General features: G+C 40.3%; 5 protein-coding genes and 1 long non-coding RNA gene across 10 annotated transcripts in view; 3 read left to right on the plus strand and 3 right to left on the minus strand.

Moving 5' to 3' along the window:
* Positions 1-4,394, plus strand: part of LOC146680695 (hydroperoxide isomerase ALOXE3-like) — a 5,207-nt gene extending 813 nt beyond the window's left edge. Inside the window, exons 4-8 of the mRNA XM_085447595.1 lie at positions 143-259; positions 2,830-3,002; positions 3,089-3,189; positions 3,898-4,068; positions 4,215-4,394. Of these exons, the coding sequence (XP_085303721.1) occupies positions 143-259; positions 2,830-3,002; positions 3,089-3,189; positions 3,898-4,068; positions 4,215-4,394 (742 nt within the window). The remainder of the gene's footprint in view (positions 1-142; positions 260-2,829; positions 3,003-3,088; positions 3,190-3,897; positions 4,069-4,214) is intronic.
* A 9,426-nt stretch (positions 4,395-13,820) lies between these two features.
* Positions 13,821-41,570, plus strand: LOC146680696 (polyunsaturated fatty acid lipoxygenase ALOX15B-like). Its single transcript, XM_085449735.1, has 15 exons — positions 13,821-13,861; positions 13,974-14,145; positions 14,866-15,070; positions 15,758-15,842; positions 16,125-16,238; positions 27,674-27,774; positions 27,995-28,161; positions 28,326-28,469; positions 32,638-32,841; positions 33,035-33,121; positions 33,205-33,374; positions 35,604-35,725; positions 35,802-35,902; positions 40,562-40,732; positions 40,873-41,570. The coding sequence occupies exons 2-15, from the start codon at positions 13,999-14,001 to the stop codon at positions 41,050-41,052; spliced, it is 1,998 nt and encodes a 665-aa protein (XP_085305861.1). The 5' UTR covers positions 13,821-13,861; positions 13,974-13,998; the 3' UTR covers positions 41,053-41,570.
* On the minus strand, positions 16,419-24,395 carry LOC146680697 (uncharacterized). The gene is made up of 2 exons (XR_014918263.1): positions 17,945-24,395; positions 16,419-17,910 (listed from the first exon to the last, which is right to left on the minus strand). It is a non-coding gene; the product is annotated as an uncharacterized LOC146680697 (long non-coding RNA).
* A 990-nt stretch (positions 41,571-42,560) lies between the features above and the next one.
* On the minus strand, positions 42,561-44,238 carry LOC146680698 (uncharacterized). Its single transcript, XM_085449734.1, has 2 exons — positions 42,818-44,238; positions 42,561-42,728 (listed from the first exon to the last, which is right to left on the minus strand). The coding sequence occupies exon 1, from the start codon at positions 44,236-44,238 to the stop codon at positions 43,111-43,113; it is 1,128 nt and encodes a 375-aa protein (XP_085305860.1). The 3' UTR covers positions 42,561-42,728; positions 42,818-43,110.
* Positions 44,239-45,335: 1,097 nt separating this feature from the next.
* On the plus strand, positions 45,336-81,415 carry LOC146680699 (sodium channel regulatory subunit beta-4-like). 5 transcript variants are annotated; one of them, XM_085447400.1, is made up of 5 exons: positions 45,336-45,498; positions 64,317-64,417; positions 65,615-65,649; positions 73,869-74,183; positions 75,899-81,415. In XM_085447400.1, exons 2-5 carry the CDS (start codon positions 64,410-64,412, stop codon positions 76,036-76,038), a joined length of 498 nt encoding a protein of 165 aa, XP_085303526.1. In that variant the 5' UTR covers positions 45,336-45,498; positions 64,317-64,409; the 3' UTR covers positions 76,039-81,415. The 5 variants fall into 5 exon arrangements, with proteins under 5 accessions (XP_085303526.1, XP_085303527.1, XP_085303524.1 ...); XM_085447401.1 differs by lacking the exon at positions 45,336-45,498 and adding an exon at positions 63,991-64,006; XM_085447398.1 differs by lacking the exons at positions 45,336-45,498; positions 64,317-64,417 and adding an exon at positions 64,418-64,476 and having other exon boundaries at positions 75,899-76,040; positions 81,196-81,415.
* A 9,745-nt stretch (positions 81,416-91,160) lies between these two features.
* LOC146680700 (immunoglobulin lambda-like polypeptide 1) lies at positions 91,161-94,586 on the minus strand. Its single transcript, XM_085450043.1, has 3 exons — positions 93,428-94,586; positions 91,709-92,017; positions 91,161-91,635 (listed from the first exon to the last, which is right to left on the minus strand). The coding sequence occupies exons 1-3, from the start codon at positions 93,462-93,464 to the stop codon at positions 91,418-91,420; spliced, it is 564 nt and encodes a 187-aa protein (XP_085306169.1). The 5' UTR covers positions 93,465-94,586; the 3' UTR covers positions 91,161-91,417.
* Positions 94,587-107,517: the final 12,931 nt, after the last annotated feature.

The following is a 107,517-nucleotide window of genomic DNA, read 5'->3' on the forward strand; positions in this document are numbered from 1 at the left end:
GTAAGAGTGCTGAGCTGTTATTTTAACATCTAATAACTAAAGCTAATAACATTATCCACCTCTGTGTTTATTCTCAGACACAGGCATTGTTTGTGAATGGGGACCACCCGCATCCTTTATGTCTTAAAACTTTTTTTTTCAGCTGGGAAAAAGAGGGAATTGCACACTGCATGAAAGCAGACAATGCCCAGTCACTGCCCTATGATATCCGCTTCTCTTTAACTAAGACTGCAGAAATGACCTACATTTCAGCCAAAGGGTGAATGCCTTAACTATCTATCTATAGATACAATGTAATTATTAAATTCATCTTAACACAAACTGTTGTATCTTTACTTTATAGACTGGGGCAAATGGGACTAATGCAAATATTGGAGTGGAAAAAGGAATTTATCTTCGTATGGAAGATATTAGTCTCCTGTTGCGTATCCATCAGACTAAAACATCAGGTAATGAAATGATCATTAAACTACAGGGAGTGCAGAATTATTAGGCAACTTCCTTTCCTTTGGCAAAATGGGTCAAAAGAAGGACTTGACAGGCTGGATTGTGGCTGGATTGGTAAAGGGCAGAGAGCTCCAGTCCGACTCAGACGCCAGCAAGGTGGAGGTGGAGTACTGGTTTGGGCTGGTATCATCAAAGATGAGCTTGTGGGGCCTTTTCGGGTTGAGGATGGAGTCAAGCTCAACTCCCAGTCCTACTGCCAGTTTCTGGAAGACCCCTTCTTCAAGCAGTGGTACAGGAAGAAGTCTGCATCCTTCAAGAAAAACATGATTTTCATGCAGGACAATGCTCCATCACACGCGTCCAAGTACTCCACAGCGTGGCTGGTGTGAGATTATTCTGTTATCATATGTTATCTTATATCTGTAGTTAAAGTAGTTGAATTATGTTAACTGCTGTAGGTCATATAATTTCCTTTAGTTTAGATGGTGTGCTGTGTATGTAGTTTAGTTCTCATTATACTTTTGGGTTAAAAGAACATATTCATTTTGTAGTTCAATAGATAAAGTGTGCATCACTTTGTATCCTTGATCTGCTGTGAATGTCTCACACTGTTCTTGACATGTTTTACTGCTGAATCATGAAAAGAAAGGTTGTATGCAGGAGACTCTGTGTCTAGGACAGGGGAGACAGACCACATTCCATGCCCCCACCTTTACAGAGAGCAGAAAGACAGGGAGTCGAGGTCATAACTTAGGCGCCGTAGCAGAGAAAGAATGTGAATGTTTAGGTTTTTACGACTAGGTGGGGGCCACTAAAGGCTATAAGAGCTTGAGTAACCCTCCACCATTTTGAGACATGCGGTAACCCTCTGCAAGCATCTCTCCCGTCCGGACGTTCTAATGCTCTTAAGTGTTGAATTGTATGGAAATAAATGATTGTTGATTGAGCATTTATACACTGAGTATTGTCCTTCCTTCAGCCCAAAGATTAAAAGAATTGGGAGATTTCAACACTGGCAAGAAAGGGTATAAAAGAAGAAAACTAATGACATGGCCACCTTGTTCACCTGATCTGAACCCCATTGAGAACCTGTGGTCCATCATCAAATGTGAGATTTACAAGGAGGGAAAACAGTACACCTCTCTGAACAGTGTCTGGGAGGCTGTGGTTGCTGCTGCACGCAATGTTGATGGTGAACAGATCAAAACACTGACAGAATCCATGGATGGCAGGCTTTTGAGTGTCCTTGCAAAGAAAGGTGGCTATATTGGTCGCTGATTTGTTTTTGTTTTGTTTTTGAATGTCAGAAATGTATATTTGTGAATGTGGAGATGTTATATTGGTTTCACTGGTAAAAATAAATAATTGAAATGGGTATATATTTGTTTTTTGTTAAGTTGCCTAATAATTATGCACAGTAATAGTCACCTGCACACACAGATATCCCCCTAAAATAGCTAAAACTAAAAACAAACTAAAAACTACTTCCAAAAACATTCAGCTTTGATATTAATGAGTTTTTTGGGTTCATTGAGAACATGGTTGTTGTTCAATAATAAAATTATTCCTCAAAAATACAACTTGCCTAATAATTCTGCACTCCCTGTATATTTTATGTGTTGTCGGACAAAGTTGTGATATAACCTGTGGATGATGTCCCAAAGCTTGAGTCCATCATCTCTGTAGTAGAAGCTTGGTACATCTTTCAATCCACACTCTTCAATATCATCTGGGATACAGAGGGAGGTGTAGGTCACGGTGGCCAGTGATTTCTTCAGGATTTCAGCGGCACCCTTTCCACCAGAAGCTGTAAACTAGTGAATAGTCAAGGCACAATTAGAGGATACTACATGATACTTAAAAAGAAGATATATTGGACTATTTATACCTTAGCAAAAGATCCATTCTCAGAGATCAGAAGGTCCCGAGCTAAGTAATTGATCTGAAGAGTGTAGCGAGTGCAAGGTCTGAGAAGCTGACGGAAAGAGGAAAATTCATTAAGAAAAAATCTTGTTCCTTTCTTTTCGGATGATTTATACTGTATAAAAAGGAAAATAACTCCTTCCCAGTTTGTTCTCCACACACAGGAAAGGCCTTGCACTTTGTGCTTGGTTTGTACTTTGTAATTATATGCAGTTATTCATGCAACCATGTTTGCTATTCATCCATTCACAAAGGCTTACCAAAACAAAATAGTTCCTCAGGCCTTCCCAGTAAATAGTTTCCCTTTACATACCAATCTCTCTCTCAATGTCAGTGGTGGGAAATAAACTTGATAAGAGGAGTAAAAACTCTAATTACAGAGTGGAAATGATTTTCACACATTTTATATACTTGATAATCATCTGTTATTATAGTTCTTTTTTTAATTAATGTGCATAGAAAGCTACAGGGAAACCAAAAACAATGTTTGAATGTGTCCCCATTTGTCCAAAGGTTTGTGGAGCCAGTACTCACCCACTACGAGATTGATGCTGATGTCCAGGAAGACCATGAACTGCAGAACTGGATCAAAGAAATTTTTGAACATGGATTCCTTTCAAATAACAATTCAGGTGATGATAATGTGAATGTTGAATATTATCATGAAATAGTTTTAATTGAATTTATGTGTTGACAGTTTATTCTTTTGTATTTATAGGAATTCCACAGAAATTCACCACTAAGAATGAGATGGTCAAGTTTGTCACCATGGTGATCTTCACTTGCTCCGCCCAGCACTCAGCTGTCAACTCTGGACAGGTGAAGCCTTTTAATTTACCTCAGTTAAAAGTGATTGTGTATTGTTCAGAGAGTGTGGTTGACCTTGTTTTTCGGTGAAAACACAACATCCAGCGCAGAATCAGCTTTCTGGAATTTCCTTATCTGGATGATTGAGCATATATCAAGCAGTGAATGGTATTTGACTTTTCCCCAGTCCCCAGTCTGCCCTCTGTCTGGCCAAAAGCTCAGCCAGTGATTCATCAAAGACAAAAGTGACGTGTGAATGTTTTTGCTACAAATTTGTCTTTGATTTAAATTTCAATTGTCTGGGATTGAAATTTAAATCGACATTTTACACCTTCATTTTCTTTGTCCTGGTGCCTATAATAGTTCAGCCATCAGGCTAGTTGACATCATGTAATGTTAGCTACCCCAAATTCACTAACTGTTCAAGCATTGGTGATATTCAGCTTTGCATCTTCATTTAACAGTCTAGCACTGCTGCACATTTTTGCAGGGTTTTTTTTCTCAAGATAGGAACTTGCCAGCTGATTTTCTGCTACCTATTTAAACCTCATAAATCAATTATAAATACTGGATTTTAAAGAACTTAACACATGGGAGAGCAGCCACATTTTATTGTATTGTTTTTTTAATGTGATGGTTTTTAATGTCACATTCTGGTGTTTCAAAGCTATACTTCACGCCTATTAATAGATATATTTATCCATTACTTTCTCAATGCAGTATGACTTTGGTGGCTGGATGCCCAATAGTCCTACCTCCTTGCAGCTTCCCCCACCAACAACAAAGGAGACAGCAACTGAGAAAACAATGTTGAACACATTTCCCAGTGTTAACACCACAGTGCATGCCATGGCCACCTTATGGCTACTCAGCAAGGAGTCATCTGACCGTGTAAGTGCTCTGCAAAGGCTTTATAAAAGACAAAGATCATCATGCATGTGTGCATTTTATGTAATGCACAATAAGAGCAAAGAAAAAAAATGCCCATAGTTGAACAAAAAGTAATTGGTTAGTTGATCTAATGTCAATCTTACCAGGTCCTACTTGGCCACTTCCCTGAGGAGCATTTCACTGATAAATTTCCTCGCAAAAAGATAATGGAATTTCAAGAAGAGCTCCAAAGGCTGAGTGCAGAGATCAAAACCAGAAACAAGGATTTGGACCTTCCATACACATACCTGGATCCAAAAGTGATTGAAAACAGTGTGTCCATTTGAATATTAGAAAGTGTGTTCTCCTTCATTTTCATATCAACAAACAGGAGGAGAGGGAGAGCGGTGATTCTTCTGGTTTTGCTTTTGTTTCACATCATAATCTAAAAACAGCTTTTAAGCTTATGAACAGGAAAACTATGTCAAGATTCGAGTTTTTGAGGAGGAGACAAACGACTGCATGGTCTCAGTAGATGTCAGAATAGTGATTTTTATTATACATATGTACATATGGGGAAGATGAGCATCACAAGCCTTTACGAGCTGATCTCCCCCGAACAGTCTCTTCACAAGGTTTTTATTGCAATGTTGACGTCAAGTCACATGATAAGTATCAGTCAGTTCTCACTCCTATGTCCTTCTATGGCTAAGAACAACAACATCTTCCAGATGTTTCCACTCCGGTTTTCTGGGAACTTAACCAATAGTGTGTTCATGAGTGTGTATTTTGTGAGTGTATGTCCAACAGGGATCATGTCCTGAGACGACCTCCCTTTCCTTAATAAGTGTGTATGTGAACGTGCGTGTTTTACATAACTCTGTATGTGCATGTTTGTGTAAGCCTGCCAGTGACTGCAGGAGGCCCAACTGGACCCTCTAGCTCGAGAGGTGCTTTCGCCACATGATAGAGTATTACATCTAGAATGGGTTTTATCCTACGTGCTCTGAAATAAACAATAAATGATACATGATAAACTGAAGATAAGTAATACAGACTAATGAAGTAATGATGAAATAATGACAGTGCCTGTAAATGATAACCAAGTAACAGTAAAATAACAGGTTTTCCTCGACAACTAAAATAATTGACCTGATAGTCACCATGTTAGTGAATATATGTATATATATGATAGGCGTTACATAATACTGTATAACTGACACATTATGCCACACATCTTGGCAGATGCAGTGAATAAATTATGTGGGGAATTCTCCTTGTATCTGCATGGTGTCCTTCTTCAGTCCAAGAACTTGCATGGTAGGTTAACTGATGACTCAGCGACTGTATGTTTAAATTTAAGCCTTCTTTTCCTTGTGTTAGCCCTGTGATAGACTACCCACCTTCTTAGTATGTATCCCTGTATCTCGCCCTATACAGGATAGGCACCAGTCCCTGCAACTTTAAAAAGGATTCACATGAATTGTGTACTTACAATGCCCTCCATAATGTTTCTTCCAAAGACACAGTTGCTATCGTTCTTCGTCTGTACACCATCACAGTGGAATATGGAGGCTTTTGGTGGTGCTTTCACTTGGTGTTGACTCTCTCTGCAGCTGAATATCACTTCTTGTTCTTATGGTTTTTCACTTTAAAAAAAACACAGACATGTTACTGCAAGGGCAAGAGGCCTTGAACACCCAAAGTAAAGATATTAGGTAGAAAGCAAAGACTTGGCTAAATCAACAATGTGATGGATTGTTAAAGAAAATGAATGCACTGATTAGCTCAACAACACAAAACGTCCTGAAAGACCACAAAACAAAACTGGGCATGGTGACAGAATTATTCCACAGTAAAGAAAAACATTTTTACAACATCTAACAAAGTCAACAACATTCTTGAGGAAACAGGTGTATCACTGCTACAGCCAACAAGGTTTTAACCACTGGTTACATTTAACACCAGGAAATTTAGATTAGACTTTGGAAGAAAACATCTAATATAGCTGGCATTGTTCTGTAAAACAATCTCTGGAGAGGTGAAACCAAGGACAAGTTGTACCAGAATTAAGAGAAGAGAAAAGTAGAGAAGAACAGAAACTGTTTATGAGAGAAAGCATACCACATGATCTGTCTAACATGATGGTGGCAGCATGGTGGAATGGGGAAATGCGGCTGCCATTGAAACTGGGCCACTAGGGCGCAGTTTATAATGTGCACATTATAAATAACAATGTCGGAGTCTGATCGGACAACGCAGACAAAGGCTGCGAAAGTTATTAGATGTTGCTTAGCAGTGCAAATGGATAATGACTCAAAACATCCTGCAAAAGTAACCCAATTTTTTTTAAGATAAAGAAAAAGCATATTCTTCAATGGTGAAATCAGTCAACTCATCTTAACCCAAAAGAGCAGCTTTTCCATGATTAAATACAAACCTGAAAGTAGAAAGACCCACAAACAGACAGCAACTCAAACGGGATCCAAAAAGGTTCTTGCAGAAAAACTGTCCTCACATTCACTATTGTGTTAATTTCTCCAGTTATTTTTGAATTGTGTCTGCAATTGAGTGACTGTGTATAAAAATGACTGTAATTCCTAAAAGTTGATGAAGAATTAACACAAAACTGCTTGAATTATAGCTGAAAATATGAACTTCAATTACATTTTAATTGTTTGATTTACATGTGGTGGTGAATGTGGTCTACAGAGGCAAAGCTCTCACTGCACCTCACAATAACACACACAGTCCTGTGGAGGAGTATAGGAGGGGAAGCAGGGACAGGACTACATACGTTATAACCACACAGATAGTATTGAAGACAGAACAGAGAGAGAGCAGGTGGACATGGAGACATGACCGGAGGAACAAAGGTAAACAAACATGGGAACAGTGATGGCAGAACAGAGACAAGACTAGGACAGACTGGACACAATATAAGAACATAATCGAAAACATAATCACTCAAGAACTCGAAATATAAATAATGAAAACTAAGAGACTCTAGAAGAAACTGAACTCAAGACTAACTAATAGAGAAAACTAATACACAACTAGAACATGAAAATCTGTCCATTCCAAGAGAACAAACTCTCCCCGCCTTCCTTAACATGGCCTTTGGTAAGTAGTGCTAATGTTTATATTCTCTTGTTCCTTTTTTTTTACTTTATATCTTTTACTTTTTGTCCAGATTTTTGTAAAGTTTGTTTATAAAAAGACTTGAGTGGTTTAGAGACTGTTTGGCCAGTTTGTCACCAACATGGGACTGAATTATACCGTGTATAAAGATCTTAGCAGTATCCACGGGGAGGCAGCCTCTGATGATGATACTTCAAACTGAAATGTGAACAGAGAATAATATACATTTTTAAAGCTCACCTTACAATTTAAGTCATCTCAATGAAAATGTCTGTTCTAACAGATTATTTTGAATTATATTCAGAAGAGTAAACCTTTAGTCTTATATCAAGAGTAAGAGAAGACTGGTCAAGCCACCTCATGAATCTTCCCATTCCTAACATTATTATGTTCTTCACTTTGTGTGTTTTTTAAGTGTATACATTACAGTATCATTCATACATTTGCACATTTTTGCCATGACACACTCATTGATGTAGAGGCTAAATAACAGAAGGTCTAAGTTTCATCTGAGCTTTCATGACACATGTAGTGCAAAGATTTGACACCAAAGAGAGGCAGAGCAATCGAGACACAACATGAGGACTGGGAGACCATGACATGTCCTGTCAGGTATAAATTCAATCTGACTGGAAACTTTAAAAAATATGTATTCATAGCTGCTAAGTTTATACTAATAGGAAAGGTTTATGAGCAGCATGAATGGTAGTAGGAAGTTCTCCTAACAGAGAAACGAAGTGCCCACTAAAACTGGGCATACACTGTGCGATTTTTGGCCCATTTTGACCAGATTTTTCAGTCATGTCTTGGCCTTAATCGTGTGTCATGCATCGTGTAGTATACATTCAATTCAAATTCAACTCAATAAAATTTTATTGATCCTGAAGTTTGACCCCAAAGGAAATTGGGTTAAGGCTGCCGACCGTTTGCCAGCGCCATCTTACCCTTCCAACCATACATACATTACACAAACATGACATGGGGAAGACAGGTCAGAGAGGTATAACAATGGAAAATGCACAACATGAGGAAAGACGAGGAGAAAAAAGAGCTCCCCCCAGACTGAGCTGCAACAGGGAGAACAGCTTAAGAACAGCAAAAAACACCTCAGCACATGAATCAGCACATCTCACAACAAAGAAGACATAAGCTTTGAAGGTCTGTGTCAGTGTACGTGCGTATGTGTGACTGTGTGTTCAATGTTCAGCTGGGAGAAAGTGTCCCTTCACTCAATTAGGCAAAAGTCAACAATCTTCAGCCGACGAGGGGGCCTTGAATGAGAACGGAGAAAGTCACAATGCAGTCTTGTTATCTAAGGAGAATTTGTTATTCCCGTCAGCTTTTGCCTTGAGCATCCAGCTGGCGCCAGAGGGGCCTCATGAGATGAAGATCGTAGTTGTTTTGGTTAGTGCGAACAAAGTGCTTCCAATTTTACAGTTGGTCTAATGTCCGTCACTGGTCACCAGGTCTCTCAATTCCTGTTGTTCTTCTTCAGTATCTTATCCATATTGCAGAGCCATGAGCTTCTCCAAGATCTTGTCGATATTGCGTTTAATAAACACAGTCCGAGTACTTACAGCCCTGCCCATCGTCTATCGTGTCGGGCAGCCTTGTGGGATTTTGAGAAGAGAGAACATGGGGTAACAAAACACCTCACAACCGGCTCCCGGTCATCAATTGTATAGTCGCAAGAAAATCAAAGTGGTTGTCCCTCGTGAGGGTGTCAACGTGGCCTCTCACACTGCGCACGCACAAACTCAGAAATGAATGTGAAAAAGATGGAGTAGCATGGCAGTGCAGGGTGTGATCTGGACACAAGTGATGGATGCCCAACTTGTAGAACTTTGGCAAGCTCATCTCAGGCTTTTCAATGTGGCCTCAAAATTATCACGACTACAACAACTGTGAAAAGAGTTGGATGGACATAAGATAAGATAAGATAACCTGTATTAGTCCTACACGTCGGAAATTTGTTTTGTTACAGCAGTGGATGAAGTTACATGGAAAATTAGAAAAAAAGAAAAACACTGGAATAAGATATCAATAGATACTGTACACAACTGTACACAATAGAATAGCATAAAATTAAATAAAATACTATATACAATTGAATAAAATAGAATACAATTGCTGCTCGGTTGCAGTTGCCTGGTCAATGTTTTTCGTTAGAGTAAGAGACAGATTTTGTGTTATAAGTTTCATGTTATGGACGCACAGCGTGAGCACTCAGGTAGCATCACAGCATCGGGCCGTGTAGTGTGAGACCCTGCATCGTAACATATGAACTTCTAGCCCCTGTGATTCAGTGACACAGTTTGAGCAGGATTTAAACAACATGACTGAAAAAATCTCACAGTACAGTGGGATGCAAAAGTTTGGGCAACCTTGTTAATAGTCATTATTTTCCTGTATAAATTGTTGGTTGTTACAATATAAAAAGGTCAGTTAAATATATCATATAGGAGACACACACAGTGATATTTGAGAAGTGGAATGAAGTTTATTGGATTTACAGAAAGTGTTCAATAATTGTTTAAACAAAAAACAAAATTGTTTAAACTTTTGCATCCCACTGTATATGCCCAGCTTAAGGAAACTACAGCAGCCTATAACAAAATCTTGTTCTTTCCACAACGCTGGATGAATGACGATTTCCTCATAACTTCTCTGGTTTAAAGATAACTTCCTGTTGGAATAAACAATAACTTATTCGTTGCTTGTTTGGAGTACAGTACATTTGCTAAATTTCCTTGTTTCTTTTTGTTTTGTTGTTTATCGTTTCCTCTTTTCCTCTTCATAGTTTAATGGGGTTTCACCTGCTTCTTGTTAGTTCCTTGTGTAATCATTCACATGTCGGTTGTTATTGCAGTGTATTGCCAGTGTAATGAATTGTATTAACTAACATATCAGAAAAAGCTTAAACTATTAACATTTTTTCGTAATTCTGCATTAATAATTCTCATTAATAATTCTCATTAATAATGACTCCAAAGATCAAACAGGACATACAATAAGACAAACTGACATTTTTTTTTATTATTATTTATGTCACGATCCTGGGTCTTATGACCCAGTGTTTTGAGTTTTAGTTCATTTTGATGTTTTAGTTTATGTAAGCCCTTCAGGTTCCTAAGTTCATTTGTTATCATGCTTAAGTGTTTCTAGTTCTTATTATTTCCCCCTCGTGTTTCCAACTATGGTAAATCTCCCCTGCTCTTCATGTGTTTCATGTCTGTGTCTTACATTGTGAAGTTTGGGTTGTCATGTCTACGTCTCATTATGTTTCCTGTTTTATTTTGAAAGAGGTCCTGTGTTCCTGCATTTTGTTTTACTCTTCCCCTGTGGCGTTGTTATGTTCATGTTGATCTACTGTGCCTTTCTGTTCCATGTTTCAGATCCCTATGTTCTGTCTCCCCCAGTCTGTTAAGTCCACATGTCTTGAGTTCCGTCAGTGTGTTCCCTGTTTTACTTTCACAGTCTGTTCTATGTTAATGTTTCTAGTTTTGCTTCCCTTGCCTCGTCCTGCCTAATTACTCTCAGCTGTGCTCTCCTCCTGTGGCTCATTCCCCCTCGTTATCCCTCAGTGTATTTAAGCCCCATGTTTCTCTTTGTCAGTGTTGCGTCCTCCATCATAGCTGTGTGATTTTTCCCTGTGGCTCCTTGTGCTTTAGTTTTCCCAGTTTAGTTTATTTTGTATTGTTTTTCGTGTCCCACTCCACGCCAGCAATAAAGCTGTGTTTTTTGAGTTTACCTTTTGTCTCTGTGAGTTTGCGTTTGGGTCCTACTTTTGCCTGCACACAGCCATATTGTGACAATTTAGTTCACAATTTAATTTATATACTAGCAAAAACTGGTTGTAGCACAGACAGGGACCCTTTGTGAAATCACCAAAATGTTATCTGTACTGTATATAAACCGAATCACGGGAAGAAAAACAACCCCCTTTGTCTTTTTTTTGCTAAAGAACAATTGATGAAGAAGCTGAATACTGCTGAGAAACCACCAAGTCAAAGTCCCGACCTTTCAGTGGAATTTTGCAGCAGCTGAAGTACACTCAACAAAAATATAAACGCAACACCTTTGTTACTGCTCCCATTCCCCATGGGATGGACGTAGAGACCTAAAATTCATTCCAGATACACAATATAACCATCCCTCCCAAACAGTGGTCACAAATCAGTCCAAATGTGTGGTAGTGGGCACATCTGCTATATTGAGATAATCCATCCCACCTCACAGGTGTGCCACATCAGGATGCTGATCTGACATCATGAGTAGTGCACAGGTGTACCTCAGACTGCCCACAACAAAAGGCCACCCTGGAATGTGCAGTTTTGTCTCACAGCAAAATGCCACAGATGCCACAAGCAATGAGGGAGCGTGCAATTGGCATGCTGACAGCAGGAATGTCAACCAGATCTGTCGCCCGTGCATTGAATGTTCATTTCTCAACCATAAGCCGTCTCCACAGGCGTTTCAGAGAATATGGCAGCAAATCCAACCGGCCTCACAACCGCAGACCTCGTGTAACCACACCAGCCCAGGACCTCCACATCCAGCAGGTTCACCTCCAAGATCGTCTGAGACCAGCCTCCCAGACAGCTGCTGGAACAATTGGTTTGCACAACCAAACAATTTCTGCATAAACTGTCAGAAACCGTCTCAGGGACGCTCAACTGCATGCCCGTCGTCCTCATTGGGGTCTTGACCTGACTCCAGCTCGTCACCGTAACAGACTTGTGTGGGCAAATGCTCACATTCGATGGCGTCTGGCACGTTGGAGAGGTGTGCGCTTCACGGATGAATCATGGTTCACATTGTTCAGGGCAGATGGCAGCTGAGAATGTCCCAGTTCTTGCATGGCCAGCATACTCACCGGACATGTCACCCATTGAGCATGTTCGGGATGTGCTTGACTGGCGTATACGACAGCGTGTACCAGTTCCCACGAATATCCAACAACCTCGCACAGCCATTGAAGTGGAGTGGACCAACATTCCACAGGCCACAATTGACAATCTGATAGACTCCATGCGACGATGTGTTGCACTGCATGAGGCAAATGGTGGTCACACCAGATACTGACCGGTTCTGGGTCCCCAGACCCCCAATAGCACAAAAAACTGCACATTCCAGGGTGGCCTTTTGTTGTGGGCAGTCTGAGGTACACCTGTGCACTACTCATGATGTCAGATCAGCATCCTGATGTGGCACACCTGTGAGGTGGGATGGATTATCTCAATATAGCAGATGTGCCCACTACCACACATTTGGACTGATTTGTGACCACTGTTTGGGAGGGATGGTTATATTGTGTATCTGGAATGAATTTTAGGTCTCTACGTCCATCCCATGGGGAATGGGAGCAGTAACAAAGGTGTTGCATTTATATTTTTGTTGAGTGTAAGAAGTTCCTCCAACATATACAGGGGTATACACTGGCTGATCATAGTTTGGATTAATGTAATTGTTGCTGCTTCTCGGCAGACAGGAGACATGATCTGTTTGGCTGGAGATCTGCTACAGAAATGAAATATACACTGTAATTTTAATAGGTTATCCTACCAAATTCCTTTTATTCATTCATCCATTCCTCAATTGATTAAAACCTCCAGGAACAAACATTTTGGCCTCAATGTTGAACTGAGAAACTTTTGAACACTGAATGAATGACAGTTTCCTCATAACATCTCTCCCTGTTATCTTCTATCGTATCTTTTCCTTGTTCCTCCTTTATCGTTTTTGTAGTTTAACTTATTCATACTGCCCCGTGTAATAGTCTAGTGTTCTGAAAGGTAGTTGCCATCATAACCTGGTCCTGTAAAGCCTAAACCATGAAGTCATGATGAGAAAATTGATTTTTTTTTAAACTTGAACTTTCTGAAAAACTCATCTCTAGAATAAGATTTTTTTAATTAAAATAAAATCTTCATTCCCTTAGAAAAAAAAATCAATGATATGAGTAAAATTGAAAGTGAAATTAGACCTGTAATTCAAGTGCAAGGCCTTAATCTGTTTATTAAAATCTGATCTTTCACAACAGGTTTAAGGAAGTGTATGATTACTAGCACTGAGGCAGACAATAGATTGAAAGGTGTTTTGTTGATCCAACTGGCTGAGCAGGAAAACAATTTCATGTTTCATTGCTCATCTTTTGAACGAAAACAATACAGTGTTAATACCTACTGAAAAGCATTGCTTTTATTTATTATTTTTTACTTTTATTTATTTTTCTATTTGCAATAAAAGCATTAAAATGCAACTGCACTGATTCTGATTTCCAATGAGATCCTGCTCAGTTTGTTTCTGGTAACCTGCAGCTGATGCTCAGTCACACCTGTATTGAAATATGACCTTGACCAAAATCTTTACCAGCAAACACAATGAAACACTTCAAAATGCAGTGCAGATTGATTTTGTGTATATTCTTGGTGTAGCTAATTAATGTCACCCACAAAGCATCAATGGATTAGGACTTATTCTGTGCAGAGACACAGAACGGCAGAGATTTAAAATGAACGAATGAAATGAAACATTGAAAAGGTTGAACATTGTTGACAGATGCACCTTAGAGGACACTCCCACAAGTTCTGCATAAAAAGAGAAATCGGTTTTGAGTTGTTAGATGAACAGGGAAGATCTTCAGAGTAAGATCTTGGCGTCATTAGCAGAGGTAAGATAGATAACACTGACAGTTTCTGCACTGAAACTGATCGTAGATAGAGGACACATTTGAAATTACTTCTCATAATATCTTTTGGTTAATATAATTTTGTTCCCATCAGGATTTTTCTTCTTTCAAGAGTGAAAATGGGCGATTATGAGGTGATCATTTTCACTGGCAATGTCTCCAATGCCTCCACTTTTAACAAGATCTACATTAAGCTAGTCGGCACAGATGGAGAGAGTGAACGCACACACCTGTGGAGCTGTGTGCCATCTTTCTACAGGGGAGCAGTAAGTATGATACTCAGTTACTTTTTTTATATATATAAACTCAATTCACAATAACAGTCACCTCCAGGTAGTCTCTATTTTAAGGTAAAGAGCATACGACATTAGAGAAAGCCACAACAAACAGATAATCTGCTATGAGCAATATAAAGGCAGTAGGAAATCAACTCCCTTATAGAAGTTAAAAGTCTTCCAGAAGAAGCAAGTTCAGGGAGAGGCAGCCATCTGGAAGTAAGTTATTACTTGGAAGTAAGGTCAAAGAAAAGAGAGCATAGGGAGAGTGGATGGAACACAAACTGTGGGAGACAAGACAAAACCTGAGAGAGCTTAATAAATAGTGGTTTGATTACAGCCACCTTAAAAGTCTGTCGTACATAAACTCAACTACAGTTAGTCACATTCTGGAGTTTTTAATCAATTTGGCCATGTTATTCGAAACAAGGCTGTACTTTCCACAGTGGGAAGGGTGGTATCCTTCCTAATCAGATAAAATATTCTCCACAGGAAAATGGATGTTTAAATTTGTGCCATGGTTATATGAGATTACATCGTGATTTATAGCATTAAATACTCTGAAACTGAAATGTACATTTTAATTTTGCCTGTATAGTAACTGCACTGTGATTACTAGGAGGTAAAGACGTATGATAAAATACAATTGTCAGTTTAATACATGCTGACCTATTGTACATTTTTCAAAGGTATATGCTACTTTTACTTCAGGTGTCACATTTTATTGTGTCCTGCCGAAAATCCCTTGGACATCTAGCACTGATAGAGCTAGAAAAAGAGAATCAGACGCTTGTCCCAAACATGGCTTGGTATCCTGCTAAGGTGGATGTGACGTCCCCTGAGGGAGGCAAATACAGCTTTCCTGTCTACCGCTGGATCACTAACAGCAAGCCGCACTACTTCAGAGAGGGAGCAGGTTTGTGTCAATGTTAGAAATGAATAAATTAAAAGCAAAAAATGATGTAGCTATTCATTTAGAAGAGATCATAAAGATTATAAAAATTAACTGAAAAATGACACATTAAGAAAGTCTTCTTTTTTTTCTGCCTGTCTTCTTTTTTCTTTTTTTTAAAAAATCTTTAAGAGAAATTTTATAGACAATAAAGAATTTGCTAATTGGATCTCCTCAGTGAGTGTTTGAGAGAATAGTTCCTGTCCACCACAAGACGGAGGAGCAAATCAGCAGCAAGTGTATTGCTCCTCCAGTTTTCCACCTGAAGACAGCGTTTACATTGCAATCTACCTTTGGTAGTTTTTTGGCCAGTATCTGTAACATTCCGGAGATTCCTCATTATTTTGACACGCCCACACACAAACTCAGTACACACTAAGTACACTACACGACAAAGTAAAAGTAAGAGTAAAAGTGCTGCAAGCACAGCAAAATTCTAGGAATAATGGATATAACTTATATTATAATTTATTATCAACTCTGACCACAAACATCTGGAGTTAATTGAAACAAAAACAAACAATATCATGAAAACCAGCAGGAACATCTGCAACTGGTAACCAGAACTAATGAAACAGACCAAGCAGGTAGATCAAATCCAAACCGTTCTGTCTTTTAAAAGAATTTTTACCTTGTGTGTGTTTTTTCTAGCTCTCACAGCAATTGAAGACAAGCACAGACTTCTTAGCCCGTACAGTCGGGAACAGGAGCTTCTGGAAAGACGCAAACTCTACAGGTAAGAGATGAGAGCATCATGAGAACCAATAGAATGAAGGCCTGAAATCCTTCTCCACCCCTGGCTCGATCAGTTGGATGTAAATTTGTGAAATACCAAGATAATTTAAACACTACATAATATCTGCTAGAATTTGATGTGCATGGTCGAAGCATAGATGTGCATATACAAACAATTAGTCAGTAATGCCATTTGTTTTCTGTACTATAATCCCTTTCCACTACACTTAAGTTATTTTGTTTTTGTATATTTTATATGTTTTGCCTTTATCTTCTTTTCCAGCTGGGACAAGCAGGGCATCTCCCACCTGAAGGCAGACAGTGTTTTATCACTCCCCTATGACATCCGCTTCTCTTTGACTAAGACTGTGGAGATGGTCTACATTGGGGCCACAGGGTGAACCCCTCATGTCATATATATATACACATATATATATACATATATATATATACATATACATATATACATATATATATATGTATACATATAGATATACATACATATAGATATACATACAATACAATACTGTTACGTCTGGTTCAGTTTGGGTAAGAAGGAAAAACAGCCGAGTCCGTGTAGGTGACAAACATAGTGATTTTATTACACACTTCTAAGACAGAAGCATGGGAAGACAAGCGTACAGCCACAGATCTCCACAGAGTGGACCATTCCCCATCCTTATATAAACCCATGATGACATCACACAGTTAGACCTTACTGGAAATAATAACAGTCTCCCCATAGTCCAAAGTTCTCCTTATACAAACATCAGATGATACTTTAGAGAAAAACCAAGTGTGTGACATGTCAGGTTGTGCAGTTCTGTGAGCCTGTGTGTCCAACTAGAGAATGTCCTGACATGACCTCCCTGTGTAAATAAGGGTGAACGTGCGTGTTTACATAACTCTCTATGTGCATGTTCTGATGTAGGCCTGCAAATGAATTAGAACAAGGTCCTGCTAGACCCTCCAGTTATGGACGGTGAATACAATGCTGTGGATACCATTTGAGACTTGATTACAATGATGATAACCTGCATACATTAATCTTTACTCAGATTACCATAGATATAAAACAAAGATTATACTGTCATCAGATTCCACAATGGTAAATGATTAATGATTGATACTTCTAATTATAACTGTGATCATAAGAATACAAAATAAAATATCTCCTGGTCACATTCCTCCTCTTTGGGCTGGCTTGCCAGCCCAACTCACACCAGGATTTGTCTCCAAACCAAACAAACACGTTATGACACTTATCAACCCCAACACCTCCGTTGTTTTCCAATTTTCCCACAACCCAGCTGTTCTTTTTAGCTTCAGACTCGAGTTTCAGCCTGTCACGCTTCAGGCCCCTTTACCACCTCCTCTTGGAGTGAAGAAACGCCCTCGGATTCTTCTTTCTTCGACTTCCGGGGTTAGACCACGCTTCAGTCGTTACACAGATCTCGTTGGTCTCTGGTGTTCCTAGCTTTTGCCAACCCCTTCCTGGTTATCGCTGTGGTTATGGGATCCATCTTCTCAAGGAGCCCCAAGGCCATGACACTTGACCCCAGTTGCTGTGAAGGGTCCCCATATCTCCGTGTCCCCGTCTGGTGTCTGTTCCCTTCTCTGCAAGAGACAGAAAGCCAACACCTCTCCTGCGCTGGCTCTCCTAACCTAATGTTGTTGACTTTGTTTATTCCAATCCTATGCCATGCTTATGTGTGTAAGCGTGCATGCACTTAACCCTCTGCACGTGAAGTCAATAGCTCCAATATATCAATCCGATCCGTTGTCGGATGAAGCTTTTGACCTTCACAGACTAAGTGCCAGCTCCTTATAAGCACATTTGCAATGTGTGTATAAAAATGAACAACAGACCTCAAACAAATTGGGCATTCTTAATTCCAACTTAAGTGTAGTACTCAGTTTCTGATCATCTAATTATGCTTCTCACTGGTCCCCTAAATTGTCTAAAAACCTTTAATTTGCCATACCTAAATCATTAAAACACAAACCAAATGATAGACCCCCTATATAGCTTTTGCCTTTATGAGCACACTTCAATAATGAGCAACAACCTGCAATCTGTACCAAAAATCTTCATGGTCACACCTGCAATTAAAGATCAAATGCACTTTATACCTGTTTTAATTCTTCCTTATATAGAACCTCCTCAGTTTCAGGTTAGTTGCGATTAGTCTCAATTAATCGTTCTAGTTGTATTTTGCAATTCAGCTAAAAAGCAAACCTGTTAAAGCAAACAGCTTATTTACAACCACCTGCAAATCATAAGAGTAATAAAAGATTCAGCACAACAGACAAGTATCATGTTCCGGTTTCTCCAATCATTAAACCACTATTATTGCCGCAATTTGCTTTATTCACCCTTTGGGCAATGTTACTCCAAGAGAGAGAGCCCCCTAATGGCCAGTTAGTGGGCTCTAGGTTAAACTGTCCCCAAATTTGTTATTTGTTATCATTACTTGTTTTCATGTCACTTGTCTGTTTTCTACTGCACCCTTCTCACCAAAGCAAAGCAAACATTAGCAGCATATTGACCGTAGTCAGCCATCCACATCCCATAGATGCTATAAAAACATTTCCTGTAAAAGAATCACACATAAATTCATCCACCCTCTTGTTCTATCTCGGTGGAGGTTAACCTTAAGTCGTAGTCAAGTCTTATCAGCTTTTACCAGTCAGTCCGTTTGTTTTATTTCCAGTCTTTCATCCATTCATTCATTCATCCATTTTTTCTTTCTTTGCTGATAGTGGAAACCATCGCCGCATTTAGATTTCCGCCCTCAGCAAAATGAGCTCATTTCAAAAAGAAAAAGAAGAACTTGAGATCGGATTACCTCGCTGAATCCTTTTTTGGGCAGGGACTCTCATTTTCTAATTGTCCCCATAAGTGGTTTCCTCCAGAGCCAATTTCAATGCGGAGAAACTCACTTACAACAATTTTCTCGCCGACGTGTAATGCTTGTAATGCTTTCCGATGTGCAGATCTGCTTAAAGAAAAGATTCACAAACAAAAATCAGTGCACTGTCCAAAATATAAAACAAAATAAAATAAAAGATAACAAAAACAAAAATACCAACGCCCGGGTCTTAGGACTTGTCACTGAATATCCCTCCCATCAATAAAAATACCCACCTAAACCTACACAGAGTCAAATCAACACCACCTCAACCTTTTCCTATTCCTAAACCTATATGTTTTGCGTTCGTGAAACAAAATAGAACCGTTTCCATATTAAGTAATTTGAGCTCTTGAAATGTTTTAATTCTCTTAATTCTGCCAGTTTATTTCAACACTTATTCAATGACTTTTATTCAACTGCTACTTGGTCACTCAAATTTTACCTGTTCAAATTGCCTAGGGTTCAACAAAGTCTAGATCCCCGTTATCATGAAACTTGAACGGGTGTACGATGATTTACTTACAGTAATTAAGAATCATCACTCAACCTAGCTCTACTACTGGCACTGCGTGACTTTTCTCACACTGGAAACCAGAATTTAGTACAGAACTTTAATACCTCAAGCAATCGTGCTCAAGGGCTGCCCCCCCCTTTCTCTTCTTCTTTGTCCGTGTGTTCCTCCTTTTATTAAATCTCCATCACAATGATGTGGCGCTCTGAAATAAAACTCACACTGTTAATTCATCGTTTTCACTCTGCACCACTGCTCAGGCTGTTTTCTTTTCTTTTTGGTGTACAGTAAACAATTGAGTCGAGGCCTTAAGCCCCAGATATCTCGCACAGGCATCGTTTTCATAACCAAACCTCTCCGGACTCTGCTCCCCAGACCACACAAATGCCCTCTGGGCTTATTATTGTAACAGATTCTGTATTTGACTTTGTTGTGTGCAGCATTGAGCCTTTGTCAGTAAAGCATTCTTCATTGCAGCAGCTGGAGCATTGTGTGTCACTTCTTAGTGAATTAAATCAACATTTTGATTTTGGTGCATGGGTGTGTATCAGTTTTCACTCACTCAACGAGTGCATAAGTGTTCATGTGTGTGTTTCTCTTCATTCTAAGTCGGCGGATGGAGAAGTGTGTGTTTGTGTGTTTGTATTCATCACCTTCCTGCTCTGTTGTTTGGGTAAACCAGCGGCCTGAAGCATGCCCTGAGGTCCTGCCCTCCTCTTTGGGTCTGTTTGCATCCGTTGTTGCAGCTGCCTGCATCTTCTCCTTGTAACTTGACCCTTTTGCTTCTGTAGCTCCTTCAGGGCTTGCTCCTGCTGTTGGAGCTTTGCGTCAAGTCTGACGACCTCCTGCTCCAGCAAGCTTCCGCCTGATTTCAAGTCCTGTACGTGAAACTCCACGTCTGACTGATGAGTTCAACTAGCAACCAGCTCCTCCGGAGCCGTGCTCAGTTTCTGCTCCGATGCCTTGAGCTCTTACTGAAGGCAAAAACCTCAGAGTCTTTTCCTTCCACGTCAGATTGGAGTCTGTTTATGTTGTCCTTACTTTGCTCCACGGCCTTCTGCAGCTCTGCTGTTCGGCTCTTCTCAGAGGTCAGCATTCTTTTGCTCACCCTCCCTTTTCCTCCGGGCTTAATGTGCGTCTCGTCACAGCTTTGTCAGCTGACGCTTTAGCGTTCTCCATCTCCGCTGCATGAGATTGTTTTCTGCAGCACTGTTGACATCCTCAAGTTGTTGTTGTGAGTCCAGCTGCTGTGGCCTTCAGGGGTCAAAGGGTCAAAGATGGTCGCGGAGAGGGCAACGATGGTAGAGGGGAGGGTAGGAGTCCAGGTCAGCTTCGGCTTTCAGAAAAAACAAAAACAAAACAAAACAGGCGAACAGGAAAATGATGTTGTGCTGGCTGTGTTGTGTTGGCTGTGTTATCCCCCCTTTTTTTGTTTTTTCTCACCATATAATCAACTTTTAACCCCCCAAGTTGACAGGACAACCCAGGTACGTGTTAAAATTCTTAAGATCCTGTTTAGAAACCTAAAACGGAATTTTCTACCATTCAGTAGTCATTTGTCTTAAACAATCAACAAAAACATGTCCCAATTTAACCACTAAATTTGTCGTATCCTCACTTATTCATCAGACCAGTGTCTTTGTCTTTTGGCGTTAAGTTGTACTTAACAGGTGTATGTTAAGTGTCGCTACTTTAATCTTGCATGTACGTGCACATGTATGTAAGCTGTTTCTTCATTGCATGTATGGGTGCGTCTGTATATGGGTTAATTTAACTTTTTCTCAAATGAGGCATTTCTCTAACACGCACATGTGTCTGTTCCTCACACTTCTCATACCTTTCTCTGGTTGTGTGTGGTTTTATTTGTTTCAGTCATTTACCAGGAACATCTTTTCCTTTTTTCCATGTCTTCCGCCAGAGGTTAACACTGGTGAGATTCAGGGACACAGCACCCAGAGCAGTTCAGCGAGAAAAACCTGCCTAAAACTACATTCTCTCTTTTTTTTTCTTTTTGTTTTCCGGGAGGGGTGGGGACAACTCTGGTGTCCAGCCGTGAATTTTTAGCCAAAGCTTGGCCTGTCTTCTGCTGCCGTACTCAGGTTTCCAGGTTAAGAAAAAACACCTGTATGAAGACACTAAACATACATTTAGTATTTGTATAAACATAACTGCCTAAATTATTGAAGTCTTGAGGAGGGTAGATTTAACTCTTTACTAACTTTAAACCCCACAAGTAAAAATTTCATATGTTCTTGACTGCAAACACAAAAACTGCTTGATGTTATTACTAATCATTTTCCTCCACAACACTCCAAATCCTGTTCTCTCTTGTGTCCAGCAGGGGAATAAGGTGACCTCTACTCCCACTGCTTCCCCAGTCAGAGACAATATCTCACTCACACTTCCACACTTTATTGTTTTCCCTTTTTCTTGACTATTATTATTTCACAGAAAATCAACTGACCTACTTCTCCTCTTCTGTCATGCAGAAAGTCACACACACACAGCACTCGGCCCCCACCTTGTCTTTCTCTCACAGACACACCTACACACACACACACACTCTAATCGTCCTTTCACAACAAAACTTCACAAACGTCTAATACAACAGTTTTAAGCACGCAAAGCCAGCGAAAATTCACTCTCACATTCACTTCCCTAACAACTACAAAGTTCTCACATACAAAAATAATCCAGACAATCTACCATGCACCGTTTTCCCTCCTCATACGAGAGGCTCAACCAACTTTTTTTTTTTTTAAAAGACTTTATATACACAACATCAAATGAAGCACAGATCTCTGCCTTTTCCAGGTAAAGAAGAAATACGACCCAACTAAAAAATCTCCCAGCAATCACACAAAGTTCTCAAATTTTGTCAAGATATTTATCCCCGCACTCCTACCTTACGGGAGTTTTACACAAGGGATCATTACTCCTTGAATCCTATTAAACCATAGTCACATTAGGAAATCACAAACACAAGACTACAAGGTTTAGTTTATTTAATATACTGAAATCTTTTAACCATACTTCTGAGACCCCCTTTCACCTAACAAAGAGAAGCTCAGAAGGACAGAAATGGAGAAATAGGGAGATGAAACCAAGGGCCGCAGCTGTACACACACACACTCCGCTCGTACTCGCGCGTCTGCCCGCTACTGCGCAGCACCACACAACCCCTCCTTTCTCCTAAGGAGAAATACACACACACACACTCTGGATCCACACAGAAGAAATTCAACAACACAAGACAGTTTATACACTTTACACTTTTAAACGCACAGACACACGGGTAATTTATATACAATATACACACGGGCCCACATAGACGTCCTATGCTAGAAGAGGTTACACCTAACTTTTTGACTAATTTAAAAGCACCTATAGCCCAGGCCTAGCCTTGCTGGTCAATACACACCTCGGGAACGCCCTCCCGATAGCGCTCGAATTCCTAAGAAAACACCATATGCCAGAACAACTTTATCTCACTTCTCTATTTCTCTGCTGGTGTTCCTAAATTTTTGACTAATTTAAAAGCATCTTTCAGCCCAGAGCCTAGCTCTTGCTTATCAATTACACGTCTCAAGTACGCCGCCTTGAAAAACGGTCAAATTACTAAATTCTACTTACTTTTAAAACTACTTCCCCGCCAGGAAAACACGGAGCTCCACCGGCCACGTGACACCTCACAGTTCACGCTTTCGGCTTTACTTAAAGCTCAGTGTGCCCAACGTTTAGATAGGATGCAGCCAGGTCTAACCTTCTTAATCAATCAATGCAGTAGAAGGCAATCACTCATAGATTACCTGGCCAATTAACCGGGAGTCCCAAGTCCCCAGCGGGAGGCCAAAACCGGGCTAGAACCTAACCACGCGTCCGGGATCAGGTGTCAGCGCCACCTGCTGAACAAACTGCATTCTTAGAGAGCCTAGCTTCTCAGTCCTAAACGAATTTACTTTTTTTAAAAGCCTCACGGTGAGCTCTCAGCCCCCCCGTTTAATTATCTGAAGCCCGAGACCGTCTCTGCTACCCTATTAAAACCAAATTATCCCTACACTACCGATTGACTGGCTGGCATTCCCAGTCAACCCACATTTAACCTCTTAAACCGTATCTATTTGTTTCCACACACCTTAAACCGTATTAACTTAAACACATAACTTCTTAACTCAAAATTCACCCCCAAAATAAACAGCAATGAATTTAGTCAGACTACTATGCCCTATTTTAAAACTAATTACACAAGATCACTATGGACCAACGCCAGAAGCCCAGACCGAGTGAATATTATTTAATTAAATTTAGTTTTAACTTCCAATATAGCGCCTTTGGATAAAAATCAACAGGTGGCACTCACCTTTTCTTATGTCGCCTGGCGTCACTCAGATAGGCTGCTGGCCCCCGCCCCTGTTTGTCACCCACACGATAGCTGCAAGCTCCCCTCTCCCCCAACCGGAGTTTCGGCACCAAGTTGTTACGTCTGGTTCAGTTTGGGTAAGAAGGAAAAACAGCCGAGTCCGTGTAGGTGACAAACATAGTGATTTTATTACACACTTCTAAGACAGAAGCATGGGAAGACAAGCGTACAGCCACAGATCTCCACAGAGTGGACCATTCCCCATCCTTATATAAACCCATGATGACATCACACAGTTAGACCTTACTGGAAATAATAACAGTCTCCCCATAGTCCAAAGTTCTCCTTATACAAACATCAGATGATACTTTAGAGAAAAACCAAGTGTGTGACATGTCAGGTTGTGCAGTTCTGTGAGCCTGTGTGTCCAACTAGAGAATGTCCTGACATGACCTCCCTGTGTAAATAAGGGTGAACGTGCGTGTTTACATAACTCTCTATGTGCATGTTCTGATGTAGGCCTGCAAATGAATTAGAACAAGGTCCTGCTAGACCCTCCAGTTATGGACGGTGAATACAATGCTGTGGATACCATTTGAGACTTGATTACAATGATGATAACCTGCATACATTAATCTTTACTCAGATTACCATAGATATAAAACAAAGATTATACTGTCATCAGATTCCACAATGGTAAATGATTAATGATTGATACTTCTAATTATAACTGTGATCATAAGAATACAAAATAAAATATCTCCTGGTCACAATACATACATACATATATATATATATATATTTATAAAACACCCAGCACGCCCCTGCGGGCGGTTTATCCTTCAAGCTCGGGTCCTCAGAGGCCTGGGAGCTTGAGGGTCCTGCGCAGTATCTTAGCTGTTCCCAGCCCTGCGCTCTTCTGGACAGAGATCTCCGATGTTATTCCCGGGATCTGCTGGAGCCACTCGCCTAGCTTGGGAGTCACCGCACCTAGTGCTCCGATTACCACGGGGACCACCGTTACCTTCACCCTCCACATCCTCTCGAGCTCTTCTCTGAGCCCTTGGTATTTCTCCAGCTTCTCGTGTTCCTTCTTTCTGATGTTGCTGTCATTCGGAACCGCTACATCGATCACTACGGCCGTCTTCTTCTGTTTATCTACCACCACTATGTCCGGTTGGTTAGCCACCACCATTTTGTCCGTCTGTATCTGGAAGTCCCACAGCATCTTAGCTCGGTCATTCTCCACCACCCTTGGGGGCATCTCCCATTTTGACCTCGGGACTTCCAGGTTATACTCGGCACAGATGTTCCTGTACACTATGCCGGCCACTTGGTTATGGCGTTCCATGTATGCCTTGCCTGCTAGCATCTTGCACCCTGCTGTTATGTGATGGATTGTCTCTGGGGCATCTTTACACAGCCTGCACCTGGGGTCTTGCCTGGTGTGATAGACCCCAGCCTCTATGGATCTTGTACTCAGAGCTTGTTCTTGTGCTGCCATGATTAGTGCCTCTGTGCTGTCTTTCAGTCCAGCTTTGTCCAGCCACTGGTAGGATTTCTGGATATCAGCCACCCCCTCTATCTGCCGGTGGTACATACCGTGCAGGGGCCTGTCCTTCCATGATGGTTCCTCGTCTCCCTCCTCTTTGTTGGGTTTCTGCTGCCTGAGGTATTCACTGAGCACTCGGTCAGTTGGGGCCATCTTGCCAATGTATTCTTGGATGTTCGTTGTCTCATCCTGGACTGTGGTGCTGACACTCACCAGTCCCCGGCCCCCTTCCTATGTCAGTGGCTTCTATCTCCTCCTTTGGCCAGCCTATTACCCCAGCAGGGTACCTGATCACGGGTAGGGCGTACGTGTTGATGGCCCGGATCTTGTTCTTACCATTCAGCTGACTCCTCAGGACTTGCCTGACCCTCTGCAGGTACTTGGTGGTTGCAGCTTTTCTAGCGGCCTCTTCATGGTTCCCATTCGCCTGCGGGATCCCCAGGTACTTGTAACTGTCCTCTATGTCTGCAATGTTGCCTTCTGGTAGTTCAATCCCCTCAGTTCTGACTACCTTCCCTCTCTTTGTTACCATCCGACTACACTTCTCCAGTCCGAACGACATTCCAATGTCATTGCTGTATAGCCTGGTAGTGTGGATCAGTGAATCGATGTCTCGTTCACTCTTGGCATACAGCTTGATGTCATCCATGTACAGGAGGTGGCTGACAACTGCTCCGTTCTGTAGTCAGTATCCGTAGCCAGTCTTGTTAATGATCTCACTGAGGGGGTTCAGGCCTATGCAGAACAGCAGTGGGGACAGAGCATCTCCTTGGTAGATCCCGCACTTGATGGTGACTTGTGCTATGGGCTTGGAGTTGGCCTCTAGTGTTGTACGCCACATCCCCATTGAGTTCCTGATGAAGGCTCATTGATCTTGTACAATTCTAGGCATTCCAGTATCCAGCTGTGGGGCATTGAGTCATAGGCCTTCTTGTAATCAATCCAGGCAGTGCACAGGTTGGTCAGTCTGGTCTTGCAGTCTCGGCTGACTGTTCTGTCTACCAGTAGCTGGTGTTTTGCGCCTCTGGTATTCTTGCCAATTCCTTTCTGTGTCCCGCTCATGTATTGACCCATGTGCCTGTTCATCTTAGCTGATATGATGCCTGACAGGAGCTTCCATGTAGTACTGAGGCAGGTTATTGGTCGGTAGTTGGAGGGGACCGGTCCCTTCTTGGGGTCCTTGGGGATCAGGACCGTCCGACCTTCGGTTAGCCATTCCGGGTGTCTCTCGTTAACTAGCAGCTGGTTCATTTGTGCTGCCAGACGCTCGTGGAGTGCAGTCAGCTTCTTTAGCCAGTAGGCGTGAACCATGTCGGGCCCTGGTGCTGTCCAACTCTTCATACTGGAGACCCTTTCTTGGATATCTGCCACTGTGATGGTTACTGGACCCTGTTCGGGGAGGTCGCTGTGGTCTGCCCTCAGATCCACTAGCCACTGAGCATTGCCGTTATGGGTTGCGTCCTTCTCCCATATGCTCTTCCAGTATTGCTCGGTCTCCAGCCTGGGTGGTGCTGTTCTCTTATTATTATTGTTCCCTTGCCACTGAGAGTACACCTTTGCTGGTTCTGTGGAGAACAGCTGGTTTATTCTCCTGCCTTCTATCTCTCTGGTGTACCTCCTCAAGCGGCTGGCCAAGGCTGTGAGTCTTTGCTTGGCAGTTTCCAAGGCCTCAGGTATGGACAGCTTGCTGTATTTCTTATGCACCTTCTTTGTCGCACCTTTCTGCAACTCCGTTAGTTGGCAAACCTCCCTCCGTGCTACTTTGATCTTGCCCTCTAGCCTCCTTCTCCATGGAGGGTACTGCCCCTTGTGGCTGTTCATCTTGTAGCCAAGCATCTCACTGATCACTGCTGCCGTATTGTAGATCAGCTTGTTAGTGTCGGTAATCGTGGTTGTAGGTATTGTCCGTAGTGCTGCATTAACATCATCTAGCAGACCTTCTGAGGGTACTTCACTTAATCTTGGTAACCGGCTACGGGGGATCCAGGTTTCAAGCTTGGCCATGATCCTATCTTTCAGGTCAGTTCCTCTCGCACTTAACGTGCAATCCTTCTCCTATTGCACTTGGGGCTATGTACCCAATCTCGGGTGGGGGTGATGATATCGCCCCCCTGACCTGGCGTCCTGACTCCTCCTTGCCATAGCATTTGTGTTGTACCTCGTCAATCTCTAGCTGTGAGAGCAGTCCCTTCTTTCAAATGTTGGAACACTGAGCTACTAGTTGTTTCGCCGTCATTGTGGATGTTGGGTATCGAAGAATCCATCCTATTCATGTAGCCCCTTCCGCCGGGGTTACTTGCGTAGTAGCATTCCAACAATGCCCTGTTATATATTTATATATATATATATATATATATATACATATATATATATATATATATATATATATACATATATATATATATATATATATATATATATATATATATATATATATATATATATATATATATGATTCTAATCATCTGAAAAAGCTACTGTGTTTTTTTTCTAGACTGGGAAGGCTGGGACTGATGGGAATGCTTCAGTCTAACAAGTTTAATTGTATAGAGGATATTAAACAACTATTAAATGTCCACAAAACTCAGGTTTCAGGTAATGAACAATCATTAGACCATATTATATAATGTATAATAGCACATAAAGTAACATAGAATAAGTCATATTATTAGGACTCTGGCATTTATGTCCATGACATGATGAATTTTACTTTCCTGTTTTTTGCCTGCGGTCAAATTTTATGATATTAACAGTGGTTGAGAAGGATTGTAAAGCATTTTAAACACAGAGAAGTAAAATTATGTTTTATTTCTAGAATACGTCTCTAAACACTGGAAGGAAGATGCATTCTTTGGCTATCAGTTTCTAAATGGTACCAATCCCATTTTGATCCAACGCTGTACACAACTGCCCAATAACTTATCTGTCACGGATGAAACGGTTTTCCCTGATGGTCAGCATAATTTGGCAGAAGAAATGGAGGTTTATTTAATTTAAATTTCTATTAAATAAAGTTGACTGATATCTGGTTGCTCTTATTTGTATGTTGGTGAGGTATTTGTATTGGCAAATTTTACTTTACAGTTGTAATACCCAGACTAGCATGGGGTCAAATAATTTGTCATTCCTTCTGAAATTTCAAACAGAAGGGTAACATCTTCCTGTGTGACTACAAGATTTTGGATGAAGTGGAGTCAAACACCATCAATGGGAATAAACAGTTCTTGATGGCCCCGCTTGTCCTACTTTGGAAAAACAATGCTGATCAGTTAATGCCAGTTGCTATTCAGGTGAGCTTAGAACTCAGACATTAATAACGTAAATTAACTGGTTCTTATATAGCACTTTTCAAGCCTACCTGAGCACTCAAATTGCTTTAGACAATGTGCATCTATTGTATATGGATTTTGTTTATCTTTTTCCTTCTGCATAGAGATTAGCTCTTGCTAAACCAATCCCTGTTGTTGTTGCCAATGTCTGTGCCAGAAAAAAGTTCTCAGTAGCTTTAGCTAGGGAATGAAATTAATAAGAATTTATTCCAATTCCAATATCAATATCACTCGTGGATTCCATTCATTATCAATTCTCTTATTGATTGTCTATCCGGTCTTTAAGGCTGACGTCATTAGCCGCGTCTGGGCCCAAACTCCGCTGCAGGTTCCTAAGTCAAAAGATCTCTGCAGCATTACTGAGAGTTTAAAAACTGTCTAAATTCATTCATCTTTAATAAAATGATCAGTGTTGCTGTTTTACCAGGTGCAATGATTAAGTTTAACATCCAGGCATCCATGAAAACTGAATTATTTATGAAATTTAACTGAAGTCAAAGTTAGCAGGGAGTTAGCTCGCTAGCTTCCATTTAAATATAATACACCATGTTCTGAATGAGAGACTTCTGAAAAAATTAAAACGTTACAGCTCTGCTATCACTCCCAACATAAATGAAGACAGAAAACTAAACAGCAGTGGCGTTTGTAGGATTACAGAACTTGGACTAGCAGGTATATAATGATGTGCTGCATGATCGCTAGCGACACAGCTATGTTAGCATAACATTAGCATGGCAGGATGCTGTAAACGGACCAAACTTCAGTCAGGGGAACAAGTGAGATAATCCATCCACAAAACAAGGTTAGTCATTAATATACTGCTGCATGGGCTGTGCTGTAGTTACATCGTAAGGTTTTAAAAAACTGAGCTTTAAAATGATTAGCGGAAATAAAAATAGAGAGAGGCCGACAGTGATCACTGACTGTTTTTAGGGGCTTGTTGAGATGAAATAGAACAAGATACCAAGCATTAAAATATGTTAAAAGCACAATAGCCCTATTAAAAGCAGAGTACTTTTGGACCGGAAGCAGGATTCAGCACATCATCGCTTAAAGGCTGGATAGATTCTGGTTGGCTCAGCTTTGAGAATAACCACTATCTCTAAGCAGCATATCAAGGAATGTCTCAGGAATAGGGATGGGTACCGGTATCGGTTCTGACATAAATGGTAGTAACCAGACCGAAAAGCAGCGCACATTTCGGTGCTTTATTTCGGTGCTTTTTTTTCCTGAGATGTCATACACTTTGAATTCTAGCCAATCATTTTACGTTTCCGAGGATAGTAGGCGGGTCCAGGTACGTACGTTATTTTAGAGCGGAGCTACAGATTAAAAATGCCCAAGGCAAGCGGTCAAAAGTCTGGCTGTACTTCACAGCAAAATATGCAAACTCAGCAGCCTGCAACAAGTGCTTTAAGGTGATACTGTGATACTGTCAAAGGAGGTAACACCTCAAATCCGATGAAACACCTGGCGACGCATAGCGTTTTTTTTAAAGCCGAAAAATGCGCCGTATTTGATAGCGTGCTGCGAGACCTCACACCGAGCGCATCTACTGCACCCGAAGAGGAGAGTCCTGGCCCCTAGCCCTGCCAGTGTAGCAAAAATGATGACGGATGATAATGGCAGCAGCAGCCATTCTTCTCTGCGTGAGTAGCTTAATGTTGTTCGTGTGTAATTTATGCTGAGTAGGCTAACCACATTATTAAATGAATGCATATAAGGTGAACTAGCAAACACAGTCGTAGTTACATGCAGCTGACTTCTTGTTTGATGGCAGATACTCCCTTCACCCTGGCCAAAAAGGCTAAAATGACCAAAGAAAAAGTGGAAAACAGTTAAACATGAGAGGTTTTTGGACAAAGTTTGTGTTTTTTCCATTGTTTAAGCACTGCTTCCAGCCAAGAGTGATACCATATATGCCCCATAGCTGCAGAAAAGGCTAACATTGTTATCTTTTTACAAAAAAAACCAGCTGAACATGAGAGGTTTTTGGACCAATTTTGTGTTCTCCATTCTTTAAGCACCGGTTTGAGCACCGTTTAAGCACCGGCACCGTTTCAAAAGTACCGGTTTGGCACCGATATCGGATAAAACCTAAACGATACCCATCCCTACTCAGGAATATCATCTAACAATATCAAACTGAAGTTAAAATCTCATACACCTACACTAATCCTATCCTAATGAGGAGTCACATGTGATCTTTCTCTTAATATTTAGATATGAACAAAACGCCAACAACACAAAGCAAAGATAAAAACAGCAGACAGAAACTTAAAACAATCACAACAAGATCATACAAGATTCTCAAAATTCTCATCTTGTCAATTTAGCTATTGGGATTTATCTGTTAGCTTGTAGCATGGGAGCCAATGCAGCAGGGTCACACAAGACCGGCATCAAAGGTGATGGCAGAGATTTGTGGAGTGACTCTGCACATATTGCGATCTGTCTGTCCTTTCTTGGCCACCTGCCTCATTCAACCTAAAGAAAGTGCCAACCTCCAAATGTGGCGGTACTGGTAAGCGGTGTCTTCTGGACTCGAAGGTCCCCACATGCAACAACCTGTCACTGGCACTCTTTCTTTTTAAGTGATTTTAAACTCTGGTGCTGAATTTAATTGACAGTTCCCATATGGAAAAGATATATATAAATCTTATAAAGTTTGTATCTGTCTTGTGTGAAACTTGTATGAAAAGCATACAAGAGTAAAAACAGATATAAGATCCCTTGAAAAATTATATAATGAAACTTGTATGTTTTGGATACTTACTAAAACAATGTATGAAAGTAATGAGAAAGTGGCCACTTTCATGAGTAAATCATGTAAGCCTTAAATGATTTACTCATGAAAGTGGCCACTTTCATGAGTAAATCACATATAAGTTTTTACTATTTCTTTTCCGTATGGGTTAGCTTATGAAACAACTCAGTACGGAGGTTTGGCCCTTGAGGCTCCTGTGGAAATAACTGCCAGTTACTCCCCACCATCATCATCACAGGGTTTTTGATCAGCACGTTCTGTTTGTCACACTTCTTACAATTCACCATCCCTTCAGCCCCAAATTGGGTCCTTAAACCTGACTTAGAGACTGCAGATTTATCTTTAGTTCCCTAGTAATATTTTGACACAAACAGCAATGGCTCCTTCCTCCACATGACCCCTAAGACTCTCGGCTACTAGTCTCTCCCCTTTCAATTATCTATAAATTACATTACAAGGGCGAAGAGACTGAAATCACAGTTCCCTCCATGCCTTAACACCTACATCACAGCCAGAGGATACGAAGGCAGACTTTTCTGTGACGTAGAATCATTGATTTGCCAACCAGGGAAAAGGAGGACTGGTACGATCCAGCGTGGATGGGGTTTACCTACCGCTTTCTGTTTTGCTTTTCAGGAACAGTTGGGCAGCTGGGTGTGACTGTGGTGTACATGGTTTCTCTGGCACAACTAGGGCCATTTGGTTCTGTCAACCTAGTGTATTTAAGTAGCAACGAGGCAGATATCCTACGCCTGATTGTTGTCTCTGCTCTGGTGGTTTTGTTGTGACTTGAATTTTGGGAAAGTGTCAATCTGCAGTTTCTACTTTTGCTTTTCGGCAGTCCTCCTTCCAGCTTGCCAGTTTTCCCAGGATCTTTCAGAAGGATATCAGCCATGACCCTTCTCCACTTTCATCAGACTGTCCTGCCACCGTAAATCCTGCACTGTGTGCTGCTTACCTGAACACCTCTATGCCTCTCACACACCACTACTCTTACCTTTATTCCTCTCTGCCTCAGCCACCTTTCCTCAAACTCCTCACACAAGACCTTTTTAACTTGACAAATAATCTCTACTCACCTTTAAATTCTTTCATTCAGTATCCAAATCTTTTCCTAGTCATGTGCTTTCCAGTCAGTCACTAACTGCCATTTCTCTGTCTCCCTGGATTATCAAAGATCCTCGGTCTGTTTCTTTCCTGCGCCTTTAATCGTTATTTTTACAGTAAATAAAGCTTTTCATTGCAGTTTGTGTTTGAGTTGGTCTGCTCAACATCTATAAAAGTGTTTGATGGTTAGCAGTTCGTAATGATTAAAAAAAAGGTAGTATAAGTAAGAAAACACATTTATTCCTTCTCCTGCAGCTGAAGCAGAAACCAACAAAGGACAACCCGATTTTTTATCCTAGTGATTCTGAGTACGACTGGTTGTTGGCCAAGACGTTTGTGAGAAGTGCAAACTTCAACCTTTATGAACTAAATGCTCATCTGCTGCGCACTCATCTGCTGGCTGAGGTTTTTGCAGTGTCACTGCTCCGCAACCTTCCAATGGTGCATCCACTGTACAAGGTATGTAAAGTTGATTAATTGTTTCGAAGATTTAACACAATGGTAAATGGTACAGAAAGCAACAAAACTTGTGACTTTGATGTTAGCCATTTACATATATGTTATACAGCAGAATTAAACATTTGAATATAAAACATCAGACAAGAAAGGAAAAAGTAGTCTTCTTACAAATGAACTTCTCTGCTTCCCTCAGCTTCTCATACCTCACACTCGCTACACTTTGAACATCAACTTCTTAGCTCAGATGCTTCTGATATCTAAAGGAGGAACTTTTGCTAAGGTATAAACAAACAAAAAGGACAAACAAATGTTCTTTTTGACCAACATGTATTTTTTTGCCACTAAGATTTGACTGTTTCCTAGTTTACATCTTCTGGTGGAGAGGGTGCCCTCACAATCCTGAGAAGATCACTGACCTCACTGACCTACAGCTCCCTCTGTATCCCAGATGATATTGAGGAACGTGGACTGAAAGATGTGCCAAACTTCTACTACAGGGATGATGGACTCCAGCTTTGGGAAATCATCAACAGGTTCTATTACCACTTTGTCTGACACAACATACAGAATAACTTCAATTTATTTCGAAGTTCACCTAGGCCATTCTTCACACCCTGGTAAATTTAGTAATGTACTTTCAGATGCTTGCCGAAACAAAAACAAAATTCTTCCAGATGGCTTCCCAGTTATTATTTTAAATGAAAGAATAAATGAATGAAGCCTTTATTTGTGACATGCAGTTGCCTGCAGTGAAACTGACCCTTCTGACCATACATATATTACACAAACATCACATTGCGGAGACAGGTCAGAATAGATAGCATTTAAAAAGAACAGTGAAAATTCACAACATCAGGGACAGGAGGAGAAAAAAAGGACTCTACTCAGACTCACCTCCACTAGGAGAGCAGTTTAAGGACAGCAAAACAAAAACAACTCAGTGTCTGTGTCCGTTACATGAGTATGTGTGTGAGTGTATCCCGTGTTCACCCCATGCTTTATATTGTACAGCAGACCCTACAATAATAGATACAGAGAAAAACCCAACAATCATATGACCCCCTATGAGCAAGCACTTTGGCGACAGTGGGAAGGAAAAACTCCCTTTTAACAGGAAGAAACCTCCCACAGAACCAGGCTCAGGGAGGGGCGGCCATCTGCTGCGATCGGTTTGGGTGAGAGAAAGAGAAAAAAAGAAGGAGAAAGAAGATCAAGTCTCCAGTGGACCCAGGTGGCCTTGAAGGTCAGACAGAAAGTTCAGACAACAATCTTGTTATTAGTAGTGGTGCAACAGATCAAAAATCTCACGGTTCGGATCGGATTACGGTTTCAAGTCACGGATCGGATCAATTTTCAGATCGGCAAAAAAAAGAAAAAAATGAATTTAAAAAAAAAAATTTCTTATTAACTTAGTTAAATATTTTTTGCCTATTAAAAACATTCAACACAAGACTCATTCCACGCAATTATATAAAAACAAATTAAGGTGCAATACAAGGCAGTACAGGACTTTGTATCTACCACTCCGCTGTGATATAATCAGTGGTCACGGTCACGTAGCTTTCCGTTGACCTGGAGGTCCACCCATTTGTAGTTGGGCAACAGAAGATGTCTGTGACAGTTCAGCCATAACTTTAAACTTTTCCTGCTCGTAAATGCCTGGGTACAATCTTGTCACTGAAGTGGACGCGCAACGGGATATCATAGCGTGGCTCAAGCACATTCGTCATAGTTTAAACCCCTTGTTTAGCACAAGGGAATACGGCCTCCCGTCTGCAGCTAAACACTCCAGTAGCTTTTGTAATAGCTTTAGCCCAGTCGGATTGGGCAGCAAAGGGCTGCTTAAATGCCGCAAACTCCTCTGCTCCTCCACTTGGACCACTAACACTGGCCATAATTATCACTTGACAGACTGACGACGTGAACCATACACTTTTTTTCCTTCTTTTTCGAATCTTCGGATCACCTGCGTACAGAACTGTGGATTGGGATCAACCTTTATCCATTGCACCATTAGTTATTAGTGAAGAATTTTGTTGTTCCAGTCAACTTCAACCTTGGCAGGTCTCTATCTGTTGCCAGTGGGATAGCCGCATGAGTGAAGATGGTGGTTGTTTGTGTTTAGTGCGAACAACTGCATCCAGTTTTTAGAGCTGGTCTAATGTCTGTCACTGGTGACTAAATCTCTCAATTCCTATTGCAGAGCCGTGAGCTTCTCCAAGATCTTGCCCATATGCGTTCAATAAACACAGTCTGAGTACTCACAGCTCCACTCATCGTCTATCTTGTCGGCCAGCCTGGTGGGATTTTGAACAGCTGTGGCTGCTTCTTGTTCTTCGATAAGCTAGGTCCGAGCCAGATCCAATCACCCAGAACTCTGTTATCGAGGTTCCGAATTGGTAGATCTCATTCAATGTCCTCCATCGATAATGTCGCTAAATACACAACACAACCGGCCATAGAGTATCACACAGCAAACGTCTCTGCAGGCCAATTGGGCTCTCCTGAGCCCAGGCTTTTTGTCGAGAAGAGGATGTCAGTTCCGTTACGGGAGCAGTTGATTAAATCCATAATTCTTTAGATTTTAACCCTCTCGAGGCAGGCGTTGCCGATTTGCAACAGTTAAAAACTAACAACCTGATTACCCAACATACATATTTTATATTTATTTTATCTGTTATGCATTATAGCTTTTTAAATGTGTTTTAGAAACCATCAATGGAAGTAGGAACATGTTTGAATGTGTCTCCATTTGGCCAAAGGTTGGTGAAGTCAACACTTGCCTTCTACTACAAGACTGATGCTGAGGTCCAAGAAGACACAGAACTGCAGAACTGGATTAAAGAAATTTTTCAGTATGGATTTCTTTCACAGGAAACCACAGGTGGTTCATTGTTTATTATATTATATTTAATTTCTGTGTTGACATAATTCATAATTTATTCTGCCTATTCTGTCAGGAATTCCTCAAGAATTTAGCACTATGGATGAGATGGTCAAGTTTGTCACCATGGTGATCTTCACTTGCTCTGCCCAGCACTCAGCTGTCAACTCTGGACAGGTGAAGCATTTTAATATATCCTGATTATCAGTGATGATGTTCACATCAGATTTTCTCAGTTCTCTCTGCATGGATCACTTTTGCATAGATAAATCCACTAAAATTTTGAGGTTTATGAAGGAGTTGATGCAACTCCATCAGCAGTGAATACAATACATTACTTAATGCTTATTGTATTCTATGATCATAATTGAACTTTACCTCGTGAACATGGAAGCAGAAATTACGTACAACTAATTCCAATCGGAATGCCATTTATTGTGCACTCATTCATGTACTACAGTGATGACCATTGTTGTAGGCCACAGCCCTCCTTTTAAGTCATAAGGTGATTCAAGTAGTTCATAATTTATCTTCCAATGTATTAAGAAATCTAAAAGTTGATAGAAAGTCATGCGAAGGATTTTAAATGTTTTTCAGTTTAATTCAATGGTAATTATAAAGGGCAGAATCATAACTCTCACTTCAAGGTGCTTTATATTGTATGTTAAAGACCAGTGTTGGGGTCCTTACTCAAAAGAAGTAATATATTATACAATACTTGTTGCTGCTCACTGCAGCATTGCATTTTTGTAATGCAAGTAACTATAACATTGAAACTGTAATCTAATTACAGTTTCTCAACTGAGACTGGGTGTACCAGTCCTAACCCAGCAGTCCTAAGTACAGTGTTTAAGACTGCCTGTACTGATAAACTTACACTTCATCTGCCTAATGGACAGAATTTTTTTTTAATAAAAAAGGTACGCTATACCTTCTAAGGATACTGCCTAAGAGAGGCATGTATAATGTAAAGAGTCCTAACATAAAACGCTATGAAACTCCATCATTAACAAATTCGAGTTACGTAAATATGATTCAAATCAGTATTTTTAATACCTAGAGCATGCTCTAATCACCATAATAAAATATTAGCCAGGCTGACAAAAAGTCAGAGCTCTTTTGAGCCAACCATCCCTTTAACGTTAACTAGTAATGACTTCATGAACTTCTTCACAAATAAAAATTACCAATAATCATCCCACAGATGTAATATTATCTACAGCTACTCTTAGTACCATTGATGTTAAGTTAGACTCTTTTTCTCCAATTGATCTTTCTGAGTTAACTTCAATAATTACTTCCTCCAAACCATCAATGTGTCTTTTAGACCCCATTCCTACAAAACTGCTCAAAGAAGTCCTGCCATCAATTAATTCTTCGATCTTAAATATGATCAACCTATCTCTAATAATCGGCTATGTACCACAGGCCTTCAAGGTGGCTGTAGTTAAACCTTTACTTAAAAAGCCATCTCTAGACCCAGCAGTCGTAGCTAATTATAGGCCAATCTCGAACCTTCCTTTCATATCAAAAATCCTTGAAAGAGTAGTTGTCAAACAGCTAACAGATCATCTGCAGAGGAATGGTTTATTTGAAGAGTTTCAGTCAGGTTTCAGAGCTCATCACAGCACAGAAACAGCTTTAGTGAAGGTTACAAATTATCTTTTTATGGCCTCTGACAGTGGACTCATCTCTGTGGTTGTCCTGCTAGACCTTAGTGCAGCATTCGATACTGTTGACCATAATATCCTATTAGAGCGATTAGAACATGCTGTAGGTATTACAGGTACTGCACTGCAGTGGTTTGTATCATATCTATCTAATAGACTCCAATTTGTACATGTAAATGAAGAGTCCTCTTCACCCACTGAGGTTAATTATGGAGTTCCACAGGGTTCGGTGCTAGGACCAATTCTGTTTACATTATACATGCTTCCCTTAGGCAGCATCATTAGAAGACAGCATAAATTTTCACTGCTATGCAGATGACACCCAGCTCTATCTGTCCATGAAGCCAGATAACACACACCAATTAGTTAAACTGCAGGAATGTCTTAAAGACATAAAGACCTTTCTGCTTCTTAATTCAGATAAAACTGAGGTTATTGTACTCGGCCCTGAAAATCTTAGAAATATGGTATCTAACCAGATTCTTACTCTGGGTGGCATTACCTTGGCCTCCAGTATCACTGTGAGGAACCTTGGAGTCATTTTTGACCAGGACATGTCCTTCAATGCACATATTAAACAAATATGTAAGACTGCGTTCTTCCATTTGCGCAACATCTCTAAAGTTAGAAATATCCTGTCTCACAGTGACGCTGAAAAACTAGTTCATGCATTTATTACTTCCAGGCTGGACGACTGCAATTCATTATTATCAGGATGTCCAAAAAACTCACTGAAAAGCCTTCAGCTAATCCAAAATGGTGCAGCAAGAGTCCTGACAGGGACTAGAAAGAGAGAGCATAAGCATATTTCTCCTGTTTTGGCTTCCCTTCATTGGCTTCCTGTTAAATCCAGAATTGAATTCAAAATCCTGCTCCTCACATACAAGGTCTTAGATAATCAGGCCCCATCTTATCTTAATGACCTTGTAGTACCATATCACCCTATTAGAGCACTTCGCTCTTGCTCTGCAGGCCTACTTGTTGTTCCTAGAGTATTTAAAAGTAGAATGGGAGGGAGAGCCTTCCGTTTTCAGGCCCCTCTTCTGTGGAACCAGCTTCCAGTTTGGATTCGGGAGACAGACACTATCTCTACTTTCAAGATTAGGCTTAAAACTTTCCTTTTTGCTAAAGCATATAGTTAGGGCTGGACCAGGTGACCCTGAATCCTCCCTTAGTTATGCTCCAATAGACGTAGGCTGCCGGGAATTCACATGATGCATTGAGTTTTTCCTTTCCAGTCACCTTTCTCACTCACTATGTGTTAACAGACCTCTCTGCATTGACTCATATCTGTTATTAATCTCTGTCTCACTTCCACAGCATGTCTTTTATCCTGTCTTCCTTCTCTCACCCCAATTGGTCGCAGCAGATGGCCGCCCCTCCCTGAGCCTGGTTCTGCCGGAGGTTTCTTCCTGTTAAAAGGGAGTTTTTCCTTCCCACTGTCGCCAAAGTGCTTGCTCATAGGGGGTCATATGATTGTTGGGTTTTTCTCTGTATCTATGAAGCGCCTTGAGGCAACTTTTGTTGTGATTTGGCGCTATATAAATGAAATTGAATTGAATTGAATTGAATTACAGTCAGCAGCATCAAACACTAAATTGTAGCCTGGTAGAAAAAGCAAAGAAAAGAGTCTGTCTTTAAGTTGTTTTTTTAAAAACTTAGAATTCACTGCAGTCCATGGGCTTATGGTGTTATAGACACTAGATATTTGAGCAAATCAGCAAAGAATTATTTATTTACTAAGATTTCATTAAGTTCAAGATCAGGACTTTTTTCACAGTGAGTAATTCAAATCACCCAGCCACCAACATGTTACTCACTAACCTTGTGCAGTGGATATAAAAATATGTTCTCTTGGCTAAAATGTGATCAGTTTTCAGTACAGTGGTCCCTCACTGTAGTGCGGTTCACCTTTTGCGGCCTTGTTGTCGCAGATTTTTTATTTATTTATTTTTGGTGCAATATTAAATGCTTTTTTTAAGTGCAATATTAAGTGCATTGTGGTCTGGGTCCTGATTGTCTGTAGACTATTGTCAGTAAATCTCGTGCTGTGTCTCCTATCCAGTACAGAATCCATTCAGCTTGTCAAATATAATCACTAACACTGTGACTCTGAAGTGCTGTACTGTTTGTTTGTAAGTTTTCTCCCCAACAATGTCGACGAGACATTTTGCACCATCAAAGGCACCTGTGGTAGCACCCAAAAGGCAGAGAAAGATGCTAATCATTGCACAAAAAGTTGGACTTCCGCACTTGCTAAAGGAAGGTAGAAGTTAACGTATTTTTCAGCCCATTATGCTGGGCATACACTGTGCAATTTTGGGCTCATTTTGATTTTTCAGTTGTGCGACCGTTTTGGTGATTGGAAACCTGAGTTTCGCCTTCATCGTGTGTCATGCATCGTGTAGTATACGTGGGGTAACGAGATTAACACCTCATGACCAGCTCCCGATCATCAATCGCTTCGTCGTAAGAAAATCAAACCAGTTTGAAATCCTGTCAGCCGTCGTGAGGGTGTCACCACAGCCTCTCACACTGCGGACGCGCAAACACAGAAATGAAAGTGAAAAAACGAAGTAGCACAGCAGTGCAGCGTGTGATCTGGACATAAGCGATGGAGGCACAACTTGTAGAACTTTGGCAAGCGCATCCGAGCCTTTTAGATTTGGCCTCACAAAATTATCACGACTACAACAACCGTGAAAATAGTTGGATTTACATTGCTGCTCAATCACAGCTGCCTGATCAATGTTTTTCATTAGCAATTTAGCAAAGTTGATGGTGGTGGTGCGTGTCTGTGTGAGTGAAAGACAGAGAGGGAGAGCGAGGGACAGATTATCTGTTATAACCTTCATTTTATGGACGCACAGTGTGAGCACTCAGGTCACATCAGGGCATCGGGCTGTATAGTGTGAGACCCTGCATCGTGACCTACGAACTTCTAACCCCTGTGAGTCAATCGTGCAGTTTGAGCAGAAGCTGAATAACGCGACTGAAAAAACTGCACAGCGTGTGATGTTACACTTGATGGATAAATCTGGATGTGAAACACCTTAGAAATCATGTGGAATATTTGGTACATTTGGATCCAAAGGTTAATGCTATCAGACCTAAAAACTATCTCTCAAAGCCTATAAATAATGTATCAATTACTTCACCAATGCAGTACGATTTTGGTGGCTGGATGCCCAACAGTCCTACTACCATGGAACTTCCCCCACCAAAAGAAAAGGGGACAACAACTGAGAAAACGATACTGGACACATTCCCCAGTGTTAACACAACAGTGCATGCCATGTCCACAGTATGGCTACTCAGCAAGCAGTCCTCTGATAGTGTAAGTACTCACCAAAGATGTTATGTTTTATGTTGCTGTTTGTTTATTTTAATGTAAAATACATGAAAATTTTGCTAGAGTTACATATTTGATCAACGTGATAGTGGAACCAAAACTAAATGTACCATTGATCTCATCAGATTTTTCTTGGCAACTACCCAGAGAAGCATTTTACTGAGAGGTTTCCTCTCCTGAAGATAAAAGAATTTCAAGAAGAGCTCAAAAAGCTGAGTGCAGACATCAAAGCTAGAAACTCAAGGTTGGACTTGCCGTACACATACATGGATCCAGAGGTGGTTGAAAACAGTGTATCTATTTGAATGAATATTGAAAGGCATCTTCTCCTTCAGCTTCATATTAATTTAACGGGGTAGGGGGAAGAGTGTGTGTCCAGATTTAAACTTTTTCCACTGATTTAACTTTTGTGTACATCATAATCTTAAAACTTCTTAATAGTGTATCGGTGATTATAACAAACAGGGAAACTGTAAGAATGAATGTAAAGGTGTTGCAGTCAGGAGGTTTTTATGAAGAGGGGGGTTTGTGTAGTCATGGCCTTTTTTGTCTCAAGATATGAATTATTTGATTTATATTTGTTCTTATTTCAGTGTGTATTGCATGTCTGTTGTGTAACAGTTACTGATCACTGAGTTTCTCCTTTCTCAAATTCTGATAATAAAAAAACTTAGCAAACAAAGCTTAATCCATATAAAATATTTACATTCCGTACAGATTAATAGAGTTTATGCATCTTAGGAATTGTGTGACAAGTGATGATAAAATACTGTGTAACTGCCGTGTTGTGATCACATGTTTAAACATTAAAGTCAAAGCTTGAAGCACCATGTTATCAATCTGTGTGACTTCAGTTATGACTGGATCCATTATGTTTTGTTACACAGCTGATTATTGAGGATGCATCAAATAAATGCTTATAGCTTAATTTTCAACTGAGCTGACAGGCGATACTGTATATAAAACATGGATGTGCACATTGTCACCCAATCAACGTTGAACTCATTTAATGGCAGATCTATGACCATCACCATGTTGGTTTCATGGAGCTTGAGGTAAGCATACTCGGAAAAGATGGTGGAGTGCTTAGTTATAAGCTAATGCTAGCTAGCTTGATTACTGTTAGGTTCATTTTTGAGAGAGAAGTCAAATATACTCAAAGATACAAACATTTGATGCTAAATATGAGATACAAACTGTGGAATATGACAGAACCCAACTCCTCAAGTATTCAACTTTAAGCCAAAATTCAGCTTTATTGTCAGTACTGGACTCCGGATTGATACTGTGTTAAGAGTAGAATAGAGTAGAAAATATCAAGTATACACATATACATCTCTCTCCCTCTGTCCATATATATATATATATATATACACACACACACACATATATAGACAGACAGACAGACAGACAGACAGACAGACAGACAGATAGATAGATAGATAGATAGATAGATAGATAGATAGATAGATAGATAGATAGATAGATAGATAGATAGATAGATAGATAGATAGATAGATAGATACATTCGCCTCCGCTTATCCTTTTCAGGGTCGTGAGAGGCCCTGGAGCCTATCCCAATCATAGGGCGAGAGACTGGGTACACCCTGGACAGGTTGCCAGTCTGTCGCAGGGCCAACACACAGGGACAGACAACCATTCACACTCACTCGCCCATTCACATCTAGTGGCAATTTGGATTATCCAATTAACCTATCCCCACAAGCTGGAGTATCTAAGGGGCACCCACTGTCACGGTCTCGCTGGCAGACCGTGGGGATGTGGGGAAAGGAGGACCCAAAATGCAGGACTCTACAGTGCAACAGTGTTTATTTACAGTGGTGACAATCCGAACAACAATAAATCCCCCCGTGCGATCCCAACTCCCGTTCCGTGTCTTCTCCTTTATCCCGTGCTCCGTGCTCTGTCTCCGTTCCCTGCGTACTCTCCGTGTGCTGCCTCCTGGTCGCCACAATTCCTCCTGAGGAAACACGCATACCAAAGGCAGCCGTGAGTACAAAACCTAAGAGTAGACTTGCACTAACCTTGCATAATACACTTAAGACTGACGGGAAGTCACTCAACGATCCAGCGTCGAGGAGCTCTCAGCCACACTGTTTTGAAGCTCCTCTGACGAGGCTTGATCGGCGCCTGGTGTGTGTGGATTCCTGGGTGGGACCGGTCAGCTGGCAGGGCCACACCCACCAGGCCTAAAAGTGCCTGCCACGACCGCACCCTCACATACACAAGCACACACCCCTAAACACCTGACAGTACACCAACACGGAAAAACAGGACAGCAGACACAACCATGATAACAACAACCACAATAATGATAATAATAATAATAATAATAATAATAACTACAATAGTAGTCCACACTGCTCACGGACCCCGAATCCCTGGAACTGGGTCCGTGACAGTACCCCCCCTCTAAGGGTCGGCACCCGACGACCCAAAAACAAAAACAAAACAAAAACCACAGTACAACCAACCCCAGGCGGGCGGCGGGGGGTCCCGGACGGAGGGCCCCAAAACCCCAGTTCAAATGTCCAACCACTGCCATGGTGGGAACAACAGTTCTTGCGGCCGACCCAGTGGACCGCAAGCAGGCAAAACTCGCTACGGGTCAGGCAGTGGTGGGAAAACAGTTCGGGCGGCCTACCTCCAACCCCATGATGGAAGCGGAACGCTTCAGGCGGCCTGCCACGGATCCGGTGGCGGTGGCGCTGCTCCTCCGGCGGCCTGCCACGGGTCCGGTGGCGGCGGAACGGTTCTGGTGGCCTGCCACGGGTCCGGTGGCGGCGGCGCTGCTCCTCCGGCGGCCTGCCACGGGTCCGGTGGCGGCGGAACGGTTCTGGTGGCCTGCCACGGGTCCGATGGCAACGTCGCTGCTCCGGTGAGCAACAGCGAGGCGTGGCACATGGTCTATGACGCGCCGGTCGCTGACGTGGACGCACTGGACGTGGATGGCGTGGAGGCCGCGCAAGACGTGGAGGTCCCTCCGGTTCGCTGACCTCCGGCTGAGCGGGTCCCTCCTCGGCTGGCAGCGAGAGCCCCTCCTCGGCTGGCAGCGAGAGCCCCTCCGCGGCTGGCAGCGAGAGCCCCTCCGCGGCTGGCAGCGCCGGTTGTTCCTTCCGCTCGCCGAGCTCCTCTGCTGGTGGCTCGCTGAGCTCGTCTGCTGGTGGCTCGCTGAGCTCCTCTGCTGGTGGCTCGCTGAGCTCCTCCGGCTCGCTGAGCTGCTCCTGCTCGCTGAGCTGCTCCCGCTCGCTGAGCTGCTCCTGCTCGGGCAAGCTGAGCTCCTCCGGCTCGCTGAGCTCCACAGCTGGCGACGCGGGCTCCTCCCGCTCGCTGAGCTCCTGCTCGGGCATGCTGAGCTCCTCCGGCTCGCTGAGCTCCTCCGGCTCGCTGAGCTCCTCCGGCTCGGGCATGCTGAGCTCCACAGCTGGCGACGCGGGCTCCTCCCGCTCGCTGAGCTCCCGCTCGGGCATGCTGAGCTCCTCCGGCTGGCTGAGCTCCACAGCTGGCTAGAATGTGAACCTAATAAAGTGTCCAGTGAGTGTACATTCACTGGAAATTGTGAGGTTTTAACCACTGTCAGGGCCAGTGCCACTGAAAGACTTCAAAGAAAGAGATTGGATGGAGCTAGTTTATCACCATGTTATATGACAGTAATGTCCTTCACTCTTGAAGGCTATTTAACTCTCTGAGATCTCACGCTCTCACCGCAGTGAATTCTTACAATGAAAGGTCATATTATAGAGAATATGAAAATTGGGTTTCTGCAGTTAGAATTATACTTTTACTGAATTTCTTTTGTCCCTTGATCTCCAAAATGCAGGAGAGCATGGCGTCAGGGTGATGGGTTTAGAGTACAAAGGTCATCACTGATGTTGGCTCAGACCTCACAGGGATAAATCCAGGGCACCCACCCTGTGTTTCTCAGTTGTCACTGACCTTCCATGGTCTCTGGTGTCTGCTTTGCTGCCAGCTGCTTCCTCTGTAGTGATGGCTGTACATGCTGGGATTTTTTGTCCAGCTCAGCAGCTATATTGATCCACCATATAAGACCTAGAAGAAATGAAGGCCACTGTTTTTTTCTTGCCATTTATGTTGTTCGTCATGTATTACTTTGGGTTATTTCATGTTTTAATGCTCTGAATACGACTGGAGGAAAAGCACAAACACGAAGACAACACACAGCTGCTGTTTCACTCAGAGGATGGATTAGTTGAAAATAAAGGACCTTTTTTATATTTTGGGGTGTTGTATGGAAGGCTTTTAGATGCATAAGAATGATTTAAATGTTAATATGATCAGTTTAATGATGTTGAACTCTTTAGACGGGAAATGCGCTTCTCTTCTCAGACATGAGCATTCTGGTTCTCTGTGAAGACCGTTTGTAGTTGCTCTGTTTGTCCGGTAGATGAAGACAAAAATTCAGCTTTAAATTCGTGTTGTCCATGAATAAATGACAAGCGCGATTGAATATTTAAATATTTATTCTTTCCGGTGTCACTGGAGGCTGGACGAGTCACTCCCACCACTCCTCCTCCGCTCTCTGCTGTCACAAAGTTTCATTCTTCAGAGCGCCGCCTTGTCAGCAGAAGCACTCTCTGTAAAAATGAGGATCTGTCAGACGTCAGTGGGGCAGATGTCACGTGTGGAGAAGACAGTGGGGCAACGCTTTATTCTTGTGTTGAGGTGACAGGGTCCGCGGGAGTCCTCAGGTCCAGCTCCAGGCTCTCAAGGTGAGCTTCACATTTCACAATAGGCTATCCTCATCGGGAACGACCCAGATCCTACACTGACATGATGTGTCGTTTTTATTTCACGGTTTGCGCAATAATCGGTCTAGCTGACAGACATCGAAAACTATTCATACACCCTTAATAAACTGTCCGTGTTCCCTTTAAAATGTAGAGCAGATTTATTAATAACAATGAGTTCCAGCTCAGTATACTTAGTGTGGGGTAGGAGTTGGCAGGAGAGCGCAAATCTTGCTTAAATTGTGCAAGTTTGGAAGATATCGCAGCCAATTCTTATTGCATCAGCCCCGTCCCCCAGATTTCATTTCACCCTTTCGCTCAACTCTGTTCTCATTAAGCCAAGCCCCAAAAGTAAAACTGCAGCGCTAATGACATTTGGTGAAACCGGCAACAACTGGTCACAGTTTCTGCTGCTGATGTCATGGACAAAATCAGCAAGTCTGTCACTTCGGGCGAAAATGACTTGGAGGTTTGTTTGTTTTTTTATACCTGGAAAATCAAAGACGACATGATTCATACTTATTATAATTGTGTTTGAAACTGTGAAACGGACCTGTTTTCATGTTTCAGTCTGAGAGTCATAAGCACTGTTCACTCTATTTTTTTATGTGTCTGAGCGAACGCACAAACTCTCTGAGCGTCTCTAGTGATGGGATTTCCGGATCTTTTTAGAGAGCTGGCTCTTGCGGCTCCGACCGACTCTTCAGGTTGTTTTTTGCTTTAATTAATTTATTATTAACAATAATATGACATTATGCACAAAAGGAATTACTAATGTATAAAAAAAGTGGTTTTATTGATATGTTTATATATAAATATATACCGTGGCCCCTAGAGACAAAGCATGTACAAACTCCAAAGCATGTACAAACTCCAAAACACATTTCTAGCGTTAACTGAACTTCAAAACAGAGCTACCTAGATCACTTAAATTACACAATTGAAAGCATATATGTATTGTTTGTGTATTTATACACAAGCACCATATATATTCAAATAATTAAAAAAAAAATGTTCATTTACCTGTTAATACACCATACACAAGCCAGCAAGTCGTTGGTACTTGCTGGCTTGTGTAGCCTCTACACTGTTAGAAAAAGCATCTTGAAAAAATGGTAATATTCCGGCAGCTGAAGCCAAAATACGACCGTATAATTACAGAAAATAACTCCCGCATAAAAATACGGTTATTTCCAGTAATGAAAATACAATTAGTTGCGCTAATTTGACATGGGATCCCGCCTTTTTCAAGTGCCGCTAAACATTAAATCAGGAACATGTTAATGTCATTAAACAATGAAATCATCTGTAAATAGGAAAAAAAACCATCTTAAAAAAACGGTAATATTCCGGCAGCTGGGGCGCCAAAATACGACCGCAAAATAACAGAAAATAACTGTCCTATAAAAATACAGTTATTTTCAGTAATGAAAATAGAGTTTGTTGCTCTAATTTGACATGGGATTCTGTCTGTTACGGCCGAGAGGGCCCGGCTGTGGACTCAAATGCAGACACAGAGGGAGGCAAACGGGCGTGAACACAGTGCTTTATTTACAAGTGTCTAGTGAAATTACACAACAGGAGACTATGAATGCTATGAATTATGAAATGCTATGAACTGTGAACTGTGAGGCCAAACTGTGAACATGAAACTGAGTGCTATGGCTAGGTGCTGGATTTCACGGATGGAAAAAAGGGGCAGCGGCTTGGATGGAGGTACGCAGTCACTATAATGAGAAGAGACAAGTAGTCAGTGGCAGTCCAGTGAATCACAGCTGCAGGATTAGGCTATGGAGGTTAGGGCTTACGCGTTGCAGGTTTAAAGTGTCATGCGAGGAAGGGGTGTCCAGGGGGTTCCGGGTGAGGAGTGTCCAGAGAGGATCCAGAATATGCGTGGAGTGAGGGACTTGGCAGGGAGGCAGGCAGGTGTAGTCCGATGGTGGCGAGGAAGAAACCAGATGACAGAACCAGCGTCCAGGCGGAGATGAGAGTAGTTCGGGAAACGTGACTGCCAGGTGGGTCCTATGACAAAGAAAAACACGGTGAGGGAAAAGCAGTAGTTGAGGGTTCTCACAAGGGGTTCGCAGCCTAGCACTGACATGGGTTAGCAGAAGATCTGGCAGAGGTCTGTTGTGAATGCTGGTCTTATATGCAGGTGACTTGATTGGAACCAGGTGTGGAAGCTGATTGGAGTCTCTGCCTGAAGGTAGAACCCAGCGGAGTGGAAAAACCCCGTGCTCACCCGGACCATGACACTGTCTTTTCCAAATGCTTTTAGACATTAAATTAGGAACATTTTAACGTGATCAAACAATGAAATTACCTATAAACCAGGTCACTGAATGTGGAAATATGAATCATAATACGTAAATGTACAGAAATATACAGTTAACAGTTGGTTTAAATAATAATTGATTGCATGCCCTGGGACAGAGGCGAGGCTGCCATATCGCACCATCGGCCATCACTAGTAGGCGGTAGGTGAAGAGTCTTGACCACGGACACAGCGACGGAGAGTGTCGGGGCTCGGACCGACAACCTTCTGATCACAAGGCGAACTGCCAACTCTTGAGCCACGATCGCTCTAACTAGTGACGATAATAATACTTATGTGATGTAACACAAGCTTATAGGGATCATGTTATATACTTTTCCATAGCATTACATTTGAATTCAACAGTTCAATCTTTCAAATAACGGACAGATATTTGTGAAATCATGATACATTTGTGAATGTATTTTTACAATCTAAATATGCATATGTACAAAAAAATTATTTAAAAAACAAGTAAATTGTGTTTTATTACATTTACAGTGATGTTATGTTATTTTACATTTGACGTGTCAGATCACAGTCTACTTATGTAAATGTAATGATATTCTAGAAAAACAGTACACAACTGTAAAATACACTGTAAAATAATTTGACATTTCTATTTTTTGGAACAGTGCAGGTAACAAAAGCTCAATGCTGGGCCTAGCATTCTGGAGCACTTCTGTTGTGTTTTCTTCGTGTTTTGGAGTTTTTACGTGCTTCTGAGTTTTTATGTGTTTTGGAGTTTGTACGTGCTTCAGGGTTTGTACGTATTGTGAAGTTTGTACGTGCTTTGTCTCTAGGGGCCACCGTAAATATACTTTTATTTATTCACTCCACATAAAATGTAATAAATAAATCATATAAAACGAAAACCAACTAGTCACAGTTCAACTTTTAACTATTTAAATTTTCAGCTTTTTTTTTTAAAAAATGAAACAACACAAAATGCTGCAAACCACAACACAATTAAATATAAATGAAAATATGAAAACAAAAAGAAGATGCACATTCTCAGTCATATGGGCCTGCATGAATAAACTTTCTGAATCCTGTATCATCCGCAACTGAAAATAGTTGTGGACGATTACTATACCTTTCTAATGTGACGTTGTTGTCCCTGGCTCTCTTTCTCTGTCTCTCTCCCTCCTGCTTTGTTCCTGTGCTACTGCGAGTGTAACTACCGCCCCTCCCCCCTCTGTCCAGCGCAAAGCACAAGAGAGAAGAGAGAGGAAAAAACAAAAACACGGCTCGCGATAAAGAGCCGTCTCGCGTCGTTCACGTCAAAGATCCGGTTCTAAAAGATCTACCCCCCCCCCCCCCCCCCCATTTTTGCACATGTTGAGGAGCGTGTCAGGTTACATTTCACTGTGTGTTATACTTGTATAACTATGCATGTGACAAATAAAGAACCTTGAACCTTGTTAACTATTTATTTTAATTTCAATTCAAGTTAATTTTTTTTTGTGCGCAACGCAGATTTTTTCTGCCCGGAGACCGTGCCAGTAGTGCGCATGCGCGCATGCGCGCAGCTTAGAGGGAACATTAGTCATAAGAGGTCCAGTTATTAAACACCGTTGTGTTTTACCCAGCTGTGAGCCAGCTGTTCTTTGTTTTTGCTCTTTGGGGAGGAAACGTTAATATGACCTCCCGCTGCGCTCTCACGGGGAAATCCTGGCCTTTCTAGTGAGGCCACAGTTGTTGGCCTTGGCTAACAGAGCACACACTTGATTTTCGAACAACTTGTACATTCATGGCAACATGGGATGTTCTTGTGAGCATTTTTAGTTGGCTTCACGATCAGCTAAATGTTTAAATTCTTCAGCTATTTACCTCGTTGATTTCTAAATCTAATAAGATATCTGCTAAAAGTGAACAATGCGTACCCTCTCTTTATTAACCAAATTCAACCCATAAAAACATGAACTTAGACAATCACAGCTACCAAAACTGGAGGCCTTTAAATTTAGTTCAGAAACACAAACAGTAAGGAAGTGGTCATCTATAAAGAAGTGGAAACCAGTTTTAAAGGAACTCTAGAGAAGCTTAGGTCTGCGTGAGCAGATGATTCCCTTCGCCAGTGGTCTGCATGGCAGTTTGTGCCAGGGAAGTTTAATCCCACAGCTTCAGAGCCCTTTGAGCAACACTCAGGGGAGGACGTTTTACCATCCTCTGTTGTCTGGCCCTTCTTCATCTCATCTCCTGACAGCTCTCTGACTCCCTTTCTACAGTTCTGAGTAAAACCCTTTCTGCTTCACCCAGGTGTCTGTCATACCATGCATGCCTCCCCTAGGAATTGAAACAAGAGCATTTCCTTTATGTTTGATTTCGTTTTCGCTTCCTGTGTGAAGTTATACAAAGTGGTCAATTCGACTGTCTGTTTCTATTCATCACTTTGCAAAAGAAAGTCTGAAGACGAGGAGGGAGAGAATAAGGGTAAATGTCTGTTGTCACTTCACATTTTTATCTCTGAGAGCTGTCAAAATGCAAAAGAGACGCAGTCAGTAAAGCAAGGACATCCTCTTTGTTTAGTTGTTTAGTTTGGGCCGTAGGTCTTTGGTTCAGACTCAGAGTGTCAAACATTGAGAGAAGAGGAGCAGGACTGATGGTTTAGCTGAAACTTTCTGCTTCATATATCAGACTAAGGGTTAGTTAGCAGCATGTTCATAGGTAGTCTGGTGTTTGAGGATTCAGTTTTGGTGTTTGTCGATGCCTGTTTTGATTTCAGAATTAATTCCTTTGGAGCATTAATGTGATTTGATTCCTGTCCTCCCTCTATCTTATTTTTCTGTTAGTGCCTCTTCATCTGGCTCTATTATTCCACTGTATGTGCTCAACGTTTTCAGGTATTTTATTTATAGCTTGTTATAAGTGCAATATGTATTCTGTGCTGCTGGAATATGTTTAGTATGTGTTTTTAAGCCTTACAAAAACCACAACATGAACTGCAAACTGTGAACTGTATTATCCCTGGATTGAACATGTATGTAATGAGCAATGTTGTTGTGCTTTAACCTGAATGGCACTGCTCACAGTGACACAGACTACCTGTAACTACCACAGGCTACACTACTAGTGTTGTAGTGTTATGCTTGAAAGTTTGATTAAACATGGGACGGCAGCCTCGTTTGGCTTGCATACGGTGAAGTCAGAGTCGAAGATTAAGAAATGAATGAAAAAAATAAAGTACGAGAATATGAGATTGTTTTTCATGGGCTCATAAGGCTGATAATGATCCACCCCATATCCATTTTTTGGAGTATGAGTTCTAACCCTCAGAGAGACGTTAGAGTAGACGGCTGCAAAAAAAATCACTTTAGGCTCTCACTGCTCTCAGCATCTATTGGACTAAAGATTCCCACATTTTAAAAGGTCTGGAGTCACATCATCGTGTTTTTGAGTGTTTTCTGGCATTATATCATGGGAAATGTCAGCAGATTTGATTACACACTCAGTATTAAAATAAATAACTAGAATTTAAGTGGGGTTTTTTTGCTGCTCGATGTACTAAGTTGTAAGAGCAACAGTGCTCCCCCCTGACCCCGTCACAATCAGCTGATTTCTTTTCTTACAAAAACTTCAGCACATCTCGTGAAGCCAGTCTGACGTTTGTCTTCATACTGTGAGTACTTTCAGAGTTACAGGCCCTTTGATGACACAAGCCTGGTCCAGATTTGTCCTCACGGCAGATATCAAATCAAATCAAAAATGTATTTATAACCCATATGGAAAAGATATATATAAATCTTATAAAGTTTGTATCTGTCTTGTATGAAACTTGTATGAAAAGCATACAAGAGTGAAAACAGATATAAGATCCCTTGAAAAATTATATAATGAAACTTGTATGTTTTGTATACTTGCTAAAAAAAAATGAAAGTAATGAGAAAGTGGCCACTTTCATGAGTAAATCATATATGTTTTTACTATTTCTTTTCCATATGGGATAGCACATTTAAAAACAACAATGTCGATCAAAGCGCTTCACAAATTAGGAAATAAATAAAATAAGACACATTTACCAAACAGGAACACAAGACAAGACAATCTTAGAAGCCACAAAATGATAGTCAAACTGTCTTAAGTCAGAGCCAGGGAAAAAAGATGAGTCTTTAAGCGAGATTTAAAAGACTGAATAGACTCAGAAGTGTGAATGGCAGTAGGGAGATTGTTCCACAGTTTAGGTGCTGCAATAGCAAAGGCACGATCACCTCTGGTTTTCAGTTTAGACTTAGGTTGCATTCAGAGCATCTAGTTTGAAGATCTTAGTGCTTTTTTAGGATTATACAAATGCAGAAGTTCTGTTAAATAGCTAGGCATGTTATTGTTAAAGATTTTATGAGTAAAAGAATTTTAAAATCAATGCGAAATTTCACAGGAAGCCAGTGTAAGTTAGCTAAAACCGGAGTCATATGATCATGCATTCTAACACCTGATAAAAGGCGTGAAGCAGCGTTCTGTACTAATTGCAAACGGTAGAGAGAGGAGTGAGGGAGGCCTAAATAAAGAGAGTTACAATAGTCCAGTCTAGAGGTAATGAATGCATGCAATCTGCTTTTCAAGGTCCTTGGGGGAAAGAAAAGGTTTAGCATTAGAAATTTGACAAAGCTGATAGAAGCTGGATTTAACCACAGTAGAAACTTGTTTCTCTAATTTGAAGGAGCTATCCAAGAGTACCCCAAGGTCTCTTACAATGTGGGAGAGGTAGCTAGCAAGGGGACTAAGGGTCTCAGTTTCAGATATCCATATGAAAATTTAGGGGCGAAAAACATTTCTTTAAAACTGTACCCAAATCTCTTTTACACTCTCTCCAAGTTTGATTGATTGATTGGTAATTTCTTTCAAACATGTAAACAATATACAGGTAAATTTAGAAAAGAAAATAAGAGAAAAAAATACTATACTAAAAAAATCAATACATTTCAATATACCTGCCGTTCTGATAATCTTACATGTCGAAAGGGAGTGTGAAGAAGTAAACACTTATTTAATTCCACCCCTTTGCCATAAATTATCAGCTAATATTTAGTCAGCTTCCTTACTGATATAATTTGTAATAAAAAAAAGTGAACAGATTTCTGATATACTATAGACTATAATATCACATCATGAATTTTATTTTTTTTAAATAGAGACATTCACTTAATTTCAATATTCTCCATGCCTTTATAGTTCGGGAAGATCATATTTTTATAACCCTTTTTGAACTGTTTTATGTTTGGACATTGCTTTAATTCCATATTCAGACTGTTCCACAGTTTCACTCCATGAACAGAAACATACTCTGAATATTACCTGGCAGTTCTTTATTTTTTGCTTTGAATAGAATTTGTGCTGTTTGGAATTTCACTAGATCGTCAATTTTCAATATTTCAGACTGCAAAGATACTGAGTTGGTATGTTACCTTTCACAAAGTAAAGGTTGCTTTTTGCTTTCTTTTGCTTTGCTCGGACTTGTTTGGAATAGCTATTTATCCCCTATGATGAAATGAGTCATGGCAGTTTACCCACAATGCATTCTTGGGATATTTTTCAGTAGGATGTGGTATGACTCACCCAATTGAAGTTAAAAACCCCTTTATAGTATCTGAAAACTGTAAGAGCAGCAAAAACACAGCAATTATCTGATAACGCGTCCAACAACTCTCCTGCAGATCCTGCATTTTCTTTGGGATTATTAATTAAATTGTGTCGTAGAGTCTAAAGCAGTGTTTGAAAACTTATGGTCATTTTTGTATGACAGGATCGTCGGTATCAGGTCTCATCTGTTCTCACACCAGCTTCTGTTGCTTTCGGCCACTTTGGTCTCATTCTGTCTCGACATCCTGCAGAGTTAAAAATGAAAAATGATCACGTATGTGACAGCTACTGTATGCAAGTGAGATCGACTGTAAGATCGGAGAGAGAATCCGCAAATGAAGCTAAGTTTGAAAAATGACAGGACTCCGCACGCACACACACATTAAAATATATATATATTTTTTTTTAAAGTTGCCTCAACAAAAGGGCAGGCAGGAATTAGCCCCTCTAGCTCCCCCACCCCCCCGCACGTGCCTGATGTGACAATATCCTTTATATCGATATAGTCTATGTTACGTTATAATTATACTTGTGGAGCCACAAGTTTGCCTCTCTTTCGTTCACTTTTGTCTCTACGCAACGTTACTCGGCCTCGCTTCTCCTTCGCTGAATACAACTCCCCCTCCCCCATAGCTTCAACTGCAGGCAGCAACCAGAAGGACACGGCAAATCTCCATTAGCGAGTTGTGGGGCTGGACGGCGTCAACGTGTTAGCGAGCTAACCGCGCTAACGAGCTAACCATGCTAATGACATGCAGCCCACAGGGGCTGCACGGCCTAAAATCCTTTCATTTTCTCAAAAGTTGACAGCGCGCCTAATGTATGAATTCTGGTTGTGCTTACTGACCACGAACCGATTTCAGGTGGTACTCAGCAATCTGTCAAAAAATGTTTTACGACTTTGGTAAGCTACGGAGCTGCAGCGCTTGATGAATTGTCGGAGCATTACGGCTACCGTAGTCTGGAGCCTCGCGGAGTAATACGTACTGTGCTTCGACGTAATATTACCGTATTGTGTGTGTATAAGGACCATAAATGGCACCTGTTAAGAGACATGGTTACGAAGCGGATTTCAAACTCACGGCTGTCAGTCACGCAGTAGAAGTTGGGAACAGAGCAGCTGTGAAATCTGTCTTTGTTATTATGCTCAGCGTCTGTTAGTTTACATTTTGACTGCACAATTATGAGCTTTTTGTTATGCACAAAAACAACATTGTTTTCTTTTATTTATTGACCATGATTATTTAATAAATGCTGATAATTTATTTTTGAGTAATTTCTTCATGTAAATCTATGCTGTATGTAAATAAAAATGCCTGTGTGACATCTGGGACACAGTGTGACTAAGAACTCTCTTTTTGTTCTAACTTATGGCTTTAAAAAAATATCGAGATATATATCTTATATCGCCACCCAGCTAAAAAATATCGAGATATGAATTTTGGGTCATATCGCCCAGCCCTACTCTAATGTATTCAATAATCCTCTGACCTCAATGTCAGATCTTGGCTCTGTGGCAAAGATGGCAGCCATTGAAGTGTGTTGTTTTTGTTTGTTTTTAGTTGTTTTTACTCTTGTTTAAAAATTTGTCTCTGGCTGTAAAGTGCAGTTGTCAAAAATTATGAATGCTTCTTGGTTCAGTCCCAAGAGGAGACTCTATTTCGCTTGGGGCTGTGACAGGAAAGGCACCCGTGCTAGTTTTAAAATGTGATTAAAGAAAAGCTTGATCACAACAGAGTGCTGGGCATGTTGCTACATGGCAAACGACTGTCTCATAGCTACTAGCTCATTCGTTTGTTACGACCCATCCTCTTCCTCTTATCAGGATTGCAGAGGGGGTGGAACCTATCCCAGCTACCATAGGGCGAGTGACAAGGTGCATACAAACTCAACAAAAAAGTAACGAGTCAAATTTTGCAAATGTAGCGGAGTAAAAGTACCGTTTCTTCTTCACAAATGTACTCAAGTAAAAGTAAAAAGAATCATGCAAAAAAGGTACTTTAAAAGTAAAATTTTTTGAAAAACTTACTCAAGAAAATGTAACGGATTAAATGTAACTCGTTACTACCCACCTCTGCTCACGATGCACTGTAGATCATACTATAATCACGATAAAAGCCTTGTTCTTATTTCCTGCTTCTATCACCGTTGCTATGATGTAACTATGTGAATGTTCACGTTGAACCTCAAGTATGAGTTTACACGTCTTCATCTCAGACTTTGGGTCATCTCACTGAGAGTTATATTTTAAATGACTGTAACTCTGTAACACCTTGTTCAACCACAAATCCTCTCACACATTAACAGCTTGTACTTTGACACTTCACTTTTTCACTTTCAGACAGCGTTATATCTGATGAAAGAGCAATTCGGTCACATCAAAAGACAAGTTAGCATTAGGTAACATTAGTCAAACTGAAGCAAGGCCAGACTTCCTGTCTTGCAGAGGTCTGTAGGGAAGCAACGCTCGGCCTTGACCTCAGTAAACAATTTGCTGGTGAGTTCATGGTCTAAAGTGGGTTTCCTGTTTCAGATTAACTGGAATAAAAAAAAATATCCCTCTGTTTTCCTCACATCACTTTCAGTGACACTATAAAAGTGACTTTGCTTTAAATTAAATGTTCCTTTCACTGTTGCTATCACTCACACTCAGACATGTTTACTGTTGAGAATGAACTCTCAGCTCAACTGTTTTCACTCTGTACATTGTAACTGTTCAGCTGTCCAAAGCATGTCTGAGCATGTCCATCAGCAGCTCTGTTATACAGGCTGCACAGCAGCCCGTAGATTGTTCCCAGCATCATGAATCTGATATTCCTCAGAGTACGGGATGACTCCAGAGCAAAAGAAATCACAACATGTTGTGTCTGTTTTTGGCTCTGATAAATCCATTTCAATAAAATTGCTCCAAATAACCAAAATTACAGAGGTGTACGTGTTGTCCTCTCAATGTTTTACTGACTCAGTTTCTTTGAACTGTTTTGCAACTTTTACACAAAAACATTTGTTTCCTTTCTTGTGAAGCCTGTTAGTGTGCATGGCTTTTTTTTTTTTTTTTTTTTTTACAAGGGTGTGTTCTACAATGCTTGTCTGATGCAAAAGCCTCCTTTCCTCTTACAGCAGTGCACACACACTTGTGCTGTGGTTTTACATCACGTCTCCGTCTTTAGATGGTTATTACTCATAAAGAGCAAAGTGTGTGTGTGTGTGTGTGTGTGTGTGTGTGTGTGTGTGTGTGTGTGTGTGTGTGTGTGTGTGTGTTTTTGTTGGGGTAGGCACCGAGTCAGTCATAAAAGAATTACAACCTAATGCAGACTATCTTACCATAGACCACAACAGAAAGTCTCAGACCAACTTAAATAAACAAAAAGAAAACATTTGTGTTTTTGCAACAAAGCATGCAAATGCAACCGTTTATGCTGTTTTTTGATTTGCTCATTTGTGTTTGGTGTTAATAAGACACGCTGTGGTCTCATCACTGACGCTCAATTAGCTCCTCAAGCGAGAAGCCGATTTTAGAGAGCCACTTTGAGTTTTCCACAAATAAAACACACCATACAAAAAGACAGCCGGCTGGTGATCATTCAGTGCAAATGTGTGCACTTTTTTCTTGTCTTGGGAATGCATCCTTTCAGACTTTGCATCAGCATAAATGCGTCACTTTGAAGTGACATTTCTAAGAATTTTTGCAGAAATTCAGTGAAAAAAAAAAACCAGCCTTTAACTGCAATTCATCATCAGCTCCCCTTTAACTTGCTACAGCAGCAAAAAGCATGCTTTTACTTCTGTTTTCGTAACCCATTTATTTATTTTTAATTACTTGAACATTTTAAAAAGAGACAGCTGTGTGAATACTGGTGCAGAGAGCCACTGGCAGTTGCTAGACTACCAAACAGGAACTGACTGCATGCAAATAAAACCTTTTTGTTCTGAGTTCTGGGGGAACTGTTATTTGGCAAGTGCACAAAAAAAGACAAAGTAGTGAGTGTGTTGGTATTACATATTTGGTCACTGTGGCTACAGTTTAAATGAAGACAGGAAGCCAAATTGTGAGAACGTGAACAAGACATGTTATTATTGAATTATCTGCAGGACATGACCTGATTTAAATAAATGTCATGTTATTTAAGTAACATTTTAAATGGCCTGTATTCCCATATGGAAAAGAAATAGTAAAAACTTATATGTGATTATTCATGAAAGTGGCCACTTTCATGAGTAAATCATATAAGGCTTACATGATTTACTCATGAAAGTGGCCACTTTCTCATTACTTTCATACATTGTTTTAGTAAGTATCCAAAACATACAAGTTTCATTATATAAATTTTCAAGGGATCTTATATCTGTTTTCACTCTCATATGCTTTTCATACAAGTTTCACACAAGACAGATACAAACTTGTATATATCTTTTCCATATGGGTTTGTATAGCGCTTTACTAGTCCCTAAGGACCCCAAGGCACTTTACACATCCAGTCATCAACACATTCACATACTGGTGATGGCAGCTACATTGTAGCCACAGCCACCCTGGGGCGCACTGACAGAGGCGAGGCTGCCGGACACTGGCGCCACCGGGCCCTCTGACCACCACCAGTAGGCAACAGGTGAAGTGTCTTGCCCAAGGACACAACGACTGAGACTGTCCAAGCTAGGGTTCGAAGCGGCAACCTTCCAATTACAACTCTTGAGCCACGATCGTTCCATTTTATAGGTCTTCTCATTCATACAGTGCTGCAGGAGTGCTCAGACGTAATGAGAGGTATAAATAATTGATGTTGTTATGTTTAGGTTTGAATCTGTGAGTCAGTCCTGTGGGGAAATCCATCCATGCTGTACACACATCAAATGTCTGTTAAGCACCACTCTGATGTATTCGCTACCTCATACTTTGTGTTTTCTTGCTATTGCAACACACAGGCCACACTTGATCTGACATTAAAGATAAACTCTAAAATTGAGTTTATAGATGATTATCTGCCTATTACGTCTTATAATGCTAGCTGATACAAACTCCTCTTTAGTTCCCAAAGTCAAACAAACACTTCGCCTGAGAGTAAAACGCTCTAAAATCTGTCATCTTTAATAAAATGATCAGTGTATACCAACAATAAGAGGTTTAACAACAATAACATCCATGATAACAGGATTTATAAAGTTTCATGGAGTTAGAAGTTAGCAGGGAGTTAGCTCGCTAGTTTCAAAATAAGAATCATGTACAGCTCTGCTATCATTTCAGGTATAAATGAAGACAAAAAACTAATAATGTAAACACATTAGCACAGTGAAGCTAGAGGATAAGCGCTAACTTTTCCCCACTCAATAAAAGTTAACATGAGAGTCCCTGATGAACAGAGAGAAATGTGATCGCATGGCAGGAAAAACATGCATAAAACAGACCAAAGTCCAGTCATGGGAACACCTGAGACAATCATCCACAACACGAGGTTAATCATTAATATACTGCTGCATGGTCTGCAAAATTCCTGATTCTCAGCTTCATGTACTCATTCAATCTTTGTTAGCCTCAGAGTGATTAGCTTCTAACCTGATTAAATATTTGATGTTTGGCAAACCATGAACTGCTGGGCTGTAGTTACATCACAAGGTTTTAAAAACTGAGCTTTAAAATGTGCTGCTGATGAATAGTGGTGATATCAACTCAGAGAAGCTGACACTGATCACTGACTATTTTTAAGGACCTATTTTTACACTTTGCACCTTCGATCCAGGAGGACGATATCTCGTCCCACTGTATACTTGAGTGTATTTTATTGGGTTGACAATAAAACTCAACTTGACTTGATTCGACTTGCTGTATGTGCTCTTTAATGGACTGCTATGCATTGAGAAGGCTGTTACTGATAGAGCTACCCAAACTGAGCGGCCCCTAATTATGTATTATTTATTGAGATGTGCTCTCATTTGCTTTTGAACTACTCCACGTCTTTACCATTACAGCTGCCAGACTGTTTAGTAGTGAAGCACTAGAGTATTTAAGTTTTTCCACATAAAAAAACAGCTCTGCTTTGTTAGTCTCAAAGGTCAGTCTGTCAGTGATTAAAAACTTTGATGGACTGAATGATCTGTTTGAAGAGACACTTTGGAGTCACAATGTACAATTGTTGTTGTTGTGTACTAAGATGAATTTAATTGAGAATTTTAAATTTAACAATATTTTGGCCTAAATGCATATTAAGTTGTAATTTTATAGAAATACATGCTTATGGATATCAAGAAGTATTTCTAATGAGTTACAGTGACAGGAAATGCCCATAAATGATTATTTAAATAGTTTACGCTTTTACTATTAATGGAAATGTTCATTAATGGCACAAAAATATGCCAATTACCCAAAAGTTTGTTACCTTCCACAAAAAATACAAGCATTTTACAGAATTTTGTTTCCTAAAGTTTCATTCAGAGCCGATCCCCCCCCCTTTCTTTCTTTATATAAAAGTGAAGTTGTAATTCACACACGGTTCTTTGTCTTGTTTCGGCTGCTCTCATTGGCGGTCACCACGGGGGTCTCCATCACAGCCTACACCTAGCACAATTTTTGTCCAGTACATCCACTCTCCGTCTGCACCTTGTAGACTTTACATACTGTATAAAAGATGGACATAGTGTGGTAAATCTGCTTCATCTCTCATCTCCAGCTGACCTCAGCAAAAACTCTCCTAAGAAACTTTAGACCTTTTAGCAACCAAAGGGAGGAAAAACCATGTTGTCATGCTCAGCTCATGCTTGCATCATCCTTTTCATCCTTTACAGTAACACGTCATTTGTGACCTTAGAATAAGATTTCCCCCAACGTCCCACATAAATCTTCATACACAGTTCAGTTTCTGCTCTCCATCACATTGACATTTTTAAATGTTACATTCATGAGTGCTTTAACAGACTTTGCTTTTTTCTGATTTTTTTTTATTTATATTGCACACACAGTTAGTGTGTGTTAACATCTGGAGAAGTTTGGGACAGATTCCAGTCAGACTGAGGAAATAAATCCTTTAATTTAAACACTAATCCAATTAGCTCAACACAACAGGAGCAACAACACAAAAGAGTGGGCCACTGAAGCAGACAGCTGTGCAAACACACACACACCCACATGTTGCTGCACTTTTCTGACCCAGTCTCTTGTTTATTTGCTTAAATGAAATGTGATCCACGTAAATGCTCGAGCTGTTATACTTAGAAACACACATCTCTTGTCAGGGCCAGGTTTATGGCCCTCTCCTGGCTCAGAAATACCAATATAAATAAAAATGACCAAAAAAAACAAAAAACAAATTGTAAAAAAAAAGAAAAATCAAAGGAAAATGCATCCATCCTCTTCCGCTTATCCTTATCAGGGTTGTAGCAGACTGGAGCCTATGCCAGCTACCATAGGGCGAGATGCAGGGCACATTTTCCACAGGCCAGCCTGAGGGCTAACACACGAGACAACCATTCGCACTCGCACCTTTGGGAAATATAACCTAACCCCACTAACTGCATGCGTTTGGACTTTGGGAAGAAGCCGGAGTACCCGGAGAGAACCCACACAAACACAGGAGAACATGCAAACTCCACACAGAAAGGCAACAGTGCCAATCACCAGTGCTGCCAACAAAAAATGATAGAAGAAAAATCCTGTTTGGTCCATTTAAACCAAAGCCTTCCTACAACACTCTTCATTCTGGCTCAAAGTTCTAGATTACCCCAGAGTAAACATAATGAAATGATTCAAATTATACACATGAGTGGAATAAAAATAGGAAATAATGAAATCTCTAAGACCAACAATAAAAGCCAGTGAGCTGAAGAACAGAATAAGAAATGAAATGATGATGAGGGAAATTTCTGTGCCAGATTCAAGTAATTTTCTCACACTAACAAAAGCCTTTAATTTCAAACACATTCTCCGAGCTGTAGTTTTCTTTTTGGCTCAAAGACAGCAGCGGTTTAACAACTCGCCCAAACAAACATTGAACAACACCTGTTAACACCTGACATGTTGACATGGAGAGAGAAAGTTTTTTGACTTGCTAAGATAAAAATCAAACCACTCACGCTTCACTAACGTCAAACAACGGTGTTACGTTCATACTTAAGATCGACACAACTGCTAAGTGTTCACATGTTCGCAACTGTGGCTGATTCCTTCTTCAGCCAGCCATCCATACACATCCTCATCAGTACAAACTGTTCAGCTTTGTGAAAGACATCACAGTTATAAACCAGATGACTGTAAAAACCTGATCAACAGGTTACATGTTCACACATGTCTTTACAGCTGTTTCAGGCCAAAATAATTGCTACCACAGTGGTGTCGGGGTGTTCCTGTTATTTCCTTTGATGTTGCTGTGAATTCGGTGCTTTGTTACATTCTTCAGTCTTTGGTTCTACTGAAGAGTTTCAGCAGAATACAGATTATTATTTTAACCTGTGTCTTTATGATGGTCTTCATTTTTGCTTTGTTCATTGCTTGTGGGATTTTTTTCGGACTTGATTGTCTCCAGTGTTTTGCTTTGAGTTTCACACATTGTCTGTACCTGTGTCTTTTACCTAGCTATTCACACTTTCCTGATTACCCAATATTACTGTTTAAAAGTCTCAAGCACTTTTGCTTTCTTTGTAGCATGTTCAAAAATGCACAGTATTTAAGGTAATCCAGTATTTAAGGCAAAAACAGAGTTTGTATAATTCTAAAAAGCTTGAAAGTCAATAGTTGGTATGGCCACCTTTATTCTTCAACAATAGGCTGAAGGCCGAAGGTGTGTCAGGTTTTTCCCCGGGATCCTCAGCTGTAGATAGTTTTTTTTTGTTTTGGCCTGCCATAGTTGGAAGCATTTGGCATCAGAAACGGGCATTTCTAAACAAAAGGCTGGCCCAACCCTTTTAAATACAGGAGGGGCAAAAATAAATTAAATGAATAACACGTAGTGGATGGTTCTCTGATGCAGATCCAGCAGAACAAGTTCCCACCAAGCGTACACCTAACTTGGTAGCAAGTGAAACTGACAGTCGCAATGCATGTACAGGAAATATGGAAACATTTATTGTATATGCAGTGAAATGGAACCCGAGGGAGGCACCTGAACCTTCAGCTAATACATTTATTATTAAAAAATGAAGGTAACCAGTTTGAAATACTGACTTCCAGAAACCTCCCATACCTATTTCCCACATGTATTGCTTTCATTGAACAACTACAGAGCGCTTTAAAAGCCAACGTGTTTCCTTAATGATGGTTTGACCTGTTTGGATTTCATTAACAGTAAATCCAACACGCTGCTCAAATTCCAGGTGTTCTAAACTTCATTGTGATCTTGAAACAGATCAGAATTTGATCTCAGGTTAAGTTATTCTGTAGAAAAGCTGAAGGTGCATTTGTCTGCTTTCTACAAAGCGATGCCACAGCTAATATGGGCGTGGTGTTAAGCAACTAGCTGTGCAAACAGGATGTGTGCAGAAGTGTATCTATATGGTTGATCAGTGGTGTCAAAGAGGAAAATGTTGGTTTGTGGTACGAGTGGAGTCAGAGGAATAATTAGATCTACGATCTTAACACAAATATAGATTTTCATGACCTGGACACAGCAACCTTTGTTTACTGTTATTTCTGAAAAGGTGTTGTCACAACCTCTGACGCATTGGCACGGATACACGGACAATATAAACAAACATAAACAGTTACCACCAAAACAAGTTAAACTGGAACACCAGCAGGTTGATATTATATGGTGCAGATATCATTAACATTATGTTGGGATCATGTGGTTCTGGTTTAATCACAAAAAACCACAGAGACTCAGTGTTGAGATAAAATGATTTTTAATGTTTATTCTATGAGTAAAATGTTGCAAAAAGGAAAATGAATTTTTAAACAAAAAAGGATGTTAAAAAATAAATTTTTTGGAAATATTTAGATTTTTTAATGCTGGCATTCATTTGAACTGAGGTGACCTCTCTTTTCTCAGGGCTCAGATAAAGTACAAATAAAAATCACTGTTGCAATAATTAGTGACCTGAAAGCAAAGCACAGCCACAGAAACTACAGATAAAATGACAAACTTTACTTCCCCAAATCATACAGCTCCCACATAGTTCCTCCTTAACCAACTCCCAAACGAGCTGAAATTCTGCTGAAAAGAGAAACACAATATGATATAAATAAAAGTGATTAAAAGTCCCCCAGGCCGTCTATCCCCACTGAGATACTGCTGTGGCAGCAGAAGCAGCACACTAACACAGGCTGAAATGATATGTGCACAGTAGACAGCGGCGTCGAACAAAAAGCTATTACATCTCTATGACCACATCCAATACCTTAATACAGTTTGTAGAAATTTCTCTTTCCCTCTTGGGGAGTCTTAAAAATATATTTTAAAATTTCCGTTAGACGTTTTTTTCAAACCATAAAAACAAGTTTACATTCAGGATATCACTGTGCCCAACGTGTATTATCGCGGGACCGTCATTCTACTGGATTTCATCCGTAACCCGGCTCCTAGAACGCGGAAGGTCGTTCCTCGGGAACGCCGCGGGACATGACAAATCGTCGGGATGTTACGCCTCAGGAGTTCATTATTTTTATTTTGATAGGTGAAAAAAGATGAAAAAAGAGTCTAAATCTTTTTGGACTATATATATATATATGCAGTAAATAAATATGTGGAGACAAAAAAAAGAAACATTGAAGCTATTCTTGCATTAAAACAGTGTTTTTGTTTTTACTGTGATTATTTATTGTGAGCAGCAGGAAACTACCTGCAGGATTAAACGGGAGGAGGTGTTGCAGTAAATTTTGTCTCCCTGCACAATCCATGACTTTTCAAATAAACTTTATTTAAACAGTTTTTCTGTTTAAGTGTAATTACTGAAGTTTTTTTCTGTTTTTTCTCCCTTCACGCAGGCTCAGTGAGAACCATCCACACATGGACACGGCTGCAGAAGTCTCCGCAACACCAGTGCTGGAGGAGGCGCAAGAGGAGAAAGAGAAGACAGCATGATGAGGTTCCGCCTGTGCGCATAGTGTTTTCACTGATGTCAGGCAGTTGCAGAATATGTGATAGGTGCGTTACAGCTGGAAAATCTGCTTAATCTGGAGTTTCGGAGCACAAATCGCAACAATTTAGCAGAAATGTGACGTAGACGGCTTAAAAAACGTGGATTTTTAAATTTGGGGGTTGAAATAACATTGTAAACACACATAAACACAGCCGAGATATATTTAAAAAATATTTCTCATAGTATGTGCATTATTATTATACTGGACTTTTTAAAGCGGAAATGACTGCCTCTTGGCTTCCGTTTACTGGGATACGTGAGCCAGGAGTGTCTAGCTAGCTGGAAAACTAGAAGTAATAAGTAAATATACAATTTATTTTGGGCATCTGGGAGGGATAAAGAAACGGCATGAACAGTTTAATCAGGTCAGTAATGAAACCGACAACGACTGGGCCATAAAATGAGTGTGATGGGTCATCGAGGCTAACTACGTAGTTCAGCGTTAGCCGTTTTCTTTTAGCTTAAGCTACTTCCGGTAACTGGCCAACTTTAAAGAAGTCAAACAAGACAAACAGAATTTCTCTGAATTAACTGCAGATAAACGAGCTTCTCCTCATATAACCAGCTCACAGGGAGCCGCTTTAACTCCTGCCGCTTCTCCGCTAACTCATTTCACTCCATCGTCTTTAAGTTTGAAGTTAAAAACACGTCGAGATAACATTTTTAGATGAATAACACATGGTGAAACCCTGGATCACGGATGATTTTTAAAAACTGAAAAAATCCAGACAATACTTCAGTTTTCTCTCATTTACGCTTAAAACTCCCTTTCTTAATAATAATTTTAAAAAAGCCCAACTTAACACCAAGAAAATATTTTATGAAGGTTTAACGTTCACGTTTTTGGCCGTTTTTCCTTGAAAATGAAAAGACGAGTCCACTCTTTTGACTTTTACTTTTAATCTAGTTTAAGTTTTACTTTGGAAGGATTTTATATAATTAAAATGCTATTTCATTTTATGTTTTTACCTCTAATGCTTCATTATGGGTTGAATTTTCGTTTAAATACTCAATACTGCTGTTTCTGCACTTGAGCTTCACTGAACCTGCTCGTTGACATTCCTGGATTTGTTGGATTTCAGTATCATCAGCTGTGTCACAGGAGTTACACTGAAACCTGGGTGTCTTTCTTTGTCTCCACAGCCTGACGGTGTTCCTGCTGTGGAATCAGAGCGTGGGTGAGTCTAGCATAAAAAAACCTTTTTACTAGGGCTGGGTATCGTCACTGATTTCTAGAATCGATTCAATTCCAATTCACAAGGTCCCGAATCGATTTGATCCACGATTCGATTTAATTCGATTTGATTTGATTCGATTTAAATCTGGGAAATTTTGACAGTCAAAAATATAATTCAGATCAGTACATTTACATATTTTTGTATCAATAAAAAGGAAGCTGACACACGCAAGACTTTATCAAAGGTGTGAGCATCACAGCAGATGCCTTTGTGTCAAAGTAGCTGAAGATAAAACACAGAAAAACATGAAGGTGATTTTCCTGTTCTGGGATTTTATAAAAATATTCTGCAGTACATCAAAAACGAAAGAAAACCATTAATCAACATATGAACATTACCTCTGACGTTACAGCGGTTTTATTAGAGACACGTCTAAGCATTTTGCATAATTTTAAAAAGTTTAAATTTGTTCAGTATTGAACAGCAGAAATGAGGTTTTCTTTTCGGAAGAATGTAAAAGGGAAAAAAACAGCGGCCGACAGCGCTGTAAACAACGGTAGACTTGTGCGTAACAAGCAAGCAAATAATGAAGAAAACAGAGAGAGAGAGAGAGAGAGCTGTGCATCGTGGTGGAAGCAAAACAGTAAAAGTCAGAGTGAATTCATGACGATGTTTATGTGAAGCGTTTGGATCTTCTTTTGCTGCTGGTTCGGTCAATATTGTTTGGAGAGAGATCAAACTAACAGCTTTAGAATCGGCTCATAAAGGGCGTGAACACAAAGCGCGGACCCGCCGACAGATCAGAATCAGCGAGCTGTCGGCTTTCAGCCCCGACTGTGAGAAAGGCGACATCTAACTGATTCTGATCTGCGGGTCCGTGCTGTGTGTTTACGTCTATGTGCAGAATCCGTGTACCTGCTCTCATTTACTGTCTTAGTTGTTTGGTGGTTGTTGAAATTTTGTGATCTTTCACCTCAGATTCTGGCATTTCGGGCAAAATAAATTTATATTAAAAAATCGATTCAGGATTTTAATGAATCGATTTTACGTTATCCAAGCCAGAATCGATTTTAATCGATGAATCGATTATAAAAACCCACCCCTGCTTTTTACAGTCTAAAGTTTGGATGGATGTCATGACCTCTGTGAAATTTGAGCTTAGAATAGAATAATCCTTTAATTGTCCCACAAGGGGAAATTTGGGTGTAACAGCAGCAAGAAAGACAAATATACAAACAAACAGTACACAAGAGTTTCTAACATCAGATATTTCTTCAGGTATGCTTTTTTTTTTTTTTAAAAGGCCGATCCACTCACTTTCAGCCCTCCCTCACAAACACACATGAAAGTCTGACTGCATGTTTAATATTAACGTCTGAAACAGTGTTAAAAATAAAACCCTGACGTTTTTACCGGCCCTTCTGAACATAAAGTGAATCAATTGATTTGATTGGTAATTTATCTCAACATGTGAACAATATACAAGTACATTTAGAAAAGAAAATAAGAGAGAGAAAAAATACTATACAAATTACATACAAAAAAACGTTCTGATTAATTTACATGTTGAAAGGGATTAATTAGAGGAATTAAAATCCATTAAAATGTTAAATTAATAAAATAAAACTCAGTTTCATATCAAGCAATCTGAAACCTCTTGTTATCCCCACCACAGCGCTGCTTTACATACATAGGCTGTGTGTACTTCTTAAAAATGGTTAAATGGTTCAGAAGAACTATAATAGTATTTATTTTTTTTAACATGAAGTTTTTAGTCACAAAAATTAGTAAACGCTTTTTTCATTCAGCTTTCACGCTGGATCGAACAAATATGACAAATGATACCACAAAAGCAAAAACATCAGCAGAAATGAGAAAAAGAGTCTGGGGTTAGATTAAACACGGGCATATTTTCACAAGTGGATTACTTGCTCATTTCATGTACGAAGTCTTCTGAGGCCAATACATAACGGCGTGATCAGCAGTCAAGATTCTAACTGTAATGCAATGATGGCTACAGGCAAGCAGGGGTCAGACGGTCAGCATGCTGACAGCCAGAGTGAATGCTGCAAGATTTGTGACACATGAAAATGCTACTCTGTGGCAGTTTTAATGCCTCTTTGTATATTTAAACCTAGCCTGAATTAAGTTTATCAGTCAGCTTAACCTCAGACTACTCCTGAGCGATGTCCCTGCTTTCAAAGTCAGTCTCAAAAATGAAAACATTAGTTTAATGTTGCATTTCTGTGAAATATAGCACTGGTCACTAGTTGCTTTTGAAGTTTTTTATTTTCAAATATGGGACTTCAACACTTGAATTATTATTAATTTATATATTTATTTCATATTTTAACTAGCCAGTAGTGAAGACATTTATTAACGGATCTGTCTCAAATTGGAGACTCGGGGTGTTCTCTCACCTCAGTGTAGTTTTTCTTTGGTTCAGTGTTGGTTCTCCTTGTGTGTCAGGGTAATTTAAGATATTTAAACACAGTGTAATTAAATGTTTCCACCAAAAAAAAAAGACCTAAAACAGAAAACAGCTCTATGTGGTTAAGTATTGCGGTTTCAGTTCCTAGTCAGGTGTGAATCTTCTTCCTCTTTCTGGTTTCCTGCTGTTCATGTTCTTGTTGCGTTGCATCAGTTGAGCTGAACAAACATGAGAAGCATGCCATGGAAAGTCTGTGTGGCCCTCCAAAATAAACCAAAATTAAAACTGTGCAGTCATTAGAGAGTAGTTTGAGTGAGTTGGCAGTTCCTACTGACTAGTGTGGTCATTTTCTGAACGTAAACGGCTCGTCTCATTGTGGTACCTGCATGTACGGCAGCATGAGACAGACAGGAAAGTGGAAGATGTGAAAGAGTGGAAAATTTCTGGGCTTGGCAATTGTTGTTCCCTTTGTGGACAGAAGAGGATTTAGATCCAGTTTAGTTAGTGTATGTTTCCATGTGAGCAAAGAGCAGAGATGAGCAGGGAGTCTGTTGATACTGTGGCTACGCAATCACTTCTTCATACAGTGATGCACACAACAAAGAGGCTGCAGGGTGGCCGGAGAGTCATTAACGACATGGTTTTTTTAGGGTTCCAAATGGTCTGAGACCGTCCAACAGACTCCATGCCATCAATTGGCTAATCAGTGGCGTCACTCGAGAAATCATGAGAGCGTCTCCTTCACCTAAATCAGGTATACCATCATCTCGGCGTCCATGTTGCATACAAATGACATCACAAGACACTTCCCTACGTTGCTATAACAACCCGATGTGCTTTAGGTTGTACTCGATTGTAATGGAAAAAAAGAGTCGTGCCACGTTGGGCCTGTCCCAGTAGGTACTATGGAAAAAAAAACCCTAAAGACTGTGCAGAAAATCAGGATCCTGTTACCGTCTTTATGACTGGATTTATTACAAATGAATTAACCTTTATAATGTAAGCAGGTTGCCTGGAATTATTTTCTAGTTTCAGCTGTAAAATTATCATAAAATAATCTGTGAGTGTGTGGTTTTCTCCCTTGTTTATCACCAGCTCCAGGCCTGTGCTGAATACATGAAAGAATGGCGCCCCTCCAAATAAACAAAGAACAAACAAAAACAAAGATAAAATCCATAAAACTACAGTAAAGAAAAGTGAAATCACAGGAAAGAACAGAGGACAAAAATCAGTACAAATACATAAAAAAAGAGAAAAATCACAGCAAAATAACAGTAGAAAAACAAAAACGATAAAAAAACAGGGTAATAAAAATAAAAACACTCCCAAATTTTCCACAGATCTCTGTTACACTTAGTGATTAACTGACCTGTAAACCAACTGGGGATGCTGGACTCACATCAATTATTTTTATCATGTATTTGTTTTTAGTTTTTATGGTTCAAAGAATTATACAACTAGTGTGTCAGCTTATAAGCAATAAGCCTGGCTGCCAGAAAGTCTTTTTAGCTTGACAATGAGAAACTGAATGGGGGGGGGGGGGGGTGGAGGCATGCTTGCGCTTCATCCAGAATATTCCTGGCAATCTCAGAGTGGACTCTGTGGGAAAAGAAACATGCATTAAAACAAATGTTATATTTGAAGTCAGTGTAAAAAAAAAAAAAAACAAAACCTAAAGAGCTGAAGTTCCCAGGTTTTTCTTGCTGATAAAACCCATTCATACCACCCTAAAGTAACTAACAGAACAGGGGCTTTCATTTCATTTCAGTCTGTACAATCAGCCATTAAAACATTTTATATAATTTTCCATGTTGATTTCTTACAGTTTACGAGTTGCTCTGATAAATGTCTCCCACTTACTACAGCAGGATGTTTTCTAACATGTAGGAAAACTGAAGAATATTATTGAAATGACACTTATTTTTTTCCTAAATGAAATCATCTCAGCTAAATGTGTAGTTAAACTTCACTGACAGACAGGACAGTTTCACTGGTTCGGACCACCTCGGATAAAAATGGGCTGTACGTCACCCTAATGAGTTTGATGTTCCTGCTTTACAGAGTAACAACCAGTGGAAAAGAAGCAGGATTTGTCAGATTCTGTACAAATCAGCTCCACACAGACAGATCTTCTGGCAGCTTATCTTTGTTTTTATTAAGTTAATTGTGTGAACACCCTCGTTTTGAACTCCACACACTAAAGTCACCACAGTTTAAATCCACTTTAACATTTGGCAGGTTAAGTGTTGAAGTCCCAAACCTTTATTTTATTTTTTTATTCACTTTTATTATTTTATACATTTTCCTTTGTTTATGAAGAGAAAAAAAGTTCAGTTTGATCTGATCTGCCTCAGGTTTAGTTTATTGTAATAGCCTGCCTTCACATTCATGATTCTGATCTCTGGTATTTGCAGATATTTAAAGATGAACTATTTCTAAGACCTGACTCACCTTTATGCAGAGGTCTGTAATCATGTAGGTCAGTGCCATTTAGTGAAGTATTTAGCTGATGAAGGACTTTGATTAAATCAAATCAAATCACTTTTATTGTCACATCACATGTGCAGGTACATTGGTACAGCACATGTGAGTGAAATTCTTGTGTGCGAGCTTCACAAGCAACAGGGTTGTGCAAAATACAATAACGTAAACAAGCAAAATACAAGAATGGCTACATCTGAAACTAATAAATATATGTACAATACATAATAGTATATGCATTTCTGGATGTGTATACTAAATGTTTTTCTACGTGTGTGTGTGTGTGTGTGTATACACATTTTTTACAAATTAAATAGAGTAAAAATAAAATATATAAAAATATACAGAGTTGAGACATGTGCAAAACAGTGGCGTTACTGTACAGTATGGAGTGAATAATGTTAAAGTTCCAGTAGTGAAGCTGAGGTGTCTATGACGTGTTCAGCACTCTGATGGCCTGGTGGAAGAAGCTGTCTCTCAGTCTGCTGGTACGGGACCGGATGCTGCAGAACCTCCTTCCTGAGGGAAGCAGTCTGAACAGTTTCTGGCTGGGGTGACTGGAGTCCTTGATGATCCTCCCCGCTTTCCTCAGGCACCGCTTCCTGTAGATATCTTGGAGGGAGGGAAGCTCACCTCCAATTATCCGTTCAGAGCACTGCACTACTCGCTGGAGAGCTTTGCAGTTGTAGGCGGTGCTGTTGCCATACCAGGTGGTGATGCATCCAGTGAGGATGCTCTCAATGGCACAGTGATAGAAGGTCCTGAGGATGCGGGGGCTCATGCCGAATCTTTTCAGTCTCCTGAGAAAGAAGAGGCGCTGCTGCGCCTTCTTCACTGTTTTGTTTGTGTGTACTGACCACGTAAGATCTTCAGCCAGATGTACTCCAAGGAACCGGAAGCTGCTCACTCTCTCCACAGCAGCGCCGTTGATGGTGATGGGGGTGTGTACTTCTCTGCACCTCCGGAAGTCCACTATCAGCTCCTTTGTCTTTGCGACGTTGAGGGTGAGATGGTTGTCTTGACACCAGTGGGTCAGGGCGCTGACCTCCTCCCTGTAAGCCGTCTCATCACCGTTGGTGATAAGACCCACCACTGTAGTGTCGTCCGCAAACTTCACAATGATGTTGGAGCTGTTAGTGGCTGTGCAGTCGTAGGTGTAGAGTGAGTACAGGAGAGGGCTCAGTACACACCCCTGTGGAGCACCAGTGTTCAGTGTGATGGGGGATGAGGTGATGCTGCCCAGTCTGACCACTTGGCGTCTGTCAGACAGGAAGCTAAGGATCCAGCTGCAGAGGGAGCTGCTCAGTCCTAGATCCTGCAGTTTCCTGTCCAGCTTCGAGGGAACGATGGTATTGAATGCTGAGCTGTAATCTACAAACAGCATCCTCACATACGTGTCTCTCTTCTCCAGGTGTGACAGGGCAGTGTGTAGTGTCAGGGCTATGGCATCATCAGTGGACCTGTTGTGGCGGTATGCAAACTGTAGAGGGTCCAGTGAGTCGGGTAGTGCAGAGCAGATGAAGTCCCTGACCAGCTTCTCGAAGCATTTGCTTACGATGGGGGTCAGGGCTACAGGTCGCCAGTCGTTCAATGAGGAGATGGTGGAGGATTTGGGTACAGGGACGACGGTGGCCATTTTGAAGCAGGCTGGGACTACAGACAGAGAGAGGGAAAGGTTGAAGATGTGCGTGAACACTCCAGCCAGCTGAGCCGCGCATGACTTGAGGACGCGGCCGGGAATCCCGTCCGGACCTGTAGCTTTGCGTGCGTTCACCTTCCTGAAGCACTTCCGCACATCCTCCTCAGACACAGTGTGCGCACTGACGTCATCCGCGGTGCGCACACTGTCCGGTCTCATGGTGTTCGCTGCGTCGAATCTAGCGTAGAATACGTTTAGATCCTGACACAGAGAGGCCGTGGTCTGCGGTGTGCTGGTTTTCCCTCTAAAGTCTGTGATCGTGTTTAGTCCCTGCCACATACTCCGAGGGTTGTCAAACTGTTGCTCCACCCTGTCCCTGTACTCACGTTTGGCTGCTTTGATCGTCTTCCGGAGTTGGTAATGTGCATGTTTGTAGTCCGATGTGTTCGCGGAGGCAAAGGCGGTGCTCCGTGCTGCGCGAACATCTCCGTTAATCCAGGGTTTTTGATTTGGGAAGGATTTAACTGTTCTGGATGGGACGACATCTTCCACGCATTTCCTGATAAATCCGCAGACTGAGTCTGTGTACTCATCAATGTCCCTAGCAGCCACGTGAAACATTTCCCAGTCCGCGTGATCAAAACAGTCCCGCAGCGTAGATTCCGATTGGTCCGTCCAACAGTGCACCGCCCTCCGGGTTGGAGCTTCCCGTTTCAGCTTCTGCCTGTAGGCGGGCAGGAGCAGGATGGAGCAGTGATCTGATTGGCCGAATGGGGCGCGGGGGAGGGCTTTGTACGCATCCCGGAAAGAGGTGTAACAGTGGTCAAGTAGCCGGTCTCCACGAGTGTTGAAATGGATGTGTTGGTGGAGTTTGGGTGAGACTTTCTTCAGGTTTCCCTTATTAAAGTCTCCGGCTGTGATAAACGCTGCCTCTGAGTGTGCGGTTTCCTCGCTGCTGATCGCGCTGTACAGTTCCCTGAGTGCACGGTCAGTGTCGGCTTGTGGGGGAATGTAAACAGCCGTAATGATCACTGCTGTAAATTCCCTCGGTAGCCAGAATGGCCGGCACTTAATCATCAGGTACTCCAGGTCCGGTGAGCAGAAGGATTTGACCGGGTGCACAGAGTTACAGTTACAGTTAGGAAAAGAGGGAAGCTGTTCTTGGCTTCAGCTTGCGGCCCCTCAGTCTCAGGACAGACATTAACAGCTGAATCAGATTAATTAATGCTAAAATACTGCTCATGTTCTTCCTCTGCTGTGAGATTTTCCCTGTGCTCAAAGTCACATGATGTTTGCAGGTCACTCACTCACAGCACTGAGCATGAATTACACAGTGCAGCAGCATTTACTGAGTATTCCCATCATCGTCTGGCAGATTTTAATCACAGTAAAAATTTACAGTCCTCTGCATATTTAAAGACATTCATGAGGGTTTACTAAGCAGGAGAACATCCAGTGAGTGTTTTATGTGTTTAAGGTTTTTCCAAACAACAGACTGATTCCATAAATTGGCTTGTGATGATTTGGTTCAGAGGACAGAAGTTTATCCAGAGAAAAACTGGAACATTAAGTTTTTTAGTCTGTTGCTTAAACAGTGAGCTAAAGCACAGAGCTGTGGTGAAGCTGTGCACAGGTAATCTGTAACTCACCTGTCCTGTCGTCCTGCAGTCAGCAGCCAGTCTGTGAGGACCGGCTTCATCGGGGGTGAGGTCCTCCTGCCCTGCGTCTACTCTGAAAAGCTGCCCAAGGAGGTCAACGCCTTCTGGAGGGACAAGGATGACAATGTTGTGTTGGACATCTTCAACGGCAGAGAGGGTAAAATGGATCCAAAGTTCAAAAGTCGCGTGTTCAGCTTTCCAAACCAATACGAGACTGGAAACTTCTCCATCCTTATAAAGGGCCTGAGGGCAGACGACGCCGGCCAGTATGACTGCCACATCACCAAAGTGGACTATCAGACCAAGATAACTCTGAAAGTCACAGGTCAGTTCAGCAGCACGAGCACCTTATTAGGAACACCTCAGTGTTTGTGCAGCAGCAGCTCAGGGGTCTTTGAAAAGTGCAGAAAATGATCATGCTGCTGTGAATAGAAATCAGGACACATTTCCTCTTTAGATCTAATTCAGTGCAGAAACTGTTCACAGTAAGTGTCGATGAAGTCTCGAGCTCACAAAGAGCTGACTGCTGCACAAAAATCCTCTTTATTAATCCATTCTCTCTCTGAACAAATACACGTGCTGCAAATCTAGCGTGCAACTCTTATTATCCTGTTGTTGTGGTGCCTGACTCTTTCCACATTATAAAACTATGACATCACTACAATGTGATTTGTGTCTTGCAAGTGTTGAAGCTGGACACCATTAGTTTTATTGCTGCAGAAACAACAACAACGCAACAATATCAGATCGAGTCAAAGCTGGAGTTGGTGGCTCGTTATGTATCTGCTGCGTCCATGTGGCCCTATATGTGTCACAGATAAACAGCATGAACCCTGATCAGTGAGTGTGAGCTCAGGTATGGGGATAAAAACTTTTTCAACTGCTTGTGGCTCGTGCAGCAGGTCAATATCAGGTGAAACTTGAACTCAGACAGCACCAGACTCCATTCAGATTTTCCCCAATTTAAGAGGCTTTTTAAAAATATCCTCCGTGTCCTGCAGGTGAACATGAGTTTGGTTATCAGACTATTAAGCAGCCCCATCAGTGGCTCTGTGCTGCAACACTGCCACCTGCTGGACTGCACCTACACCTGTGAACACATTTGAATCTTTAAAGAGTTCCAGTGTCGTGTTTGCCTTTTAAATATTGTTCACTTTTCATATTAAAAAAAGTAAAAACAAAAACTTAAATCTGAATCTAAAATCCAAAGCAGCACTACAAGAGGAAGAAAATAATTTTATTAGCTTTTTTTTTTTCCTTTTTTTTGTTCGTTTCTGATCTTCCCACAATATTTTAGTATTCCACTGTCAGGCGTGTTTTTAGAAGCAGCATACAGCATACATGTAGCTTGCCATCACCAGTGTGTGAATGTGTGTGTGAATGGGTGGATGACTGAATGTAGTGTAAAGTGCTTTGGGGTCCATAGGGACAAATTAAAGCGATATACAAATACAGGCCATTTACCATTACATCACCTACAAAGCTGCAGTAGTGTTAAAACTGAGTGGATAAAAGAGGAAACAGACCTTTTAGAGCTCAAACACTGACTAAAATGAACAGCTAATTTACTGAACCACTAAGGCAGGGCTGCCCAATCCCAGTCCTCGAGAGCTACTATCCTGCAGCTTTTAGATGCATCCCTACTCCAACACAGCTGAATCAAATGAATGGCTTGTTATCAGGCCTTTGCCAAACACGATGGCATGCTGAAGAGGTAATCAAACCATTTGATTCAGCTGTGTTGGAGTAGGGATGCATCTAAAAGCTGCAGGACGGTAGCTCTCGAGGACCGGGATTGGGCACCCCTGCACTAAGGTGTGCCTTGTGCGGATTTGACTTTGGGCTGATTTGACAGCATAAAGCAAAGATAGCGCTGCTTCCCAGCAAACTTACAAATGCTACACTTAAGAAGTTGCACTTTAAAATTTAAAAAAAGTAACAGAAAGCATCTTTATTTTTAGGCAAACAGAAGAAAAGAAAAAAGTGTTTTTTGCACGTTCAGCTCTGATTAAACTGATGTTTATCTGTTTTGTGTTGCAGAGAAGCCCGCCGTTAAAATAACGACTCCACGTCCTTCGCCTCCTGTGACTGCTTTGCCTCGGGGTGCAGCGGTTACCTCCTCCTCCCTGCAGCACCTGACTCTCCTCTGTCCTGCTCTGTTTGTGCTTTTCTTCTCTTGAAAGTAGGCACAGACTTGAGTTAAAGTTGGGTTTAGCTTTAATCAAAAACTAGATTATACCTTAAAAATAACATTTCACACTGTCGTATAAAGTAAAACCCTTCTTTTCCATATTTGCTCTAAATCTGGTAAATGTATAATGGAGCTGCTTTGAATTATTGACATCCATACATCTATCGTCATTATATACAGCTATCGTCTTAACGTTTCATCCTTCAGCTCAGACGACTGAAAAATTCCTCTTCTGCCTCGAGGCATTTCTTATTAGACTGTTCAGTGTGCTGATGTAACTCATCCTCCAATCAGGTGACAGAAAAATGTTAAACCTAAACCTCAGCTCGAAACCACCTGCGACCGTTACACTCCGACTCACCCGCTGCATCCACCTCCACCTGTTTTCAGCCCTCCAAAACAAACATGAATGAACTCGCTGCACTGATGTTCATGACATCAACGTTAAATTGATCCATTTATAAACAGTCTCCCAAAGACAGGCTGTCATGTTATTCAATGTATGTTGACAGTCATAAAGATAGTCGTTTAGCTTAGTCTTGCTAATCAAGTCATCTGCCCTGCTGGACACGCTGTGTCATGACACCAGAGATATCGGTGTAGTCCTGTTTAGATCTGATTGGAGTCAGATGGTGTTTTCATTGCTTTTCAGTGCTAACTTCATGCTGTGTTACTGGAAAACAAAGAAATAACCTCCAAAATGTGTAAGTATCCATACTGGCCAATATTGGTTAATGCCTGAAAAACTGATGAACCAGTCTCCTGGCTGATATCCATCCGCTGAGTCAGGTCAGCCTCCAAATTCAATGATTTCAAAACTGAGTGTGGCCCTGAAAGGTCAAACAGCTGCAAGTAGAAAAGTACTCCAAAAACACACCAAGTACAATAAAAGAAAAACAAAACAAAACCTCACAAAAAGTTATTTTTTAGTAATGTTTTTTTCAATTTCCTCTCTGTTTTGTGCACTTGTTCCATTTGTTGATGTTTTCTTATGTTGCAGTGCATTTGACCTTTGAGCGCCACCATTTAAATAAATCAAAAATAAGTTCTATGGAGAGCTGACGAGGTTTTAAAACCAGTCATTATTTACCCCTATTGAAGCTCTTTTGATGCCCGAGACCAAAAAAGGACATTACAGCAGAAGAAGAAGAAAAGTATCCGAACAACATTGATACGACCCAGATTACTGTCATAAACAGAAAAATACAGTTGTTCGACTTTCCGAGATTGCTGCCGGACCTTTAACGTCTAAAGTTTCAGTGTGTGTTTCATTATAATTGTACTCAGATACTTCTGTGATGGGCCGATATTAGTCATATTGATCAAATTGGAATTCTTCCACAGAAAACACCTTTATAAAGCTGATTTACATTGTTTACGTTCTTTGTCGATCGCCAGGAGGGAAGTGCTCCCTATCATCTATGAATAAAACAGGAAGTCACACTGTCAGGCAGATTTAACAGGCTTTAATCTACCTGGATGTTTCACAGTGACACCATATAGAGACTGATGTTTGCCACAGACCGGGATTGTGAAGGTTTTTGTTTTTTAGGTTGTGTTCATTTCAGTGATTCTCCTTGCATGTAGAGCTGGGCGATAGAACGATAACGATATGTATCGCGATATAACTTTTACTCGATAGAGAAATTAAGCTATCGCGATAGACCTCGCCGCTCTTGTCCTCAAAAAAAAAAAAAAAAAAAAGGTCAGCCAATCCAAATTAAGTAGCGCAGAGCCGAACCAATCACAGCCGCAGCGTCACGTCGCGTGACTTGTTACGTACAGCACAAGTGCCAAGCCGCACGTGTGTTTGTTTGGGAAGCAGCCAGCGGGTAATGGAGCCAGCGCATAATGGAGGAAATGAGTGTGCCGACTAGAAAAATCAACCGTGCGTGACCGAAGAGAAAACAGATGATGGTTCCAATGCCGGAGAGATTGTCAAACGGAAGAGCCATAGAAGTTCCGTAGTGTGAAGGTATTTCGGCTATTTCAAGTCTGACAAAAAACAGAGTAGCGTGCACTGTAAATTGTGCCGAAAGCAAGTCTGGAAATACAATAAACTGGTGCATGCGTCACACTGTGCGCCACGTTATTGTTTCGGTGAAATGAATTTCTACAATACTGTTACTGTTAATTCTACTCTCTGCAGTGTTTAAATGCTTACATATACACACAGTTACTGTCCGTCCACACTTACGACTCGGTTCTGCTTCTATGCCGCAGCTTTGTTTACTTTTTCCCACCGAGGCTTCTAGACTTCTGATTGGCCAACATTTAGGCACGGTTAGGAATCTAGCGCCACCTGCTGCTTTGGCATGTTCATAGCAGCGTTTTCCTTCATTTCTGCCTTTATGTGTGAACGGGATTATTTTTTAAAACGAAAACGGAAAATCTCCGTTTTCAAAAATACCCGTGTACGTGTGGACGTAGCCTCAGTCTCTGACTGGAAGCGCTAATTCGTCATTCGGCTTTTGTCAGACTAAAGTAACTGTTAAAACTGTTTGAAAAGCTCAGCTATACAACAAGGAGAGATTGAGAATTTCCTTTTAGTTCTCAGTTTATTTGATATTGACAAAAGTTAGTCAGTTTTGTCTGTTCTTCTGTAAAACAAACTAAGATTTATTTTTAGAATTAATATTTTGTTTCTAAGTGGAATTGACAATTTAGTCTATTTCGTTTGTCCTATTTTGAAACTTAAACGCTTTAGCGGCTGCCTTTTGTGTAGTTTGCAATATTTGCCTTTATTTATCTGAAAAAGTCTCATGTTCCTTAAGTACATCTACCCTGTTGAACTTATTATGGGAAATAAATATTTAAATAAAAACAAGCTGCTGATTATTTCACATTTTACTTGTGAGCAACGGCACATTTAAATCTTACAAATATAGTTATTTGGCTTATATCGTGATAGATATCGTTATCGCCTGAAATGAAAAAAACATATCGTGATATGAAAAAATCTCATATCGCCCAGCTCTACTTGCATGTGTGTCTGTGTATCACTGACGTAAAAAGCATTAGTTTGATCCAAAGACATTCAACATCAAATGAATCTTTAAAGTATCAGATGTGTGAAACATGTGAGAACAATCGGCCACTACATGGAGCTGTCACAGTTATGATTATTATTATTGTTAGTAGTATTATTAATAATCGTTATTATTGTTGTTATTATTATTTATTAACAATGGAGGAGCTCCAGCAAATTTAAGACTTACTAAATCTGATGGCATGGATCTCTGCAGAAGATTAGCAGCTTCTAAAGGAGGTCATTGTACATTATGCAGTTTGTTTTTCTCTGTTTTTATTTGAAGAAATTACTGTTGAAGGAAAATAAGCACTTACAACTAAGCTGTTATTTATTATTGATTAAAAAAACCAAAATGTAAAAGTAATGTTTACTAAAAACAGCAAAACATCCAACACAATCCATACAAGTGTGTGTGAATGGGGATGACTGGATGTGTAAAGTGCTTTGGGGCCCTTAGGGACTAGTAAAGCGCTATACAAATACAGGCCATTTACCATTTACAATCCAACAAAAACATGACTTTATTACAATCGGTGCTGAGAATAGTCAGTAAAATGTCAGATTTATTGTCTGCGTCTTCTATCATTTACTATATAATACTGTTATTAAAGATCTGCTGTGTTTTATATATTTATATATATTGTTTCGGATGCAGATGGGTCAAAACATCCCGAAGCTCCCTTTAAGCTTCATCTTGTTTACCGGCATATTTTATGTTTATGAAGTGACGAGAGATCAAAAAGCTGCAACGCAGATGTGTGTGAGTCTTCCCAGGTAGCACAAAGAGCTGATTAACCGATTAGTGGACTGAGCAACAGTTCAGCTCTGCAAACGATACTACTCGCTTGATTTTCAGGGTTCAGTCCTCAAACCACAGTTTGAGTTTTCTTGCACAAGCCAATGCGTCAAAGTTGTTTTGCTTCCATAGTCAAAGATTTACTCCCAACTTTCATACCTCAGATTTTATCTGTCAACATTTCAGGTTTATTTATTATCTGGTTTAATTGTTGCAGTGTCATAGTAGAGATCTTAACAAAATGTTAGGGTCAGGGAACGAACGAGGATCCTCTTTCGTTTGTATCAGTTTTTTGTTTCATTTTTTTTTTTCTCTTTTCAGCGATAAGGATGATAACAGATCAGTGGTTTAGTCTTCTTCATCAACATGTGGGGTTAACTGTCTGTTTAATTACACAAAGACTCTAGGCACTACAACGTTCAGCCAACTTGTTGGCTTTAAGTCATTTTCAGATTAGTTTGTGTTAAGTTTTAATATGAATTATTCTGCCTGTCAGTTGAGATCAATCAGTTGTGTTCAGTGTTTTATTTTCATAATTTGTTTTGTTCCTTGGCTTAGTTGTTGTGTCATGGAGGTATTTGTCAGGGTTTCAAAGCCTTGGAAACATCCAGTGTTTTTAGTTTCTTTGCTTCAGCTCAAGTTTAAGCCTGTTTATCATACAGTTTTAAGTCAGGACAGACTGAACCAAAGTCCAGGATCTTTTCCCTTATACCAACTTAATCAACCAATAGCATCGTGGTCATGTGACCAGGATCATTTAAGTGTAACTACTGCTTGCTCTGGTGTGACCACAGGTGGCGCTACAGTGTTTCTCTTGTAGAAAACATCAAAGAAGCTGCGACCGCACATAAACTGTCTGTCAGTCACCCAATCAGTTAATCGATCAGCTCTGATGTGCCGTGTGTTTGTGTATCGCCGCGCTGTTACAGTCTGAATGGTGAGGGTCTCTGCTCAGGGTACCTGTGATGTCTGAAGGTAATCACAGCAGTCATGTGACCCTGGTCCTTTTCATTGTAGCAGACCATGGTGTGAAGTGTGGAAAGCAACCCAGAGGCATTGTGGGAAATTTAGGAAAAACTGGTAGCTTTTTTTTTTCCTTCTTTTCTTCCCTGTTTCTGGTTGTTTTTAATGCAGTTTATTTAAACTGGATTCAAACCTTTGTTTTGACTCTGAGTGTTATGTTAAGGAAGGTGTTGATGACTTCAGACTTCCTCAGCAGTTCTGGTGTGTTTGTTACATCTGACGTTTGCAGGTTCATTGCTGAAGCTCAATAAAAACCCAACAATAAAACGAAACGTTTCTGTGTTTTTGTTCTGCAGTAACAGTTTCCTGCCACAAGGAGGAGCCACTGAATCCACTGTGACGATGGAAATGTTTAATTATCAATGAGAAATGTTTATGCAGTAATTTATATTTTACACTTACCATGTGAATTTGTTTTGTGTGTGTGTGTTTTACTAAATAAAGAGTTAACAATCAGATGTCAGTCCCACTGAAGCCAAGTTCAGATAATTAAATTGAAAGAGATTTAAAAATGTGTCTTTGAGGTATTCCCTGTTATTGTTTATGATTGGTTTGTGAAACAGCTGATTCATTAACTGATTCATTCAGTTAATGGAATGATTGAATAATAAAGTCCCGTTTAAACACAAATTGTTCTACAATAATTAAAAACAAACTTTTTTTTACTCTTTTGTCTTTTTTTTTTTTTTTTTTTTTTCTCTGAAACTATCTGCATCATGTCGGGGTGTAACATGGTGATATAGATAAGTGGCAGAGGAAAAATGTGGACAACAAAAGGCTTTAAATAAACGTAATCAGCGCCTGCAGTGATGAAGCTGCTGTAGTGCTCTATTCTGATGAAGGTGAGCACAGTGTGTCAGAACGAGCTTCATCTGAAGGGTGGCTGACCTCCGTCTTAGAGATGGGATGAGGAGAGTAGAGCCAAAACTCCATGAATCTGTGACCTCTCTATTAGTGAAGATCCTTTAGCGTCCCTCTGGATCAATGGATGAACTCCTGGAGTCAGGAAAGGTTGTGTTTCTGATCGACTCAATCAACATCAGTCAACAACATCTTGGTTTAAAAATAAATGACATGAAGCAAAACATTCTTTTTTTTTTTAAATTAAGATAGCTTCAGGCTGTGATTTTGGCCTTGGTTTATTAAATAATACACCACAGTGATGAACCTGTGGTGACACCCTAGATGAAGGTGGTGGTAGTTCTTATTTTTGCAGGTCGACTGCTGTGTTTGATTCTTGGTGTTTGGAGGAGTAGCTCTAATGATGGACCTTGAATGTTCCAGCCCTGATAAGTGCTACAAAGGCAGGCTTTGTTTGGGAACGTCTTTGTGTACAAAGAATAGCTGAGGCAGGTGGCTGGAAGAGGGAAGTCTGAGCATTTCTCTTGGATTATGAGGCAGAAAACGGATGGTTCATTCAATAATGAATATATGATGTTCATGTACCTTTGGTTATTTCGTATTTCTGCAAATTTTAAAATATAAGCCGACTAATACATGGTGATTCAGGACAAATATCTCATTTTATTCCTTCCTTTTTGGTAACTTCAGCAAAGAGTCTAAATATTCCTTTAGGCGTATTGTAACACACTCCTTCAACGCAAACCATGAGGGGACTTTTCCATTTATGAGGACACAGGTTGTAAATCAAACACAGCATTCATTTCTACTCTGCTCCACCCTCCTGTGGTACTCAGCTAAAAATAAAAAAAGGACCTGGACGCACATATTCACAATCTTACAAAGCTACATTATTGTCAGTAAATTTGGAGAACCTCTTTTGGTCACAGGACCCTTGAGCATCTGTAATCTGTACTTATAATACTACTAATTATTAATTAATTAATATATTAATTAATATATTAATATTCCATATAATATATTAATTAATATAATGATCATAATCTGTGCATCTGTCCTGAATCCCGCAGCTGTATTCAGTACAGATGTCAGTTGTACGCTGGTGGACTTCCCTTTTAGTGAGAGTAAATGCAAACAGGAAGCATCACTTTTTAAAGGCTTTCACATCCTCATCATTAAAGCTTTTCTTCTCGGTTTTTACTGTAAATGTCGCTTCTGTTTTTCACAGCAACACAGAGTCATTTTATTTCATTGCATTTACTACAGTTTTCTGCTGTGTCAGTGTGTGGGCCTCACTGCTCATCTGAGAGCTCACATCTTCAGTAGCACTTTATAGTGATGTCATATAATAATAGTAGTAATTTAAAACAGATGTATTATTCAAGAAATTCAAAGTGTTTATTGTCATGTGTCACAAGAGAAAAGGCATTTCTCTGTGCAATGAAATTCTTTCTTTGCTGTCCACCCACAGATGCCGATTAATATATACAATAGAAACAGAACATGTAAATACAAATAGTACAAATAAATAAATGTAGACAGTAAAGGAGACAAAATATGGAGATCTGAAACAGAAATGTGTGTAAAAGAGCTATAGCTTAATGTGTAAGATGACCTGATGTGCAAAATAAATGTATTATTACTGTTCAAAATGGGTCAGCTGTTCAAGAGTCTGATGGCAGTGGGCAAGAAGGAGTTGTTGAGTCTCGATATTCTGGATTTCAAACTTCTGAACCTCCGCCCTGAGGGCAGAAGTGTGAACGGTCTGTGTTGGGGGTGTGTGGGGTCTTTGAGGATGGAGGCAGCTCTCCTCTGGACTCGATGATGGTAGATGCTCTGCAGAGAGGGCAGCGGTGTCCTGGTGATCTTCTCCACAGTTGTTATCACTCTCTGCAGGCGTTTGCGGTCCATAGCAGTAGTGCTGCCGTACCATGCAGTGATGCAGCTGGTCAGTGTGCTCTCCACAGTGCAGCTGTAGAAGCTGCTGAGGATCTTGGCCGACATACCAAATTTCCTCAGCCTCCTCAGGAAATACAGCCGCTGCTGAGCCTTCTTGACCAGCTGTGTGGTGTTCAGTGACCAGGTGAGGTCCTCGGTGATGTAGACGCCCAGGCACCTGAAGCTGCTCACCCTCTCCACTTCAAGGCCCCGGATAGACAGCGGTTGGTGAGGTCTCCTCTTCTTCCTCATGTCCACTATCATCTTCTTTGTCTTGTCAGTGTTGAGGGTGTCCTTACACCATGACACCAGACCGGCCACCTCTCTCCTGTAAGCCGCCTCGTCTCCTCCAGTGATGCAACCGATCACTGCAGTGTCGTCCGCGAACTTCAAAATGATGTTATTCTGAATATTGTTATGATTATCACATGCAGTGATAGCTGTAAATTGTATATAAATGACATATTGAGGTGTAATATGTATAAATGATGAATTAAGCGCTTGCTCTGCTTACTTTGTTTCCTCTGCAGGTGAAGGTAGAAAGTGTGTGTGAGCTGATGTGAATTCAGCAGCATGGATCAGTGTGAGGACAGAGAGGAGGGAGTCCCTCCCTCTAAAATCACTCTGTGTGGGGAACATGAGAGCCAGACCAAAGCTCAGAGGTGAGGTACAGAGGTACTATTCACACTCAAAACTGTGTCACAGGCAGGATGATGAAGACCAAGCAGCAAAGAGTAAACTCAGGTCACTTGGACCTTGTGCTGGACCGAGTTGAAAAACAGGAGGAGGAGTCCCAGGAATTATTAGAAAAATATAGTTTCCATTTATTTAACCCCCAAAAATTATATTTACAAGACTAATAAATGTTGAGCTCATAAAAGAGGCCAAAGAAACAAAACTGAACTGAACTCAGGCAACGACTGCAAACTTAACAAACCAAATGACTGCTACATACAAACACAATTGACCTAAACATGAAATGACATACAAGGGTATATATAATGGCTGATCAGACCATTGTGACACATGAGGGGGTAACAAACAAACACAATCATAAATCACAAACGATGCAGTACAATCTGGTTTGTTAATAAACTAAACACCAAAGAAGAAAATCAAAAAACCCCATTAAACCCTAAACTCAAATATTTAATTAAATACAAATACTTTGTTTTTAAAGTAAAGAAAACACACATTCCCCCCTTCAGCAGGAAGTGGTGGTGTGGTCCAATTATCTTCCTTTGCATCTAATGATTTCAAACCCTGGCTACCATCTTTTGTCCAGCAACTCCCAGGGATGATGGCAGGTAAGAAATAAAAAGACAAAGGTTAGTCAGAAAGCAAAGAAATGAAGTAGTATGAATACATAAGTAAACTAAATGTGCGTGCTTACAAATAGAACAAATGTATCCAAACCAATCAATAAAGTTATTGGCAACTAAAATGTATTACTATGTTCAAATGAAGAATGAAAATACAAAAGTTACCGACTTTAGAGTGTGGCCACGGGTTTGGCCATCACAGACCTCTAAGCAGAACACTGACCTAACAATTAGACTGTCCTTTTTTAAGAAAGACTGTCTAAAATGACAAGATTCAAGGTTACTGCAAAATTACAAAAATTAAAATTTGATTAAATTTGATGTTAGTCGCACAAAAATGTTGATTTTTATGGTTTAAAAGCCTATATTATCTGTTGTTTGACCAGTCTATTTGTTTTTTTTTCTGTTAATAACTCAGATGTTGGTGAGATTTTATAAAACGACTCTTTCTTGTTCATTGTTTAGTGTACGAATTATCAAAAACGTTCTCTTACTTTATCAGATAAAAAAGACAGACGGGCTTTTAAAGGAATGGCTGTGGGAAACTCTGGAGACTTTGGGAACTGAGGAGCTGAAAAACTTCAAGTGGTGTCTGCAAAATGTTACTGAGTCAAGGGATGGCTTCAAGCCAATCAAAAAGAGTCGACTGGAGAACGCAGACAGACTGGACACAGTGGACCTGATGGTGCAGATGTACGATACAAAGACTGCAGCGGTGACAAAGAAGATTTTAAAGAAGATCAAAAGGAATGAAGGTCTGCTATTTAGAGGAAATATAAAGGCTGTACCTGTTGTTTTAAACAATAATGAAAATGAATCCATTATTGGTTTTCAACAGGACAACCATTTCCCCAAATTCTGCTGCAGGATCAACCAGCTAATGCCACAGGTATGTGTTCATTATGGTACTAAATCATACTACGCAAAGACTGATAATATAACTGTAATATATGTAATAAAAAAGGGGGGAGACGAAATAGCTGATTTAATCTAAACCTTTCTCACCTTTCCACAATTCACTAACTTGCTTCTGTGTGAAAAGGTGAGTCTGCCCATATCTAACCACAAACAGTTTTCAACTCCAGTCAAACAAATCTTTAGTTAATCTGCTATATGAGTTGAACAATTTCTCAGTTTCCCAGACTTCCAAAGTAGATGATCTGTGACTGACTAGCAACAATGCTAGCAGATTTTGTCCACTAGAGTTTAATGATGGAAACCCAACATAAATTAGGGAGAACCAAACTTATTTACCCTGTTACCATGGTTCCGAATAGGTAGATATCTTCAGCACTCAGGCTCACCCAAGCCCAAACTTCTCGTTGAGAAAGGGGTGTCAATTGCTTCTCCTTTTCAGGGTCGTGGGGGCGGGGGCAGTGGAGCCTATCCCCGCTGTCATAGGGCAAAGAGGCAGGGTACTCGGTGGACAGGTCGCCAGTCTGTCGCAGTAGCTTGCCATCACCAGTGTGTGAATGTGTGTGAATGGGTGGATGACTGAATGTAGTGTAAAGCACTTTGGGGTCCTTAGGGACTACAATACAGGCCATTTACCAATTAACCTATCCCCACAAACTGCATGTCTTTGGATGGTGGGAGGAAGCCGGAGTACCCGGGGAGAACATACAAACTCCACACAGAAAGACCCCGGCCTGATGGTGGAATTAAACTGAGGACCTTCTTGCTGTACAGCAACAGTGCTAGCCATCGTGCCACTGTGCTGATTGTAAAGTAAATAATCAAAAAAAAACTTTGAAATCAGTTTAATCACGGGAGGGATAGCTGTGGTGGCATTGCTTCTAAATCTATAAATAAACAATTAATGATCTGTAGTACTTGTAACTTAAAGTCTTTGAGGTGCCATGGTCCCGGTGTCTGCCCGCCCAGCCCCGCAAGGCTACATGTGCTTTTGTTTACTCTCTCTTTCTCTTGCCTCTCCGCCTTGGCGGAGCTCACTGCAGGCCCCCGCCCTTGGACCATACCTGTTGTCCATCAGGCCGTCATTATGTGTTTGCCATTTAAGGCCGAGACGCAGACAGCCTCATCGCTGGATGATTGTGCGAGACACGTTAGTGAGCCTCTAGTATCAGTGAAATTTTCGTGTGTAACTCTGCGATTCTGCGTAACCTATCTCTTTGTAAATAGTTTTCCCAGACCATAACCTACCCGCTGTGTGGACGTGTGTGACGAAGAGAGCGTGTGCGAGAGAGCTACCCCTTCCCTGATTTTCCCCATGGACCCTAGGAACCCTGAATTTCCCCCAATGTATATATTCTGCACCTGGTGATTGTGTAAATAAAACTCTGTTTTTGGAACTGAACTCTGCACTTGAGTCCCCGCCATCGCTTGTAACAAGAGGCTTAGTCACATCATAGCCCTACTGAATCAGCTGGCAAAGCCGATGTCCACAAGATGCACTGACAGAGGTGAGGCTGCCGGACACTGGCGCCACCAGGCCCTCTGACCACCACCAGTAGGCAACGGGTGAAGTGTCTCGCCCAAGGACACAACGAACCGAGACTGTCGGAGCCGGGGCTCGAACCAGCAACCTTCTGATTACAAGACGAACACCCAACGCTTGAGCCACGATCGCCTCTAATTAACATAAATATTTTATGTTACAAAGTTTCAACACATATACTAAATGTTGTGAATTTTTAGCTTCATATAACAAATACTTTAAAAAAATGTTCCAACTCACTTTCAAACCATTTTTTTCACATGAATATCTAAGAAAACATGGTTTAAATGACAAGCCTGAAATTTTCACTAGTAATTTTTGCCATCAACCATCAGCATCTGTAATTGTGTATTTCAGACAAATGCATCACATGTCTCTCTATTAGCGTATCAAGTAGTCCTTTAAAATCCCATATTTGTCCGTACTTAATGTTTTCAAGACCTACTCCTACCATTCTGAGCCCTTTTGTCCTAGAAGAGTCTGATAAGTATAGAACTTTTTATTTTAAACAGCCTTTGAGATATCGATGTTTAAACATTGCCTCAGATTTCAGTGTGCAAAAAAAAAAAAAGACCTGAAAGGAACCTTTCTTTAAAAAGTCCTCCGCCAAGTCCTATATCCTGAAACTAATTGGATTTATGAATCTAAAATTTGTCAGCAACCATTATACATGTTCAAACTTTGTGTCACAACATTTTGATGTAAATTTGAGATGGTTGAGTAGAAGACCAGTGTTGATTTGAGATGAATGACCCGTTTAATAATCAATAATCTTGTGAGACACACAAGTTTCGTTGTGACTCAGTGTGACCACTGGAGGGAAGTAAAGACTCTTTTGCAACATACAATCACGCTGCAGACAGTGCACAGGACACTGGGAGAGGTTTACTCATGCTTATAAGTCATCCAGAAATAAATTTAAACTTGGCCCAGAAGCAGCACCTGCTGTCTGGACTACAAGATTTTCGATTAGTTTCCATGCTCAAAAATATAAAGTACAAAGATATAGAGTTAGAAGTTTTAAAGCTCAGTTATTTGGATAGATAACGTCTCGTGTATAATTCAGGGTTTTTTGATTAGATATTTTAGGTTCACTACCATGCACAGACACACACATACACACACGCATAAAATTAATTGTAATTGAATATTTTTTGTTGTGTAATTTCATTAAGAAAAAGTAACTGTAAGGATCTGTGTTGCTTCTTAATTTGAAGCTGCTAACACGTTGCTCTGATGGTTGGATTAAAAGTTCTAAAGGTTTTTAAATCAACCTTGAAATTGTCCAAAACAGCCGATTCAATATAAGCTTTGTGCCATCGATTTATTTAATGTAGCAACACCTTGTCAGTCATTAACAAAGAGCAAAAGAATAATAAAAAGTAAATGATGTAGCAGGTGGGTCAGACGGGGTCAGTTCAGCTCTGAGTGGGTGGAGCGCTCAGTGGAAAAGAATGAGATAGAGGGGTGCAGCAGCAGATATGGATCTGTTCTCAGCGGTTATTAGGACAGAAAAGAAAGTCAACAGCCAATCAGAGCTTCCCTTTGTGCAGCAGCTGGGCTGTGTGGGTTTCTGTGCGAGTTGGGGGTTTTCACTTTAATGTCACAGTGACAGTTACAGCAACAGCCACAGTTGCACAATAATTCCAGAAAGTATTCAGACCCCTTCACTGCAGTGACTCCGTGTGCTATAATGATGAAATCGAATAAAGTTTTGTTTGTTTAGGTTTTGTTTTGTTTTTTTCACCAAACATTAGAAGTGAGGTCAGCTGCATCCTACAAAACCAATACAGGGAACACAAACTTGTCTTTAATAATGTTGGTCCTACAACATCTAAGCTGGTGTTTATTAAAATCAGTCATTAGGATGAATTTTAGGTTAGCTGTACAAACCAGCATTAAGGTTAATCTGAGCTACACTAGTGTTACATTCAAGATGAGGTCACGTGCTTATTCACATGAATGCAGGTTCGACTTTAGTGGTCAATAATGACGAACACAACTTAAAAGTATATGTGAGAGATTTTTGGTGCAAATAGCACCATTCATGCAAAGAATATGGAAGAAATCACAGTTAAACAGTAGTATAGGAATTTAAAGTTTATGAAGTGATCGCATGAGAACAGTTCAGCGCTGAGTCTCGGACATCCTGCTCGTATGAGAAGACAAACCACACAGAGACAGACTTGGAAACCGCTGAAACAAACAACTTATTGTTCTTCTCGAAACAAACACCAGCACTTCACCTCACATGTTTTTATTTCACTTCCACTTGATCATCTTTTTACTTGCTCCACCTAAACACATTAAATGAAACAATGATAAGTTTGGAATCAGGGCTTTCAGTATTTAGCTCATGTATGCTGGTGGAAAATTAGATGTCAGCATCAAGAAATATTTCATCAACATTTGGTGTTTTCTGCTGCTTGTTTAAAGTATATTTATTTTTACTGCGCAGCTTTAACAAAGTCAGGTGTTTGAATTCGTTGTAGTGTAGTCTTGACTCTTAGGACCATCTGTCCCCTTAACTACCAGAATACTTCAGTTTTAGTCATTTTCAAAAGTTAGCAAAAAAATAGAAGTACGATTGATGAAATTAATACAGAATGTTTAGTAGAAAAAGTAAATACAGTATTCAGGGTAATTCAAATAAAAGGAAAATTTATAAAAACTAGAACAATTTGACAGACTTTAAGCTGTTTGAAAGAGATTCAGTTAAAAAGTTGAAAAGCGATCCATGTTAGTTTTAAAAGCTAAAGGACGCTACTATGGGGTCGCAGCGCTAACAGCTGCACTGATATCATGACATTGTTCAGAGGCTTTAAACAATCTCACATGGAACACACAATGACACATAATTTACATAACTGATATATAGATATGCAGACACTGCAGGATATATATGTGCATGTGTAAAAAACCCCACACAGTCCAAATAAAGCTGGTGTAAAGATGATATCGTTTTTAAGACTGAGTCCAGAAAACAACATCCACGGGTTCCTGATAGTTTGGTTCCTTTAGTTAGACAGTTTTTATTCTGTTTCCTTTAATAAGAAAACCACACTATCTGTATAAAGAAACATTTGATTTGCAATGTCTGAAAGAGGACAGAGCTTAAAACTGGAGTTTGCTTTCATAGTTTTATCTGCTTCGAATCATGGAGAACATATTAAATAATATTTTAGGTCATAGAACTAATTGTTGTTGAATGACAAACACATTGGTGAGAGTTCACAAATGCATCTGCTAAATATGTCCTTTACAAAATGAAACCAATCAAGGTGAACTCTAATTTTAATTTATTTTAACATTTATAATTTCATATTCAAATAAATATTGGGTCATTGTGTTTAACATTTTTATTGCATCTGGAAGGAATTTGTGATTTTGTGAGGGAACATTATGATTTTGAACATTTACTTCCACACTATGATATCACATCATGTGATGACTATGCAGTCCCTATGATAGTGAACTAAAAATAAGGCTCAGACACACCTGCATGTTTTTTTATCTAACAGATTTATGGTTTCATGTTCTCATCTTCTTTAAAATCCTGTTTGTATCTCATTAAACATTTGTTCTTCTTTTACCACTGCTCGTTGCCTATCAGCATATATTGGGAGTGCTGCTGTTTCTCGCAGTTTTCTACAAAATTAAACTCAAACAAGCAAGATTTTTTTGTTTGCTTTATTCGGAATATTGCAGAGAAATACTTTGAAGAGCAGGCAACACTTTGTTTTAATTAAACAAATGCTATAAATGATGAATCATCTACTAGGGAGCTAATAATTCAGCCTTTTCTGTTTCAGCTCTTTTTTTAATATTGAAATAAAAAAGAAAGTAAAAAAACAACCAAAATGCTGCACTGTTACAGACTTTTCTAAATCCTGAGTGATAAACGATATGAAAAGCGATAAGCCAAGAAGAAGGAAACAGTCAGTCAGCTGCGTGTTTGCGGCTGCGTCTGATGAGCCTGAGCAGAGAGACTCCACAGCAGTACACCAGACTCTTCGTGATCAGCACCGTGTACACCAGGCAGAGCAGTTTTACTTGTTTTTGAGACACGGGATGTTCTGATGATGGACCTTCTGTTAAAGTTTGATTGGTGGAAAGTGTATCTGGTGGAAGTTCTTTTGGTGGACTTTGAGAAACTCCTGAAACAGAAAAGTCACATTTGAGTAGCTGCGTAGCTAATTTCATGCTGAAAAGGCAACAAACTTTCATTACCTTCCTCTATTTGACCCTCCACCGTCCCCCCCTCGTGTGTGACAGAACAGCCATATGTATGTGAGTTCTCGTCTTGCTGATGGATCAACAAGATGCTGGCAGTGTAATCGGACTCTATGATGTCCAGCTGTTCTGTGTCACCAGGGGGCGCCGCCAGCGGAGATCCGTCCTGCTTCTGGCTTTTCCAGGTGATCTTGACCACAGGAGGAACCATTTGTGAGGCCACACACAGCAGGGATCTCTTCTCCTCCAGATGATCACTGGATGCTGCTTGGTACACTGTCACCGAGGGCTTTGCTACCGGCGTAGCTGAAGTTCGACAGCAGACACAGAATTTCACTCAGTGTGACCTGAGAAGCTTCATAATCACCAAACTACCAATCAGTGCCTATCGGCCGTGTAATGGCTCATTTTAAACACTTAACAATATTCAGATGATTTATTGTTATAATGTACAATGTAATATTAAATATTAAAGGCAGAATTATATTTATCAAAGTTAAACTGATTTCATTAACACACAATATTTAATACAATTAACTCCTTTGTCCTTTACGTCTGTTATCACAATTTTAAATTATAACAATACAATGTAACACATCTATAGATGTAAAAATAAATCACATCCTTCACATATCATGGCAGCAGTATTGATAATGAAAGCACGCGTACTTTGTACATTATAGTTTCTGTATATATTTGAAGCATATCGTTTGTAATTATTCTAAAACTGTTGCAAATAAGATTTCATATATACGATGTGAATATTTCTATATCAGTTTTTATAATATGTCAGAATTTAATTGTATCTTTGTTTTCATAATGATTTTATATTTGGCATCTATAATCTCTTAAAATATACAAGGTTAGTATATACATATTACAGTAATTTCAGCTGAAAACATTTATGAAGAAATATTTGTACAGGGGATTTTTTAAATCTATATTGCGATTAACTAAATATTTTGTATGACATTTTAATGACATTAAAATGACATTTAAGAAATTTCCAGTATGCACAGAGAGAGAGACCGAGACATCATTAGATCAGAAACTTCAGAACTTTTTTCATTGTGTTCACATGAGACATAATTTTTTTCATGTAGTTAAACAATAGCAATTATTTGAATATGTGAAAAATAGCTTAAAGCCCTCAAAGGATACACAATCAATTCTATATAATGCACTACATGTAATGAAATACTGAATTACATAGCTTATTATATAATTTCAAAACTTTTCTTATTTTAAGTATGATGTCAAGTCCTAAATTTCCAAATTACATCTACTATAATATTTGAGATAATATTAAGTCAGTAGTCATTAAACTTTCCTTAAATGTGTCTTAAGATTCAAATATGAATAACATTTTATTTATAAGCTTATGACTTACTGTAAATATGTCCACGTTTAATTTTAATGATTTTCTTTCACAAATCCCAGTGAATCTGTTATCTTTTTGAGCTTACAAACAAATATAAAAATAAATAAAAGGATGTTGAAATTTCTTAGATAAGGATTAGTTGTAATCCTGCTCACATCAGACTTTTGGGACTTTTCACGCTGAAAACCCCCCAATAAATACCTCACATATACAGTGAGATTCAGTTTTTTTTCGACCTTTACAGAAACACATTTAAAGTCGAACTTAACAGAAACTGGCTTTGAACAAATTGTCATTTTGAAAGTCGTAAGGAAAATGATTTCATTTGTTCTTACCTGTTACGTACAGTTTAGCTCCAGAGCCAAAGATCATGTCTCCTCACACAGTGACACAGACCAGTACAAAAACCTGTCTGATGTTGAATGTGGCAGCTGAAGTAAAGCAATGTCATTAACCAATCAGACGTAACATTATGACTCTGCCTGATTTTGTGTTGGTCCCTCTTTTGCTGCCAAAACAGTCGTGAGGCATGGATTCCACTCGACCCCTGAAGATGTGCTGTGGTATCTGGCACTGAGATGTTAGCAACAGATCCTTGAAGTCTTGTAAGTTGTGAGGAAGGACCTCCATGGATCACACTTGTTTGTCCCGTAGATCCCACAGATGCTCAGTTACTGGTCACTGTTTCTTCCTTTGACGACTTTTGATACAAACTGACCACCTGCAGGAACACCCCACAATCGGGCTTTTCCATTTTTGCAGCGAGTCATCTAGCCATCACTATTTTGTCAAACTCACTCAAATCCTTACACTCACCCATTTTTTCTGCTTCTAACACACCAACTTGAGGAGAAAATGTTTACTTGCTCCTTAATACATCCTACCGACTAACAGGTGCCGTGATGAAGAGATAATCTTGTCACCTGTCAGGGGTCATGTTGTTATTTCTGTTTAGTGTAATTCAGCTCCATGATTTGGTTCAGTCGAGATGAATTAATGTTGTAAAAACTGCATGAATCTGAATATTCTGCATAACTTCTGCCTCCAGATGATGAGCTACCTGAGCTGACCTTTGTTTCACAAGTTTATTCTTGTCCAAACAGCAGGTTGGCAGTTTTCCTCCAGAATTAACCTTCTCAACAATGTTTTGATGGAGTAGCACTGTAACAGGATTCATTTGCTGTGGTGGGCGTGTAGTCTGTGGCTCAGCTGCACAGTAGGGGTGTTGCAGTGGGTTCAGGGGCAGTGTCAGGAGAGCCTGGTGGACACAGCTGACATCGATTGTCTGGAATCAATGAACGGTCTGCAAAGATAAAACTGTGCAAATAAGTCACTTTAACTGCACCAGCCGACCCATCTGAGCATGTTTTGGGACCTAGAAACAGCCAACAAGTGTTACAATATTAGTAGGGGAGACCGGGGATAGTTGTAACATTTTTGACATTTCTGTCTGTAAATTGGAGCTCTTTTAAGGTAGTGGATTCAAAATGTAATGCAAAGTATTTACATGTCTCTGCTATTAAATAGTGCAGCTATTTTCTCTGCAGCACAATTACCCATTGCATGGTATGGCCTCAAACACAAAGAGTGAAATGTTACAATTAACCCCATAGTCTGGGTTAGTTGTAACATATCCTGGGGTAAAATGTAACACAATGAAATAAGGGTACTAACAAAACATTAACATGTAATCTTTGTTTATTCAACACATGAATGCACTTACATCCATTTATGTAGCTGTGTGTGTGTGTGTGACAGAATGCAGAAATCTAACTTTTGAACATATGCCAACCCCCCAAAAAAGACAAATTATGGAATTTTCTGCAACTGAATATTTCATTCATTTTGGTTGGTCTTCCGTGAGTTTGGCCTCATTGGCTCAGTGGGCATTATAACCTACAACTCTTGCACCAATTTTGAACATAACAAGGAAGCTGAAAAAATGTAGTTGTTCACCAGCATCGCAATTCCATTACTTTTTTTCATGGCTTACCTTGGTGTGGTTTGCAAAGTGCTTCAGAAAGATGAGTGAATCTGTTTCTTGCATCCATCCTGATTTATTTCCACTACCAGTACTTCCTACTGGCCCATCTCTGACACAGTGGTCTGCATAATGTATGTGTGGGAACACAAACAGTGGAGGAATTGTGTTGCCAGTGGCATTAACCGCATATACAAATGTGACCAGTGAACCTCTCTCTGCTGATGTTGTTACCCCAACTTGTTTAATATAAGTTAAAGTAATAGTGTGGTAAGTTGTAACATCTGCATTATTGTTACAACTAACCCAGACTGTTGCTGTTACAACTGACCCAGACTCCTATAGCCATGAACTAGCTAACATTACAGCCAACGGCTAAAACATTAGCACTAAAGACTTACACAGAATATATCCCCATAGACATACAAATAACATAATTTAAGTTTGATGAGTTTAACTGCAAAGCAGATAATGCTATTAGAAATTGAAATAAAGTAGAAAAACTTACTTTTTGACATACAAATTACTTTTTTCCGTGTTAAATTGTCTGTGTTTGACAAAATGTGCTGATTTTTCACATGTGATAGCAGAACTGAATTGGGCATGTACAGGATTAATCACATCATTTGAAACTTAGCCCTGATTGGAGAAATTGGAAGTGTTACAACTGACCCACGTTACAACTATCCCCGGTCTCCCCTATGCACTTTGGTCGTCCTCTGGTTTCTAAGAACAAATATCTGTCCAGCTAAATGGTTTCTTCTGTTTGTTCAAAATTATAAACATCGGCAGAGACAAAAAAAAAAAAAAAATCTCCTCAGACAAAATACAAACTTGGTCCATGTTTTGTAGTTTAACTGTGTCGCGGGGTCCTCTCCTAAACTTCTCCCGAACAAATGCAGGCGTAGTCAGGAAGCATTCAGTGTGGATAGTTTATTCTGCCAGCTAGTGATGTGATGTTCTGTATCGAGGCTTCGAAGCGTGTGTCGAGTAATTGAGGGGGCGTTTCCGCGATGCGCGTTACGAGGCTTGCTTCATTTATGGGAGGAGCTGAAAATGATGACGTCCGAAGCCTCGCTGCCCGGCTGTACCACGTGACCGGTTCATGAAGCGGTTCGAACTTTGCCACGAGATATGACAGCGATATAAACCCCTCAGACTTCATTCAAAATGTGGGTGTTTGATGGAGAGTTGCGGTTAGTGAGAGTTTGGAGACAGTTTGGAGGTTTATGAGAGTGAGGAGAGAAAGTCAGGAGAGAATGGAGCCAGCTAAGAAGAGGAGGATGTCCTCCCCTGTGTGGGAACATTTTGATCTTATTCCTCCCAACAAGGTATGTAAATTTCTACAGAAGATGTATTTTCATGATACTGATGGTGCAATACAATTTATGTTACGCGGCTTTACTTTTGTACAAGGTGAAGTGTTTGCTATGTGCCAGGGAGCTGGGATATAACAACAACACCTCATCCATGCTTAGGCACTACAGAGCTTTGCATGAGAATAAGGGGGACACAGATTGTGGAGCAAGACCAGGTGAGCCATCAAATCCCATGATAATATAGCATGCAGTAATGTTACTAAATGATATAACAATATTATACAGCTGTAATAAGTTACGTGTGTGATATTTATATTTGTGCTTTGTCTTTATTGTCTTTCCTCAGGAGAACAATCTCAAATAGATGTAGACCTGGTCAGCATGGTGATTGAGGACTCCCAGCCATTTAGCATTGTGGAGGACAAAGGATTCAAAAGATTTGTTAAATCATTAAATCCTAGCTATGTTCTCCCCACTAAAGGTTATAAAAGCAGCGAATATTTAGTTTTTACTGAATAAAATATGGGCAGGACTGAGGCCTCAGTGTGTAGCTGTCCATACCTCAACGTTAAAGAGCACAACTACTGTCCACACCCAACCACACCTCACCTCACAGTAAATGATCATTTCCATTTTAAGCATTTCCAAATAATCATTTTCCATACTGCCAGTATAAATATACACAGTATACTGCCATCACTACAATATACATGTTTTACACACTCCTTTTGTTGTTGACATTTACAGGCTGTGTGCAAAAGGCCACACTCTTCAAATTCATGCCAACTAATATTTTTACGTCCAGTAGGTGTCCTACTAGAGCAAATGAAGCTTCAAGAAGCTTTGCGCTGGGGTGAACCAATTGGATGAAAAGCTTCAGTGCTTCATGAAGCTTCATCTGCCCATCACTACTGCCAGCCTCCCAAGTGCACAAAAGATTATTTACAAAGAAAATAGAAAACTAACTTAAGTTAGTGATGGCCCGCTTGAAGCTGGCGCTCCGGAGCGTGTGTCGAAAAAAACAACACACTGGTTCAGAAGCACTGTGTCGAGGCTTGCTTCGTTTGGCAAAAGTCACGTGACCAGTGACGTCCGAAGCTTCATTACGCACGTAACTGCTTCGGTACCTGATTCAAACGGATATAAGGAAGTGAATCATCCACGGGATTCGTGGAGTGTGTTGAGGGTGACAGAGAGCGAAGAGGTGATCATTCCACTGACAGATATGAGCGAGGAAGAGAGGACGTTCTGGCGTGTGGGAATATTTTGAGTTGATTTTGCTCAATTCATTTTATCTGCCGAAGTGAAACACCTGAAATGTCCAAAATCATGTTTTCATAATGTAAATATCATTACAGCATATGACTTTAGGAACACTTCCATGTGAATTAAAGCTGATGAAGACTACAAAAATGTATTTGACACTATACGTACATTACATTGCTACAGTTTAGAAAATCATTTTGTTTATTGTTTTTGGGTGATAGTCTGCAGGACCCAGGAATACCTGCATATCTACCAACTTGCAGTGTAGTTCCTGCACTCCACAGCCTCTTCTGTTCCATGCAAGTGGATTTTCTCCAGGGCAGGAGAAACTATTTCTAAGAAAAGAAACAGACTCAGCCAGCGCACAGTAACACTAATCCTCTTTTTAAATGTAAATAACAAAAGGGCTACCTGACATAGATCATGTTTTTACTTTGCAAGTTCTTGATTAGGGGTGGGTTTTGATTATCGCCTTTCTGATTACAATCCATGCTAAATTGAATAAAGTGATATTGATTCATTACAATCCCGTGTCGATTTGTAAATTAACGTTATTATGCCTGAAACGCCAGCATCTCAGGTTAAACCTCACAACATGTCGTCAAACACAATAAAGCTAAAACAGTAACTGGGTTTACGGATTCTGCATACAAACGTGAACACAGAGCGCGGACCCGACGCGTCAGAGTCAGATTTTGATGTGTCGGCGGGTCCGCGCTGTGTTTGCCTCTTTTTTCTTCGCTGGCTTCTGCAGCTGCAGGTTTCATAACTCTCTGTTTACATCTCTAATTAAGTCTCACATGTGTCAGCTTTCTTTTAATAGATACGAAATTATGGATATATACTGATACATGACCAAAATTGTAATATTTCTGACTGAGGCAAAACTTTCCAGATTCCAATCAAATTGAATCGGATCCTGTATCGAATCAAAATGATTTTACAAATCGGTAACGATGCAGCCGTACTCAGCTTCCTAAGAATTTTCCCTTTCCAGTTCACAATCAATCCCACCCCTAGGTCAAAAATATGTATAGGACAATCGGCCTCATCTAATATTTTGTATGAACCTGTCCAGCTGTGATTAAATGACAAGTAGATGGAGGCAGGACTCCACAGCAGGGGCATACTCCATAATGTGCTGTGCGTTATCATATGTATATTATATATATTGCTCACTTATTGTATTTACCAACATCAAGGAGTTATGAGCAGAGAAAGGCCACACCATAGTGCATGTTTAAATAGGGAAAGTTTATTGATCAAAATGTATTACGCAAATACGCATTACATTTTTTTCAGCCCCCCAATCGAGAAAACAAAACCAATTACATGTTCAAAGCAACGGAACGGTGGCCCAATATCAGAGAGAACTCCACTCTTGAGTGAGCAGTGATGATTGAGCAGTCCGTTTTATTTTGCAGATTCAAGCTGCTCTTCAAAATATTCGCCACCAGATGTCACCGGAGAGGACTGTGTTGAAAAGCTTCGAGTAATGAACCGTTTTTCAATACAAGCTTCAGTGCTTCGGAAAGCTTCATTTGGCCATCACTAACTTAAGTCAACACAAAACAAACATCTATATACAAAACACAGTCTGCATGTCACCCTCTCTGTAACATCTCACCGGGGGAAAAAAAAAAAAGCCCAGGTAGGCCCTGACAGCCTTCTTTTATACCCCATGGCCCCTCCCACTACTCATAATAGTCATCTCTTTATTATTTCTTTTACCAAACACTCTTTTCCCCTCAGCTTATTTCCAGCTGTATTCCTACAATACATATATATGTATATACAGACATTTATGGCCAATTCCAGGCAGCCTACAGTGTTTCACAATAACAAAAAAAACAAACAAACAAAAATGATGCAGTTCACGTGACCTTTCAAGCGCGGGCGAACCCACTATTTGAACCCCGGAACACCATACCATCGGCTTGCATAACCACTCGTATAATCGGCGATCACAGCGAGTCTACGCGACCGGCTTTATTAAAGGTAAGTGGGAAAAATATGTTGGCCACCCTCTGCGCCGCTCAAAATATACCTCTCACCCCTTTTTGTTTATCTGCCCGGTCGACGAAAAGACGCGCAGCCACGGTAATTGTAGAAACTAATGGTGGTGGTGCGTGTATGCGCCCAGATCCGCTGTCTGCGGGACGGTGTAACTCCGTCACAAACTGTCTTCAAATCTCAGCATGATTATTATGAGGAGTCCTCATGGAAATGTAGAGAACCAGCACATGGCAGCAATGACTGTAAAGGAAAAGAAACCAACCTGTATGCTCTGTGCAGATGTGCAAGGTTACAGAAATAAGAGTTGGACAATCAAAGCGACCAAAAAGACACCAAAGCACAGCTTGCACTCGCGGATGTGATGTAACTTTTAGCTTGGCTGACATTTGTGAGGATGACAGTCATAACTATAATGTTACTAAAGGGTGTGATTGACCAGTTGGCTATACTTTGAGAATCCTGGATTCAAACTGTTGTTTTTCATTCATTTCTTTTTTTTTCAAAGCTATATGCTTTCTGGTTTCTGGAGCTGTGATCACTGTGTTGTGGTGTTTTGGTTTTCCCTCAGTTGCTGTTCTCATAGAGGAATATTGCTTCTCCAAAAAATATAGACACTTCTGTTTGATGTTTGTCAGAAGAAGATAATCTCTGTGGATTTTTACAGTCTGCTGTTTTTGACCTGAATGTGAACACACAAGACAAGTTTATCTGATACTCCCAATTGTGTCATCTTTTGAATCTACTTGAATTAATTTTGGTCTTGATTATTTTTACTTCTTATATAAATAGAATACAAACTAGTTGTTTTGGTTTCAAAGGTGATGCCTGCGTCAGTGTGTGTGTGTGAACCTGAGCTGTGGTCTGCTGCTGTTCCTTTGATGGTTTTTGTTCAGCCTGCAGGGATGTTTTGTCACTGTGAGAGCTTTGAGCACAGGAGCAGTAGTAGATGGCTGAATGAACGAGGCTAACTGCATTTATCTCCAACTCACAGCTGTTCTCATTTTTCACAGCTGAGAAATCTTTTCTCTGAGCATGGTTGTAGTCACTGTTGACTTCACCAGTGCGTATGTTAATATGAAGAATCACTCTGAACTTATCACCGTCTTTCTTCTGGTACCAGTGCACATAACTGCCACTGCACTGGGAAGTTCCACAGCTGAAGGAGACTTTTTTGCCAGGTGTCGCAGTCAAAGTTAAATCTTTCTGGATCAGCTCTGCAGCCATGGTAACCAGCGCTGCAAAGACACAGAGAGGAAAATGTCAGTTTGATGGTGTTTCTGACATGTAGTTTTTGTTGGGTTGAAACTCACCTAAACACAGACAACACAGAGCAGCAGCTGGGAGGAAAAGCATTGTGTGAACCGTTGTGTTCAGTGACATTTCCTCTGGTGAATCTGAGGAGAAGTGATGTTTTGATAGAAACGAGGCCAAACAAGGACAATTTATATGATCAGACGAGGACCACGTGTTTCTAACAACTCCTACAACCTCCCATTAACTGCTGCAGCTGTCAGTGCTGCTGCTGACTGACAGCTAAGGCGTGTGTTGCAGTTTTCCACTGAGACTGAGGTTTGCAAAACACTAACCTTCAAATATAGAGGGGAATTTATTTATTATTTCAGTCGTATCTTTTCTTCACTTTCTATGAAGTCAGTCAACAAAATTCCTTAAAACTATGATGACTTCAAAACTAAAAATATTTGTTCCCTCAAACACAAACTGAGGAACATAAAGGGACTTGATGTAGTCTGAAATATTTTAGACCATGCGTGGAAACACTAGTATCATCAACATACAACTCAATGATATGGGAGGAAAAACCTCCCATAGAACCGGTCTGAGACATTTTTTCTTTCATTAACCACCTTTATTGTGTACTTCCAGTACTCCCAGTTACCTCTCAACCTTGATTACAAGTACTTATTTTACCCTTTGATGGTATGAACATTTTCATTTGTCTGATTTAAATACTGAAAATTTTTCTAACTCTTCTCTCTGACTGAGACGGAGCTGTGGTTTCTTGCTGTTCCTCTGATGGTTTTTGTTCAGCCTGCAGGGATGATTTCACACTGTGGGAACTCTGAGAACAGGAGCAGTAGTAGATGGCTGAATGAATGACTTTAACTGTTTTGAGCTCCAACGCCCAGCTGTTCTGTTTTACCACAGCAGAGAAATCATTCTGCTGAGGGTGGTTGTAGTTTGAAGTGATCGCACCAGTGCGTCTGTAAATACCAATAATCACTCTGAATTTGTCACTGACTTTGTTCTGGTACCAGTATACAACTGCAGTGCTGCACTGGTCAGTTCTCCCACAGCTGAAGGAGACACTTTCTCCAGCTCTCCTGGTCAGAGTCAAATCATTCAGTATCAGCTCTGTGGCCATGGTAAACAGCGCTGCAAAGACACACATAGGTTAGTATTAGGGGTGGGGAAAAAAATCGATACTGTGTAGTATCGTGATATTTTGTTTGCTAATAATGTATCGATACAGAGACAGCAGAATTCGATATTTTGTTACAAAAAAGGTTTTTGTGCTCTGACTTCAGAGCATGTTGATCAGCTCCTTTTTCTGAGCAAGAATCCTGACATTCCTTCACTGTCCAAATGTGTTTAACTTTTTTTGGCAGCAATAAACATGACAGTTTACTTATTTTAATTTAAGACATGTTTTATTTTAATTAAGTTTAAAACTTTTTTATCTAATGTAAAATTATATTTTGTTTTAATTTACTTTCAAATTCTTCAGTTGCTGAAGGGGCTGCATAGTTTTCATAAATTGCATAGTTCAGAATAGCTATAATTGTACCAGATGGTTGCATTCAGTTAAGTTGGACTAGACTGTAATACAAACCGTTCAGTTTGTCAACAATAAAACTGAAATGAGAGAAAGACTGAGTGCGAGACTTTGATATTAGATAAAATGAATATTGATAAAGTTTACCTTTATGTACAGAATCTGAATATCGCAAAATATTAAAAAAAAAATTGCAATAATATCGTATCGTGGGATGTATGGTGATTCCCACCTCTAGTTAGTATGTCAACGTTTGTTACAGAGGGTGTGTTCTTGTTTGAATAAAATCACTCACCTGAGCACAGGCAGCACAGAGCAGCAGCTTGGAGGAAAAACATTGTGTGCAGTGATGTTTCTTCAGCTGAATCTGAAGAGAAGTGGCACTGTGACAGAGCAGAGGCCAAACAAGTATTAATAAGATACTGTTTGAAATCATGTGACGAGGCTCACGTGATTTCAAACGGGTCCTCAAACCACCCTGCAGCTGAAGATCATACAGCTGCTGATTAACAAGTGATGCAGTCTTGTAATTTTTCCACTGAATCTGAGGCGTGAAGAAGAATAATCATCAGTGTGAAAGTCTGAAATCTGCTTGTTTAGCCATGCGTGTAAACTACAGTGTCATAGAAAACATTTCTTCACACTATAACAACACAATAACATGTTTGTAGAAGATGTTTCAGCTCTGCTTTTTGTGTTCTTCACATATATGATAATCTTTCCTCCAAGAGTGATCTCTCTTCTGCTGATCTCTCTGTGGATTTTTAGAATCAGAATCTGAATGTCTTTATTGTCATTGCCACAGGTACAACTAAATTAAAAGTGGTCCCTGATCAGTGCATCATCCCTAAAAGTATGAAAATAGAAATAAAATAATAAAATTCAATAAAATCAATAAATAAAATACTTAAAGTGCTAATAAGAAAAGTATTAGCAAACATTCACATACATTCCCACGTAAATACTTCAGTCAGCACGCAGATTAATGCAAGAGTGGTGTGATGGACATTTCTTGTAGCAGCATTCAGACGTGTTATTGCAGTTGGATAAAAGCTGTGTTTGAGTCTATTTGTCCTTGCACTGATTGCTCTGTACAGTCTGCCCAAGGGAAACAGTTCAAACAGTGAGTGGCCAGGATATGAGGCATCTTTTATAATGTTTTGAGCATTTTTAAGACAGCTGGTCTTGTGTAGATCTTCCAGCATGGGGAGAGGGCAGCCAGTGATCCTTTGGACGGTGTTAATGAGCCCTTGCAGTGCTTTCCTCTGAGCCACTGTGCAGCTAGTGTACCAAATGCATATGCAATATTTAGTACACTCTCAATGGTGGCTCCGTAGAAGGACACCAGCAGTCTCTGAGTGATGTTATTCCTCCTGAGATTTCTCAGGAAGTACAGTCTCTGTTGGGCCTTTTTCAGGAGCTCAGAGGTGTTTGCACTCCAAGAAAGGTTCTCCTCCATGTTGATTCCCAGAAAGCGAAAGTTTACCACCCTTTCTACACAGTCCCCATTGATGAATAATGGTGGGATCTCTGCCTTTTTCCTTCTGAAGTCTGTTATGAGTTCTTTGTTCTTTGAAGTATTGAGGAGGAGGTTATTGGCCTTACACCATGACGACAGCTGCTCCACCTTGTCTCTGTAAGCAGACTCCTCACCCCTGGAAATGAGCCCCACCACGGTGGTGTCGTCTGCAAACTTCACAAAGATGTTGCTCTGGTGGAGAGGAGTGCAGTCGTGTGTGTAGAGAGAGTAGAGTAGTGGACTGAGCACACAGCCCTGGGGTGAGCCAGTGCTGAGACTCAGGGCTGAGGATGTGTGATGGCCAACTCTGACTCTCTGTCTACGGTCTGAGAGGAAACTGTTGATCCACATGCAGGTTCTGTATGGAATACCCAGGTCTTGTAGCTTGACCACCAGTTTGTGTGGAAGGATGATGTTAAAAGCTGAGGAGTAATCCACGAAAAGCATCCACACATAGCTCCCATGCTCCTCCATTTATGTTACGGCAGCATGGGGTACTGTGGCTACAGCGTCTTCCGTTTAATCTGGTTTGAATTTTATATGGCACAGGTAAACCTTGTGTTGTTATCCTGCAGATAAGGTAGAGACACTATTTACATTATAAGAAAAATAAGAATAGTCTCCTTTTAGGAGTTTGAGGATTGATTGATGGTGATTTATCCCCACCTGCTGGTGAAAAGACTGCATTAAGTATCATCTTAACACTTCAATAATCACAGAGAAGCTTCATTATATTACTAAAATTATTCACCCAGTTTGCTTCATACACATATGAACTTGAGTAACACTCCATTCTTAATCCATAGGGTTTAATATAATGTCTGCCCACCCTTTGAGGCTATAACAGGCTCAACTCTTAATGGAAGCCTTTCCAAAAGGTTTAGAAGTGTTTATGGGAATTTTAATGTTGGATGAGAAGCCCTGGCTCACAGTCTCGGCTCTCTGCTCATCCCAAAGCTGTATGTCTGGTTGAGGTCAGGACTGTGCATGCCAGTCAAGTTTTTCCACACTGAACTCGCTCATCTGTGTCATCATGGATCTTACTTTATGCAAGGGTGTGGAGTCATGTTGGAACAAGAATAATCATCCTTCCAGCATGATTTGTCACTGGCTCGCTCACCTGTAACCTGACTTCACTAGCTGTTACAGGTAGGAGTCACGCACACGTCGGTTGATTTGTAAGTTTTCTAGATGTCTGTGTCATCAGGTTTGTTCTACACACTGGCAAGAAAAGCTAGAAGCTGGCACAGTATTAGGTTTTAATTTTAATGAACTGAAAAATACATAAATAGTTAAATGAAAAAAAACGTATTTATAAAATTCCTTCTTTATAAAAAGGTAACATTTATCCCATTCTGACCAATCATAACAGTCAATTTGACCAGAACATTTTAAAATCTTCCTCTGGTGAACGAGTTCTGAACTATGAAGAAACTTCACTTCCCACTGCTGTGGATGCTGTCTTGTAACACTGTGTGATGTTTGTTTACTGTGAGTCTGGAGTTTGGGTCATAGTGAAGCTGCTTGTGTTGTCTATGAGATATTCTCAGCTGAAGGGTCAGTGGGAATAAAAGAAAACTTAAAAGAAAACTTATTTGCAATGAAAACTATTCAGAAGTAGATCAGCTGTATGGATGTGTTTTTCTAACATTTATTTTAACAGTATAAATATTCTTTATGACTGTGCACTATGCGAGTAACAGGTTGTAGTGAGGATGACCTCACTTCATGCAGGAAATGAGATTTTCTCTTAAAATTGGAAAAAAACTAGAGAGCAAATGGAGTCAGAATAGAATACTTGTTTTGTTTTGTTTTGTTTGTTTGTTTTTCACGTTTGTAATAATTAGAAACGGTAATATCAAAAATACAAATTCAGTAATTACAAATGACTGTGGTGCAGTGTCTGGAAACAGCAGGTACACCACCTGTTTAAACTGGGAAACAAAAACATCGTTCAGTCGTGGTCGCAAGGGCATAGATTTGGCATTTGACAAGGGACGTGTCCCCATCAATATCCAGCGATTATTGAATTGTCCTCACCAGTAATTTGATCTCTTCTAGTAAAGAAAAACAAACCCGACAGAAAGAAAAAAAAAAAAAAGAGCTGTCAACGAAAAATAAACTTTTAACATATTTTCACGTGAGAATGTGGCTGTGTAAACTTCAAATATCTGTGTTATTGTACTTACATTATAATCAATCAGCTTCCTTTTGTCCACTTAAAATATGTGTACAGAACTATTTTTGTATTTGTTACAATTTCAGCTGTCCTCTTGGCCAGATTGCTCTTAAAAGAAACATTTTTAAAGTAAGCAAGAATTTTTTTAACTGCATAAATAAAGGATACATAAAAGTTACTGCCAAAAACTGATTGTGTCTTCTACTTTGTTACAGGAATGTTGTTTGTTGCTCAAGATGACTTGATATAATTCATGAGGAATATATTTGACACGTTTCACATGTTATAGACCAACAAGTTATTTATAGCAGTTTAAATACAAGCAATCAGTTTTTGGCAAATGCCGGAAATCAGTTTTTGGCTGACAATCAGTTTTTGGCACAACACCTGGTCCTCAGGTGGCCGCAGCCTCTGAATTTGGACACCCCCAGCCTGTTTCTGGCCGGACAATAATAACTGTGACATTTAACTTATTTTATCCAATAAATAAACATTGTAAAATTTAAGTTTTTCAATGCACAACAGCCCTTTTGAATGTCTCCCTAATTCTGAGGTCTCAAGGTTGGCAAGTATGTGCTAGGCTTTCACCCACATCAATCTAAAATTGTATGCAACCATGAATAACGTGTTGCCATGTCCACCAGGAGAGACTGGACAGTATAGATGTAAAACAAATATGCCAGCAGTTTATCTCAGTTAACGAGAGGAGAAGGAATGTGTTTTGCTCCTTCACATAGTGGACATTGAGTTGTTGTGTGGGGCATGTAGTCCATGTCTGTTGCTGTAACAGTAGTTCATGTGTGGAATAAAAAATCTTAGCTCACTGATTGGATTGGGGCAATAGTGCCTAAAATATTGCATAATTTTGCTGAGAGATCTTTTACTTGGTGGTAATCTTAGATGAGTAGTTTTATGGACAAAACCCACCAGGTCATTCAGTGTTCCCTTAGTGCTAATGTGTCAAAGATGTTGGTGTACTATAACTGAAATAATGTTGTGAAGTCCTTAAAGTCATATTCTTTTATTGTCATGACTGTATTTGAAGCTATTTTTATTTTTGTATGATATCTGATTTATATGGAATGTGGCTGAAGTAAACTAAAGTCTAAAATACTTAGTCATTTGTTTAATAGTAATTTAACATTATATAATTCACATATAAAACTATGAATTATAATTTTGAATGGTTTAAAAACATGTACAGGGAGTGCAGAATTATTAGGCAAATGAGTATTTTGTCCACATCATCCTCTTCATGCATGTTGTCTTACTCCAAGCTGTATAGACTCGAAAGCCTACTACCAATTAAGCATCTCTGTAATGAGAAGGGGTGTGGTCTAATGACATCAAC

Source organism: Copadichromis virginalis, linkage group LG23, assembly GCF_057382275.1.
Source record: "Copadichromis virginalis isolate Kocher_CV1m ecotype Utaka linkage group LG23, C_Virginalis_male_GT1.1, whole genome shotgun sequence".
Classification (NCBI taxonomy): Eukaryota; Metazoa; Chordata; class Actinopteri; order Cichliformes; family Cichlidae; genus Copadichromis; species Copadichromis virginalis.

What these genes read in the sequence shown, in the direction of transcription:
- LOC146680699 (XM_085447397.1), top strand. Translation starts at nt 64,448, where the DNA reads ATGTCAGGCAGTTGCAGAATATGTGATAG. An exon ending in GCTGTGGAATCAGAGCGTGG is followed by an intron (nt 65,650 to 73,868) that starts GTGAGTCTAGCA and finishes GTCGTCCTGCAG; the next exon opens with TCAGCAGCCAGTCTGTGAGG. An exon ending in GATAACTCTGAAAGTCACAG is followed by an intron (nt 74,184 to 75,898) that starts GTCAGTTCAGCA and finishes TTTGTGTTGCAG; the next exon opens with AGAAGCCCGCCGTTAAAATA.
- LOC146680696 (XM_085449735.1), top strand. Translation starts at nt 13,999, where the DNA reads ATGGGCGATTATGAGGTGATCATTTTCACTGGCAATGTCTCCAATGCC. An exon ending in CTTTGGGAAATCATCAACAG is followed by an intron (nt 33,375 to 35,603) that starts GTTCTATTACCA and finishes ATTTGGCCAAAG; the next exon opens with GTTGGTGAAGTCAACACTTG. An exon ending in TCTTTCACAGGAAACCACAG is followed by an intron (nt 35,726 to 35,801) that starts GTGGTTCATTGT and finishes CTATTCTGTCAG; the next exon opens with GAATTCCTCAAGAATTTAGC.
- LOC146680698 (XM_085449734.1), bottom strand. Translation starts at nt 44,238, where the DNA reads ATGCCCGAGCGGGAGCTCAGCGAGCGGGAGGAGCCCGCGTCGCCAGCT.
- LOC146680700 (XM_085450043.1), bottom strand. Translation starts at nt 93,464, where the DNA reads ATGATCTTTGGCTCTGGAGCTAAACTGTACGTAACAG. An exon ending in AGCTAAACTGTACGTAACAG is followed by an intron (nt 92,018 to 93,427) that starts GTAAGAACAAAT and finishes GTCGAACTTCAG; the next exon opens with CTACGCCGGTAGCAAAGCCC. An exon ending in GGAGGGTCAAATAGAGGAAG is followed by an intron (nt 91,636 to 91,708) that starts GTAATGAAAGTT and finishes TTTCTGTTTCAG; the next exon opens with GAGTTTCTCAAAGTCCACCA.